General features: G+C 40.5%; 2 protein-coding genes and 2 pseudogenes across 2 annotated transcripts; 3 read left to right on the forward strand and 1 right to left on the reverse strand.

Annotated features, from left to right (window-relative positions):
* Positions 1–586: 586 nt before the first annotated feature.
* Positions 587–78,398, reverse strand: LOC114054460 (SLAIN motif-containing protein-like). The gene is made up of 8 exons (XM_027877639.1): positions 78,311–78,398; positions 77,927–77,981; positions 22,732–23,364; positions 21,714–21,853; positions 19,704–19,835; positions 16,930–17,244; positions 15,464–15,595; positions 587–651 (listed from the first exon to the last, which is right to left on the reverse strand). The coding sequence occupies exons 3-8, from the start codon at positions 23,337–23,339 to the stop codon at positions 635–637; spliced, it is 1,344 nt and encodes a 447-aa protein (XP_027733440.1). The 5' UTR covers positions 23,340–23,364; positions 77,927–77,981; positions 78,311–78,398; the 3' UTR covers positions 587–634.
* Positions 27,507–69,078, forward strand: LOC114022759 (annotated as a pseudogene).
* An 8,477-nt stretch (positions 78,399–86,875) lies between the features above and the next one.
* LOC114054370 (factor VIII intron 22 protein-like) lies at positions 86,876–88,967 on the forward strand. Its single transcript, XM_027877563.1, has one exon. It carries the CDS (start codon positions 86,876–86,878, stop codon positions 88,064–88,066), a length of 1,191 nt encoding a protein of 396 aa, XP_027733364.1. The 3' UTR covers positions 88,067–88,967.
* Positions 88,968–103,603: 14,636 nt separating this feature from the next.
* LOC114054451 lies at positions 103,604–105,414 on the forward strand (annotated as a pseudogene).
* The last annotated feature ends 33,804 nt before the right edge of the window (positions 105,415–139,218 follow it).

The following is a 139,218-nucleotide window of genomic DNA, read 5'->3' on the forward strand; positions in this document are numbered from 1 at the left end:
CACTGGTCTACCAGCTGTCCCTTAAACATGACACTCCATTGCCTGCTTCCCATTTCTGTACCTTGGCAGTGACTGTCCCCTATATCTAGAATGTTCTGCTTCCTCACCTCTGCCTCTTAGTTTTCCTAGCCTCCTTCCAAACTAATCTCAAATTCAACTTCTAAAAGAGCCCTTTTTTGTATCCCCTCCCAGCTGCTAATGCCTCCCCTCTGAGAATATCTTGCAGCTACTTTATATTTCTCTTGTATTTTCTGAGTTATATATAATGTTGTCTCCATCATTAGAATGTAAGCTTCTTGAGGGCAAGACTTGTTTTTACTTTTTCTTTCTATTGCAGCTGTTTATTACAGTGCCTGGACCATACTAAGTGCTTAATCAATATTTGTCAATTTGCTTGATCTTAGCAAAATTACCCCTGGCAAGAAAACCATATATTGGCTTGCTAAAAGAGAAACTCTAAAATTCAATTTTCTGCTATGGTCTGGAGAGAGAGATATGCTATATCTCTTTAAGATATAAGAAATACTCAATACACGTGTTTATATTGCATTCATAACTTTATAACTGTAACATTTTTTCTTATATCTGCAGCAGCATCTGTCCTTCTATGGTTCAGCAAATAAATGAACAGGCTTCATTGGCTGGAGAGACCTATTTTTAAAAAAAGCAAATATTAGGCCACAAAAAATTGCAAGAGTCAAGGCTTGGCTAGGCACTGTAGGGCAGGACTCAAAAAGCAGGATTTGTCAAGATTAGTGCCTCACCTCCTGTGGGATTCAGGCAAGTACAGAGTAGGGAAGGGCATGGAAAGGGCCCTCAGCTACAGCAACCCAGACAATGCTAGTTTTCTGTATTTTACTTACTGGGAGACTATATGGGGGTGGGGAACAGACATAGGACCAGAAGGCTCACAAACAGCCAATGCAGACCTCTAATCAACAGCAGGTATACGTTCTCTTTGGGAATGCAAAGAGAACCCAGACTGCTTAGCTTAGTTTAGCCTATCAGTCATTCACAACTTACTGTCAATTACTTGATTTAAAATTAGTATCTAGCTGATTTCGGAGGGGAGGGGAGAGAAATAACAGGAGCTATTCACCAGCACAAGTCAGATTCCTACTCTCAAGCAGCCCTTCTCCTCCCTTGGTTCTCTCACGTCTATATTCTCAGCTGATTTGGAGACTGAAGACTCCTGGATCTGCTACTTTCCACCTGGCACAATTTGGCCAAATCACTTCCCTAGGATTGGCTCCCCAAAGAAAAGGCCATACTAGATGATTCCTAAAGTCTCCTCCACCTGCAACTCTACAATTGTTAGTATGGGGAAACTTTCAGAGGACTTCTAGACCTTACCCCATATAAAGGGAGGAAAAGCTTCTCCTGCTTTCTCACTTGTTACTGTAATGTGTTCAGTGACATCTGCTGTTGCAGGTCACAACCCATCTACACCATTCCATTTTTTGGGGCCCTTATCCTTTCACAAAGGCTCTACACAAGATGGCAGAGTCCTTCCTCAATGCTCACTCTTGCTTGATCACCTAGGTAGAGCTGGAAGGAATCTGAGAGGCCATCAAGTTGTCCCCTGGGCAACTTGCAATTTTCTTCTGCTGAGGTCACAGTATTTTATGAGTCATGGCCTCATAACATCACCAGAAGAATTGCCCAGAATTCACTGGAAGGAAGCTAGGGAGCTGAATTGCTTTTGGAAAATTGTGTGTAAGGTTTTCAATAAGCAGGTTCTGCTTCCTGAAACAAAATCCCAGCTAGTTAACACCAACATTTCAGCCTGTGGGGGAAAAAAAACTAGAAAGTACAGAGTAGATTATCTGCATGAACTCAGTCTGCTTTTTGTATTTAAACATCCAATTATTGCAGATAAGTAAAACAGCTTACAAAACGTGCATAACTATAAGCAAAAGAATGTAGTCTTCTAGATATTTTTTTCAACAACAAACATGTATAATCTTGTTGAGTTAAATGAAACAAATTGAAATCTCCTTGTGGGATGAATTGTTCTGCATAGAATAAAGATCATAGTGTTGGAACAAGAAGGGACCTAAGAGATCAGCTAGTGGAGAATGAGGCCCTAGAGGGAAAATTACTTAATCCAAGTCCCACAACTAGAAAGGAGTTCAAATAGAATTTGAACCTAGGTCTTCAGACTCCACATTCAGCTCTCTTTCTGATGGAATCCTAAAAAAGCTGCCCCCAGCCCCAATATTCTAACAGCAGGCATGTCCTGATTTGACCACACAATCTAGCTTTAACCACACCACATGCCCCCAAATATGCCTCACTAAAACAGCAGGCATGTCCATGTGATGGAATCCTAGCCATTGCCTCTAGCCAGCCATTGCCCCCAGACCCAATATTCTAACTTCCTTATGGGCCTCACAGAAACAGCAAGTGTGTCCATGCACTCAACCAACCTCCATATAATCTCAGACAGGACCACCATAGCGAGCCAATCAAAAAGCAGCACCACCAGGATGCCTGAGCAGAATGTGGATCCCAAAACAATAAAAGGGACTTTCCCTAAATAGATGCCTTGCACAGTAATAGCAAAAAATGTCCATTAGGTGAACTTATAACATAGAGAGGCTTATTATAATGTCATTATTATACATACATGGCCCCCAAGTGGGCTTTTCTATGTACATTATGGATAATCACATGCACAGTTCCACGAAGGCTGGGACCCCTCCCCTATTGCCTAATCCCTTAACAAACCCCTCCTATATTTTAATATTCATATATTCTGTTTTGATGTAATTGCATCTTTTGCTCTATAAAAATCTCCTTGCTCTGATAAGCTGCTTGCATAAGTGAGCCCAGTCCCTTTCTGAGAGGAGTAATTCGCAATAAATGCCTTTTCTTGGCTTAGAGTTGGTCTGAGTCTGTGAATTCTTTCAAGATGAACCCACAACACACACCATGAAACCACAACATCATGAGCTGATAAGCCTGTTACAGGATTTGGACATATTTCTCACAAAAATTAACCCCAACTTAACAAAATTACACATCATTTGGGAGAAATGAATTCTTCCACTCCAGGTCACCCCTGAGTCTCGAAGGCATAACTTGGAGAGGTAGGAGCACCCTATCAACATATTGAGCAGATCACAATAAGATAGACTATAGTTCCAAACTACTAGTAAGCACAACCAGTGGCAGATCTAGTAAGCCCTATTTTTCAGTCATTTTGGTTTTACTACTCCCAGAGCATGAAAATCACTAGGCTTAAATATTTTTCTAAGAACCAAAACACATCTCTCTGACCAGTTACCACAATGCCCACTTCCACAACAAAAAAATGAACAAATTTACAGCTACCTAATCCTATTTGTACCTCTTAGACCTGACCTTCAGACTGCATGGCCTAGAGAGCAACTCAGATCCTGGGTGATATGACCTGTGAACCTAAAGAAGGATCAGATGACAAAAGGCTCCTAATATTCAATTCCTGACCCTTTATGCCCCTTGGAGAGGATAGTTGGGAGGTGCTTTGAAATAAGGTACATCTAGTCATTATATACCACTTACTGGAATGTATTTTATATACTTAACTTTAAATATTATTCCTATCCTGGGAATCTAAGTTTTCTTATTTCTTTAAAAATCACAGTGACTAGTTATTTAAAAGTAAAGAAGTTTCACTAGCTTCCCCTTACAGACTTCACTGGTGGGATTTTAGCAGCTTCTTACCTTCTGGATGGCTCCATTTACTTGTTTTCAAAAGAGGATGCTTTTGCAGCTGGTGTCTTTTCTTTTACAGAAGAACTTTTGGATACATTAGCTACAGAAGCAATACTAGTAGAAGACAAATGTCTTCTCAAAGGACCAGGACTAAAAGATGCTCCTAGCTTTTGATCCACAGCAACAAGGTTAAAGTATTCAGGTTTTCTTGGCTGCCTTGGGTTTAAACCAGTACTTGGCCTAGCTTTCATTGACTTTCGGACATTTAACAGAGGTTTGCAACTACTAGAAGAAAATCGGATTTTACTAGAAGCCAAGCCTACTGTTGGGAGTAAGGGAGAGGGGAGGAAAAAAAGAAAGAAAACTTTAGAATATCAGCTTGAAAATCATAAGGAATTCAGAAGTGCAATATATTTATTCTCAGTGTTAGTAAACACATCTCCTACATTTAAAAAAATCATAACTATGTGAAGAATGAATCCAAGAAGGGGTCACAACACCAGCAAGATGTCTAATCCACATTTTCTACAAGCCACATTAACCCTTCATCCTCCCCCAAAGAAAGGAATTATATGCCAGATACTGAGTAATTACAGATAAAGAGATGAGAGATGTGCAAAGTTAAAAAACAAACAAACATTTGAATTAATACTTATTGTTGTTTAGTTGTTTTCGGTCATGTCTGACTCTTCATGATTCCATTTGGGGTTTTCTTGGCAAAGATAGTGAAGAGGTTTGCCATTTCCTTCTCCAGCTCATTTTACAGATAAAGAAATGGAGGTAAACAGGGTTAAGTGACTGTCCCAGGGTCACATAGCCAGGAAATGTCTGAGGCTAGATTTGAACTCAGGAAGATGAGTTTTCCTGATGTCAGGCCCAGCGAGCTATTCACTGTGTCACCTAGCTGCCCCAAATTAATACTAAAGAACTTTAAATACTTGCTTGAAATGTTTCATTTGCTTAAGGCCCTACCCACATTGGCCTCCATGAATCTAGGGCAGCTAATGTAAGCAAAGTCTCAAATTAGTACCTGAGGCCCAGTTTTAGGGTGGGGACCCTGGTGACTACAGTGACTCTGCCCAACTTGGCAGAAATCAGGTTTAGATCACCATCTTTCAATGTATACCACAATACCTTCAAAATGGATATAAAACCTAAATATAAAAAGCCACATCATAAAAAAAAATTGAAGTAATTAGGTATGTTTCACAGGTATGGCTGTGGTCAAACAAGGGATACGGGTAACCACAAAAGATGAAACAGATAATTTCAATTAAATGAAATTCATACCTTTTTGCACCAAAAACAAACAAAGAAAAAAAAAAAAACAAAGGAACTAGGATAAGAAGGAAAGCAGTTGACTGGGGGAAAAAAATCACTGCATCAAATGAGACTCTGATATCCAAGATTTATAGGGAACTAATACTAATTCTGAGTCATCCCCCAATGAAGAAGTATTCAAAAGGTAGAAAAAAATCAAAACAAAAATTGCAAACTATTAGCAAATGCATTAAATATTTGCCACAGATTACTAACAAAAGAAAGTGGTCAGTGTTGGAGGGGTTGTGGAAAGATATGAAGCATGTCAATAAAGCTATGAAGTGGTCCAACTATTCCAGAAGGAGATATAGAACTGAGTCATCAGACAGTGACTAAAATGTCCATACTCTGATCTGGAGGTCTCATTGCTAGGAATAAACCCCACAGAGGTAAAAAAATACTCAGTCAATAAACATTTATTAAGTACCTGCTATATTTTAGGCACTGTGCTAAGCAATGGGGATACAAATAGAGGCAAAAGACAGTCCCTGCCATCAAGAAACTCACAGTCTAATGAGGGAGACAATAAGAAAGCAAATATGCACAAATTATATACAGTATGGGATAAATATGAAATAATTAAGAGGGAAGGCACTAGAATTAAGAAGGATTGAGAAAGGCTTCCTGTGAAAAGTGGAATTTAGTTGAGACAGAAAGTTCCTACAGACAGTAACATGTTCATAGAAGCACTTTTGTAGTATAAAGAATACAGGAAATGCACACAAAGATGGTAATACTGCATTCACTCAGAAAAATACCACCACCATGTTCAAGAACTCTGAGATCCCCTTCTCTAACCATGATCTCTTGTGGTCAGATAAGGGGACTGATGGGGTGCTTGGGTGCTTGTGCTTGTACTTGGACCCCAGTTTCTCTCTAGTCTTAGAAACACTGTCTCTGACAATCACTCCCCAGCCCAAGGACACTGTGCCTAGCAATTACTCATGCGTGGGCCCCAGCAAGACCCTTATCTCTCTCCCTGGTGCAACTACACAAAGCTGGGTGAGAGAGTGCTGGGCTGCTTAGGTCCCAGCCCTCAGATCATGTCTCTGGAAGCCTCCCAATTCCTCATTAAGTTCTTGTCTTGTGAGAAAGCCTTCCCTTGTTGCAGAGCATCCTCTCATCAAGACAGAGGGAGAGGGGTGCCTTGCCTAGCTCAAGGAGTTTTGTCCTTGGCCGGCCCAAGGACTCTTCCTCCTGCCAGACTCCCAAGATCCATACCTCTGTCATCTCCCTCCCTGTCTGGTATACTCCTTGTACTTTCTCATCCATAGCTCCCAAAGACACTTGGACCTTTAAATTACCTCATCCGTGTCCCTGGCATTCCTTTCCCATGCCCTTTTCCATATAAACCCTAGCTCCATTCTCAGTCTCTCACAGGTTCCTTAAGAATCCTTGCCGCTGAAAAGTGTAACAATAAATCTTTGCCACCTTGACTTAAAGAATGCTTAAGTCTGTGAATTCATTCCAGACGACCCGTCCTGTACTCTGGTCTTTGAGAGGTCTCAACCTTTCAGACCACAACATTTATGGCGCCCAACATGGGGCTTCTCTGAAGTCTCAAGCCTTCTCCGAATCAAGGTAAGCCTCCACTTCCTCCCACCCTGTAATTAGGTCGCCCCTCAAGCACCTAGGAAGACTTGCTGGGACTTTGGGTAGAGCCTGCAACAGGCTCTAGCAGATTTCCCTCTTGACAAGGGACGCCTTGTTGGGAACTTCTGCGGGTTTTTTCTCCCTCACCAGGATGCTGGTTGAGGTGAGTAGACTACGGGAGCAGGTCCTTATTTTTTTTTTAAAGGCTTATAGGCAAAGAGTATGGGCCAATCTCCCTCTACATCTCAAGATTTGCCCCTAGGTTATCTTTTACAGAACTGGAGAAAGCTAAGTCTCCAAGACCTTAAGGAAAATTTTGCCTGGTCTCCATACGATCTGGAGAACCATGAAAAAAAATTGTCTGATTTGTGTAGGGGATTTCTGACAAGTCTCTCTGAGCTTTTGGATTCTCCCTGTCATTTGTATCTGTTCTATGTTTGTGTCTACATGGTATGAGTGAGTGTCCATGTGTAATCTGACACCCTTTGTAGCCAGGTAGCAAGAATAGCATCCCAAGGCTGCAGCTGGACTCTGGAATGCTGCTTTCTTTCTCTCCCCCTCTCCCTCCCTGATTACAGCAGTCTCAGAGGAGCGGGTGGATGGGAGAGAGAAAGAGAGAAAAATACTTTATTTAGGTTATATGATTGGTAAAATGCAAGTCGAGAAGGATACTCAAAGTGTCAGGTCAGAATTAGAAAGAAATAAAATATGTGCAGTTTTAAAGGGACTTTAATCAAAGTCCATCAGAAGGAAGGCAAGAAAGTTTAAGGATGTAGGGATGAAAGGAGTATGGGTAAAAAGAAAAGCATAATCCATTTGCATGAATAGTATGAACAGAGGGTTCCAGAGTAAAAAGTTTGGAAACTTTTGGAGAATTGTTGGGAAAAAAATTCTCCCTCTCTACATTCTAACTCTGGCCAAGTTTTGAATGTGGAGGGAAAGACAAGAAAGAAAAGGGGAACCTTTTCCCCTCAGATCAAAAAGAGAGGTAGCACTTAATCTTTTCTGCCTCACATAAAAGAGAAAAGTTTTTGTGTACTGGAACACAACCAAAAGGTAATTTAATTCATTCTGGTAATATTTTAAATGAAATGTGATGTTCTTAATTTAATGCTTAAGTCAATTTATTATACTGTTTGGCACTAAATTGGGAAAATGTATGGATCTGAAATTTGTTAACTGGGTGACATTAAGCAAGTTACCTCAGTTTATCTCACATGATTGGAAGGTGCTTAATACAATGCCTGGCAGAAGGCAGACACTATAAATATTAACTACTATTATTATTAGTTCCTTAATTAGATGTGACCAGTATGCAATGTCAATGGTGAAGAGATGCCCAATTTTCTATCTAAGGAAATTTGGAAATGCATTCAACAGAATTGGAGTCACCTGATTGGTAATGTGTTTGTTTCAAGTTTTAAACACATATATTGTTTCAAATTGGTAAACTTTTGTATCAGTTATGTCAAGCAGCTTTTCATAATTTGGATGTTATTAAAGTATGAACTTAAAGAAACTAAAGGATGGTGGAAAAATTGTGTAAAACCAGTTATATTACTTTGTCAGCCCTGCTAACCCTGTCTTATAATGTTTGATAACTGCCATTTAGAAAACCAGGTATTTTCACCTTTACCTGTAATTAGAGAAGGGCTTATAGCTAAAACAATTTGACTATCACTTATGAAAGTTATAAGATTAACTAAGTTATTTGAAGTTACCTGTTTTAATGTTAAAACCTAGAATTGTTAATTGATTACTGTGTGAAAAGGAGGGAATTAGGTAAAAGCCTTATCCAGATTGGTTCTGCCCATTCAAAACAGTCCTCCTTGGGATATGGGGGTTGGCAGGCAGGGGCACCAAGATTAGCCCCTCCCTGGGGTACATGGCAATTCCCCATATTTTGTAAACTTGCCAAGGTCCCTGGAAACCATCTGTGTGGGCAAGGTCATCTGCCCTGAGAAAAGAACTCGTTTGGGTTATAGAGTTCCTAAGCAATGAACTTAGCTTGCTGAAATTTTGCAAGTGTATGGAAATGATTTCTAACGATTGGCTTTTACACCAGGACAAGTTTAAATTTGAGGAGGAAAGATGTAAAGTGAAATCTCTTATGTATGTGAGTCCTGCTAAATTTTTATTGCTTATTGTAACTCCATGGGAGTAAAACTCACTGTATCTGACTTTAAGCTGTGATTACTGAAACTTGCTGTTTGAGGTAAAAAGTTCTTGGGACTATAACTAATTTTGTTTTGAGTTTGAATTTGGGTATAGTTGTCTGCATTGAATCAGTATCTGAGAGAAATGCCACAAGCTAGTCAGAGGGAATGTGATCCTATACTATTAACAGGTGGAGGTCTGCATCTGGGAAAAAGCTGTGAGGACAATCTTAGTCTCAATCTAGGATGGGATCCTCCTGGCTCAGTTTCCCCATGTTCCTTTGAGAAGGAATGTTTCCCACCTGACTATTCCTGAGTCTGGCTATGATGTGGAATTGATACTGCATGAGTGGAGAACTGTGACTCTTATCTGAATTCAAACAGAGCCAAGGATGTTCTATCTTGTCATCTTTGGTATTTCACATGTCCCTGCCTTTTCCTTTTATAGTAGATTTCTCTGATTGGAGTGAGTGGTCAGTAAAAGACATGAGTACAATGTAAGTACGTGAAATCTGCTGTTTTGATCTGAATTTGTAGTCATCCCATGGCTTAAGTAAGAGTAAAATCAGTTTGAATTTATCGCATGTAAAAGATTTAATTTCTAAGTATAATTAGAGAAGGATAAACAAACTTGTGGAACAAGATTGTGTATCTATTTAGTTGTGAGGTTAAAGTTAGGAACCTCTTTTGTTTAAGGCAGTTTTTGCAAGAAACCCCCTCCCTAATGTAACCACCTCAAAGGTCTTTGCCACCCCTTTTGTACTGGCCACTCCTTTATGGGAAAATTTTTCTATCTCAACACCCTGTTTCTCAATGGGGAATTATTCCCTTGCTTGGGAGACAAGCTCTATGGCCACCATACAGGTAAAGACCCTTGCTAGGGGAGGGATTGTAAATGTCTCTGCTGGTCTCTTGACTTGAACCACCTGTAAGGATGCCTACAGTGATGAGTGTCCCCAGAACTTTACCTCTCCCAGCTGTACCACCTATTTTGAGGGAACACTCCCTACTTGTACCTATGACTGAATTCCTCCTGCCACTCTCCTAGTAGGTACTCCCTATTTAACCTTTTCTTCCTAGTTGACACACAATGCTACAGCTCCCTTCTAGCTATAACACTCTTATTGATCTTTTGAAAGTTTCTCTCTTACTTGGAATATTAACATGTAATCATACTGTTCCATGGGGCATCCATGCTCAGTACCTTTTACAATCAGGCCCCATCTGTGCCCCTAAGGGATATTCCTTCCTTTGTGGGATGGGTGGGCCAGGTGGTGAGGATTCTGGGGAAGAAGTAAAGCAAAATGCCACTACTTTGCAGGACCCCAGGATTGTTGTTCTAGCCACCTGGTGTTTAACATCTTTATAAGGATTTTCGTGTGTGCTCCTTTGGATTTTTGGTACTACCTCTGACCATTTTCAATATTACTACACCTAGTCCCTCCACTCTAACAAGAATGAAGTATGGGTTCTGGCACAATGTTCCCTGGTACCTTAAAAAGGGAGCAGAGTATCTCATGCCTTGGTATGGACATTTACAACATGAGTTCATTCTTTCAAACCTGACAGGGACCATTCACCAATTGGCAGATGACACAGCTTATGGTCTCCGGGACATTCAGCAACCTATGGATTCCCTGGCAAATGTGGTCCTGGATAATCAAATAGCTTTGGATTATCTACTTGCTTAGTGGAGGTGTCTGTGCCCTGGCCAACACCTCCTGCTGTATGCATATTAACAACTCTCAATAGGTGGAGCTCAATAGGACTAGAGAAAGTCACCTGGATGTGAGACATCCATGAACTTAGTACACCAGGGTCATCCTCTCCTTGGGGATCCTGGTTTCTCTCTATGTTAACTACTATTCTTGACCCACTCCTGATTATATTCTTTTTACTTCTTTTTGGTCCTTGTCTGCTTAATCTTCTTGCCAGATTTGTCTCCTCTAGGCTCAGTGCCCTCCACTTCCAGATCACTGCTCAGGCTGGGTACCAACCTCTGTCTGGGACCACAGTCCATCACCCCTTGGACCTGGCATCAGCCAAGTTCTGGACATTGGCTAAAACACCAGCCCCTGGAATGGAGGAACCTCGCAAGGCCAGGACAGCTCTACACCCAATCCCAGCAAGAAATAGTTTCAGAAGCTGAGACCTTCGTCCCTCAACACAAAAGATTTTGGGTCCCATCTGTTTAAGGGGGGAATGATGGGGTGCTTGGGTGCTTGTGCTTGGACTTGGACCCCAATTTCTCTCTAATCTCAGAAACACTGTCTCTGACAATCACTCCTCAGTCCAAGGACACTGTGCCTAGCAGTTACTCATGCATGGGCCCCAGCAAGACCCTTATCTCTATCCCTGGTGCAACTACACAAAGCTGGGTGAGAGATTGCTGGGCTGCTTAGGTCCCAGCCCTCAGATCTTGTCTCTGGAAGCCTCCCAATTCCTCAGTAAGTTCCTGTTTTGTGAGAAAGCTTTCCCTTGTTGCAGAGCATCCTCTCATCAAGACAGAGGGAGAGGAGTGCCTTGCCCAGCCCAAGGAGTTTTGTCCTTGGCCGGCCCAAGGACTCTTCCTCCTGCCAGACTCCCAAGATCCATACCTCTGTCATCTCCCTCCCTGTCTGGTATATTCCCTGTACTTTCCTATCCATAGCTCCCAAAGACACCTGCACCTTTGGATTACCTCATCAATGTCCCTGGCATTCCTTTCCCGTGCCCTTTTCCATATAAACCCTAGCTCCATCCTCAGTCTCTCACAGGTTCCTTAAGAATCCTTGCCTGCTGAAAAGTGTAACAATAAATCTTTGCCACCTTGACTTAAAGAATGCTTGAGTCTATGAATTCATTCCAGACGACCCCATCCGGTACTCCAGTCTTTGAGGGGTCTCAACCTCTCAGACTGCAACAGGGACTACCTCTTAATAAATAATCTATTTCTGCCTCTCCCTCTGTCTTCTCCTTATCAAATCCTAATCTTCATCGAAACCATGACATTTGATCCCTTGACCCCTTAATTCTCTCCCAGGCCATCACTCCTATATTAGCCAATCTTTCTTCTTCTCATCTTGACCCCTTGGTGGAACAATTCAACTCTATACTGTCCTCCTCTCCTGAATCCCTGGCCCCCTTAGCATTTCACCTATTGCATTCTGCCAAGTCTCAGCCTTGGATCAATCCAACAATTCACCACCTTCCCCAAGTACACGCTACTAAATGAAGATGGAAAAAAAATCACACAACCATTCTAGCAGGGTTCACTACAAATGGATGTTGCACAACCCCAACCAGGTCCTTACTGCTACGAGGCAATCCTACTCTACCTCTTTTATCAACTTGCTCTCCCATTCTTCACAAAGGCTCTTCAAAAGCTTTTCATCCCTCCTCAAACCTCCCATGGGTTGCCCCACTCTGTCTACTGAGAACCTTGCCTCATATTTTACAGGAAAAAGTTGAAACCATTTGCCATAAGCCTTCTCTTCTCCCCTTCTCCTCATCTCCTATCACATTATGAAGTGGCCTTACTCCTTACTGATGGAATCCTAATAAAGCTGCCCCCAGCCCCAATATTCTAACTTCCTTATGAGCCTCACTGAACAACAGGCATGTCCTGATTTAATCACATAATCTAGCTTTAACCACATCACTGTCCCCAGATTCAATAGTCACTGCCCCTACCTAGGCACTGCCCTCCCCAACTTAATATCCTAACTTCTTCATATATGCCTCACTGCCTCACCAGAACAACAGGTGTATCCATGAACTCATATTTCTCACAGAAACAGCAGGCGTGTCCATGTGATAGGATCCCAGCCACTGCCTCTAGCTAGTCATTACCCCAGACCCATTCCTCATATTTCCCACAGAAACAACAGGTGTGTCCATGCACTCAACCACACCCCCATCCCTCTAATCTCAGACAGGACCACAATACTAAGCCAATCAGAAAGCAGCACCACCAGGATGCCTGAGCAGGATGTGGACCCCAAAACGATAGAAAGGACTTTCCCTAAGTAGGCACCTGCATGGTAATAGCAAAAGCTGTCCTTTAGGTGAACTTATGATGTAGAGAGGCTTATTATAATATCATTACCATACATACAAGTCCCCCTAAATGGGTTTTTCTGTATGCATTGTGGGAAATTGCATGTGCAGTTCCACTGAGGCTGGGACCCTTCTCCCATTATTTAATCCCTTGACAAACCCCTCCTGCTTTTTTAATATTCATAGTTTCTGTTGTGTAATCATCACACTATAAATTTGCCTGTCTTGTCTTACTAAGCTGCTTGCTGGTTCCTCTTGAAACTCAGCCCGTTGGAGGCATCATTCCGAATAAATGCCTCTGCTTGGATTAGAGGTGACCTGACTCTGAATTCTTTGAGGCGATGTCCCCTACAACAAACCATGAAACTGCAACACTTACCAAGGCCAACGTCTCTACTCATCCAAGTGATCCCATTTCATCCCATCTACTCCAACATATTGCCCCCTCTCTCTGTCATCCCCACTTTCACTCATTTTCAATTTCTCTCTGCCTACTGGATCCTTCTCTACATCCTACAAACCTCTCAAACCTGTCCATACCTCTCCTATCCTGAAAAAATTCCTCACTTGATCCTTCCAACCCTTCTGTCTTCCTAACTGCTCTTATCAACTACTCTTTGGAGCTAAACTCGTTAAGAAGGCATCTACAATAGGTGCCTCCACTTTCTCTCTGCTCACTTTCATCATTCCAACTCTAACTCTTAAAATCTGGCTTCTGACCTCATCATTCCACTAAAACTATTATCCCCCAAATTACCAGTTATTCCTTTAATTGCTATCTCGAAGGGCCTTTACCCTTTCCTTATTCTCCTCAAGCCATTGACACTATTGACCACCCTCTTCTCCTTGATACTCTCTACTCTCTAGGTTTTTGGAACACCACTCTCTCCTGGTGCTCCTACCTATCTGACCACTCCTTTTTGATACTCCTGTATCTTCATTCAGATCTCACCCTCCAACTGTAAGTAACTCAGGCCTTCTTCTCTCCTCCTTCTATACTACTTGGGGATCTCATCAGCTCTTATGGATTTAATGACCATCTCTATGCTAATTACCCTCAAATCTACCTATCCTGCCCCAACCTCTCTCCAGACCTCCACTCTTAACATCTCCAACTGCCTTTCAGACATCTCAAACTAGATGTCCAATAGACATCTTAAACTCAATACATTTTGGAAATGGAACTTATTATCTTTCTCCCTAAACCTTTCTTTACCTTCTACCTTCCCTATTAATTGTAGAGGGCACCACCATCCTCCTAACCCTGAAGCTAACAACCTAGAAGTCATCCTGGACTCCTCAATTTCTCCCACCTTCCCATATCCAAGGTGTTACCAAGGCCTGTTGATTTCACCTCTGCAGCATCCCTCAAATACAGCCTTTCTCTCTTCTGACACTGCCACCAGTCCATTTTAGGCCCTGATCACCTCACACCTGGACTACCATAATAGCTGCTTGGGGGGGGGGGGTCTTCCTACTTCAAGTCTCTCCCCACTCCAATCCATTCTCCATTCAGCCATCAAAGTGATCTTCCTAAATTGCAATTCTGACTATGTCCCTTCCCTACTCAGTAAACTTCAGTGGCTTCCTACTGCCTCCAGGATTAACTACAAAATCCTCTGGCATTCAAAGCTCTTCATAACCTGCCATCCTCCCCCATCTTTCCAATCTTCTTACACCTTACTCCCCAACGTGTACTCTATGTGACACTGGCTTCCTGGTTGTTGCATGAACAAGACATGTCACCTCTCTACTCTGGGCATTCTGACTGTTACCCATACCTGGAATGGTCTCCCTTCTCATCTCTGCCTCCTGGTTTCCCTCAAGTCCCACCTAAAATCCCATCTTCTACCCAAAGCCTTTCCCAACCCTTCTTAATTCTCGCGCCTTTCCTGTAAATTATTTTTCCATTTATCCCATATATAGCTTGTTTGTGCATATTTGTCTGTTCTCACATACATATATATCTCTCCCATTAGAATGTGAGCCTTTTGAGGGCAGGAACTGTCTTTTGCCTCTTTTTTATCCCTAGAACTGTGCTAAGGCACATAGTGGATTCTTAATAAATGCTTATTGACTGAATGATCAGAATGTGGCTTGGCTACACAAACTGTAGTACTTGAATATAATGGAATGCTGTTACACCATAAGAAATAATGAATGTGAAAAGTGTAGATAAGCACTACAGATAAGACTATAGATATGCACATGTGAATGGATGTAAAATGAATCACTCAAATGAAGTAAGTAGACCCAGGAAAATGATACACATGATGACTACAACAATGAAAATAGAAAGAACAACAACAAATATAAGCTGAATGCACCTCCTCCCTTTCAGAGAGGCAGAGGAATATAAGTGTGAAGCCCTGCAGTTTTGGTGAACTTTCTTTTTTATCTTTGTAATTAGACAACTCTTTAAGACTATAAGTTGCAGACAAGGTGCTAAACTGCACAGGTAGAGAGAGTTTCCTCATTCAAGAGTTCCCTACCAATGAAATCCTAGGTCCAGTCTCTATCCTAATTAGGAATGGGTATCTGGGTGGGGGAGGTACATAATGGGAAATGAAGGTGGTGGACTAACAAAATTCATCAGAACAATTTTTTTTAAAGAAAGGGAAAAAACTTCATTTCTTAGAGAGATAAGAAAGGTTTACCTGATTCCTGAATTCTTGATAACTGACTCTTTGGTGCTTGGACATCCCAGTCTAAACCATGGCTACTCTTCCCAGAACTCAAAGAATGAAGACCTGATCTAATTTCGCTGGGCATACTGGCATACAATTCATCTGAAATAACAAGAGATATATGAAATTATAAGGCATAGATGATTTGCATATCAAATGTGCTGATGACATATAGCTGAAAAGGATGTTACGTGCTGGATGCCATAGCATAGTTCCCAAGAATCCCAACATGGCAGGACAAAGAGCCAGTCATCACAAAGAGGAAATTAAAAAGGAATAAATGTAAAGTTCTACATTTGAACATAAAAAGTAACTTCTATGCATGCGGGATGAGGGGAGATACGACTAGATAATGGTTCATGTGAAAAAGACTTGAAAGCAAAAACACGAACAAAGAGTTTTTCTTATCTGCTGGCTTTTCAACATTTAGCTAGTGATTGTTCACTTAGGACAGAAGCGGTGAATGAAAGTGACATTCCCTAAGCTGAGCTGGCAGGCAGCTGCTGAGCCATATATATCAACTCCATTTTTCCTACTACTTAAGACACTTTCACTTGCTGCCTGAGGAGGTAAGAGACAGGGGTTATTTGGGGTTTTTTAAAGCCACTTCTTCATGTCCTTCCACAAAGTTCTACTTCTACCCCCTCCCAGTCACCCATTTTACTCCCCATAAGTCTCAAATTTCCTATCCACTTAGTCCTGTGGCCAGCATGCAGATGACCTAGTATTCCCAGGCCTGGGCTCCACTGCCACTGAAATCACTTCCCTTTCTCTCCACCTCCAAAGGGAATCTGTAGACTGCCCACCACTTTCATCTCCAAGAGCCATATCTACACCAGAGTATTAAGGAAAAATACCAAGTTGAAGTAGAAAACCACTGAACTGGGAGTAAACTGACCCATCCTCTAGTTCAAGTTATGCCCTAAATAGCTGTGTGACCTTAAGCAAATTCAATCCTTGGAGACTTTTTCTTCATCTCTAAGATGAGGAAAACAGACGTAGATGATGCTGAAGGTTCTTTCCAATTCAGTGATAATGGGGGCAGCTAGGTGGCGCAGTGGATAGAGCATCGGCCCTGAAGTCAGAGGACCTGAGTTCAAATCCGGCCTCAGACCAAACACTTGACACTTACTAGCTGTGTGACCCTGGGCAAGTCACTTAACCCCAATTGCCTAAAAAAAAAAATTTTTTTTCTCCCAATTCAGTGATAATGAATGAAGCTTTAATTGTAGTTAACTCAAAGGTAAAAGACTCTTACACGTGCACACACAATTATTTTTATTGATCTTAACCACTGAATTGAGGGAGAGCCAAAAGAGAAAACTTTAGAAATCTTGCTGCAATGAAGCCAAAGGCCACATTACCTTTACTTCAGCCAAAGGTGATTTTCCAAATATTTCACGTCATTACAAGCATAAAGTCCACAGCTAGCTTACCTTCACTGTCTGGCCATTTCTTGTATTCTTGTCTGGAGCCTGACACCGATCTCTTTGACAGAATCATTGGAGGAGGTATTACTTGACTGCAGTCACCACTTATGGATGGGGACCGGTATGGAGGCAAACTAGGTACAGATGAAGCATATCTGGATGTGCCTGAAAATGTCTGGGGATAGTCAAAATAATCCTTATCTTCCCTGGCATCATACCACTCCTGATCACTGTAAACACCGCCTATCTGAGATTGGAAAGAGGCACTGGGAATCTTATAAGGTGCTGAGGCAACTGCACAGGCTTGTTCCTGTAGAAAGCCTGAAGAGAAAGTGGATAATACATGTGACTCTAGGTATTTCAATTTAATTTTAATTCTTTCTTTTTTATACATAATATATCAACAGTGTGGTACATGAGAAAGCACATTGGATTTGAGTCAGAGGACCTGGTTGGTTCAAATATGGCTCTGTTCTATCTACTTCCTGATTGATCTTAAACAAATCACTTCCCCTTTCTGGGCTTCAATTTTCTCAACTATATAAATGAAGGGCTTGGAATACATCATTTCTAAGTTCCCTTTCAACTCCAAATTCTATGATTACATGAACATCTGATATTTAGCAAGCTAAGCAAACTCAGATATTTTAAGAACTTTTCAAGTTATGAACTTTATTCATATTGTGACACAAAATAGACATTGTGCCATTTAAATTGTTGGCCAAGATTTTGTTCAACTACAATGAATTGTTTGTGGAGAATGTTATTAAAGAAATTTACTTAAATAAACATGGATACAAATAGTATAATTCAAGGTAGAGTATGATAGGGGTGCAAAGGAGAGAGCCAAAGTACTCCAAAAAGTTTTGAGGTGAAAGAGAAAAAGAACAGGAGGATCAAGGAAGGTTTTATGACAGAAGTAACACTTGAGTTGGAGCCTTGAAGCAAGAAGAAGACCTCAATAGACAAAGCAACTGAGTATGTTCCAGGGATGGAGGATTATCTGCAGGAGGGGACAGAGCAGAATCAGGAAACAATTGAGAGTCTAGTTGAGCTAGAACATATAGTATAGGAAATGGATTAAGACCACGAACGTACACTGACATCAAATTGGAAAAGGCTTTCAATGCCAGGCTAAGGAATTTATACTTTCTCCTGTAGGCAAGAGAGAGCCATTAAAGCTTCCTGAGGAGGGTAGTGAAGTGGTCAGACCTGTGCTTTTGGAATATAGATGTGGAAGATGGATTGGAGAAAGGCAAGGCTGGAGGCTGGCAATCTTATAGGGAGGCTATTGCAATCATTCAGAAAAGAGGCTGTCTGAGTGGAGAGAAGGGGCCAGATTCAAGGCCATTATTGAGGTACTTGGCAGTTGGGGGAGAATTTGGCTGAGTGGAAAGACAGTGGTACCATTAATAGAAATAGGAAAGTTGAGAAAAAGGGGCATGTTTATGGGGAAAGATGATGAAGTCATTTTTTAACACACCAAGGCTGAGATGTTAGTAGGACACCCATGTCAAAAAGGAAGTTGGAAATGTCCAACTAGAGAGAGGACAGCTAGAAATATTTTTGAATCATCTATATAGAAGTGAAACCCTGGGGGATCACCAAGGGAAAGAATGTAGAGAGAGAAAAGGGTCAAGACCAGACGCTTAGAAGATACATACACTTTGTGGGGAGAGAGGAGGATGAGAAACCAAAAAAAGGAGAAACAGAAGAAAGCAGCAGAGAGGTAAAAGAACCACTGTGTGAAAGGAATGGCACAGAACACAAGGGAGGAGAGTCTCCTGAGGAATTCGAAGAGGCCATATGATCTGACAAAGAAGAGCTCGTTGATATAACAGGTTGTTAATATAAGTGGAGAGAGCAATTTCAGTAGAGGGAGTAGTGGAGACAAAGGTCAGATTGCAAAGGAATTCTGATTATGTGGGTGGTGAGAGAGGAGATGTGAGCGTAGACAACCAATATTCTTAGAAATTTGGTGGCAAGAAGACATAGGATGATAGCTTGAGGGACAGCAGACTCATGAAGGTTGTTTTGGTTAGGGGCTGGATAAGGGACACTTTCTATAAGCTTGTAGGTAGGATGGAAGGAGCTAGCTGAGAGTCAGAGATGAAGGGTGAGTGAGCACAGGAACGAGCTCCTGGAGGCCCAAGCAAAGATGTTGGCCTTGGCTAACCGAATGGAATTATTTTGAGGAAACTGCCTGGTATATCTGAAAGTGCTAGAGAAATGTGAGTAGTTATGGGGCCAAATACAGGCTAAATTCCCCTTATAATAGCTGAAGATGTTTCTAAGCAAGAGCCCATAGCCTTAAGAGCCTGACTAGTGGTGATGGGAAAGTCCCTTAGGACTCAAAACACAAGCATATCCTTGCTCTCTCAACTCTCATACATATGTGTACATGGGTATACCCATAAGTATACAAGAGATATGCAAATAGCCCATTCAAAATCATAGGCACACACATAGAAATGAGAGTGAATGCATGAATGGATTAAGTGCATAGGAGAAGATAGGGTAGGTTGGAGACTATGTGTTAGTGGGTGGCTGAGAGTGAGTGAATGAGATGGGAGCAGTACATGGCCAGCAAAGGGATTGCAGATGGAATTTTGTTTTGATTGGTTCAAGTGTAACTATTTCATGTATACAATCAATTTCTGCTAGAGAGGAGAAAGTAGGAAATTCAAACATTTTCTGGAGAACTGCATGCCCTCTAACTGCATATCCAATCACATTCTTCTTAAGTGAAGAACTTTCTCAAACAAGACAATGCTTCTTACTTTCTTCCTGTAGTTGAGCCACCTGCAAATCAGTCAAATACTGCAATTCATATTCCTTAGAGATGGATTCATCAGAAGTCCAATCTATATTCTCTTTAAAAGCTGACTGTGATGGAGAAATGCCAGAATGTCCTTAGGGTATACAAAGAAAGAAACAACTATAACTTAATTGCTTACAAACTGTATTTCTCAATATGAAATGATCTTGGATCATTGGAGATTCCTGTTGTAGAAGTGACCCATATAGATGGCTCAGTAGGTCAGTGTTTAGACAGAGGGACTATCATTTCCTAATTCTTAGAAGCTATACCTTTTGATATAACCCAACAAACAAGTATTTATTTAGTGTCCATGATGTGCGGGGACATAAAGACACAAGATCACCATTAGCCTTTTTGGTGGCCTTATCAATCACATCATTCAAATTGCATTTGCAGTCCAAAAAAGATCCCAGATCTCTTTCAAATAAGCTGCTATCTAACCAAGTCTCCTTCTTCTTGTACTTGTGAAGTCAATTTTTTGGACACATGTAAGATTTTTCATTTATTCAGGAAGAAAGGAAGTAAGGTTGTTTAATTGCATTTTACTAGATTTAGCCTCATGTTCAAGTCTATCAAGTGCTCTTCTGAGAAGCTGAGTACACTAACCAGTCAATTCATTAGCTCTTCCTTCCAGTCTGATAGTTGCTAATAATGAACCTAAGAAAAGCTCAGAATGTATTAAAGGCATTTCTTTCCTTTTTTGGCAGGGTGGGGGGGGGGGGGTAGATCAGATCCAGGGAGGCTAGGTCTCTCAATCTCCTCCCATGCTAGAAGTGCAACAGCCACTCACTGCGCTATTGATAAGCATGGATGTTTTGAGCTGCTGTTTCTGAGAACCTGGGTCAATTTGCCTCTCCTTAGGCAGCCTGCCGGGTTCCTGCTCCAGTGTACTGAATATTAGTCCCAGATTTAATGTGGATACCTCACCAGCTTTAGCCCTACTGTAGCTCAAAACTCCTGAACTCAAGTGGTCCCCCAGCCTGAGCCTCCCGAGCATTGGAAGCTACAGGCATGTACCACCATGCCTTGCTTTTCACATGATAATGCTATGCTTATATTATTTCTACACTTGGCATCACATAAAAGTTCATCAGTAAAACAGAGTGATAGAGCCTATGTTTATTTAAGTCCCTTATGCTTTCTTCCTTCCCATTCAATCCTGCTTTCTGCACAATTGACCAGTTTTACTTTGTAGATTTCACATGCCTTGCCTGAGGTACTCCAGGAGAACAGTGGTTTGTGAGCAGACTCTAGGGCCACGGGAGTGTTTTGGATCTTACTATATGGCTCTGTAAATGAGCTAGGCTCACATGAAGGGGCCAATGTGCTTCGACAGAGAGTTTTCCACCTACTTGCTAAGTGGAAAATGAAAAAGAGGAATATATTAACAATGAAAATAAGATGCCAAGGATAAACTTTTTTTGAAATGGGGTTAGATATTTTAGTTTCAATGACATTTATTTGTAGCAGGAGGTGAGAAAGTCAAGTCTGGTCCTCTGAGGGAGTACTATTCTGGCCATGAGCCTGAAAGCCAAAAGAAAGATTTTGGAATCCCCACTGTGGGACTGAGTTTTGTGGTTCCCAATATAATCCAAATAAGCTGCAAATAGAAGATATGATTTGAAAAAATGGCCTCAGAACACTTAAATGTTTCCAAATATAAATAATGAAGAAGGTGTTCTATAATTCAGTAGAAAGTTATTATAATATGGATTGTTAATTATAAGGATTTGGATATGCCATCATATCCCCTGAAACAAAACATCTAGCAAACTGACTTAACACAGCTTACAAGGCAAATATTAACCCTGTCTCTCACAACATCACTGTAATAAAAGGTATGCAATGGATTCTGCAAGAATCAACTACTGAAAATGTGTTAACCTTATCAGAAAATCTAGCATAGTTAATGTGTAATCCTGACTCAGGGCCTAGTGTTCTTTCCACACCTCAGACTTGATTTCCATACCTTGATCAAGTTTACTCATGAGGGCTGAGCAGGCTGCTTTGGTCTCAGGACTGGGATGATCTAGAGCTTGACGGCACCACTTTAAAAGAGATTCTGTTTTCTGTTTTCCTGGAGGTCCACTTTTTGAGAAATCACAAAGCCTTCAAGATTGCAAAAGATACATTTATATGTTTAAAGGAAAAGAATGCATGTCTTTAAATCCTCAAATATTCTCAAATAACTGATCTGTCCTTTCCTCTTAAGAGAATACATCTGCCATAGTTATCTCTTAATATTTTCGATAGGATTTACCGATCAATACATGTGCATAGTGCTTTGGCACATTAGCAGACAATAAAAGTTTGTTGAATTGTTTTCTTAAAATATTTCACATAGAAATGTAACTTAATATGCTAAGGTGTTGCACTCAATTTGTGAGCAAAGTTACCAATCGCTAATATTCATGCAGGTAGGATGTCAAATGTTTCCTACTATCAATCAATAAATAGTCTCACACCCATGACTACGATACACACAAACTAAATGTATTTGGGTAGGTGAGAAGACCTGTGTGTGGCTGTTGAGATCACTCCTCCATCCTGTCCCCCTAACCATGGTTCTTTCCCAAGGTTCCTTTCTTTCCTTCCACTCTGAGACCCTTAACAATCTCTATCTCCATCTCCATAGTTTCATTTAACACTGGAATATGCACTTATTGATTAGTGACTGGATGTTCAGAGGCAGCTCAATCTCAAAATGCCAGCTAAGGCACTGGTTGTCTAGAGTGGGTTTCATCTCTCTTAGTTCTCTCTGATGACCAGGAGCTGGGGCAGGGGTAGTACATCTCAGAAATCACAATTCAGATAAACGGAATATAATTTTGTAAGCTTCATGCAAACAAACTTGTATTCAAGTCTTTCATATTGTTGACAAGGCTAGAAAAAATATCACCTTATGAAACAGAACTCCACTAAGAGTTTCTCAAATTCAGAAAAAAAGGGGGGGGGGGGAAGTCCACACTCTTCCAAGATATACATACCAATTACTGTCATCTCCTTTTACTAAGTCACCAAGTTGTAATGTTTCCACATCATCCAGTGTTGGGTCAAACAGTGATGTATCAGGGCAGATGCTGCCCAACTCTGTCACCAAAGTGGAAATCTGTGCAGCCATTTTAGAGGCTGTAACTTTGGGCCTTGTTGACCTATCTATACCCACTATACTACTACCACTATCCACGGGTGCAATGCACTTACTAACCTGAACTTGCACATCTACATCTCCTTTTAACCCTTTGCTCTCTTTTATCTCAGGACTTATCTCACCAAGTTGACTCTGTTTTTCTACCTTGCCACTGAAACCTCTATTTTCCCCTCTATTTGGCCCAACATTGCGATTGTCTTTGTCCAGGTTGACTTGTCTCTCTTCATTAGGGACATTTGCCTGGTTTCTAGGGCTTATGGGCTGATTTTGGATTTCAAGTTGTCTTGTTAGTTCTTGTAAATTCTGCACCTCGTCCACTTCATGAACAGCTTGCTCAGCTGCTGGGTCTGTGTCTAGATCCTTTACAAGATTCTTTGTAGAACTCTCTCCACTGATCTGGGGATCAGGCTCTTTGATGGGGTCATCATCCTCAGGAACTATCATCTTCGCTCAAATGATCAATGTCACACTATGAAAAAGAGGGAAAAAAATCAAGATTATTTCCTGTAAAGTTATTTTTTCACACTTTAAAAAGAAGCTGGTATTTTGTTGGTGTGAGTACCTCAACCGACACAGTGCATAACCTTTTGATGCAATGGAAAAAGCATTGAATTTAGAGCCCCAGGACCTGAGTTAAAATTCCAGCTTTGCCATTAACTAGGCTGTGTAATCTTGGGCAAGTAACTTCACACCTCATAGAGTTCATTTCCTCAACAGTGAAATGAGTAGGTTGGATTAGAAAACTTCTGAGGACTTTTCCAGTTCTAAATCTGGTGTGGTATTCATTAATTCTAAGACTTAGTAAATGATTATCAAATATAAATGAAAAATGTACCACTCAGTAGCCAATCAGGTGATAAAGACATAGAATAACATATTTATGGCAGTTAGCAATATATAGCACTCTACGGTTTGCAAAGTAACATACATAGGTTATGTCATTTTATCCTCACAATAACCCAGTTAGGCAGGTGCTATTATCATCTCCATTTTACAGATGAGGAAAATAAGGCTGAAAATGGGTAAGTGACTTACACATAGCTATTAAGTATCTGAGGTAGAATTTAAATTCTGGTTTTCTTGCCTCCACATCTGACACCCTTATCCCCTATGCCACCTAGCTGCCAATACAAAGTATAAAGTAATACAAAATAATTATTTTGAGAAAAAGACAGTATAAATAAAGGAATGGTGGGGGTAGAAGTAAACCAGGAAATACCTTATACATCACTTATGTGACCTAATGCATTTGGATTGGTGACTTGCCGTCAAGGATAATTTCGAACTTTCTTTATAGTCAGCCAACTAAATTGATAAATTTTGATAAACATTTATTAAGCAAGCATTTATATGTGCCAAGTACTGTGCTAGGCCCTAAGGCTACAAAAAGAGGCAAAAGAGTCCCTGCCCTCAAGTAGCTTACAATCTAATGGGGTAGACAACATACAAATAAATAAATACAAAGCAAACCATATGCAGGAAATAATTAAAAGAATGATGGTACTAAAATTAAGAGAGGTTGGGGAAAGCTTCCTGTAAAAGATAGCATTTCAGTATAGACTTAAAGGAAGCTAGGAAAGTCAATAGACAAAGTTAAGGAGAGGATTCCAAACATGGGAGACAGCCAGAGAGAATGCCCAGAGCAAAGAGATAGAGTGTCTTGTTTGTGGAACAGCTAAGAGGCCAGTGTCACTGGATCAAAGAGTACATGTTGGGGAGTAAGGTGTAAGAAGACTAGAAAGGGAGGAAGGGGGTTAGGTCATAAAGGGCTTTGAATGCATTTGTATTGACACTGGAGACATAGAGAGTCATTGGAGTTTATTTGGGGGGGGCGGATAATGACATGGTGGGACCTAAGCTTTAGGAAAATCAGTTTGGTGGCTGAATAGAGGATGGATTGGAGTGGGGAAAAACTTGAGGCAAGCCACTGCAATAGTTAATCAATCAATGCCAATCAACCAATAAACATGTATTAAGTGACTACTGTGTGCTAAGAACTGTGCTAAGTGCTAGGGATACAAAAAGGAACAAAAGACAGGCTCTGCCCTCAAGGAACTCACAGTCTAATGTGGGAGACAACATGCAAACAACTATGTACAAACAAGCTATAGACAGGAGAAATTGGGGGTATTTTCAGGGGGAAGGCACTAAGATTAAGGAAGACTAAGAAAGGCTTTTTTGCAGAAGGTATGATTTAACTTAGACATGAATGAACCAAGGGAAGCCAGAAGGCAGAGATGAGGAGAAAGAGAGTTCCAGGAATAGGGGACAGCCAGAAAAAGTTCAGAAATAGGAGATGAAGGAAGAGCAAGGAAGTCACAGTTCCTGAATCACAGACAATGTGACTGAAAAGGTTAAGAAAAGGCCAGGTTATACAGGGTTTTACAAGCCAAAAACAAGTATGAAAAATATCTGTACATTCTCAGATGAGTAGACAGATAGAAATATAAATTTATATATACACACACCTATGTGAGTGTTTATGTATATATAAAGATACACATATCTGTAAGACACACACAGGTTTATACACATGCACATGCACAAAAGTATAAGTGTATATACAGGTCCACAATAGATATACATATGCCCACAAAATAGATATAAACCATATGTTTGTATATATAGCATATACCCATCTATATTCACATACACATGTAAGTATACATGTATACTCATATGTATGCATAGATATGGCTAATGTTCCTTTATACATGTACGTGTATATGTGATTCATGTATAATGGTGTACTGTGATATAATATTTATATGCTTGTGTACATGCTATCTATATATATGTAGATCTATATACAATATATGCATTGTGTATACATATGTACCTGCACACTCCTGTGTGTATATGTATAGATACATGCACATATACATACAGATAAGTACATATATTTATGTTCATATAGGTTCAGACATATACACAAAACAAATACACATGATATGCTTATATGTATACTTGTGTATACATATATGTTACACATATTCCTGTGTATATACATGAATGACTATATAATGACATATACATACAGGTATACTATATAAACACATAGTGTAATTGATGTGCAATGTGTATGGACTGAAAATATTTATATATATTATATATATAATATTTATATATATATATTATATATACACACACATATACACACATTTATAGATTACCATAAATACCTGTATATATGTATAGGCTTGTACATACACTGCACATGTGTAATGAATGTCTATACATGTGGGCACACATGGATACATACACACTTGTATATATGTACACATAGCTACATACATAGCTATATTATGAACATTTGTGTACTTATATACTAATGGGTATGTATATATATTGCATATACATACATACACACTTGTATCATTGTATATTCATGTGTATAGTATATTTTATTAATTATGTATATATCCAATAGTATGCATATACATTTGTGTGTATACATATATACATCTGTACAGTTAAGTGGGTAGTAGTCAAACATAACACATGTATTCCTATTTGTGTATGCACACACCCATTAGATATGAACTCACATATGTGATATGCATATATGTATATTCTATTTACACATTTGTGTGGGTATATTATGTATAGAAATGTGCTTATCTACATGCATACAAGTAAATTCATGTAGAGGCATATATAACTATATATTATATGTGTACATTCATGTGCATATTATTGATACAAAATCCTTGTACACATGGACTTGTGTGTATAGTAAAGAAAAGTTTATGTATATATACACATATATACATATATGGGTAAAATATATATATATATGCATACTGTTCAACAAAGTAATATCTGAATTATAAAGATACTTTATATACTCAATATATTAAATGTGCAAAATTATATATGTAATCATAGGTATATTAAGAAATGTATGTATTATATCAACATATAATGTGTGTGATTTATACTTGCATATGGTTTCACTCTCCTTGCAAATTACTTTGTATATAAATATCTGGGTACACTCATATGTGTAATTATGTATTGTACCAGGTATATATATATATGCATGTGTATATATGTATATATGTATGCATGTGTATATATGTATGTATACGTTTGCATGTGTACACATGCATACTTACTATATATACACATATGTAGATATGTACAGATATATTGTTTGTTTATATACACAGATATGCACATGCCTGTATATGTTACTAGTTTGCATACATATACGTATGCAAACACAGGTATATCTATCTCCACTTATATAAGTAGGCTTATATATTTATTCACAGAAACCTATGATACAGAAACAGATATATACTCACTATATATTCATATGCAAGTACACTATGTTTACATATAATGTGTCATTTAAAACTGCATAGCTGATCCCTTCATCCTCTATGACCCACTTATGTGTGTGTATGTGTGTGTGTATTTGGAAACTGGGGGGAAGGTGAAGGGATTAGGAAGAAGTATTTTGTTGGGTCTCGAACTTCTCACTAAAGTGCTAAGTTGTATGTGTGCTGTATATCCAGAAAGTGGAGGTAGGTGCAGGGAATAGGACCTGGAATTTATTGGTTTGTATGTAGGTTTCAAATAGCTGTTCTAGGAAGTGTGATAAAGATGACAGACCCTCAAGAAGTTAAAGATTACAATGTGAAAGCTCTGTTGAGGTTAGCATAAAAAAATATGTCCCCATTTTCCACAGAAAACAACAGTTTTCCTACATGACAAAGATGAAGAACTTTCAAGAGATGAAGGATTATCATATGAGGAACTTTTAGTACAACTAAATGGAGCAACAGTTCCAGTCCAGTACCATTGCTGTGTGCTCTGCTTAAGAATTTTTTCATTGTCTTATAAAATAACAAAACAATAAATTTAATAAAGGATAAAAAATAATAAAATTAATCAAATAAGTTGGAAGTTGGGTCTAGTCTAGTTAGTTCTAGTTTTAGTCTTGAAAATATCAATGAGCAAAGCCTCAAGGAAAATGTAGTTTAGATACAAGTCCAAAAAGAATTCCTGGAAGAGTAAAAGCAAGAGTTAAAAAAATAACTAGAAATAAGTGTTTTAAAAACCAATTGAGAGGAAGAGAGGGAAAAAAAATGGATAAAGGAGTAAGAATCAAAGAAGAAAGATATAAAAAGAGAATTAACAGCTTAGAATGGGAGGTACAGCACATTACTAAAGAAAATAATTCCTTGAAAATTAAAATTGGCCAAAAATAAGCTAATGATTCCATGAGACATTATGAAATAATAAAACAAAGTCAAAAGACTGAAAAAAAAATAGAAGAAAATGTGAAGTATCTCACAGCAAAAGTTGGAAAAAAGACTGAGGACAGATAATTTAAAATATATTAGAATATCTGAAAGACATGACAAAAAAAGAGTCTAGACATTATATTTCAAGAAATTATAAGTGAAAACAGCCTAAATCTCTCAGAACCAGAGGGCAAAGTAGATACTAAAAGAATTCGCTGGTCATATCCTGGAAGAAATCTCAAAATGAAAACTCTCAGGAAAGTCATGGCCAAAATCGAGGCTCCAAAGTCAAGGAAAAAGTGCTGCTCTTAGCCGAAAGAAAAATTTCAAGTACAAAGGAGCCACAGTTGGATCACATAAGGTTTAGCACCCTTCACCTCTAAAGAAACAAAGAGTCTGGAATATGGTATTTCAAAAGGCACAGGATCTAGACTTACAATCAGGAAGAACTTACCCAGAAAAACTGAGTATAAATCCTACAGGGGAGAAAAATGGACCTTTAATGAAATAAAAAAAGAACTTCCAAGCTTTTCTGATGAAAATACTAGAACTGAGTAGAAAATGTAATATATACAAACATAGGAGTTAAGAGAAGCATAAAAAAACAATTATGAGGGGACAAAAAAAGTAAGACACTAATCAAGGTCAAACTGTTTACATTCTTATACAAGGAAATGATACATGGAACCTCTCACAATTTTATCATCCATAGAACAGGGGTGGGGAAACTTGGGCCTCAAGGCCACGTGTGACCCTCTAGGTCCTCAAGTGTGGCCCTTTGACTGAGTCCAAACTTCACAGAACACATCCTCTTAATAAAAGGATGTGTTCTGTAAAACTTGGACTCAGTCAAAAGGCACACTTGAGGAGCTAGAAGGCTTCATGTGGACTGAGGACTCAGGTTCCCCACTCCTAACATATAGGCAGCCTAGCTGGTGAGAAGATCTAAGAGTGGTTCTGTTATGCTTCCATAATCACAGAAGAATTGAAAGGGCAGGAAACAGAAACACCTAGGGTGGGGGGAAGAGGAAGACTCTGGAAAATTATCTCATATAAATGAAGTGTGCAGGGCTCCACCTGGAATCCCCTAGGGATGGGAAAACTGTGGCTGCCTCAAGGCCACATGTGGCCTTCTAGGTCCTCAAGTGTGGCTTGTTGACTAAGTCCAAGTTTTACAGAACAAATACTTTTAATAAGGGGATTTGTTCATTCAAGTTTGGGTTCAATCAAAAGGTAGCACTTGAGAACCTAGAGGGTCACATGTGGCCCCCTTACCTCAGACCCGACCTCGATGTCTTCCCCCCCCTCAGCCCCCCCCCCCGTCCCCACCCCCCTTACCTCAGACTCCACAACGATGCCGACCCCCCCACATCCCCCTTACCTCAGACCCAATCTCCACATCTCCCTCCCCCTCCCACCCATCCTTACCTCAGAATACACATTTATGCCCCCTTACCTTACCTCAGACTCGACCTCAATGCCTCCCCATCCCCTACCTTCAGACCCCCCCCCCACCCCCCCCCCCCTTTCCCTCCGACCCCCCCTCCACACCTCCCCCCTTTACCTCAGACCCCACCTCCACACCTCCCCCTCTTTACCTCAGACCCCACTTCGACGCCTCCCCACTTTACCTCAGACCCCACCTCCACACCTCCCCCCTTTACCTCAGACCCCACCTCCACGCCTCCTCCCTTTACCTCAGACCCTACCTCGACACCTCCCTCCCCCTTACCTCAGGCCCCACTTTGACACCCCTGTCCCCCCGTGCCCTTCCCCCCCAAGACCTCTTCCCATTTACGCCCCCTCACACCTTCCCTCCCTACCTCTGGACCTGAGATCAGCCCGGGTGAGGATGCTATAAGGCAGCTCCTGTGGGACGGCGGGCGTTCTGGACGGCCGGACAGCGGCTATTACTGCTGGGGGAGCCCCGGGGAAGTGGACCGGCCGGCACACTCCCTTGGCAGCTCCCTCCAGGGGCGTGCAGCCGCCACCCCTGCCCTCAGGGTTGGAACTGCGCCCCCTGGATTTCGGTGGATGCCTAACGTTGGCCCCCCGAGGGTGGGGCCGCCTGGTGCACGTGCTCCGAAGTCCCGCCTCCCTCCTGTCCCCTCAGGTCCCCTGCTGGGGGGTGGAAAGACAAATGAGGTGAGGGGGAGGGGGGAGAGAGACAGAGAGAGACTCAGAGACAGAGTCAGAGAGAGACAAAGAGAAGGGGGTTGACTATCAGGTACAAAGTTCTTTATTTGAGGTTATGGCTAGGTCAATCAATCAACCAGCATCTTTTAGACTCCCATTATGTGCCAAGAATTGGGTACATACACAGGGAGGAAAAAGCCCCTGCCCTCAAGGCTGGTACATTCTTTCCTTGTTCTCAACCTTTTGCTAGTGAACTATTGTCCATTCTTTAAAACCCAGCTCAAATATCACCTCCTCCAAGAAACCTTCCCTATTACAACATTCACCAAGTCACCCAGGTTCACAACCTCAATGCAAACCTGTACTCCTCCCTCCCCCTCACATCACATGGCCAAGTGGGTACCAAGTCTTTAATTCTACCTTGATTAAATATCTTAACCCCATCCCCTTCTTTTCATTCACAGTACATGCTACTTTGAGTCACCTGAAGATAGCCTCCTAATTAGTCTCCTTCCCTCCAGGATTTCCCCACTCCAATTCATCCTCCTCAAAAACACTCAGATCTGCTGACCATGTGAATCCTACTCTATAACTCCAGTGTCTCCTTGTCACCTCCATGATCAAATATAAAATCCTCTGACATTCAAAGCCTTTCATAACCTAGCCCCACCACCACCTTTCCATTCTTTTTACACCTTATACCCCAACATCCCACTTTCACTCTCTGTACCCCATGCCTGGAATACTCTCCCTTCTTATGTCCACCTCCTGGCTTCCTTTAAGTCCCAACTAAAATCCCCTCTTCCCCAGAAACCTTTCCCAATCTCTCTTGGTCTAGTGCCTTCCCTGTGTTGATTATTTCCTATTTTTGTTCTGTACATAGCTTGTTTGTATATGGTTGTTTCCTTATTTATATTGTTATGATTATAACAGATGAGAATCTGTTAGGCTGTGAGGGAAGTGATTATCTTTTGCTTTTTTTTGTATGTGGAGCACTTAGCATAGTGCCTGGTACATAGGCACTTAATAAACATTTATTATCTTATTTCATTCTTCTGTCCTTGAGGGTATATGTTACTGACTTGTTATGATTTGACCCTACAAATGGATCTTTAATTTTTCTCTTTCCATTAGATAAGCATCATTATTGATTTGAAACTTGTTAAGGACTATTAAGGGGTCCCCTGAACTTATTTTTTTGAATTGCCATATTTTCCAGAAACACTGGACCCAGAGCATGCAGGAGGCCCTGAATGTGTCGAGGATAAAGCCCCCCCCCCCAGCTGACATAATTTGTGTTTGCACCCCAAGCTGGACTGGCTGTGTGTTCTTGGGAGGCAAGACAGGGGCCAGCCAGTCTGTGCCAGGCTTGGAAAATGTGCAGCTGGGGTCATTTGTAGATAAATGGACCCTCCTATCTTCATAGTCAAGCTGTTCCCAAGGGAAAAGAATGTGGCTTTTGCCATAGCCTTGTTCTTCCACTTCAGGAGGGGTTTTGTCCTTTTTTCCATCTATACTGCACCTTTCTCCTCCCATGCCCTTCCTGTTTTCTCCTCTTCGTATTGTATTGTTGTACTGTCATAAATATGCAAACTTCTGTACAGACTGTGAACTCTTTGGGTTTTTCCACATGTAAATTTGTTTCTCTTGAAATAAACCTGGTTTTCACATAAGTCTCCTGAAATGATTGACTGTTGACAAAGGGTGGCAGCAGTGGGTTATGATGAGAGAAAGTGACTCAGACTGGTCAGAGGGTTCAGATGCAGGGCTCAGTACCAGCATGGGGTTTTTCCCCACTCATGTCTTGGACTCCCCTCACTTTGGGTTGAGTTCCTCATTACAAAAGAAAGCAGGTTGTCCACAGTAAAGGGGACAAAAGTAAGGTAAGGTTACCAGTTGATGAGGATTTAAAAATCCGATTTGGATAAGTGGGCTGGATGTTTGGATAAAGCAGACCTGCACAACTTGGCAGTAGGTAGAGGCCAAAATTAAAATAGGTTAAACTTCTTCGGGCCGCAGATAGGTTTTTAGCAGCTCACTTTCCACATAAAGGTATAATTAGTGATTAAACTATTTTGCAAATAAACCATATTTTTAAAGGGAAATTTCAATTAATATCAATTAGTTACACTTATTACTTGAGATTTTTATTAATCATGAATTAGCTCCTCTCAGACTAGAGACAGACTGACATGGTTGGTTGCAGCAGGTCACATGACAAATAGGAGAGAGTGTGCAGTGGCAACCCGCCCACCAAGTTACATGATGGGCACAATAGCGACTAGTGGAAGACGGGTTAAGCAGGGCAGGGACAAAGCACTCGTTACATCTTTAATTTCTTTTACATCCTCTACATTTTTCACCGGCCACCCAAAATCAGTGGCCCTTTGCCATGTGTTGTGCAGACCTGGGATAAAGGTTATACTAGCTAGGACAGGGTTGGGTTTAGTTGTCGCTAGCTGGAAGACTCAGTCAAAGAAGGCTTTGGGAGGAGCTCTGTTATAGGTTATTCAGCCTTTAGGGGTTTTGCTGCATAACCTCATACCTCAAACCACCCCCCCCAAAGGGGGATGGGTTTTTGACCCCAAGTCCAGGGTGTTGGCTGAGGTGGTGCAAAAGAGGGCACATTAAAACTCAGTGCCCTAGATCTCCTGGGGACCCAACTGAATAAATAAAGAAAATGAGATATATAGACATATAATTGAAAGTATAAAAGTTTAGAAGTTTTTTGTTGTTGCTTTTGTTTCTGTTTGTGTGTGTTCCCCATGGGGCCTAACAGCTTTGTTTCCCTTAAGGGGACTGTCTCAGGCCAAATTTTACAGCTATATGGCCCTGAAACCTGCAGGTATTTAAGTGATTGTCAAAGATGTGCATTTTAACTTGATTTGTACATCTACAGCCTAGGCTAGCAAGGGATTTTCAGCACTGCTAAGTTGTTGATCTATTTGTGTTTCTTGTATCTGTTTACATGTCTCTCTTCGTCTTGTTCGCTAATTTAAGTTTTTAGAAAAAAAAAAATCTGTTCTCTTCCTTCGCATTTCTGAACTGTGGTCAAGTTTTTTTCCATCACCCCAGCCTCACACCATCCCTGGAATGACTGGTTTGTTTTACAGCTAGAGAAGAAGGTCATTTCACTGATTTTAGAGACAGGTTAGGTGGCTGTGTCATTGAAAGTTTCAAGGCTTGCACTTCGGAATTGGACTGGCACTTAACCATTTCCTTGCTCATGAAAAAGGGGAAAGTTTTTGTGTAACGGAACACAGCCAAAAGGTAATTGCGTTTGATTGGAATATCTAGTTGGGTATTTGGGGAATCATACAAGTTAAAGTTAAGTACCGATCAATGTAAATGTAATTTTTGAATTGGTATGTGTACCTTGAAATTGGAAATCTTGTTATAAATTATATGAGATTCCTATTCATTTTATCATAGATTTATGTATTTGAATCTCAAGAAATGCCTTGCTCTAATCCATACAAGAGGAGTTTATTTCTGAAAATCACTTAAAAATGCTTTGTTGCTACTTTTGTGAATGATATACCAGAACCTGACTATTACTTGAATAAACCAAGTTTTGTAAGCTGTTAAAGATTTTTGTAAGTGCTGAAAGCATCTTTTGAAAGGATTTTGGGTGCTTCCATTTCTTAGCAAATAACAGAAATGTTAATAATTCAGCAGTTTAAGTGTTGTAGGCATATTAATGGCTAATATTTGCACCTTAAGAATAAAATTCTTTGGGTCATTAGTTTTGTTTAACACCACTGAACACTAAATTTTTTAAGGAGAATTTAAGGAGTGAACAAAGTAATGGATAGCATGGGGAAGAATCTGAAGGTAATAAGAAAGGTATGAGTCTTTTTATGAAAGACATTTTAATTATGTATGTTGACAGAAAGGTTTGAGAAAGTTTTGGCTTTGTTCTTAAACAAGGGAAAGTTGTGTGGAAATGTCATGTGTTTATTTTAGTGGGAACTACAGTAATAAAAATTGCTGCTTGATTTGGAAGTATATAGGAAGAAATCATAGAGAGTTATGAGTAAATTGATAAGCTAGCTGTGAGTTCCTTCTGAGATTGTGGAACCCAGATTTGAACTAAATTAAAATGTGCTCTTAAGTGATCATTGGGGTAGATTAAAACCTAATATCAGATTGCCACTTTTACAGTCTTTGGCAGTGGATTGCCTGGAAATAGTGAACCCCATAATATGAAATGTTTGGAATAAATAGCATTTGTGTAAAATACAATACTACAGAATTAAAATTATAACTCAATTCTGTGTAATTCCATTTGGGACATAGATCCGGGTGTAATTGAATTCATTCTGGTCACATTTTAAGTGAAATGTGTCTCTCCTATTTTGATGCTTAAGATGAGTCAGAATTTATTACACTATTTGATATTAAGACAAATTGAAAAAATGCATGGATCTGAAATTTGTTAACTGGGAGACCTTAAGCAAGTTACCTCATGTCTATTTACCCCAGTTTACTTCACATAATTGTAAAGTGCTTAACATAATGCCTGGCATAGGGCAAACACTATATAAAATGTTAACTGTTATTATTATTTCCTTAATTAGATGTAATTGCCCGGTACTTGATAACTCTATATGGGGTATTAGATGTGATCAGTATACAATGCCAATGGTGATGAGATGAATGATTTTCTGTGTAAGGTAATTTAGAAATGCATTCAACTGGATTGAGATCACATGATCAATAATGGGTTTGTTTCAAGTTTCAAAATACATAATATTGTTTATGGTTTGTTATGTTTCTAAATTTTTTATATTGTATAAAGTGGTAAACTTTTCTATCAGTTATTTCGGGCAACTTTTTCCTTTTTTTTTTCCGAGCAACTTTTTATAGCTTGGTTTTTAGTTTAGTATGTACTATAAGATAAGAAAGAAAGATAAGATAAGAAAGAAACTAAAAGATGGTGGAAAAATTGTTTGAAACCAGTTATGTTATTTTATCAGTCCTGCTAGCCCTGTTTTATAGTGTTTTTGGTAACTGCCCTTTAGGAAACTGGATATTTCCACCTTTGACTGTAGTTAAGAGGAATTTACATCTATAACTATTTGGCTATCACTTATGAAAGTGTAAGAGTGTTAACTGAGTTATTTGGGATTGTTGTTATAATGTTAAACCTGAAATTGGTTTGGTTCTGTTTATTCATAGAAGTCCACCTTGAGGTATGAGGTTATGCAGCAGGGTTAGTCTGTTCCACCTCGCAGAGAGTGGGGGCGGGGAGTGTCAAAGAGCACGGCCCATGACAGTTCTGAAGGTAGATGGGGTACGCAGGCCGGCCAGGGCTTCAGGTTCAGCCCCTTCTCCGGGGCTTATTTTGTAAACTTGTCAGATTCCTGGAAACCATTTGCGTGGGCAAGGTCTCCAGTCCTGGGAAAGGAGCTAGTTTGGGTTATGGAGTTCCTAGACGATGAACTTGGCTTGCTGGGAACTTGCAAGTTTGTGTATTATATAGAAATGACTTCTAATTATTGATTATCAATTTATTATTGATTATCAAATTATTGATCTTTATGATCAGGATGAGTTTAAACTTAAGAAGAAGAAAAGAAAAGCACACGAAGAATGCTAAGTGAAATCTTTTATGTATGTTTGAGTCCTGGCAAATTTTTATTGCTAATTGCAACTCCATTAGAGGAAAAATAACTATATCCAACTCTAAGCTGTAACTAGTGAAACTTGCCATTTGAGGTAAAAATTCTTGGGACTGTAATTGATTTTGTTTTGAGGTCTGAATTCAGGTATCCATCTGTCTGATGGATCATTAATCAGTAATCCACCATTTGAGAGAAATGCCACAAGACACTCAAAGGAAATGTTATCCTGAACTGTTACAGGTGAAGGTCTGCACCTGGGAAAAAGCCAAAGGAACGACATTGGCATAACCTAAAGTAGTATTTTCTGGCTCAGTCTTCCAGTTGTATTACTTCCTTTTGAACATTTCTCTTGTAATAAACCTGGTTTTCACTTAAGTCTCATGATTTTGGGATTACCTGTTGACAAACTTTAATATAAGATATTTTTGAAAATGAATTTTTGGGAGAACATAACTGACTTGATTTTGATTACCTGCCAACAACTGGTTTCTCTTAATATCTTTTTTCCCTCTAATTGGTACCAAAAAATTAGTGCTTTTTTTTTAAAAGGAGGATTCTATGGTCCGTGGAATATCCCTCTCCCTTATCTAGTCTGACAGGTAGTTCCCTTTGATTTAATGATCAGCTATACTAATAGCTAGTGACAAGAAAGTTCCCTTGTCTATCTCCTGTGGCAAAAAAATACACATTTTTTCTTAACAAGCATATCTTTATTTATTTGGTAAATAGTATTTTTTCCAATTACATATAAAGATAGTTTTCAACATTCATTTTTAGAAAGAAAACCAGAACTGAAGAGATTATTTGCTTCTTGAACACCCTAAACAACAGAAATGCAAGAAGAGTGAATGAATACAGTCAAGGACAGCTATAGCAACAGAGTGACAGCAGAAATATCAGTAAGAAACTTCTTTCTAAATGTATAGAAGAAGACAAGGGTGAAAACATAAGTCAGGTGCAGATAACAGTGAAGAGGTGGGCCTGGGCATTATGGAGAGAAGTGGATCAATATTTTTTGTGGAACAATATAAAAGGGTACATGAAAGGGAGACATGGGATCAGGGGAATAGAAAAGAATGTGTGATGTGCCTGGGAATGAGGGGAAGGTGACCCCATGTTTTCAATAAGAGAAAAGCCTGCAGGGTAATATCTAAGGAAGAAGGAAGAAGGATTGAAAAGGGGGCATTGATATAGTGGTGGGAAGGTTGGGGTTAGCATTCACTAATTCACTCCTATGGATGAAGAGAGATCATCTGTGAAAGAAGATAGAAGGACCTTGCATTGAGTGTGGTCTGAGGTGTTCAGTGCTTGAAAAGACAACTTGTACCTTAGGAGGGGAGCAGAGAGTTGGAAATCCTGAGGCCAACTGGCACCTGGAGGAGCAGGAGGCCATGGGCATAGGAAGGACTTTTTGAGGCAAATGAGGAAAAAAGGTAACTGGGGAGGGTATACATCAATGGTGAGCTACATAAGTAAGGACATCATGGAGGGAAGGACCCTACCATGAGACAGTGTCCTCTCTGACACCTGCGGTAATTAGTATTGTTCTGGAAGTGAGGATCAATGGAAAAGGGGAATCCACTGGGTAAGCCCTACATGGCACTGTCAGAAATAGCCTAGAGAGGGGGCAGCTAGGTGGCGCAGTGGAGAGAGCACTGGCTCTGAAGTCAGGAGGACCTGAGCTCAAATCTGAGCTCAGACCAAACACTTGACACTTACTAGTTGTGTGACCCTGGGCAAGTCACTTAACCCCAAATGCTTAAAGAAAAAAGAAAAGAAAGAAAGAAAGAATCACCAGCACTACCCCATACTGATCTAAAAATCTTTAAGGGGCAGCTAGGTGGGGCAATGGATAGAGCTCCAACCTTGGAGTCAGGAGGACCTGAGTTCAAATCTGGCCTCAGACACATAACACTCTCTAGCTGTGTGACCCTGGGCAAGTCACTTAACCCTGATTGCCTCACCCCCCCCCCAAAAAAAAGCCTAGAGGAGAGAGCCTAGAATGGATACCTTGAAAGGTTTGATTGCATGAGGAATACAAAGAATAGACAGAGACTAGATAATTATAAGGGTTATGAATCAGGGAATGAGGATCTAAAATAGGCAGAAATAGAGAATGGATGACAGAGAGGGAGAAAATTACTTACTAGTTGAAGGGGAGGAGAGGAAGGGAACATTTACTTGACTAACTGAAACAAAAAAAGGGCAGAATAATTATATAAGGAAAATAAAAAGGGAAAACTCCAAAGGGAAAAGGTATTCCCAAATGACAAGAAGCAATCTGGAATGAGGGGAAGAGAGCCAGTGGAAATAGGGCCACTTTAAAAAAGCTTAAGCTAAAGTAACTAAAGAGACATAGTGCTGTGTTTACAGAAGAAGAGGGAAAAAAGAAATCATAGAAAAAAACCAATATATGTAATAAACTGATATGCACCAAATGCCTTCACATCCAAATTCATAAAGGAAACACTAACTCAGCTACAAGAAAACACAGACAGTAACATAATAGTGACAGGAGACTTCAATAACCTTCTATCAGTTTTGGACAAGTCTAAGAGAAAGATAAGTGGGATAATGTGGAACTGAACAAATTGCTAGAGAAAATAGAGTCAATAGACTTATGGTGTCTTCTAAATTAAACTGCTAAAGAAAATACATTTTTCTCAGCACCATATGCAACCTTTGCAAAAATTGACCATGTACTAGGGCACAGAAATATTGAAAAGAAATGTTAAAAGGCAGAAAAATGACTACATCCTTTACAAACCATAATGTAATAAAAATATTAATTGGCTCAGGGACCCACAAAGAAAAAGATGCAGACCGAAATGGAGACTTAACAATGAAATACTAAATAATGAGTGGATCAAAGAACAATTAATAAAAGCAATTAATAACTATGTAAAAGAAAATGATAATGGTGAAACAACATTCCAAAATTTCTGGGATGAAGCTAAAGCAGCCCTCAGGGAAAAATTATATCCCTACAAATATACATTAATGAGAGAGACAGAGACAGAGTAGAGACAGAGACACAGAGAGACAGAGAAGATTAATGAACTCAATATGCTAACAAACAAACTTAAAATAAGCACAAAAAAGGTGTATTAAAATGAGAGGGAAAATAGATAAATTGGAATAAAAACAGAAATGACAAATAAAACTATAAGCTGGTCCTTTGAAAAAACTAATAAAATTTATATACTCTTAGCTAATTTGATTAAAAAGAAGAGGACAGAAAATAAAATCAATAAAATAATAAATGAGCAAGGTAAAATCGTCACAAAACCAAAAGAAATAAATAGAATAATCAGAACATATATGTGCAGTTATATGTTAACAAAACTAAGAGCACAAAAGAAATAGAGAAATACCTTATAAAAATAAAATACCCAACCTATCAGAAGACTGGATAGTGATCTTAAATAACTCAATCTCAGAAAAGGAAATAGACCTAGTTGTAAAGTAATTACCAAAGGGAGGAAAAACTCCTGGTCCTGATGGATTCATAAGAATAATATATCAAACTTTTAAAGAAGTCAGTATCCATACTTCACAAAATATTCTCAAAAAATTGAGAAAGAAAGCAGCCTACCACAATATTTTTAGGTCCTAATACTTAAACCAGGGAGAGAGATAAAAGACAGAAAGGAAATTATAGGCCAATATCATTTGAATATTGACTCAAAAATTTTAAACAAAATCCTAAGAAACAGACTATCCAAAGAAATCATTCATTGTGACTAAATGGGATTTATACCAGGGATGCAAGGATGGTTCCTTGCATTTAGGAAAACAATCAACATAATCTATCATATTAAAAACCAAAACATCCAAAATGACATAATCATCCCAACAGATGCAGAAAAAGATTTTGACAAAGCACAACATTCTTTTATGCTAAAAACCCAAAAAGTGTAGATAGAGACCTTTAAAATATCATTTAAAGCATCTATCTAAAACCAAAAGTAAGCATCATATGCAATGGAGATACATTTCCAGTCTATTTATTTCTCCAGTAAATATGAGAGTGAAGCAAGGATGCTTACTCTCCCCATTATTATTTGATATAGTTCTGGAAATGCTGGCATCATCAATAAGACAAGAGAAGGAAATTAAAAGGCATAGATAAGTAAAGAGGAGATAAAAGTGTCCTTATTTGCTGATGATATGATGGTATGCTTGGAAAATCCTAGGGAATCAGTAAAAATACCAATCAAGACAATAGCTTCAGCAAAATTGCAGACTACAAAATAAATTTTCAAAAATCAATAGCATTTCTACATAATAATAACAAAACACATGAAGCAATATTAGAAAGGGAAATCTCATTCCAATAACTACAAAATTCCTAAGTATCTGGTGAACAACATACCAAAATACACGAAAAACTTGCATAGATTCAATTACAAAGTGCTCCGTAAAGAAAAAAAGAATTTCCTACTCTTTCAGCTGAGAACCTTGCCTCATATTTTACAGAAAAAAATTGAGGACATTTGCCATGAGTTCCCTCTTCTCCCATCTTTCTCATCTCTTATCACTCAGATGCCTTCTGCCACTATTTCCTCCTTCACCCCTCATATAATGAAATGGCCTTATCCTTTACCAAGGCCAACCCCTCTACCTGCTCAAGTTATCCTATTCCTTCCTGTCTCCTCTAAACAATTGTCCCCTCTGTCACTCCCACTCTGTCACTTATTTTCAATCTCTCCCTGTCAATTGGCCCATTACCTACTGCCTACAAACATGGCCATGTTTTCCCATCCTGAAAAAACCCTCACTTGATCTAGCTACCCCTGCTAACCATCATCCCTATATCTCTTCTGCTTTTTTTAGCTAAACTCCTTGAAAAGGCTATTTACAATACATGCTTCCACTTCCTCTCCTCTCACTCTCTTCTTAACCTCTTACAATCTGGTTTCCAACCTCATCATTCTGGTTAAACTACTTGATCTCTTAGATGCCAAATCCAATGGCCTTTTCTCCATTCTCATTCTTCTCTACCTCTCTGCAGTCTCTGATATTGTTGCCCATGTCTCCTACTTGATACTCTTTTCTCTCTAGGTTTTTGGGACACCACTATCCCTTAGTTCTCCTCCTATCTCTCAGACTTCTCCTTCTTAGTCTCCTTTGTTGGATCCTCATTTAGTTCATACCCTCAAACTGTAGGTTTATGTCAGGGTTCTGTCCTAGGCCCTCTTCTCTTCTCTCTCTATACCATTTCACTTGGTAATCTCATCAACTTCCATAGATTTAATTACCATCTCTATGCTGACAATTCTCAAATCAACCTATCCTCTGTGCTGACCTCTAATCTTGCATCTCCAAGTGCCATTCAGATAACTGGAACTGGATATCTAGTAGACGGTTCAAATTCAATATGTCCAATACAGAATGCATTATCTTTCCCCCTAAACCTTCTTCCCCTTCCTACTTTCTCTATTAATGTTGAGGGCACTACAGCCCTCCCAGCCCCTCAGGCTTGAAACCTAGGTGTTATCTTTGACTCCTCACTCTCTCTCACTCTTCATATCCAATCTGTTGCCAAGTCCTGTCATTTTCACCTCTGCAACATCTCTCAAATACAACCTCATCTCTTTTCTGCACTGCCCCTGCCCTGGTGCACATCCTCATCACCTCACATCTGGATCTGCTGATGGGTTTGCCTGCCTCCAATCTCTCCCTACTCCAATCTACCCTCCATTCATCCACCAAAGTGATTTTCCTAAAGCTCCGGTCTGATCAATACTACTTAATAAACTCCAGTGGCTCCCTATTACTTCCAGGATCAAATACAAAATACTGTTTGGTGTTCAAAGCCCTTCATAATGTAGCCCCCTCCTACCTTTCCAATCTTTTCACACCTTACTCCCTCACATTTCTATTTTGATCCAGTGACACTGGCCTCCTCACAGTTTCATGAACAAGACACTCTATCTCTCAGTGCTGAGCATTTTCCCTCCTCATCTCTACCTAGTAGCTTCCCTAGCTTCCTTTAAGTCCCAACTAAAATCCCATCTTCTACAAGAAGCTTTCTTTTTTATTATTAAATTTTATTTTTAATTATGGAATAAAACAAGCATTTTCATAACATAGTACAATTTTTAAAAGATGATTGCACATGAAACTGCAAGTCTACTATGCACAACTTGCTATTCCTTTCAAATATACAACAAAATTATCATGTAAACTTTTTTTTTCTTCCCTCCCTCCCCCCTAGAGATGGCTACCATTAGACACAATTAGGAATTTGTATGTAAAATTATTCTATACATACTTCTATTTATCAGTTTTTTCTCTGGATACAGATAGCATCTTCTTTCATATGTCCTTTATAGTTAATTTGGGTTTTTATAATAGTCAAAATAAATTATTCATTCAAAGTCATTCTTAAAATAATATTGCTATTACTATATACAATGTTATCTTGCTTCTGCTCATTTCACTCTTCATTATTTCATGCAAGCCTTTCCATGTTTTCCTAAAATCATGGAGCTCATCATTTCTTATAACATGGTAGTATTCCATCACAACCATATACCACAACTTATTCAGCCATTCCTCAACTGATGGGCATCCCTGAAATTTCTAGTTCTTTGCCACCACAAAGAGTGCTGTTATAAACATTTTAGAACATATAGGTTCTTTTCCTTTTCCCCTAATTATCTTCAGAAATAGACCAAGTAGTGGTATTGCTGAGTCAAAGGGTATAGGTAATTTAATAACTCTTCGGGCATAATTCGAGATTGCTCTCCAAAATGGTTGAATCACTTCAGAATTCCACTAACAATGAATTAGTGTCCCAATTTTTCTATATTCCCTCCAACATTTGTTGCTTTCCCCTTCTATCATTTTAGCCAGTCTGGTAGGTATAAAATGATATCTCAAGGTTGTTTTAATTTGCACTTCTCTAATCAATAATGATTTAGAGCGTTTTTTCATATGACTATAAATTGTTTTATTTCTTCATCAGAAAACTTCCTGTTCATATCCTTTGATCATTTATCAATTGGGGAATGACTGGTATTCTTATCAGTTCAACTCAGCTCTATATATTTTAGAAATGAGGCCTTTATCAGAGACACTGGCTGTCAAAATTCTTTCCCAGCTTTCTGCTTCCCTTCTAATCTTGGTTACATTTGTTTTATTTGTACAAAATCTTTTAAATTTAATGTAATTGAAATTATCCATTTTACACCTAACTTTGCTGTCTATATCTTGTTTATTCATAAATTGTTCACCTCTCCATAAGTCTGATGAGTAATATATTCCATGTTTTTCTAATTTTCTTGTAAAATCTCTCTTTATATCTAGGTCATGTATCAAAGGTTTGACCTCTTCCCCATAATACCATTTCCAAAATGAACATACATGGAAAATAGCAAAGAAACCCATTTATCCAAATTGGTAACTAAACAGAAATCAGAGAAGATACAGAAGGGAATATATGCCAAACAATACAGAATGAAGGAGGTCTCCCACTGGGAGTGAGGTAACTCGGCTCAACCAAGGGAACTTTGTCTTTGATCTCACCCAAGGGGAAATTCCCTAAAGTCTCTAGTGTAGTTCTCTAGTGTAGTGAGTTGAAGATAGGTACATAATAGAGACTGCCCACTCTTCTCAAGTCTCCCCAGAGTCTTTTCCTATAGCAACCCGAAAAGGGGTTGGCCTCTTCCATCCTCTCTCTTGAATCTAGAAACCAGAATCTACTCAGTGCTTCAAGACTCAAAGTTTGAGGAGTCCCAAAAGGGGACTGGCCTTTGGAGAGTCCTAAGGAGGGATGCAAAGGGAACTCTTACTTGGTGAGTCCCAAAAGAGACTGGTTGAGAACTGAAACTCTCCCCTCTGGCCAACTGTGCCCTGCCCCCTCACACATTCCACCAATAAGGAGAGTCTCATAACAATGGGCTTTGAGACTGGGGTACATTCCTCCATGGGGCAAACTTTCTGTAGCCCTTTGAAAAGATAAGCTGGTGCAGGTCCAAAATCTGTAAATATACAGTAGAAACACAAATGTCAATGCAACCAACCTTTGTTACTATTCAAAATGAAATACAAATGCACATTCACAATACATGCAGTAGACATGGCATTATATAGAGCATCACCTTCAAGGATACTACAGTGACAACGTGCCTCACTATATACAGGACATATAACATACACACATTTCAATAGTATGTGCGTATCCATAGGACACAGTGATCCATCCAATGGAATGAGCTTGGCTAACTAACAAAGCAAAGCTAGCCACCTGCAACAATAACACTATCAATAGGTTTATATAGAAAAGACAACAATATAAGCAGTAGCAGGTACACAAAACAACGAACAAAGAGACATTGCTATAGCATGCATACAGCACAAAACAGTCAAATGAACATAACAGTAAAATAAAAAATAAGCATTCCCAAGCATGCAGTAATTCACATGTACAGCAGTAATCATCTGCAATTACATACAAGGCGCACTTCACAGGCGCCATCTCTAGTACTGCACCTAGAGACGTGTGTAACTATATCTTCTGGTTTACCTGTGACATCATAGCAGTCTAGGGACTGATCTAACAGGCCTCCCCTGTCACTGACTGATCATTCAGTTCCTACACCAAACCATCAGGATCATTATAGACTTGTGTGTCTACACCTGGGCTGGCAGCTAAGGCAGGCTGGCTGCAACAGTGGTCTATTAGATTAATATATTGTGCCTAACAGTACAGCAAGACATGAATTGAATCATGAAAACAGTACCAATGACTTTTTCATGTATCACCATCTATATATTCAGTGGCATTTAGACTTCTGAGAAATATACCATATCAATAAATGCTGCAATTGCATAATAGCAGGTTGAGGCAGCTGGTGGCCTGGAGTCAGTAAGACCTGAGTTCAAATCCAGCCTCAGACACTTATTAGCTGTGTGACCCTGGGCAAGTCACTTAACCTCTGTTTGCCTTAATCCACTGGAGAAGGAAATGGCAAATCACTTTAGTATTTTTGCCAAGAAAACCTCACGAACAGTATTGGCGTGCTATGGTCAACAGGGTCACAAAGAATTGGACACACCTGAATGACTGAACAACAAAAATAAGGTTGAAGCCAAGCTAGGATACCTCTCAAAAAAACCCAATGAAACAAGATAAAAACTATATAAAAACAATTCCAGGCTATAAGTATGAAGGAACAAAATTGTGACTGTAAAAAACAAAAATTCTACTTCCTATGAAGAGAAAAATAAAAGAAAAAAGTGTAAACAAAAATGTTTTATAACAATGGGTTTTGAGACAGGCGTTATACATATCCGTGTATATGTATACATAATATATGCAGATATGTGTATACACACACACATACACACACACACACACACTGAATACAAAGTGTGGGAAGACAGTACTAGAATCTGGGGAAACCAGGAAGATTCTCATGTAGATCTGTGATTATCAAATTTTTTGGTCTCAGGACCACTTTACACTCTTAAAAATTATTGAGGATTCCCTTCCCAAGAGCTTGTTTATGTGCTTTATATCTATTGATATTTACAATATTAGCAATTTAAAAGTTTTATTATTATTATCAAGATAGTTTTGATTTCTCAGCCCCCCTGTAAAGGTCTTAGAGGGAATGAATTCCCAGAACCTGCTTTGAGAATCACTGATATAGTAGAGAATGCTTGAGAACATCAGGGATTTATAGAAGGACAGGGACAAGAATAATACAGGTTGAGAAGGCAAAGTTGGATTGCTGTATGCAACAATGGAAGAAGCATTTACACGGATTAAATCATGGAGCCTTTGTCCAAAGTAAGCTAGATCATTTTCAGCACAGGTAGTGTGATTTAAAAAAAAAATCTTAAAATTTTTTTTGCTAATGCTTATGTTATATCCATTGGAAGCCTTGGGCATTTATGTACTTTTTTACGATTCATGAATCTCAACATGGATTATAGACAAGACCCACGGGCTGGCTTTTTTAAAATAAGGGTTTTTTTATGTCTTCAGTTTCTTACATTATCATAATAACCCATGTATCACTCTTCCCCTCCCAGAGAGCCATCCCATGTGACAAACAGCATTTCTTGGAGAAGAAAAAGGGAGAGAAAAGCACACCTGATCAAGACATTAAAAAAGTCTGAAAACATGTGCAGTGTTTAACACCTGTGACCCTCCCACCTCCATAAGGAGGTAAGGTGGGTATGTCTTCTCATATTCTCTTCATTTGAGTCATTCTTGATCTTTATAATTTTATTACATTTGCTTTTGATTTTTTGGTGTGTCATTTCCACTGACATTGTTGTAGTTACTGTGTAGAATGTGTTCTTGGTTCTTCTGACTTCATTCTGCATAAGTTCATGAAGATCTTTCCATGCTTTTCTGGATTCACCACACACATCATTTCTTACAGCGGAAGAATAGTCCTTTCAGCCATGTATCACAATGTGTTTAGCCATTCCCCAATCAATGGATATCTACTTTGTTTCCAATTCTTTGCTAACACAAAAAAGTGCTGCTAATAAAGATTTTGGTGTATATGGGGACTTTCTCCTCATCAGTGACCTCAATGGGGTAAATGCCTAGTAATAAAATCTCTGAGTCAAAGGATATAAACATTTTACTCACTTTATTTGCATAATTCCAGGTTGTTTTCCAAAATGATTGCACTATTCCACAATTCTGCCAACAATGTATTAGTGGCCTATCTTCCCACACCCCCTCCAACATTGACTGTTGCCATTTGTTGTCATTTTTGCCAATTTGCAGGGTGTGAGATCAAACCTTAGGGTTGTTTTGATATGTATTTCTCTTATCATTAGTGATTTGGAACATCCTTTCATGTGGTTGTGAAATACTTTGCAGCTCTTTTGGGAACTTTTGAGAATATATCATTTGACTATCTATTAGAGAATGGTGTATATGTATATGTATATGTATATGCATATATGTGTTTATACTGGAATAACTCAGAGATATTGCAGATTTGGTTCCAGACCACTACAATAAAGCAAATATCGCAATGTCATATGAATTTTTTTGTTTCCCTGTGCATATAAAAGTTATGTTACTATTATGTGTGCAATAGTATTATGTCTTTTCAAAATGTACATACCTTAATTAAAATACTTTATTGCTAAAAAAAAACGCTAAACATCATCTGAGCCTTCAGCAAATTGTATGCTGGTGGAGGGTCTTGCCTCAGTGTTGATGGTTGCTAACCAATCAGGGTGGTGGTTGCTGAAGGTTGGGATGCCTGCGACAATTTCTTAAAACAAGACAGCAAAGTATGCAGCATCAATGGACTCTTCTTTTTATGAAAGATTTCTCTGTAGCATGCAATGCTGTTTGATAGCATTTTATTCACAGTAGAACTTCTTTCAAAATTGAAGTCAATCCTCTCAAACCCTGTTGCTGCTTTATCAATTAAGTTTACATAATAGTCTATAATATTGTTGTGTCTCAGGGAACAAGGAGGCTCAAGGAGAGGGAAAGAGACAAGGGAATGGCCCATAGGTGGAGCAGTCAGAAGATACACATTTAACGATTAAGTTCACCATCACACAATTTGTGGTGCCCTAAAACAATTCTAATAGTAACATCAAAGATCACCAATCACAGATCCCCATAACAGATATAATAATAATGAAAAAGTCTGAAATGTTGTGAGTACCAAAATATGACAGACACATTGTGAGCACATGCTGTTGGGAAAATGTGGCAGATAGGGGCAGCTAGGTGAGGCAGTGGGTAGAGCACCGGCCCTGGAGTCAGGAGGACCAGAGTTCAAATCCAGTCTCAGATACATAACACTCACTAGCTGTTTGACCCTGGGCAAATCAACCCCAATTGCCCTCACCAAAAAAAAAAAAAAAGTCGCAGATAGACTTGCTCTGACACAGGGTTGCCACAAAGCTTCAATTTGTAAAAACAAAAGAAAACAATACAAAAAACACACTATCTACAAAGTGCAATAAAGCAAAGCGCAATAAAATGAGGTATGCCTGTATATGCACATATATATGTATGTATAATTATGTATATATCTCAGAAATCAAACCCTAGTCAGAGAAATTGGATACAGATTCCTTTCCCATTCGACCACTTCCCATCTTATCCTAGGTGCATTAATGTTGTCTGTGCAGAAGCTTTTCAGTTTCAAGTTCCCTCTCCTGCTGTAAACACAGTATTATGTTCGTTCAGTAGTTTTATTTTTTACTTTAAAGTTAAAAAAAATAAAGTAAAAAAAAAAGCATTTTTACGATAATCTTTTTCTAAGATGGTCCTGTTCCCATTGGCTTTCTTTCCCTCATCCTTGATCCCCACTTCTAGCTAGAAACTCCTTTCCCTTTTAGGGTTTTGTTTATTAGTTCTTTTTTCTCTAGCTTTTATCTGGTTATTTATTCTTCCCCATCTTTTTTTCCTCTCAAATAGTCCCTTCTTTTCCTTCCCTTCTATTCCTTAGTTTTTAAATTTCATTTTTGTGCCCCTTTCCAAAACGGATTTCTCTCACTCTTCATTATTCTCTTTATGTTTACTCTAGACTCTCATTCTCTGATTCCTGGCCTCTGTAATAATCTGGTCTCTCTCTTTTCTCTGAATTCTTCATACAATCTGTGGGACCCACTTCAGCCACTTTGAAATGCTGAGTGAACCCAAAAATTAAGTTGACTGGGAACATTTTTCTGTTTATGACTGCTAAGGACCAGGCTCCTTGAACTGGACACTATCTTGATTAATGACATTTCTCTTATCTCATTGTTTTATGGACACTGTCTTGTTATGACACTCTCTTCTTGTTATGACATTATTTATGGCTGACAAAAACCAGACATTCTGGTATCACACTCTTGTTCTATGGAACTATAATTTTGGCTGACACAGGCATCCTAAATCAGAAGGGAGTAGGGAGCACTTCCTTACTCTATGGATATATAACCTTTAACTAATCTTTCTTTGATTCTCAGTGTCACTGAGAATCCCATACATGTATGTTTCTGTTAGCTTAAAGAGAATAAACAGCACATATACAACCTAATTTTGTCTCTTTTTAGACCAAACACTGAAGGTTGACAAATCAAAGCTTCCAAGGTATCCATTCTAGGATCTACCTTCTAGGTGCTTTCTGCCTCTGTCTTGCAGGGCTTACCCCATCAATTCCCCTTTTTCCTTCCTCTCAGAACAATGGCAATTATTGCAGGTGTCAGAGAGGACACTATCCCATGGTAGGGCCCCCTTCCCCCAGCCCACGTCCCTGATTATACAGTCCACCACTAGTCTATATCCTATTTTGTTGAACTTTTTTTCCTACATCTGCCTGGAAAGGTCCCCTTATGTCCATGTTCTCTCACTCCTCCAGGTCCCAGGTGCCCACTGGGGTTCCAACTCCCACCTCCTACAACTAATAGACTTTTCAAGTACCAAATCCCCTGGACTATAGTATAAGGTCCTCATCTCCCTTCACTGACCATCTCTCTTCACCTATAGGAGCATTCACCAGTGAACCCTCTCCACCTCTAACATAAGGCCTCCTTCCTTCCCCCCTTCTCCTCACCTGCTCTCCTGTGGGCTCGTCTCTTTCTGATACAACAGAGATGTCACCTTCCTCTCACTGCCCCTTGATTTGACTCCAAAACATCGTTTACTCCTCTCTATCCCTCTGCCCCACTCCCTGCCTTTATGTACCCTACCATGTTGTAAAGTAGTACACAAAAAAAGCATCGATTCACCAATAGGTAGAGTGTCACCAAGGTATGTCCATAATGTTCCTATCTACCTTTTCAATGTCACATCTACCAGATTTCCACGTTCACCCCTGTCTCCATGTGTACATTTAGGAAGGCATTTCTTACTGGTCTCTCTGCTGTCACAGTTGCTATTGTCTGCATTTATTCACTCTTCTTGCATTTTTCCTGTTTGAGAAGCAAATTCAGTTCTGGTTTTCTTTCTAAAAAATGTTTTAAACTCTTCTTTATTATTGAATATCTTTCTTTTTTCCTACTTGGTTAAGCTCAGATTTGCAGGAGAGGTCACTCTGGTCTGTATCCCGAGCTCCACTGCTCTTTGAAACATATTATTCCATTCCCTACTCCTTTTTCTAGGGAGTGTGGAATAGTTGTGTTATTAGAATGTTCTTCTTTGTATCTGAGGGTCTTTCCCCAATGGCTTGCAGAATTTGTTTCTGAATTGAATTGTTAAATTGAACTATTGTGGTTTCATGATGTGTTATGGGGGTCATCACCTAAAGGAATTCAGTCAGACCACCTCTAATCCAAGTTTAGGCATTTATTGGGATTGATGCCTCCAATGGGCTGAGTTTTAAGAGAAACCAGCAACTTAGTAAGATAAGACAGGTGATTTTATAGTGTAATGATGCTGATTACACAACAGAAATTATGAATATTAAAAAGGCAGGAGGGGTTTGTCAAGGGATTAGGTAATAGGGGAAGGGTCCCAGCCTTGGTGAAACTGTGTATGTGGTTACCCACAAAACATACAGAAAAAACCCAAGTGGGGGACATTTATGTATAATAATTATAGAGAATATTATGATAATTTATATATGATAAGCTTGTCTACATCATAGGTTTACTCTTGGTCAGTTCTTTACTATTACTGTGCAGGTGCTATGGTTTGGTGGTCAAACATCCTGATTGTGCTGCTTTCTGATTGGCTAGCTATTGTGGTCCTATCTGGTCAAGATGGATAGTTAGATATTATGGTCCTGTCTGAGGCTAGATGGATGATGTGATTGTGGTTGAGTACATGGACACACCTGTTTAAACATGAAAATTAGATCTAAGCTAGAGGCAGTGGTGGTATTGAGTCAGGAGGCCTGTGATGTGGTTAAAGCCAGATCGGGTAGTCAAATCAGGGCATGCATGCTGTTCAGTGGGGCCCATAAGGAAGTTAGAATGTTGGCACTGGGGGCAGCTTTATCAGGATCCCATCAGAACCACTATGTGTCTTGGAGTTTGCAGCCTTGTTTTGTTTTGTTTTGTGGAAGCAATCTGTGAATTCTCTCAATTAGAATTTCATTTTCTATATTTAGGTGTTAAGGTTTTTTTTTCCTGTTGCATTATTCTGGGAGACCTATGATCCTTAGGTTATTTCCTGCACATCCTATCTTCGAGATTTGTATGTTTTGCTGCATCATGAGAATATTTTCTTTTATAGTTCTTGTTTTTTGCTTTTCTTCTTCTAGGTTGCCCTTCATTTCTGTGTATTTGCACTCCCAATCTATTGTTCTCTCTTTTGTTCCTTTGGTGAGGCTTGCCATGGCAGATTCCAGTTTTTCTATTTTGCTCATTATTTTTGCTATGTAGACCATAAATTCTGCTTTAATAATTTTTATTTCTCTTTTGAATTACTCAGGAATAGCACATTCCTTGTTTTCCTTAAATTCTACAGGGCCCTTTGTCTCATCAACTACTAGATCATTTTCCTTTATTTTGCAGTATTTATTCCTGGATGCCTAAACTCATTTGCTAGATCTGAAGGCCATATTTCCTTTTGTTGTTAATGTTTTTCCTGTTGATTTATCTGTTTGTGTTCCAAGTCTTCGAGTTTTCTTCCTAAAATCTTTGATGCTTTCAGTCTTTTTTTCACCCCTTATTTTCCTTATCACTCACTTCCTGACTCCCTCCTCTCTGATGATGGTTTCCTTGGGGGCTGGATCTCAAAGCTTCTCAGCCTTCTCCCACACTGTGGAATTCACCAGCCTAGGTATTTGCCCCACGTAACTTTTGGGTGGTCAGAACTGGCCCTAGCTGGATGCTGTGCTCTTCCCTCAGACTTGGTGGAGTGCTGCACAGCACCCCCCATGCACACAGTGTCCTGTCCTGGTAACCTGTTTCACTCCCTTTGTTCCTAAGTTCTTTGGCCTGGAACCAAAGGTTTAGGCTTTGCAGTGTTGGTGCTTCTAGGTTATAGCACCTCCCTATCCACCCCATGTCTGAAGCTCAGTCATATATGTCAGGCAGTAAAGATCAGTTGAGACTTGCCTAGGAAATCTTTGTTCAGCAAACTCACCAGGGAATATAAAAGACTTGCAGAGCCAGAAAACCTATTTTCTGAGGAGTATTGTAATGCTGTTAATGGTGTTTTTATTTACTTGATTTAGAATGAATTCATTTATCCTTGGGAATTGAATGGCATAAACATAAAAATGGATGACTATTATTACCAAACTAATTTTTTAACAGATTCATCTGAAGGATATTTAACTACTATTAATGGTTACTCATTGGCTACATTTGAATTCTGAAAGTTTACAAAAAACTAATCCTTTGAAACATGCAAAATTTGGAGAAGTAGGTTTGGCAAAGGGAAAAAAAAGCCAACTTGTGACTAGTTATAGCACAGTGTAAAATTATATTATCAGTGCTGAGTCTAAATGTAAGGAAGCATGCCACTGTGTCTGCTAAACATTATCTAAGTCTAAATGATCAAGTCTAATTAGATTATTCCATGATGTGTTTGCTACACATGCTATATAATATGTATTGGCTGCAAGATGTCTGGATATATGTTGTTTGCTTTTCATACTTTTTTAAAAAAAATTTTGCAGTGATTGCGTTGGAAATAACCTCCGGTGCCCAAATAAACACAGTAAGTTAGACAGACTCAGGATGAGCGAAGCAGTTAAACCTTTAATACAGGAACTGGGTATGGAACTTGAGATGAACACACACACTACAAAAGTGAGAGCAAGCCTTATATCCCTATTCCCAGCCGCAAGTCCCTCCTAGCTGACTTTCATTGGTAGAAGTCAGCATAGGTCACAGACTTCCTGAAACGCCCACTACATGTTCCTCTTGGTATGTGTCCACCCTTCTTCATATATCACATGTTCAGAAAATGGTGTCTTAATCCAACCCAGAGGTGGAGAAGCTAGTATTCATGAGCCTATTAAGCATGCGCACTCTAAGTAAAGCTTAATTTTTGTCCTACTTTCAGCCTCCCCAACCACACAACCAGTTTCACCCGATTTTAGCTGGTTCTTGAAGCTTCTCACCCAGAGCTACTTTCCTCTCAATCTCCTTATGTGGAAATAGAACCATTTCTTACTTCTCACAATTATATACTTGGATTGAAATTATGCCAGAGGGGGTATAAATGTGAGTGAAGTTGGAGAAAGCATTTTCTTTTTTCTTTTTGTGTTAAGGGGTCTGACAGCTTCATATTCTTTGGAAGGCTGTTATAACTTATTGAGTACTTTTAGTAATACCTTCTTTTTAAAACTGACCTGATAACTTTTCTGGGTATTGGATTTGATGTGACTTATTTAAAGCCTTTAAAAAATTTTCTTGCTGCTTTCATGTTAGTTTACCAGTACATTTTGGGTGATATAATTTTTGTTGATCAGTCTGAACAGTTAGCCATTCAGAGCAAGAGGGCCTGAGTTTTATAATAATTACAATAAATTGAGGTCCAAATAAGAATCAGGAAGGGATAGGAAAATAATCTCAACTGAGTGAAGCATTCAATGTTATGGAAAGAAAACTTATGTAACTACAGAGTTGTGGTCCCATTAGAAACTGAATTTCCCGGGACAGCTAGGTGGTACAGTGGATAGAACACTGGCCCTGGATTCAGAAGGACCTGAGTTCAAATCCAGCCTCAGACCAAACACTTGACACTTACTAGCTGTGTGACCCTGGGCAAGTCACTTAACCCCAATTGCCTAAAAATAAAAAAAAAAAGAAACTGAATTTCCAAGTAAATCTGAGCACTTGTCCTTATTAATTTTTAAAAAGGGAGAAAACAAAACAAAAAATCCATTCTTACATTGTTGTGGATTCTGTGTATCCTAGGCCTTGGAAACAGCTGGAGTTTGGCACATAATTTCTGTTTTGGAGATATTTGAGAGGTTATGGGGATCAGAGAAAATGTCTAGTCTGTCATCTTCTTGCTCACATGACTTTCAAGTTGCTCAAGCTGACTTTTTTTAAATATGACTTTAACATCAAAGAACATTCTATTAAAAAATAGAAGAGAAACATATCATACACCTCTCCCAGTTATGAGTAGGAGATACATTCTTAACCAAACAAGAGATAGAAGCAGTTACAAAAAATAAAAAAGATAGCTTTGATTGCTTGAAACTGAAAAGCTTCTGTACAGAAAACATTAATGCATCTAGGATAATAAGGGAAGGGGTTGAATGGGAAAAAAATAACCTTTGTATCAAATTTCTCTGACAAGCCTTTGGTTTCCAAGATAAATAATTATTAAATTGTATGTGTGTGTGCATTTGAATACATATACATATACTATCTATATTTATCTATCTATGACTAATAGCCATTCTTCAGTAGATAAGTGGTTAAAGGAGATGAACAGTTCTCAAAAGAATTGCAAAGTATTTGCAGCTACATGAAAGAATGCTTCAAATCACTAAAAGAAATACAAATCAAAACAACTCTGAGGTTTTACCTCACTCTCTGCAAATTGGCAAAAATGACCAAAAAATTACAATAATCAATGTTGGAGGGTTTGTGGGAAGATAGGCACACTAATATGTTGTTGGAGGAGCTGTGAAATGGTACAACCATTTTGGAAAGCAATTTGGAATTATGCAAATAAAGTGACTAAAATGTCCACACCTTTTGACCCAGAGACTCCATCACTGAATTTATATCCCAAGGAAGCCATTGATAAGAAGAAAGTCCTCCTAGACACCAAAATATTTATAGCAGCACTTTTGTGATACCTAAGAATTGGAAACAATGTAGATGCCCACTGACTGGGGAATGGCTAAACACATTGTGGTACATGAATGTAATAGGAAATTCCTGTGCTGTAAGAAATGATGTATGTGATGAATACAGAGAAGTCTGAAAAGAACTATATGAACTGACGCAGAGTGAAGTCAGCAGAGCCAAGAAAACCATCTATATAGTAACTATAACAATACAAATGGAAAGAACAATGATACACTAAAAAAAAAATCAAAAGTAAATGTGACAAAATTAGAAAGATGAAGTAGGCCTTGAATGAAGAGATGTGAGACATGCTTTTTGGAAGTGGCAGATTCACAGGTATGAACACTGTATGTGTTTTCAGGCTTTTTCAATGTAGTGATCAATTGTGATGATTTTTTTCCTCTCTAAAATATACTTTTTGTTATATGGGATGGCTCTATGGGAGAGGAAAAGAAAGGATACTTGGAATAACTATAATGATATAAGAAACTGAGGACATCAATAAAACATATTTAAATTTTTTAAAATGAGACATACAACATGGGCCAATGTGGGAATCTGTTTTGTTGGACTACTGAAGTCTTTAATTTCATTAAAGAAAAAAATTTCGAAGTGGGGATATTAGGAGGGACAGATATATAAATGAGGGTAAATTATATATCTATAGGTTTGGTTGAGGTTTTAATTTAAAATTTTCTTTTCTGTTCTAAATTGTTATTTTTGTTGTTTCATGGTCCTTATCTATTCCTTTTTTATTTTTTACATTATATTAATATATTACTATATTTTAATAAATTTTAATAAATTTTATTTATAAATTATATATTATTTATTATACATAATTTTATAAATATTAGGATTATATATAATACAATTATTATATAATAAATATTAACATAGTTAATATATTAATATATTAATTTGGAACATGATTCTGAAATATATATAATAATATATATTATTTATACTTTCCTCATGTAATTCAAACTTTTCAAATATGTATTTTGAGTACCCTCTTCCAAACAAATTCTATGTTATTGCCTTGTAGATCTTGTTCCCTACCCCTTTTTTGTTGTTATGCCTGACTCTTACAAGTATCAATTATTACAGGAGCTAGAGAGACATATTGCTCCATGGTAGAAATTTTCTTTCATGCTTGATTATGTGATCCATTTATTTCTATGCCCTGCCTTTCCAATAATTATTTTCTTTCCCATTTGCCATTAAGTCTCCTCTATGGGTCCCTACCCTCTCACTCTTCTGGATGCAACTCTGATTGAAGTTATGAAAATAAAATGAGCTCTGATTCCCCTTCTTAAGAAGGATACTGTCCCTGGAGACACAACACTCTCAGAAGTACTGGTCTCTCTCTGTGAATACCAAATCCTTGCAAATTATACCCATTTTAGGATCATCTCTCATTACAGAATACATATATATATCTCTCTCCTATTCTACTAAGGGAGTATTCTTCAGTGGGACCCTCTATCACCACTGAATTGAAATTTCCTCCTCCTTTCTTTCCCCCTGGTTCAATCCCTTGTTTTGCCACCTCACCTGTTCTCTTATAGGCCTTCTTCCTGGGAGACTAGGAATTCTTTTTCCTTCATTGTTTACCATTGACCTAATTAGGGCAAAGCAGACAAGACAACAAGCATTTTTAAGTGTTTACCATGCACCAGGCATTGTATTAAGCACTGGGGTTATAAATATGAAAAAGAAAAGTCCCTGGCCCTAAGGAGTATACATTCTAATGGGTGGACATGACACACAAAAGGAAGCTAAAAAGTGGGAGGGAGGAGAGGAAGAGGATGTAGGTACTTTGGTAGGGAGGATATTGTTTTGACATCCAGAATGTCAGAAGTAGATCAAGGAGGAGAATGAAAGTTGCCTGGCCAGAGCCTCTCCATAAAATGGAAGCCTTAGGAAGAACACACCAATAAGGACCAGCCTGGCAGAGGTGTATTCTGGGATGAAAAGTACACAGGAGTTATTGGTTGTTTAGGGCATGGAGACCTCAAGGATAGAGCAAGTAGAGGGGAGTAGAATGTAAGAAGATTGGAAAGGTAGGAAAGGGCTTTAAAGAAGAGCTTTAAATGCCAGATGACTTTATATCTGATCCTGGACTATGTGATCTTTCACTGACTTACAATTCTGTCATGAGTTAAATTTAACAAAGGGGTAAACCAAGGCAATTAATTCTCTGCACAAGATAACAGTTTATTAATAGGGCAATGAACCTATTAATAAAAGAGTCTCTGCCCTTTGTGCCAAAAGACCCAGAGTAAGGGCCAAGAGGGCTAGGTGTGTCTTCCTTCTGATTGGCCTGATAGTACATCACTTGGTCCTCCCCTAGCAAAGGCAAGGCAATCCTCCTCAGAGGAGGTTTTAATGAGAAGGGTTAATAGCTCTCACTCTTCTCTCTATTACTTCATCTTTAGGGGAAGGGGAGAGATTGGTCTGCAGCTAGGGAAAGTGGGCTGGCCTTCAGTTGTAGCTGATTACGCCCGTTTCTGACACTTAAGTTATACTAGTTGCTGTGAACAGGATTTTTTACTAAGCCAGTCTCTTATCTGAGAATGCTCAGAGCCACACAAAGCTGGCCTACAGACAGGAATGCCAGTAATCAAGTAGTTTAATTAATCTGTTTCAGAGTGAGGAAAGTTGTCCTAGCAGAAGTAAAAGCACAGGTTACATACTTAAATCACAAGTGGGGAACGAGGGGGGAAGGTGGATTACAAACAATCATTTAACGGTTTCCCACAAGAAACCCACAAGTCCCATGATAAAACAATTTTGGAATCAAGTTCTATAATCTTTGATTTGCTTCACTTAAGGTCCAGTGATTGTGAGCATTATCAGTTGTGATTAATCAGTTTAAGCTGCATTGTGAGCTCTGACTCCCAAGCCAGAGAGGCAGCTCTTAAGAAAACTAAATTATTAGTATATTCATTACACACATCATATTGATTAATATGAAAATTACAAATTCCCTACTCATTCCCTCCTTTTGGCTAAAAAGGTCAGAACGACCCTTGAAGGCCAATAAGAAACATTAATTTGGAACATGATTCTGAAAAAAATTCTTGATTATAGAAATTTTCTATAAAAGGAAAAAAGAGGGGTGTAGTTATCATATAAGAGAGAAAAAACTCCCTTAACTCTGCTTGATTCCAGGTATGAATCATATCTGACAGCCAATCATGTAGTTACAGAATGTTAAAGAAAGGCACAGGATTAACCAGATGAGAATTTTCCTTTATCAGAAAGGAAATAATACAATGGGGAAATAAAATCAGGAGGATCCTACCTAGGCTGAGTCCTAAATCGTCCTCACAACCTTTCCCAGGAACAGACATCTATCTTTTAGCAGTTTCCAGACTGCCACACATGTCATTTTCGATTATTGGCTTTGTGACAATTCAGACAACTACCCCTGAAATCAAAGCTCAAAACAAATTACAGTCCCAGGAATATTTACTTTAAATGGCAAAATTTTCATTAATCACAACCTAAGGAAAAAAAATACAACATAAAAGTGAAAGAAAAAAACTGCTACTTCCATGAACAATAAGAGATTGAGGGGGCAGTAGCAAGGAGAAAAAGGCTTAGTTCATAAAGGGAGTAACTGCAAACCTCAGCCCACATCCAGTTTCTTGGTTGGTGGTCTACATCAGCTGCTGTGTTCTTCTCATCCTGGGGGTCTTGGGAACAGCTGTCCACCTCAGATGTCAGCTGCTTCAGACCCCATTTAATCTTTAGGGTCAGGTTCCAGTGGATCCTGAAATCCAAGTGGGCAGTACTGCCCTCTTAAGATGTGACAGGTGGAGCCAGGACTCCACTCCCCAGAGTCTGGCTGCAGTGGGGGTGGTGAGCACAACATTGTGATGGAGAATGCTATCCACATCCAAAAGAACTATGAAATTTGAATGCAGATTGAAGCATACTATTTGCTATTTTTTTTTCTGTTGAGTTTTGTTTCCTCTTTCTGGTGGTTCCTCCTATTGGTTCTAATTTTTACTTACAACATCAGTAACGTGAAAATATATTTAATAGGAATGTATATATATAGCCTTTATCAGATTGTGCGCCGTCTTGGGGAGGGTGGAGGGGAGGAAGGGGGAGAAAAATTTTAAACTCAACAGTGTATGGAAGTGATTGTTGATAAATCAAAATAATTAAAAAAAAGAATGAGACTGTGAGAAAAGTTGGTAAGTCTCTGATATCTTCTGAGCCAACCCAATGCAGTATTGTACAAGGGAGTCTTTGGCTGCTATGCTTCTCACCCATGGGTACAGTGGCAGTGAACATCCTGTTACTATCTCATAGGGACCGAGCTTATGGGGACCAAGTGGTCTAGAACTAAGGCTTAACAGGGTTAAAAGAAGGGCTTTGGCTCAGGGGTTACCTAGCTCCTCAGAGAATTTAACAAGGGAGGTTTTAAGTATCCCATTAACTCTTTCAACCATTCCTGTTGACTGGGAGTGATAGGCACAATGGAAGTGCTGAATAATTGGCCAGGATGAAAGTAGCTTAGCTAATGAAGTTCCTATAAAATGGGTAGCTCTATCACTATGTATCTCTTTAGGAACTCTCCCATAATGGAATGATTTTTTTCTAAAAGGATTTTTGCTACCCCAAAGGCTGCGGCAGTACAACAGAGGTACACTTCCACCCATGGGGAAAACATAGAGACCATAACCAAGGCATATTTGTATCCAGGAGCAGGTGGTAATTGAATAAAGTCAATCTCCCAGATTTCAAAGGGTATATCTGGGAGAGAAAACTGTCTGTGGGCTGGCTGCAGAGACTTGGATACAGGGGCAAGTGGGACATATTTCATAGGCAGTGACAGCAGCTCGGTGAAAACTCCCCAACCCATAGTCCCATAGTCTTAACAAGTACATATCCCTCCTTTTGAAGCTTTTCCTGCTTTTTGATAAGCATTCTTTTCTGGGCATTGCCAGCAATTAAGTAGTTCAATTAATTTATTTCAAAGTGAGGAATGTTCTCTTAGTTGAAGTAAAAGCACAGGTTATATACTTAAATCACAAGTGGGGAGGAAGGGGGAAGGTGGAGTACAAATAATCATTTAGTGGTTTCGTACGAGAAACCCACAGTTACTGTCCCCTACTGAGGTTTTAATGAAAAATGAGAAAAGGTTGGCAGGAAAGGTCTGTTGCACTAGAGTAGGGGAGGGAGCACAGTCTAGAGCAGGCCATACCAACACAGCCCTAGCCCCAGCAAATCAGGAGCAGGCTTTGGGGGCAACTGAATTAGTGGCAGCAGTGGTGGTTTCTGGACTTCTTAGCCCACAGATGGTAGTGGGATCAGACAACTGGTCAGAAGTAAGTTATGGAGTCCCTTTGGGGGCACCAGAGGCAGGACTCTGTTGCATTGCCCATACTTGGATCTGGGATGCAGTCCTGGGTCTCAGTCCCAGGGTGGGGAGGAGCACTAGCACAGCAGAGCGTTTGTCCACAGAGGAGCTGGGACCCCGGTCACAGTGGCAGGAAAAGAGTGCTTGTGGTTGCTCGTAGACCAGAGCACAGTCCAGAGAGTAGTAAACATACCTTTCCTTAGATCATGCCAAGTTGGAAGAATCAAAAACTTACAGGTCCCCAGAATTATCTCTGAAAACAGCTGCACAAAAAGCCTGAAGATTGGGACAATGCCCCCTCCACTCTGGAAGCAGAGCCACACTTTTTAAAAGTCAAGAAATAGGCTGGAAAAAATGAGCAAATGGCAGAAAAAGACCCTGACTAAAGAAACTTACTTTGGTCACAAAGAATAACAAAACACACACTCAGAAGACAACAAAGTCAAAACTGCTACATCCAAAGCCTCAATATAAATTTGTCTCAGACCATGAAAGAGCCCAAAAAGTATTTTAAAAATCAAGTAAGAGAGGTTGAGGAAAAATTAGGAAGAGAAATGAGAGTGATGAAAAAAATGAAAAAAGTATCAACAGCTTGGTAAAGGAGACACAAAAAAATACTGAAAAAAACAACACCTTAAAAAAACAGACTAGGCCAAATGGTAAAAGAGGCACAAAAATCCAATGAAGAGAAAAATGCTTTGAAAGCAGAATTGGGAAATGGAAAAAGACGTACAAAAATTCACTGAAGAGAATAACTCCTTAAAAAGTAGAATTGGCCAAATGAAAAAGGGGGTACAAAAGATCACTGAAGAAAATAATTCCTTAAAAATTAGAATTGTGCAAATGGAATTTAATAACTTTATGAGACATCAAGAAACAATAAAACAAAATCAAAAGCATGAAAAAACAGAAGAGAATGTGAAATATCTCATTGGAAAACAACTGACCTGGAAAATAGATCCAGGAGAGATCATTTAAGAATTATTGGACTACCTGAAAGCCATGATCAAAAAAAAGAGCCTAGACATCATCTTTCAAGAAATTCTCATGGAAAACTGCCCTGATATTCTAGAACCAGAGGGTAAAATAGAAATGGAAAGAATCCACTGATCACCTCCTGAAAGAGATCCCGAAATTAAAACTCCCAGGAATATCACAGCCAAATACCAGGGCTCCTAGGTCAAGGAGAAAATATTGCAAGCAGCCAAAAAGAAACAATTCAAATATTATGGAGTCACATTCAGGATAACACAAGAGTTAGCAGCTTCTACACTAAAGGACTGAAGGCCTTGGAATATGATATTCTGGAGGGCAAAGGAGCTAGGATTACAACCAAGAATCACCTACCCAGCAAAACTGAGTATAATCCTTCAAGGGGAAAAATGGATATTCAATGAAATAGAGGACTTTCAAGCATTCATTCCTGATGTAAAGACAAGAACTTAATAGAAAATCTGACTTTCAAATACAAGACTCAAGAGAAGCATAAAAAGGTAAACCAGGAAAGAGAAATCATAATGGATTCAATCAGGTCAAACTCTTTACATTTCTACATGGGGCAAATGATACCTATAACTTTTTAAAACCTCATTATTAGGACATTTAGAAGGATTATGCATAGACAGAGGGCACAGGTGTGAATTGAATATGATGGGATGATTACCTAAAAAAATCAAGGGGTGAGAAAGAGGAATGTACTGGGAGAAGAGGAAAGGGAGAGGTAGAATGGGGTAAATTATCTGACAAAGAGAGGTACAAAAGAGCTTTTACAGTGGAGGGGAATATGAAGGGGGGAAGCACATGAACCTTACTTTCATCGGAATTAGCTCAAATAGAAAATAACATACACACTCAGTTGGGTATAGAAATCTATCTTTACCTACAGGAAAGTAGGAGGGGAAGGGAATAAGAGAAGGGGGATGGCTGATAGAAAGGACAGTAGATTGGGGGAAGCAAAAGTCAGAAGCAAAACACCTTTGAGAATGGACAGGGTGAAAGGAGAGAGAGAGTAGGATAGACGGGGAAAATAGGATGGAGGGAAATACATAGGAATCATAACTGTGACAAAAATTTATAGCAAGTTTCTCTGATAAAGATCTCATTTCTCAAATATATGGAGAACTAAGCCAAATTTATAGAAATAAGAGCAATTCCTCAATTGATAAATGGTCCAAGGATATGAACAGGCAGTTTTCAGAAGAAGTAACCAAAGCTATCTATAGTTATATGAAAAAATGCTCTAAATCAATATTGATTAGAGAAATGCAAATTAAAACAATTCTGAGCTACCACTCCATACCTATCAGATTAGCTAATATGACAAAAAAGGAAAATGACAAATGTTATAGTGGATGTGAGAAAACTGAGACACTAATGCACTGTTGTTGAAGTTGTATATTGATTCAACCATTCTGTAGAGCAATTTGGAACTATACCCAAAGGCTACAAAACCATGCATACCCTTTGACCAAGCAATACCACTACTAGGTCTATCTCAAAGAGAAAAAAGCAAAAAAACAAAAAAGGAAAGGGATCTATGTGTACAAAAATATTTATAGCAGCTCTTTAAATTGTGGCCAAAAAAATTGGAAAATTAAAAAAATTGGAAAATTGAGGGGATATCTATCAATTGGAGAATGGTTGAACAAATTGTTGTATATGATTGTGATGGAATACTATTATGCTATAAGAAATGATGAGCAGGATGCTCTCAGAAAAACCTGGAAAGACTTACATGAACTGATGCAAAGTGAAATGAGCAGAACCAGGAGAACATTGTATACAGTAATAACAATATTGTATGATAATCAACTGTGAATGACTTAGCAATTCTCAGGAATACAATGATCCAAGACAATTCTGAAGGATTTGTGGTGAAAAATGCTATCCATCTCCAGAGAAAGAACTGATGGAGTCTGAATGAAGATTGAGGCATACTTTTTATTCACTTTCTTTATTTTTCTTGCTTTTTTTTTTGTCTGTGTTTTCTTTCACAACATGACTAACATGGAAATATGTTTTGCATGACTGCACATGTATATGTATATCATGCACATGTATATCAAATTGCTTGCCTTCTCAATGAGGGAAGGAGAGAATCTGGAAGTTAAAATTTTTTAAAAAATGTTTAAAATTGTTTTTTACATGTAATTAGAGAAAAATAAAATTTTAAATTAAAAAAAATTAAAAATAAAAGGCAACATTTAAGAAAAGCCAAGAGGCAGGGTCTTGAGTCTTGAGCTACCTAGTTTTGCCACCTTTGCAAGTCCGTACATCACAATAGGTCTCATTTTCTTCAGTGCTTTATTATTTCTAATACAGGAAAAATACTCTGTACCTTAAGTTAGAGTAGCATCAGCATTTAGAACATAGAACAATCTAATTAATGGGAAAACAGGCAAGGAACATTTTAGAATTTGTTTTCCACTATATCAGTAATGCAACAGTAACAGCAGTTCATTCATAAACTAAACAATGGTAATGAAATTATACTTAATGCAAAAAGCAGCACTGAAATACTTGTATACGCAAGTAGTTTATGACTACAACACAACCAGTTTTAGTGCCTCCACTGCTTAGTACCATGCCTGCCATGTAGTAGGCAGTTAAATGAAGGCTGATTCTAGGATAGAAAAAAACTGGGGTCACTTTGGGCCAAATCCTGCCCACCTCTTGTTTTTGTCTGGAGGGAGCTAAGTTATCATTACCTACCCGCGGAGAAAATGACCAATACAGTTCAACTAACACATCTGGCTAAAAGGGTGCTATGAGGTTATACAAGAACCCAGAACTCCCCCCCCCACCAGCAGCAAAAGAAAAGCAAGCAGAATAAGGAATAAGCTCTCGCATCCGATCCACAAAAAGGCAAGAAACAACTAGAATTTGGGAGAGGGGTTTGCACCAGGGAAGCCAGTGCAAACCCCAGTAAATGGACCTAAAGCCTGAGAGGGATGGGAAAAGGTCACACTAGGTGAAATGTGAGGGAAGAGAAGAAAACACTTAATACAATGAAGAAACACTAAGTGTTAAGAGAAGTCCCAAAAGAAAAGTCCCATAAGAAAAGGAAAATGGCTGGAAGAAATGAAGCAAAAGATATAAAATGAAATTAGAACTGAAATAAGAGCTAAAGAGGAAAAAATGAGAAAAATAAATAGCTTATTATAGGGGAATGGCTAACCAAACCATGGTATATAAATGTAATGTTACATTATGATGCCATAAAAAATGATGAACTGAACAACTTCAGAGGAAACTGAGAAGACAGGAACTGAAATGGGGAAAACTAGGAGAACAATATGGGAATTTGTTTTTTCTGGACTGTGTAGATATGTATTGAGGGATTTATTTTAAGTTGTTCAATGAAGGTTATAGCAAGAGAGCCAGATTAATTTTTTAAGTGCTTAAATAAAAAAAGAACTTTGACTAACACAATGATAAACCATGAGTTTGACAGGGTGAAGATGAAACATGCCAGTCAATTCTTGACAGAGGGATGATGAACTTAAAATACAGAAAGGGACATATGTTTGTGGACATGTTTAATGTGGGAATTTATTTTTGCCAGAATATGTAGCTATGTTTTGAGGGATTTGTTTTTCATTTATTTCCACTTGCTCAATGAGTGGAGGAGAGACAGCTAGTGGGAGAGACAGACTAATTTTTTAAAACTATCACTTGAAAAAAATTTTAAATAATTTTAAAAAATAATAAATAGCTTAGAACAGAAGATACAAAACCTTACTCAAGTAATGAACTCCAGTTCACTCCTGCTGGTACTAGACAGTCCAATGACCTGGTTCTGTATCCAGTTTCACTTCTGACACCAATTAAATGTCAGTCAGACCAAACCGGCCTCTAATCTGTGGATGGCCAAAGCCCAACAGAGCAGGCTAGAGACAGGAGAGTCAGAAAACAAACAGAAGTTTAATTTCAAAGTGAAGGAAACAGTTTGCAAGTAAGGAGGGATCTAAACACATGTGCGTCCCCCTTCCCCCAGGTGGGGGAACCTGAGGCAGTGGGGGCAAATCTTAATACTTGTACCAATGTCTATGCAGTGAACCTGACAATGAGGGATAATAACAACAAGAGAAGTTTGATTCATAGCAGGGCTTCATGACCAGAACATAGATACAACAAGTGCATGTCTATGCTCAGAGAATACCTGATCAAAGCAATACAATAATTATATGAAACAATTCTGGGATTTTGCTATGGCTGAAATCATACAGAGAGTGAGCACAAAGGACTGTTGTTATGTTAAGCTCAGGGCACAAGCCTGCTTACTGGCCTTAGCTCTGGAAAACAGGGTGTCTCCTAAATGCATCTTGACAGTGCATTCATAACTCGATGACTTCATGAGACCACAAGAAATATTAAAACAAACTCAAAAGATTGAAAAAATGTAAGGTATATACATACTATTAAAAAACTGACCTGGAAAACAGGTTGACGAGAGGTAATTTAGGAATCAAACTCCCTGAAAACCATGAGCAAAAAATCTAGATACCTGGTATACAGCAAAAATCATAAAAGAAAACTGCCTAACTTATTAGGATCAGAAGGCAAAGTAAGTGACTTATCTCCAGAAAGAGATTCTAAACTAAAAATAATCATGAATATCATAGAAAAAAATCTAGAACTTCCAAATTAAAAAAAAAATATTTCAAATGGCCAGAAAGAGTTCAGGTACCAAGAAACCATAGCTAAGATTAAATAAGGAGACGAAATCTAGGAATGCGTTCCAAAAAGCAAAAGATACAGATTTAAAACTAAGAATAACCTATCCTGCAAAACTGAATATAATCTTACAATGGAAAATATGGGATTTTAATACAATAGAGGATTTTAAAATATCTCTGATTAAAAGGCCATAGCTGAGTAGAAACTCCAAAAATGGAAATAAAGGAATCAAGAGAAACCTCAAAGATTTGAGCGATTGGAAAAGACTGAACAAAGATGAAGTTCTTACTGTTCAATAGAAGGAAAAGAGATATGTTCCTTCATAATCCCACTGTCTTTAAGGAGGTGGGGGGGAGTTGGGGGAGAGAAAGGAAGGGAACAAGTACGGCCTAATGTTTGCCAAGTACTGTGTTTTATAATTATGATCTCATTTAATCCTCACAACAACCTTGAAAGGGAGGTGCTATTGTGATCCCTATTTTACAGTTGAGGCAAAGAAGTGAAGTGACTTTCCCAGGGTCACACAGCTAGGAAGTGTATGAGGCTGGATTTGAACTGTGGTCTTCCTGAGCCCAGGTGCAACACTGTGCCACCTAGCTGCCTATCAAGTTAAGTAACATATAAACACATGGTCTGTGTGTTGTTTGGAATTTTTTGTTTGTTTTAGAAGAGGATAAAAAATGGGAAAAGGGAAAACGCTAGGAAAGAAATGAAGAGGAAGGCATTATTTTCCATAATAGAGGTGTATGAGATCTTATGAATTGGACAAATGAGGGTTGAACACACAGAGAATCTGATGTAGAAACATATTAAACTGAACAAGGAAACAATCCAGGAAGGGGAAAAAAGACAGATATTTAAGAGGGAGGACAGATCTGGGAAGGGAATAGTCACAAGCAAATGTACAAATGTAAAAAGAGTGTGAGATTGTGACTTATGACCCCACAGAGATTATAAACTACCCTGAGTAAATGTAAACAGCAAAAGAAGCTCCAATATGCCACAAGAAAACTTGCACATGACCTGGGCCATCCCTGGCACTATGCCTTCTTTGTTCTGTTTCTACATAATACCTGGCCTGACCAGGTTGGTGTGAGGATCCACAATATTTCTTTGACCTCCTGCCACCAAGGATCACAGCCTCTTGTGAGTAAGTTCCCTCATTTAACTTAATTAACCCTAATAAAACCTTCAGTATCTCAGTATTCTCTCAGAGGGTATGACGCCCTACAATCAGCATAATCAGGACAAAACAGATTCTGCCCCCTTACATTTGGCAGTCAGCAGGATACCAAAGGAATTGGGTGGGGGAGGCCTCTGCAGAGGGAATTCTGGCCATCCTCTGTGAGAAATGATTCATTTGGACCCCTACTCTATTCCAATCAGTATTAATAAGTTTGATATTTTACATAAACCACATAGGGATAATTAGATAAGATAGGTTCTTATAGGAGGCCCTTATAGTAGGCCTCAAACTTTAATGTAATGTTCACTACCAGTTATGAAACTCAGTTGTACAACCACAAGAATACTGACAAAGATATCTCCATCCTGTTTTACTCAAATTCCATGTCCAAATCCAGCATGGATGGGATGCCTTGATTCTTTGGACCATTCTCTCTTGTCCAACATGAGCAATGACCCATGCTTTGCCCAGCCTGTGACCCCCCCTGCTGAAATGTCATTTTTGGCCCTCAAAACAAGGTCTATCAACCAATGAGTTTCTGTATTTCAACCATGCATGTTTTGCATATTTGGGTATCAAACCCTATAAAAAACAAGGTCTCAGATCATGATGAAGATCTGAGGTCCACTTCATTAGAGGGTACCATGGACCCTCTAATAAAGTGCCATTGACTCAGAGCTCTGCTTCAGTGGTTTTTCTTGCAGATTGGACAATTTTAATCTTCACACCTCATCCCTGGGGGAGAGTATAGAGACACCTGGAAAATACATCTTAGCTTGTGCCTTGGCAGGTTTCCACAGGGGAAATCTCCTATGCTGACCATGTTGCTTGACGGTAGATTTACAGCCTAAGCAAACATGAGAACTTTCAGTGCTGTTAAGAGACACCTTGAAATAGCAATTGCCCTCTGCATCATAGGATAAAGAATAAAATAACCTTGAGCTAAAAGACAGAGGTTACCAGGAATGTTTTTGGGAAGACAGAGGATGATGTAGAGGAAAAGAACAGAGTGTCTGTCTATCTGTCCCTCCCTTTCTGACTATGTGCATCAAAGGGACAGGAGAGAGGCAGAGGAGGAAAAATTCAGTGAAGATTATTTCAGATATGATTGATAAAAGAAAGTGTCAGATCAGAATACACAAGTAACAAGACAGGTGCAGTTTTAAAAGGGTAATAATTCATTAGGATGTGTGTATATGTATGTGTGAGAGAAAGCACGGCCTCTGGGGACATCTAGTAAGGCAGGTTAGAAGTAACTTTTAATATTGGGGCTGGCACAGCAAGAGAGAGGGGCCGGTGCCGTGGCTGCAGCAGGGGAGCAGGCACAAGCGTAGAGCAACTGTCCTGGTCCAGGGGACCAACGTGACCACGCAAATGAGAGCAGGTGTCCAGGCGGAGCCTGTGGATGATACTGGACTATATTATGATGAGTATCTCCGGCAAATGATTAATGGGTTGGAAACAGACAAACATTTCAGAGAAAAGCTCCAGAATGCAAACATAAAGAAAATCAAGAGTGGGAAACTAAGCAAAGAGCTTTAGTAAGTCACCATGTCAGGACAAGACTTGATGAACTAAAGTGACAGGAAGTGGAAGTGGAAAGATTAAGAATGCTAATTAAAGCTAAAGTGGATTCTATTCATGACACAGGCATAGATTATCAAGCTCTTCTGAAACAGTTTGAGCACCTAAATCAACAGAATCCTGACAAGTTTGAACCAAAAGACTTAGATATGCGAACCAAAGCCCCTACAGTGGTTTAGAAAACTATGATAAGACTTGCCGTGAAGAATTTTTAAAATATGAAATGATAGAGCATGAAAGGCGAGAATATTTGAAAACACTGAATGAAGAAAAAAGGCATGAAAAAGAATATAAATTTGAAGAAATGAAGAAACATGGAAATCATCCAAAAGTTAGCCACCCAGGAAGGAGACAGATGGACTGGATCCTAGTGACTTTGACCAGAAGACATTTTTCAAATTGCATGGTGTCAGTAGTGATGGTTTCTTGGATAAGCAAGAATTAGAAGCCTTGTTTACCACAGAGTTAGAGAAAATATATGACCCTGAAAATGAAGAGGAAGACATGGTAGAGATGGAACAAGAAAGGCTTAGGATGAGGGAACATGTTATGAATGAGGCTGATGTTAACAAGGACCAATTAGTGACTTTGGAAGTTTCTAAAAGCTACTGAGAAAAAAAGAATTCTTGGAGCCAGATAGCTGGGAGACACTGGATCAGTGCACCTTTTCACAAAAGAGCTGAAAGCATTTGAAAATTACATCTATGAACAAGAACACAAGCTCAAGCAGAAGATCTCCAGAAGCAAAAAGAAGAGCTCCAGTATCAGCACGATCAGGCCCAGAAACACAAATATCAGCAGGTGGTACAACAGATGGAACAAAAGAAATTACAAGGAGTGGCCAGGTGGAGAATTAAAATTCCAGCCACCTGGGCAGCATCAAGAGGAGAAGTCAGAAAAGCATTCTCTAGGCAGTGACCACCTTCAGCCTTTGCCACCACAGCACATTTCTCCTCTTCAGGAAGGAGCAGCCATGGCTGAACATGCCCAGATTCACCCTTAACCACTTGGTGTCTCAACTTTATACTTTTCTTGTTTGTTTAAAAAGTGGATTAAGAAATTAAATTTAAAATGTCCTATTTCTTGGCCCTACCTGTAGCATCATCAAAAGGATAATTGTAATTTTATTTTTTAGCAACACTTTAAGGCAACCTTTTTTTTCATTATCTCCTGAAAAATGTGAGGGGAGAAAAAAGCTACTAAAACTCTAGTTCCCTTTTTTGACTCCCTTTTCTAAAGGCAAATTTTAGTGCCTGGGGAATAAGATCCTATTAAAACAAAACAAAACACCCAGTAGTTAGCTGTGAACAATAACCTGTTCTCAGGAGAATCCTAGAATTAACCTAGAACATATGTGTATAGCTCTAACAAAAGATGATCAAGAACCTGCATCCAAGGGTCAAGTTTTTGCATTTCTAGCACTGCCAACTTGCTTGTTTCTGAGACCAAAAAAGTACCCCTCAAAATAAAACTCTGGAACTTCAGCTTCAATTTTTTTTAATTGCCTCGAAGAATTGTAGAGAGCAGTAATGATTATTCGTGTTTACAGATCCCTCAGATTCTCACCATGTAAAGCCTTTAACATAAATATTTTTACTAACTTTAGTTATAATGAAGGTAAATGCATTGTACCAACTCTGTTGTGGGCCAACAGTTTACAATATTGTTCTTCCTGCATAATGGCCTTCCATCCTAAGTCTTTAAAACTCTGCATGTTATTCAAATGATGATCATTTTTATTGAAAAAAAAGATATCACAAGAAATAACATTAGAGTTTACTGTGTAGATTTGCCTACCTTTTTTCATTTCTGCATTCATGGTATATTTCCCTAAATTTTCTGTATTTAAAATTATAAATTTCAGTGTTAATGATGGGTAGTTGGTGGGCTTCTTTTCTTTAATTGGTACAATTTGATTCTTCACTGGATGATTTGTTTGCTTTGATAGCATCATTTTCCTCATACTTTACCACAAGTTAATGGCTTATCTGTGTATCTGACAAGTGAAAGAAATGTAATTCATCCTGGTTCTGTGAAAAATTCTTCATAAATCAGCTTGTCCAAATTGTTTTTTTCTTGGTCTTCAATTTTAACCATCTTTTTGAAAGATGGTGCCAGAGTTATACATGCCATTTTATTATATTAGTAGCACCTTGATTTTCTTATGTTTCTCAAACTCCCCACCCCACCCCCACCAACCTCCCCTTTTTAGTGTTAGGGCAATAAATTACTGAATTACTAGAGAAGTCGTTTATTTGTGATTATTATCCTGTGATTACCTGTCATTCTGCTTCATGTTTTAAGAATCATTCTGTAGTATTGTTTCCTTTTTGTTAAATGCAAAATTTAAAACTATTTAAGTATACTTAATGTTATAGGAGAAAACATAACAGATCTGTTGAGTCTCCTTTCTTTGGCTTGAATTTTTCCTAGATGAATTATATTTTTGTTCCCTCTCTGCATTTCTTTCCTCCCTTAGTATGACTGAATTTTGTTTTCATTGACATTTGCATTGTTTGAGAGGTGAAGTTGGAATTGGGGGAAAAAAAGCCCTCTTGATAAAATCATCATATTATTCTTGCCAAGCCAAATCAGTAGGCTTTCCTCCAGGGTGGCCTTTTGGATTTCTGCACCTTGCCATAGGGAAGACTATTCATCCTGTAGAAAATCTCTAACTTGATACACAGGACTGAACTTCATGGGGAAAGTTAATGGGGGAAGGTGGGAACCCAGGGGGGCCAACACCTGCTCGCACCATAGCGTAGTAAGACCCTGATGAGTAGATGTCTCTTGTCCAATTCCTTGATGGTTTCTACTCCATCAAAATAATAATGGTCATGAAAATAAACCAGAGCCCTTGGTGTATGATAGCAAATATTTTCCACCTCTTTAATTGGTGATAAGGGACTACAAGTCTTTTTTAACATAAAGCCATGCCCTTATGTTGGTGAAGTAAACCTAATTTGATCTTTTTCTGTTGTTGTCATTGTTGCTGTTTTAAAAGGATTTGAGCCCTTTTCCTGTTTCATTGCTTCTACTCCCTAGGCAATATGATGTTCTTTCCCCTCTGTGGCTCCTTTCTGTTTTCCCACATTCAGTGTGCTTGCCTTTCCCTGGTTTTTAGACTGTCTGCAGGACATCCTACCAGTTTCTAGGAAAGAGGAAAGCAGGAAGTAATTCCTTCTTGATTTTAGTTGTTAGTTCCACCTGGCCTGAAATGTCACCACCAACAACCTCAAAACAATAGCTATTGAACTTCTCATATCTAGTATATAGTATAGTATATCTATGCCCTCACAATGCTAAGGCTGATCTTTTCTTCCTGGAGTCCATCCTACAGTGATCCTAATTAAGACTAAAAAACTTGTTAAAATAGGCTTCTGTTCCAAGAAATTTGTGTGAGAGACAAAAATACATGCTAAATCTTTTACCTTAAGGACATGATTTGAAGAATGACTGTTTCATTTTTGTATGATAACCTAGGTTACCCTTACATGAAATAAGTTGAATGTTCTCCATTTCTGGGGTCCTTCTCTTCCATTACTTCATATGACTGTCCTCCTCCTGTCCCCATGAAGTTCAGTCCTGTGTATCAAGTTAGAGATTTTCTACAGGATGAATAGCCTTCCCTATGGCAAGGTGCAGAAATTTTTTTTTGAAGAGGTTTGTGTCTGGTTGTCTGAAATAAGTGTGAAAGGAATAAGTTCCCTTACTGTTTTCAATGTAGTTTTCATATTCTTTTTAAAAAAAGATTGTTTTGCTTTTCCTTTTAATCAGTGAAATCAATGCTGCTTAATACACATTTAGTATAATTGTTCTTTAAAACTTTTGTGACAGTTCACCAATTTTATTTTAAATCTAAGGGCTTGATTAAATATCCTTTACATTGTATTTTCTGTCATTAATTCTGAAGGGATTCTCAAGGTTGTACATCTTAGGTGTTGCTTTAAAATGCAGCCCTGTGTACCATTGAAGCTGGAGAGACTCAGCTATAATTGGTCTTTAAAATGGACTGACATGATCTGTGTATCACCGTGCTTAGATTGGTTTGTACTTTGGACCACTTAAAATGAATAACTGCTTTGTCATCTTGATAATTAAGTCAAGAAGACACAGATTCGAGCATTAGCTTTTCGACTCGTGTATGGATTTTTCTTTTTTGGATATATGTTATAAAAAATCATATTCTCCAGTGCAATATTTATTCTAGTCATCCTTCGTGTAGATTTGCTTTAAATTTGATTAAACAGAAAATTAGATTTTAAAAAAAATTGGGGCCACTGTCTCACAGCGGTAGTCTATTTGTATGTCTTTCTGTGTATGTCTGTGTGTCTCTGAGACTAATTGTGTGCAGAGTCAGGAAGGAAACACTTTGCTGGCAAATCTATCTCTCCGTGCCTTGTTAACTAATGTGAATCTCTAAAAGTTTTCAGAAAGATTCTTCCTTTCCCTTTATACTCCTGAATGGTGGCCAGGTTCAGGGAATGTGGAAGGAAGAGCAGATAAGGAGGAAGGGAATCTTTTCACTCAGACTGTATAATGTTTTTACATTGTAAACTAATGAGAAACTGAATTTGGCACTAAAATGTAAATTCTCTACTGTGAATTCCTAATTGTGGTTTTAATGTTTTTCTAAATGCTGAAGATTTCTTCAGAATTTGTTTTAAGGGAACTAAGAACATTTCCCACCCCTCATCCCCAAGAATGACAGATTCATTGTTTTACAACTAGGAGATGAAGGTCATCTCACCAATTATAGAAAGATGGGTTTGGGGATCATGCTAGTGAAGTTTGAGGTGGGAAAAAATAAGAACCAGCACTTAGAAACTGCCTGCCTATCCTATTAACCCTTTTCTGGCTCATGAAAAGAGAAAAAAAAAACAAACTAAGAAGTAATTGAGTTTGATTGGAACATTTAGTTAGATACTAAAGGATTCTTATAAACTAAAGTACTGATCAATTTTAAAATAACTTTTTAAATTGATGCGTGTCTTGAAATTAGAAACTTTGCTGTAAATTACATGAGACTCCTACCCATTTTTGTTATAGATTATGTTCATTCTGAATTTTAAGAACTGTCTTGTTTCCTCTCTACAAAAAAGAGAAATTTATTTAAGGAAACAGAGGGTAGGATGGGGAGAGGCAAGCCTGAACTCCCTAACAGACAAGCTGCAATAGCTTGGGGAAAATCCTACCAGTTAGGTCCATTACTGAGTGATAAGATGTGGTAAGGCCTGGAAAAATTATGGAAAAAAGGAAAAAATTGGTTATTACTGTATGGGGAAAGGTACAAGAAAAGACCTTGTAGACTCCCTTTTATCTGTAAACTGAAACCATCTGTTTCAGCAAGGTCATCAGCCTTATGAAAAGAGCCAATTTATGGGTTATGGAATTCCTAAACAATGAAACTGGGTTACTGAGAATTTATGAGTTTGTTTATAATATAGAATTTCTAATGATTGATCTTTATACCAGGATGAGTTTAAACTCAAGAAGAAGAAAAGAAAAACAAGTGAAGGATGTTAAGCGAAATCTTTTGTGCATACATGTGTGTATCTGTCCTGGTAAACTTTTATTGCTAATTACAACTCCATGAGAGTAAAAATAACTATATCTAGCCTTAGCCCTAAGCTGTGATTAGTGAAACTTGCCATTTGACATAAAAACTCTTGGGACTGCAACTGATATTGTTTTGAATTTAGGTACAGTTGTCTGATGGATCATTAAGTCTGTAATCCACCATTCGAGACAGGTGGAGATGTGTATCTGGGAAAAAGCCAAGATGACAGCCTTGGCATAGCTGAAGGTAGGAGCCTCCTGACTCAGTTTCCCTATTGTTTTACTTCCATTTGAACAGAAATGTTTCCCACCTGATTAAACTTGAGTCTGGCTGTGAGGTGGAATGATTACTGCATAATTGGTTATCAACTGTGACTCTTAACCTGAAGTCAAACAGAACTAAGGATGTTTTATCCTGCCATACATGTGTTGAGTCATTCTGTGCCCTTAGGCTTAGGCATGGAGGACCAGTTTGATGCTGTTATAATCATGCTCTGCTTTTTTGCTTTTATAGCAAATTTCTATAATCAAAGCAAGTGGTCAATAGAAGATATGAGCACAATGCAAGAATGTAAGATGTTACTGTTTTCAATCTGAATGTGTAGTCATTCCATATCCCAAACAACTAAGTAAATTAGTGCTTGGGCTTGTCATCTGCCTAATACTTACATAGTCACGTATAAAATTAAGTCCCTGAAATATCTCATTCTTTTAGAATGTTATGGGAATAATTGGACAAAGATGAAACTGCTTGTGAAACAAAGGTGTGAGTCTATTAATTTGTGAGTTAAAATCAGAAACCTGTTTCATTTTAAAGAGTAGAATCTCATTGCAGTCATCTTAGTGAAGAGTAATGTTTTTGTAATATCTATTCGATTTGAATATGGCTAACAATTGAACGTGTTCTCTACTAGAAGCAACCCCTTTGATATACAATGTTCTCTGTATACAAATGGGAATTAGTGCATCTAATTGGGAATATTAGGCCTGTTCCAGGCCTTTTGTTACAGGTGGAATAAAGTCAGCCTCTGGTAAGTAAATTCATTTGTGTAACCATTGAACCTAGGGGTGGAGGGCCTCTACCTGCAAAGAGTGTTTGTTACCTACCTAGGATTAGATATATAGAATTAGATTCTTAATAGCATCTGATCCTCCTAAAGGAATTGGAATTGGCTGGAGTGAAAAATTCTGAGAAAGCAACAAGATCAGACAATCCTGTATGTTAAATGTAAATTATTCTAATGGGGTATATAAAAATCTAAATTCTGTGACGTTTCAAGTGAACGATGGGTCCCTAGTTTGATCTTCTTATAGCTTATCAACATATCAATATATATTGAAAAGATTAGAACCACAAGGTTTGAGCTAGTTTTCACTATATAAACTACTTATTGGAGAAGTAAAATTTGAGGGGCTGTGCTAACTTGTATTGAGATCTTTTTTGTAAAAGATTTTAGCAGGAACATCTAAGGAGTCGCTATAAGTAACTTGGGACCAGAGAAGCAAATCTACTTAAGGGAAGTCCACTTCAGCACTGTCCAACAGAAGATGTTTCCAGAGAACAGACAACCACATTGAACATCTGAGATCCAAGATGAAATCTGCTGATTAAACGGACATTGGGAGTGAGTTACTGAAATACAAAAAAGACTTGATGTTACTTAATGTTGATGGTCATATGATCATTATTGTACTATTTGGCTCTTTGTTTCACTGTATCTGTATACTGAGTTCTCTCAGTTATCTTTGTGTCATGTAAATTTCTCCTCTAAATTAGTTTATAGTCTGAGACGCTCTTATCATGACTTGTACTGTGACTGATCACAGTCAGGGAAAATTTTGACAGGTTTCTCATTGACAAAAAGGGGGAAATTGAGAAAAATCAAATGATTCTGATTCCATTTTGTAATTGATTCTCCTCTGTATCACCCCCAATATGTTGTATAATTGTCCAACCCATGTTTCTCTTGTCTCTAAACTTAGTTCAGAAATTCAGCTGGCCTGTATTAAGTTAAGTTCAGAAATCTAGTTCTCCCACTAATCATCAAATATCATTGATTCTTCCTTCACCTCCTGAGGGGTGGGATGGAAGAAAATTGTAACAACTGTGGTAATTTTCTTACGGGGCATATTGTTTCTCTATTTGTGCTTGTATTGCTGTTGTGGGTTCTGCGTCCGCTACAGTTCACTGGTAGCCTCCTCTGCTTCCTACATGTTATCAAAACCACTCATATACCATTAAAGGAACCTTGTGGAAGATAGTATCAGAAAGACTGTATGAGCAGGTCAGAAGGGGTGGCGCATAGGAGGTAGCCAGAGTTGGAACGTGACCTAAGACTCCACAGAGAATGTAAACTATCTTGAGTAAATGTAACTGGCAAAAGAAGCTCCAACTATCCATTGGGAAAACTTGCACGTGACCCTGGGCCATCCCTAGAACTATGTCTTCTTTGTTCTGTTTCTATGATATCTTATCTGGCTTGATGGTGATGTGGGTATCCAAGATGTTACTTTATGCTACTGCCACCCAGGACAACTGGCCTCTGTGAGGAACTCGCCCGATTAACATACTTAATCCTAATAAAACGTACTTATAATCAAGCTGGCATGGTCCCCTCTTTCTTTGGTATCTCAGTATCTTCTCAAAAGGTATGCCACACTACAACTGGCATAACAGACCTGCTCCCTTACAAGTATTTTGCCATTTCCTTCTCCAGCTCATTTCACACATGAGGAAACTAAGACAAACAGGATTAAGTGATTTGCCCAGGGTCACACAGCTACAATTGGCATAATTAGGGCAAAATGGAACTGCCACTTACAACTGGCACAGTCAGCAGGATAATTTGCCCCCTGACAATTGGCACAATCTGGGCAGGATAGTTTGCCCCCTTACAGCAAAACAAATATCAGTTTCAGGGGCAGTGAGATCATAAAGGAGGATTAAAAAGAAATTATAAGAAGATGAAATCAAAATCTGCACTTAGTGAAGAAAGGAGAACAGAGGACTAGAAACAGACCACCCTTCCCTGCACTAGAACTGAAAAGGCCAAACAAAACAGGACCAAAACTCTAAGCCTATTTCTCAGGAACACGTGGCCTAAGGGAAAGGGGGATATGGTACTCTGGGCCTTGCCCCTTACCACGTGACATCACCTGCTGTGAGTGAATGAGTCTACTCCTAAATATAAATGCAAACAAATGAGAGTGATTATGCTCTGTTAGGTAGATTTAGAGATTCAGCCATTTTCAGCAGCTAAAAGAAAGAAGCTGCTCTCAACCACTGGCAGGCCAATGCAGAATGTCCATGCTACACCAGTCCTCCTGTATCCCAGAAGCAGGATTCTGGCACCTCTAACATGAATGCCTCCATCTTAAGTGATCTGGACATGTGCCAAAACCTATCTTTCGTGTGTGTGTGTGTGTGTGTGTGTGTGTGTGTGTGTGTGTGTAAAATGACATAGTATTCAAATACTTAAAGGAAAAGTTAACAGAATTACAGTTACTAATTGAACTAGATGATTCTTTAGATAGATACATAAAAAAGAAAATAAGGACCTGAATAAAAACCTAGAAAAACTAGATAGATATGATAAATCTCTGGCAATTATTGAATGGGAATATAAAGGAGTGTATATACACATACACACACACACACACACACATCAGCTATGAATGACACTTTTACAAAAATTGACTATGTGCTATACAGCATAAAAGCCTCATAAACAAATGCAAGAAAACACAAATACTAAACACATTCCTTACTAACTACAGCACGATCAAAAGTACAATTAATAAAGGCCAATTGAAGAAAGGATTCAAATTTAAGTGAAGACTTAATTTAATCCTAAAAAATTAGGAGGGGGTGTCAAAGCACAAATCATACAAACAATTTTCAAAGAAAAAGTCAATGGTAGACAACTTACAACTTTTGGGATGCAGCCAAAGCAGTCCTTGGGGGGAAGCGTGTCCATCTAAATACTTTGATCAACAAAAGAGAGAAGGGGCAGATCAATAAATTAGGAGAGTAACTAGAAAACAAGAAAAGCACCAAAGTAAAAAAACTCCAACACAAAAATTAAAATCCTGAAAATTAAAGATAAAATTAAAACCAGCAACAAAAAAATCCCTTATATTACTAAATATAGGAATTTTGAAGTAAGAAAGGAATTCATACTTTTCATACTAATCAATATGTGTGTAATGAATATACTAATAATTTAGTTTTTTCAAGAGCTGCCTCTCTGGCTCAGGAGTCAGAGCTAACAATGCAGTTTAAACTGATTAGTCAAAACTCTGATAACGCTCACCATCACTGAACCTTAAATGAAGTGAATCAAAGATTGTAGAACCTGTTCCTCTCACAGAACTGTGGTTCTGTACTTTAGGGGAGGTAGTCATAACTCCCAAAGCCAGAATTGTTGTGTTGTGGGACTTATGGGTTTCTCCTGGGAAACCACTAACTGATTATTTGTACTCCACCTTCCCCCTTCCTTCCCCACCTGTGATTTAAGTATATAAACTGTGCTTTCACTTCAGTTAAGAGAACATTCCACACTCTGAAACTGATTAAACTACTTGATTATGGGCACTCCCATCTCTTGGCCTGCTTTGTGTGGCTCTGAGCATTCTCAGGTTAGAGACTAGCTTAGTAAAAATCCTGCTAATATTAACTGGTGTCAGAAGTTCTTAAGGTGTGAAGCCTTGAGCTCTTCAAGTATGGGGAGAAGGGACAGGCACCACTGGATTTTTTTTTTCCAGAAATTCTAACTCACTTAACTGATAAATTTAACGCTCCCAACTCTGGCTCCATTAAGGGGGTAGGCTGTGATCAAGCCCTGCTTTTCATCGTGAGGAATGCTCCAGGGACCCTTGTCTTGATCTGGATCACTTTGGTAAGGCCTGTGTTTTTTTGTTTTGTTTTTTGGCACATGGATTTGACTTCGTATGTGTCTTTTCTCTTATAATGCAGGGCTGGCTATGGCCTGTGGTTTTTCTCTTCTCTCTTTTATAAATTCGGTCTGAGCTATGGACTGCAGGGGTTTCATTTCTGCATGCGGTAAAATTTTTTTTTGCGTAAGAGTTGCTTGTGTGGTTGGTTTTGTGTATGGTTAAACCAGCTGAAATTAACTTTTTAACTTTGGGCTTGGTTAGAATTGTGGAACATTTACTTCCTTAATTCAAGTGAATTGCTAGCACAGTGTGGAATACCTGTAACTGTATACTTGTATTTTGGGTATGTGTTGTTATATCCCCTTATAATGTATTTGTGTATACTTGTTAGTTAAATGATGTTATTATCTTTGTGTGTTCACATTTAAAATGGGACAGATGTGTGGTAAAGGCATGGGGGAAGATACAGCAGCTCCTATTAACAAATCCCCAGAATAAACATGTGCCTTTCAAATGTATAAGAAATATGGTCTTGACTGTCCCTTATATATTGCCAGGATTGGGTGGATTTGACAAATCATGACCTCAAACTTTGTTGGCCTTGTTGGAACAGCTTTGATAAGAGCAAATTAGAGTATTTAAGGCAGAAATTGATGAATAAGGAAACTCAACCTCTTGAGCAGGACAGCTATAACAAATGATATTCAGAGGCAAGGGAAAGACAGCATAGGTCTGAATTAGAATCAATGAAAGAAAGGATTAAATCATTTGAAAATTTTCTCCTTAACAACTCCCAAACTACCTAACTACCTAAAATATACCCACCTTTACCAAAAGACTCCACCCCAGTTTCTATGTCCCCTTTCAAAGTGAAAGCCAAAGTTCTCACAGGAAAAAACCCCCGAGGAGAGTGGCTCGATCAGTACCTATAGTTTCAAGCCCTGACTGGCAGTGTGGAGACTTCCAGGGTATTGCCAAGACAATCCTAGCCCCAGGGAGTTTCCCACAGGCTTTGTTGGGCAGTTCCCACTAACCCTGTATTCACACAGACCCGGGTATCTGGATCTGTATCAACTCATGGTTGCCTTGGTTGGGAAGGAGACTAAGAATTGATGCCAAAAGGCCGGCTGGGAAGACCTAGAGAAGGATCTTAAGACAGATTGGGACTTGGAGGGCCGAGGAAAAGAGCATTATCAGCTCGCCCAAGTTATGGGTGAAAACTTCCTTGAGGCCATACCCCTTGTATTCCCCTGACCCACTGATTTAACAAAGGTCCAAGATACTAAACAGGACCCTGGGGAATCTATGAGTTTTATGACAGACTTGCCCAAGCCTTTGATGCCAATTCCAGTCTCCAGCACAAACGATAGTGCAGTAGGGCAAATTCCATTTCTTTCCTACTTTGTCAATAATCTTCACCCACCAATTTCTAAGCAAATTAAGCTATTTCTGATCGGCAACACTCTGACATTGGGTTCCTCCTTGAGACCACAGCACGACTGGCAGCTACTCTGGCAGAGAAGGATGAAAATGGTAAAAAGGAACTTAGAGACGCAAAAAAGAAATTTTTCCTTGCAACCCCTCTGCAGCAGCTGCAGCCTATTCCTTACCATCCCAGACCCATCCCCTATTGTCTCCGGCAGTTCTTCCCTGTACCATCAAAATCAAACAGGCCAGGAGTTTGTTTTAATTGTAGAAAATCTGGCCACTGGAGGAAAGACTGTACAATAGGGACTGGGGAAGATGCTGAAGGGAAAAAAGAGAAAGCACCCCAGAAAGCACTGCCAGACGCTCCCTGCAATCCTGATCACTCAGCATGACTAGGCTTCAGGGAGGGGTGGCAAAAGGAGGGGGATGTACAGGTCACGTCTACCCCCATGATTCCTGTTGGAGATGTCTCCTCGTGTATACAAGGGCAAGAAGGGCCTGCTCTAGTTGACCCTGGTGCCACACTCTCAATTTTAAACCTGCCTTCCCCATTCCCCTCCCCTGAGGGAAGAGAGTATCTCAGTTGTGAGGATTGCTAATAAAACCATTGTAGCTCACATCTCAGAACCATTCTTTCTTTTTATTGGAGGGATCAGTGCCTTTCATCCTTTTGTCCTGGTCACTTACTAGGACATGATCTGCTCCATAAACTACAGGCCATTATTGCATTTGACCCAGGAGGGACCACTTCCTTTTGTCCTGTATCCCCAGCACCTTCCTTAAGCCCTTCCAACCATCTGGCCATCAACCAAGTTCCCTGTAGTTTGTGAATCAGTGCCCCACCTATTGTTGTGCCCTATACTTCCCCTGTGAACATGCCCATCTTTCTGAAAGCCTGGTGGACAGGGCTAGCAACTGGTGCATCATCTCTGAGCAGTTAATGATATTGTAATACCCAAAGCACCTGTTGTGCCAAACCCCTACACTTTTCCACCCTGGGCCACTTATTTCATAGTGGTTGACCTTTGTAATGTCTTCTTTTCAACTCCAGCTGCCCCTGAAAGCCAATTCATTTTTGCTTTTACCTGGGAGGATGCCAATACACATGGACTGTCCTTCCACAGGGATTCACTGAGTCACCATCCTATTTCTCACAGATATTAAAACAAGACTTGTCCTCATTAGATTTTAAGGACTGTTCTCCTCCAATATTTTGATCACCTCCTTTGTTTCCCTTCCCAAGATATTTCTGCAGGACTCTGCATACTTCCCTAACGGTTTAGCAGCAAGAGGGCATAAGGTATCTAGGGACAAACACCAGTTTGCTCTCCCCTCTGTAAAGTTCCTAGGACATCACCTCTCTGCCTCCAGCCTTTGCCTAGATTCAGCCTGTGTTAAAGCCATCATTCAGTTTCCTGTACCCCACACCAAGCGTCAGCTCCATACCTTCCTTGGTCTGGTAGGCTATTGTCTTCTCTGGATCCCTGACTTTTCAGGTATTGCCTTTATAACCTCCTGAAGGATTCTGTATCTGAGCCCCTGGCTCTTTCCCCAGAAGCTCAAAACTCCTTTGATTCTCTGAAGTCTGCCCTCCAACAACCACCAACTTTAGGCCTTCCCAACTACACTCTCCCATTTGATTTATATATCTCTGAGAAAGGAGGGAATGCAGTTGGCATGCTAACACAAAAACATGGTGAAAACTTTCGTCCCATGGGATACTATAGTAAAACTTTGGACAGTGTTGCTAAAGGCCTCTTAGGCTGTCTTCTGGCAGTAGTGGCCACAGCTGTACTTGTATCTGCCACTGAGGATATTTGTCTTGATTTTCTCCTAACTGTAAGTTGAAACACTCCTAAATTCACACCATACTCAGCATTTGGCCTCTAGCAGGCTAGCCAACCTTGAAGTGACTCTGTTATCCAAGTCTAATTTGACCATCAAACGTGTCAACACACTTAATCCTGCCACCTATCTACCTGAGGTAGAAAGTGAGGATGAGACTTTAGACCATGACTGTGTAACTTACTTGGATGTCTTGCTCCCCGCCTCCACCTGAAAGAAACTCCCTAAGAGGGACTTTGACTGGTAGACTGATGGACTTGGCTCAGAAGTGAGGAAGGAGACTTGGCTGCCAGTTATGGCATCACCACCACCACAGAAGCGGGTGAAGCTTCATCACTACCTGATGCTCATTTGGCACAGCAAGCCGAGCTCAAGGCAGTAGCCAGGGCTTGTGAATTAGGAAAAGGACAAAGGATTAATGTTTACCCTGATAGCAGGTATGCATTTACTGTGGCACATGATTTTGGGATGCTATGGAAACATCGGGGCTTCCTCACCACCTCAGGACAGCCCATTAAAAATCAGAAACAGGTTTCCCATCTATTAGACTCTTTGCTGCTTCCCCAAGCTGTAGCAGTAATTAAAATTCCATGACGCTGTCAAGAAAACAGCATTCATGGCCGTGTAAATGACTTGGCTGACCAAGCAGCTAAAACCTCAGCTTTAACTCCTCAAATTCCTAAGGTACAAGTCCCCAACCATCTTATAAAAGAGACAGCCACTGCCCAGAAAAGAATGCTTATCACAAAGCAAGAAAAAGGAGGGATGTAAATTTGATAAGACTATGGGGGCCCAAATGGACTTACAGTACTCCCTAAGAACTTTTCCCTCCCTATGATGGAAACCTTCATTCATTCAGCCATTGGGGACCTGACAATCTAGTGGAGCTAGCTTGAAAATATTGGTGGGGGAGTTTTTACAGAGCCGCTATCATCACCTATGAGATGTGTCACACCTGCCCCAAGAACAATGCATCCAAGCCTCTGCAGCCAGCCCACAGATAGTTTCCTCTCCCGGATGCACCCTTTGAAACCTGGCAGATTGACTTTATTCAACTGCCACCTGCCCTTGGATACAAATGTGATTTGCTTATGATCTGTATGTTTTCCCCATTGGTGGAAGTGTTCCCCTGTTGTACTGCCACAGTCTATGGGGTAGCAAAAAATCCTCTTAGAAAAAAAATCATTTCCTTATGGGGGGATGGCATTTCTAAAGAGATACATAGTGATAGAGGTACCCATTTCATAGGAGCTTAAGCTACTTTCATCCTGGCCAATTACTCAGCTCCTCCATTGTCATTGATGACCCCCAGTCATCAGGAATGGTTGAAAGAGTTAATGGGACACATAACACTTACTAGCTGTGTGACTCTGGGGAAGTCACTTAAGCCCAATTGCCTCACCAAAAAAAAAAAAAAGTTAATGGGATACTTAAAACCTCCCTTGCTAAATTCTCTGAAGAAGTAGGTATCCCCTGGCCCAAAGCCCTTCCTTTAGCCTTGCTTTAGCCTTAGTTCTAGACCATTTGGTTCCCATAAGCTCAGTCCCTATGAGATAGTAACAGAATGGCCATGGGTGGGAAGCATAGCAGTCAACGGCTCCCTCGTACAATGCTGCATTAGGTTGGCTCAGAAGATATCAGAGACTTACCAATTTGTCTTACAGTCCCATTCTTTAGAAACTCCAACCAAAACTCAGCTCCTGATCCAACCTGGTGACTAGGTGACTGGAAATGCCATCTCTGAAAATGCTTCTTGGAGCCACGGTGGAAAGGCCCCTTTGAAGTCCTGCTCGCCACCCCCACTGCAGCCAAACTCTGGGGAGTGGAGTCCTGGCTCCACCTGTCACATCTCAAGAGGGCAGTACTGCCCACTTGGATTTCAGGATCCCTGGTAACCTGACCCTAAAGATTAAATGGGGTCTGAAGCAGCTGACATCTGAGGTGGACAGCTGTTCCCAAGAACCCCAGGATGAGAAGAACACAGCAGCTGATGTAGACCACTACCCAAGGACCTGGATGTGGGCTGAAGTTTGCAGTTACTCCCTCTATGAACTAAGCCTTTTTCTCCTTGCTACTGTCCCCTCAATCTCTTATTGTTCTTGGAAGTAGTACTCTTTCACTTTTATGTTGTACTTATCTCCTTAAGTTGTGATTTAAATTTGTGATTAATAAAAATTTTGCTATTTAAGGTAAAAATTCCTGAGACATAATTTGTTTTGAGCTTTGATTTCAGGGGTAGTTGTCTGAATTGTCACAAAGCCAATAATCGAAAATGACTTGTGTGGCAGTCTGAGAACTGCTGAAGGGTGGGACTAAGGGTGCTAAAGGCTGTTCCTGGGAAAGGTTGTGAGGATGACTTAGGACTCAGCCTAGGTAGGATCCTCCTGATTTTATTTCCCCCATTGTGTTATTTCCTTTCTGGAAAAGGAAAATTCCCACCTGGTTAGTCCTGTGCCTTGCTTTAACGCTCTGTAACTACATGATTGGCTGCCAGATAGGACTCATGCCTGGAATCAAACAGAATTGAGGAAGTTTTCCCCGGGTAATATTTTAACTATGCCCCTCTTTTTTTCCTTTTATAGAAAATTTCTACAATCAAGAAATTTTTCAGAATCATGTTTCTCATTAGCCTTCAAGGGTCGTTCTGACTTTTTTGGCCAAATGGAGGGAATGAGAAGGGAATTTATAATTTTCATATTAATCAATATGATGTGCGTAATGAATATACTAATAATTTAGTTTTCTCAAGAGCTGCCTCTCTGGCTCAGGATTCAAAGCTCACAATTCAGCTTTAAAATGATTAATCAAAACTGACAATGTTCACAATCACTCGACCTTAAATGAAGTGAATCAAAGATTGTAGAACCTGTTCCCAACACAAAACTATGGTTCTGTACTTTAGGGGAGGTGGTCACAACCCCCAAAGACTTGACTCCAGAATTGTTGTATTGTGAGAATTATGGGTTTCTCCTGGAAAATCACTAAATAACTGTTTGTAATACACTTTCCCCCTTCCTTTCCCACTGGTGATTTAAGTATATAACCTGTGCTTTTACTTCAGCAAAGAGAACTTTCCACACTCTGAAACTGATTAAACTACTTGATTACTGGCACTCCCATCTCTAGGCCTGCTTTGTGTGGTTCTGAGCATTCTCAGGTTAGAGACTGGTTCAGTAAAAATCCTGTTAACAGAACTAAGAAAAAAGTTAAACCATTAGTTAATATAATAGTTATAAGTTAAAATATAGTTATGAGAGGTACACAAAATTGTCAATATTAAAAATGAAAAAGAATTCATAATAAATGAAGAGAAAATAAAAGAAATTATTATAAACTATTTGGACCAATTATAGAAAAAAGCTGAAAGGCTAAATGAAATGGATGTACATTTACAAAGATATAAAATACCTAGGTTACAGTTAGAAATAGAAAATGTAAATAATACTACCTCAGAAAGAGAAAGTGAATAAGCCATAAAGAAACTCTGAAAGAAAGAAAAAAATCTAGTTCCAGCTCCTTGTAAATCCAAGGGATTTCTATCACTCAAAGAAAAATGAATTCCAATCATCCATAAATTATTTGCAAAATAGGGGAAAGAGGGCACCATCAAACTCTTATGAGACAAATATCCTATAGCTAGAGAAAGAGAAAACTATAGACCAATACCTCTGATGAACATGTATGCAAAAAACCTATATTAGTAAAGATGCTACAATGACATATTAAAAAGATTATACACTATTATGCTGCGTTTATACAAGGAATGCAATTCTAATTAATATTAGGAAAACTATAAACACATAAACATTTGCTGATCAGTCATGTCCAACTCTGTGACCCCATTTGGAGTTTTCTTGGCAAAGACTCCAGACTGGTTTTGCCACTTCCATCTCATTTTATAGATGAGGAACTCAGGCAAACAGGGTGAAGTGACTTGCCCAAGGTCATCCAGCTAGTAAGTGTCTGAAGCTAGATTTGAACTCAGGTGTTTCTGCCTTCAGACTTGGCATCCTATCCACTGAGCCACCTAGCTGCCTCAAAGAACTGTATATACTGTTCCCAAAGCATGACACATACAAAGTTGTAAAGTGCTATAGCAGAAATATGATAGACATTAGGTGATGACATCTATTTTTCTCCCCCTAAAACCCTGGTTGGGGTCAAGATTTCTACTCCCTGTTCCAGATAGATGTTCCAGATTAGAATGCCCAATTTGCGCGCACGCGCGATCTCCAGTCTTCAGCAAAACTTCCGTGGACAAAGGAGCGCCTCAAGTCAGTCTGCTCAAAGGATCTCCGCCCTGTCCACCGCCCAGTTCCATCCCAAAATGTTTCCTATTTAAAACGCCCACCGACTCGGGATGGCACTCGCCCCCTCCGTGCCCCTGAGGGAGCCCCCCCCGGCCTTTTTCTCCCTTCCCCCTCTGCTCCGCCTTTCCTCCTCCTGCTCCTCCTTTTCCCAGACTCCCTCCTCTTCCGGCCCGCCCGCTCTCTCCCTCCTCCTCCGGTCCCACCCACTCACTCTCTCTCCCTCCTTCCCTTCTCTTTAGGCCCGCCCCCGCCCACTCACTGTCTTCCTTCTCCTCAGGCCTCTTTCTCTCCCTCGGCCCCTCCCCTTCACGCGCCGGGAGGGAGAAGCGCCTGCGCAGACCCGAGGAGCGCCGAGGCCCAACGCCCCTCCAATGGACGCGATTGGTCTCCGGGGCCGGGATGACGCCAGCTCGGCGCCGGCCAATGAGAGCGAGCTTCGCGCTGCGGGAGCGCGTCCGGGCGGCGGCGACGCGCTCAAGGGGCCAGGGAGCTATGGCGGTTGCAGGGGTGGGCTCCCTCAGCAGCGTGGTGGGCGGCAGCGGCGGGGCCGGTGGCTCGGGCGCCGGGCACGACGCGGGGGACTTCTTGGCCCGCTACAGGCTGGTGTCCAACAAGCTGCGGAAGCGCTTCCTGCGCAAGCCCAACGTGTCGGAGGCCGGCGAGCAGTTTGGGCAGCTGGGCAAGGAGCTGCGGGCCCAGGACTGCCTGCCGTACGCCGCCTGGTGCCAGCTGGCCGTGGCACGCTGCCACCAGACGCTCTTCCACGGGCCCGGCGAGGCGCTGGCCCTCACCGAAGCGGCCCGCCTCTTCCTGCGGCAGGAGCGCGAGGCCCGCCTGCGCCTGGCCTGCGCCGCCGCCTACGGCGAACCCCTGCAGGCGGCCGCCAGCTGCTTCGCCTTCGCCGTGCGCCTGCACCTGGAGCTGGGCCAGCCGGCCGCGGCCGCCAGCCTGTGCCTGGAACTGGCCGGCGCCCTGCGCGCCCTGCAGCAGCCGGGCCCGGCCGCCGTGCACTTCGAGCGCGCGGCCGAGCTGCAGTTGCCGCTGCTGCCGCTGGAGGCGCTGCTGGCGCTCGGCGACGCCGCCTCCTGCAAGCTGCTGACGCGGGACTACGACGGCGCCTTGGAGCTCTTCACTCGAATGCAGCTGCTAGCTCGGGAGCGAGCGGCTGGGGGCGGCGGCGGGGCTGGGCCCGTTGGGGCTGGGGGCGGCGGGGGCGCCCCCGCGGCCAGGTCTGGCGGGCCCGGCCAACCGGGCGCCTTTCTGGACGTGCTGGTCCAGTGTGAGGTGTCCCGAGTGCTGCTGCTGTTGCTGCTGCAACCCCCGCCACCCAAGCTGCTGCCCGAGCACGCCCAGACCTTGGAGAAGTACTGCTGGGAGGCCTTCGACGGCCACTGCCAGGACAGCAGCTGCCCGCTGCCCGAGGAGCTCTTCCTGCTGCTGCAGTCCTTGGTCATGGCCGCCCACGAGAAGGACCTGGACGCCATGAAAGTGTTGCAGGGGGAGCTCTGGCCACTGCTCAGTGCTGATCAGAACCACCTGCTGCACCTGATCCTTCAGGAAATGATCGCCCCCTCGGGGCAGGGCATTTGATGGCTACCCCTGTCTGCCAGCCCCGTCTCTCAGGCTCGGTGGGCGCTGTGCCCTCAGTGGCTCAAGGAGAACTAACTTGTCGCAGCCACCGGTCAGCATCGAGAAGACCAAAGGAGATCTCTCTGAACGCCTCTCCCCTTCCATGTTAGTTAGCTCTACTTTGCATCCAGTCAGGAAATGAGAAAGAGCAATGGGTGAGCCACTCTGTCCATCACATTGAATCCTTCAAACCTTTGGAGCCAGTTTCAGTGCCATCCTTGTAGATCTGGTGAGAACAGAGTGGGAACTTCACCTCTTGGACCCTGCAGTGCTTTCCATTTCCCATTCACTCCTCTCCTCTGAGCTCAGATGTTTCACCTCCTAATAAGGAATTAAATCGTTATTTGACTACCAAATGTTTGACTCCCTGGCTAGGCCTAAGTAAGGAAATCACCTCTTTTGACTTTGCTTAATCGGATTTTCATTCTTTGTAATCATCAGCTGGAATCAAGTAAAAAGGCTTAGCCAGTTCTTTTGCTGGTCACTTGTCACCCCAATCTTGATGTTTTCACTTGTTACTTTGGGTTCTTACTGATTACCTGATAGTGCTTTTTTCAAATGTTACCTTTTTCTCTGGGTACCACCTCTGTGAAATGGGAATAAAAAATAATACCCTTATCTGAATATTGTCTGTGGAGGTCCCCCTTAGGATTTGTTTGTCTAATGCACCCTATCCCTCATAGGCTCTATTTGTAGTAGCTTATTAGTTTCTAACCCATATCAATGTGCAAACCAAATCTTAGTATTTATAGTAGGGTACCTTTCTGAAGTTAACTTATTACATTTAACCCACATCTGTGAAGTTGTAGTATTTATGTATCTGCAAGATAGTATGCATTAAAGGTGACTTTTAAAAATGAAACACAATCCAGTAATTGTGTATGACAGTGTGGAACAGTGGGAAGAGTGTTGGGTTTGGAGTCCGAGGACTTGGCGCCTGGCTGTACCTGTGTGACATTGGGCAACTCCCTTCCCTTCTCTGGGCCCCAGTTTGCCTTCTGTAGGACAAGGAGACCAAGGTCCCTTCTTGCTGGAAACTTAGGATCCTATATAATCTTTATGGTTGGGACCAAATACTGACTAGAACAGAAGTTATACTGAAAATGACTTTTCTCTCAAATATTCAGCTTTACAAATTTACCTTTTCCATTGATCCTGTGCATTCTTTATGACCAGTGCACGCTGGTGTAGTAGAAGGAGTGCTCCTTTGAAAGAAAGACCCCTGAGTTCAAATCCTGCCTCTCCACATTTAATAATTTTCTGAACTTGTGCAAGTTATACAACCTTCCCTGAGGCTGGCCCAGTCTAGAAAAGTGGGAATCCTAATCCTTGCCCCCTAGCATTGTTGTGAGAATCAAAGCATGGACTGCATGAAAAGCACTTTGTAAACTAGAATGCCATGTTTAAAAGATGAGCCTGAGAGAGATGATTGGATGTCTGCTTTTGACCTTGACAACATCAGCCAAGCCTTGTTTAAAAATGGTTTACTTTGGGGCAGCTAGGTGGTACAGTGGATAGAGCACTGGCCCTGGATTCGGGAGGACCTAAGTTCAAATCCAGCCTTGGACACATAACACTTATTAGCTGTGTGACCCTGGGCAAGTCACTTAACCCCATTGCCTAGCCCCCCCCCCCCCAAATATGGTTTACTGCAGTTTTATGAAGAACTGGAAGTATTGGTGGGGAGGACAGACTCCATGAAAACTTCATGCTAAGGGCTGCTAGTATCTGAAAATCATTTCCACAGTACCCAGGCAATTTTAACAATAGTGCAACACAAGGGAGAGGGGGAATCTGATTTTGGTTTTTGTGTTTTTTGGTTTTTTTGCATAACTTTCCCTGTAATATTTTAACCATAAACTTTGGGAGACAGGGTTTTTTTTGAGAGTTGTACTCTTCTAAGGAACAGTGTCAGTTATAAATAGCCAATTATAATTTAAATATGAGCTTTATTTTTTTTTAAACAATTTCCTCATGCTTAGAGCCAAAACTTCCTGTATTAATGATCGGGTTCCTGATGAGGTAAATTATTTTTTCTTTGATGGAATGTATTGATAGCTACAATAATAATAATTCTGTCAAATATTGGGGAATGGAGAGGTTATTTGGTGACATAAGGAAGTATTCGATGCTTGTGTGGGACTGTGGGTAGAAATTGAAGGCTCAACAAGTCAGGTGGCTACTTCTGATTGGCTGAAATTTATTGCGGATTTTTAAAACCTAAAGACCTGAAGGCAATAAGATATAATAGAAAAAAGCTTTGGATGTGGAGCCAGAAGACCTAGTTCCACATTTTCCTGACCATACTTAATATTCATATGACTGATCAAGTCCCTTGCCCTGACTCCAGTAGCCCCATTTGTAAAAGGAAAGGCTTGACCTTTGAGGTATACTAGGGCCCCAGGACATGATCTGCAATGATGGTTGAAATCAACTGCACAAATGTAAAATGAGGGGGGCTTGGCTGGACAGCAGTTCACATGAAAACAATTTGAGGATTTTCATGGACTACAAATAGCCATCGGCAGTGTTATATGGCAGCAAAAAAAAAAAAAAGGAAGAGGGGAGCGGGGGAAAAAAATCTTTGGCTGCATTAATGGAGAAATAGTGTCCCAGATAAGGGAGGTGAGAATCCTATTGTGCTCTGCCCTGCTTGGCCACATAGGCAGTATGTTCAGTTCTGCGTACTGCATTGAAGGATATTGTCCAGAGGATGACCATGGAAATGGGAAACCAGGACATAAAAAGAAACATCTAGCTTGGAGGAAAAAGGGAGGGGGGGGGCGGGGCGGGGCAGCAGCAGCGCTGCAGCTAGGTGGCCCAGTGGATAGAGCACTGGCCCTGAAGTCAGGAAGACCTAAGTTCAAATCCGACCTCAGACACATAACACTCACTAGCTGTGTGACCCTAGGCAAGTTACTTAACTCCATTGCCTAGCCAAAAAAAAAAACCCCAAAAAAAGAGACATGGGGGTCAGGGGGAGGCATGATAGCTGTCATCAAATAATTTGAAGTGTCTTCATGAGGAAGGATTAGACTAGCAGATGGTGGAGTTTTCCTTAATATTGGAGGCCAAATGATCTCCAGTATCCCTGAGGGAATTCTTAGCTGTGGATTGTTTTCTGAGGTCCCTTCCAACTCTGTGTTTGTGAGTCTTTTGAATTAACATTACCTGAGCTAGTCTAGTCTCCAAAAAAGTATTAATTTCTTCTAAAACATCCCCTCACAAGTGGTTAGCCACTCTCTCCTTGAAGACCTTCATTAATGAATTCACCATCTGGGTGCATATAGTTCTGCCATCTGGTTTTGATCAAAGTACAGCTGATCCTTCTCCATAAGAGCCTTTCAGATATAAAGATGACCATTATGTCCCTTATAATTCTATTCTAGGCTAAATACCTTCAGCTGATCCTTATGTCAGGCTTTTGAGGTCCTCTCATTATCCTGGTTACCTTTCTTGGAAGACATCCACTCAAACTTCGGGTTGCTGGCCAGGGGTTGTGATAAGGGAACTGAATGGGGTAGAGTGGTAATTGTTAATTCCACTTTCCTTCTTTCTCTTGCTGCAAGTAGTGGCTTCAATTTAATTCTTTGGCTGCTATGTTAAGGGCCAAGGGCATTTAGGTTAGAGAAACCTAAGCTCTGGTAAATTTGTATTAATTTCCCTACTGTATATGTCTTGATGCAAAAAGGAAAAAGGTATTCATTTTACACAACTGCTACTACATGATCCCATCAGCATCTAACAACATTTTACATACACGGTACTCAGAAACTCATAATATTTAGGAACCAGAAGTAAGTTCCTCAAGGATATTTTTTTTCCCAGCTCAGACAATTCAGTAAGGTAAAAATAAATAGATTTTTCCAGACTTAAATCCTGAAGTTTGGGGGAGAAGAGGGCAGTGATGAAATATAACTGTCAAAGCATTTGAATGGCTGTCCCCATGAAAAGAATGAACTTTGTATAGTTTTAAAAAGCCAAACTAGACCCCAGTAGGTGGAAACAAACATAAAGTTTAAGTGCTTACTCTGTACAGAGCACTATGCTAGTCACTGGAAGATATACTAAGTTTTAGATAAGACAGCCACTACCCTTGAGTCTTGTGGGGAGCAATTGGAGGCCAATTTCATTTCAACATCAGGAAGAAATTCATCAGAACTGCCCACAGGTAGACCAAACAGGGAGTGAATTCCCTTGAGCCTTAAAGCAAATGCTGTGGAGTAAAAGTAGCTCACATTCGTCCATTTAACATCTTAAAAACAAGCCTGTGGAGTAGATGTGGGTTACCTCCATTTTATACCTAGTTAAGTAGCAGAGCCCTGGACCTGAACACAGGTTTTCTGATATCACCTGATATGCTAGATTACAAGCTTGAAAGACAAGAATACTTTCAAATGGTTTTGTATATACTAGGTGTCTGAATACTTGTTAAAAATAGAACCAAAGCTTTGGTTTAATTAGTGGTAGTGGCCAAATTCAAAGGTCTTCAGTCAGTAAGCCTTGATTCTGAACCCACAATCAGTCTTTTCACCTCAGCTGCCAGTCCTAAGCTTTGCCTTCCAATATGAAATTGTAGTCATCAATTCAAGCACTGGGTTTTTTTCCCTCCTTTTTAATTTCATTTTTGAGGCTAGACCTTAATATGGGCCTATAACACGATTTCATTACAAAATAATATCAGTTAAGCCATGTGTTTTCTGAGGACCATTCTGTCTATTTTTGTATTTTAAAAAATAAACTTAAGAAAAAAGAAACTTTTATTGATATCTGTGGTTTTTATATGACCTGTACTTCTACTGTATTTCTCCCCCACCTCCTTGCAGAAAGCCAGCCTTTGTGATAAAATAGAAAAAAGGGTAACATTATATGCAGTGGCCCACACCCATTTCCTCCCTACTGCCAAGAAGAGGGAGGTGGTGTCTACATAACTCTTCGGTGGGGCCAAGCTTGGCTATAATTTTGCAGTGTTCAGTAGGACTAAGGGGGAATAACGCTTGTGGACTTCAAACTAGATCATCAAAACCATTTGGTACTGGTTAAAAATAGAAAAGCTGAATGAAAGACTAGACAAGAAAAAAATAACCCCCTGTTTAATAAAGGAAAAAAACCACCTAGGAAAGAACTCCCTATTTAATAAAACCATTAGGAAAACTGCAAAGCAGTCTGGCAAAAACTAGGTTTCCAAATTTAGATTAGAGCAACATATACCATGTTTCACAATAAATTCAGAATGGAAACATGACCTGAATGTTAAAGTTCATATTAAAAAAAAAATAGAGAAGCAAATCATATATTATTCACAGCTGTGGTTGGGGGAATTACTAACCAAATAAGAGAGAGAGGCAAATGCAAAGGATAAAATAATTTTGATTACACAAAATTGAGTTTTTGCATTAGTAGAATTTATCCAAGTAGGATAAGGGAAGTGCCTGACTGGGGGAAAAACTATAAATGCACAAGTGATCCCATTCCATCTAGTTTCCAACAGATTACCCTCTCTTATCATCCCTACTCTATCGCTTATCTTCAATCTCTCCCTCTCCCTCTCTCTTGGCTATCTCCCTACTGCCTACAAACAAGCCTATGTCTCCCTCATCCTCAAAAAACCCTCATTTGATCCTTCCATCCCCTCTCACTGTCATCCCATATCTCTCCTCTCTTTGTAGCTAAACTCCTTGAGAATGCTATCTACAATAGGTTCTTCTACTTTTCCTCTCACTCTCTTCTTAAGCCCCTATAATCCGATGTCTGACCTCATCCCATTTAAACTGCTCTCTCAGAAGTTACCAATCATCTCCTAATTACCAAATCCAACGGCCTTTTCTCAATCCTCATCCATCTCCACTTCTACTGCCTTTGACATTGTAAATCACCTTCTCCCTGATTCTCTTTTCTCTCTAGATTTTTTTGTGACATTGCCCTGTTCTGGTTCTCTTCCTACTTATCTGACTGCTTCTTCACAGTCTCCTTTCCTGGATCTTAAACCAGGTCATGTCCACTAACTGCGGATGTCCCCCAAAGCTCTTCCCTGAGCCTTCTTTCTATATATTTATTTCATTTGGTGATCTCAGCAGCCACCATGGATTCGATTGTCTTTCTACAGACGATTATCAGATCTATTTATCCAGCCCTAATCTTTCCTGATCTCCAGTCTTACATCTCCAACCGCCTATTAGACATCTTGAACTAAATGTTCCATAGACATCTTAAACTCAACATGTCCAAAATTGAAGTCATCATCTTTTCTCACAAGTCCTCTTCTCTTCCTGCCTTTCCTATAACTGTTGAAGGCACCACCATCCTCCCAAGTCACTAGGTTCAAAACCTCAAAAGTGGTAAGGTTGAAGGAAGGCAAGTGGGACAAGGAGAGCTCAGAAAAAGGGAGATTTAGTGAGACAGCAGCTAAGAAAACAAAAACCAACTGTCATTCTTGACTCCTTACTCTCACTGCCCCCCTTCCCATATCCAATCAATTGCTATGTCTTCTGGTTTCTGCCATCACAACATCTCTCCCATATGCCCCCTTCTCTCCTCTGACACTGCCACCCCCTTGGGACAGGCCCTCATCACCTCATGCCTGGATAATTGCCATAGCCTGGTCAGAGGTCTGCTTGCCTCAAGTCTCTCCTCACTTCAATTGATCCCCCAAATCAGCTACCATAGTGACTTCCTAAAGTGCGGGTTTGATCAAGTTACACTTCTCCTCAATAAATTCAGTGGCTCCCTGTTACCTCCAGGGTGAAATATAATATTCTGTTCTGTAAAGCCCTTTATATCCTGACCCACTACCACCTTTCCAGTCTTCTTTCACCTTACTCTCCTCTCCATATACTCTGTAATTCAGTGTATGGGGCAGAGTACAAGATTGGGCAGAACAAGCGCTTCTTTCTGAACACTACTGCTTCTGTTACTGTAACCTAATTGATTTTCATTTCCTTGGCTGCTGTCTCATTAAATCTCCCCTCCCACTGCCCCACTGGTTTTCCTTCTACCTCACCACCTCTGAGGTCTTCCCGGACTCCTGTTTCTGAGGGTGAGACCTATAAACACTGGCACATCTCTCACCCTATCCCATCCCCTCCTCCCAACCACAAAAACTATTGTGTGGAGAAGGCTGTCTACACCTCAGCCCCCTTTCCCTCTCCCTCCCTCCCTCCTTTGCAGTATTGCTGGGTGACCTTTCCTCCCCCTTTATGCCATTGCCTCTCCTCGAACATTGCAGATTTTCCTTGCCTTTTTAATTGAAGAGTCTAGATCAGATTTCAAGACTCCGGGCAGGATCTGACCCTAGTGAAAAGTCATGATTTGGGCACGGAGGGAAAAGGAAGGGATCCTGGACCCTAAGGAGGATCTAACTGGCTCTCCAGACTTTCCTTCAGGTTATTTACCCTGGAGCTGGCTGGCCTTCCATAGGTCCTGTGATAAATGAAGGGATCAGAGTAGGCCATAGAGAAAGTCCCTTCCAGCCCCAAATTGATTTTCCTCCCCTCTTTGCCACCTAGGCAGGAAGTCACCCTCCACCCTTAAAAAGTAAAAAGATAGCTCTAACCTAGAGGTTACTTTAGAGAACGTAATCTAGAGCAAGCCCTGATCTAAAGCATCCCAGCCAGCCCTGGACTCAAGACAGTTGAAGTGGACGATGACCCCTGCTTAATGCCCATGTTGTGAGTGAGGTGTTTGCCTGACATTGACTCAAATTGTTTTTTTCTCCTGGAATGTGAGAGGAAATTGAGGCAAAAGAAGGAAGGTTGGGTGTGAACAAAAATGGGGATTGTGGTACTGACCTTACTGGTTCATTCAACTTGCTGTAACCTGGAAGAGATTTGTTTTCCATAAGCATGAAGTTGAAATCTTAGCATATTCATTTTCTTGACTTTAAGTATGAGTCAGTTAGCTAAATTGGACCAGCCTCGCCTTCTTTTAGCATTGTCTGTGAAGTACTTCTGATTCAGATAATCAAGGGACTCCCAGAATGGAGCCTGAGATAATGGGGTACAAATTACAAAAAAAAAAAAAGGTTTGCAAAGCACTTGGTACACATTATCTCTTTTTTGGGGGGTGGTGTGAGGCAATTGGGGTTAAGTGATTTGCCCAGGGTCACACAGCTAAGTGTTAGGTGTCTGAGGTCGGATTTGAACTCGGGTCTTCCTGACTCCAGGGCCAGTGCTCTATCCACTACACCACCTACCTGCCCCTACACATTATCTCTTTCAACTCCCCTCAATAAAACAACCCTGTGAAGAAGGTGATTTTGGGGGGAGGGGATCCAGATGCAATTGTATAAGTAACTCTTGGTATGGAAATTCCCTCTACTGATGCAGATTGGCTATTTATTTATAACTTAGAGGCACTGAGAGGTAAAGTGATTTGCCTAGGGTTAAAGGCAGGACTTGAACCCAGGTCTCCCAGAGTCCAAGGCCAGCCTTCTCTCCACTATGCCACACTCCCTTTCAAGGTGGGTATTACCCCCATTTTACATATGAGGAAGTGACTTACCCGAGGTATAGCTAATAAGTGTCACAAATGGGATTTGACCTTGACCCCCACCCTACCCCATCCCCAGTCTTGGGGTAACTTCTCCAAGAGGAGCTGCAGTGCCTATGCTGGCCATTACTTCCCAAGTGACTGAAATCCCTCTGTAGAGTAGGTTCTAAATCGTGACATTTAGAGGAAGGGAAGCTCGGGGCTCCTGTCTGTGTGGGGGACCCACAGAATGGAAAGAACCCTCACCAGGCTTGGAGGCAGAGATGAGCCTTGGTCCCACCTCTGCCTCCACAATGTACTTTCTGTCTGGTCAGGGACAAGAGAGCCTGAAAAACCCTCTTTATGTTCCCTTCCAACAGGCTGTGTCTGCTCTAGATCCACCCTCTCTGGCCCAGTACTCACACCCTGTCCTATTGGAGAGTCAGGCTTGTCTGGATGATGTCTGATGTTTCCCTGCCTGTGAGTAGGAGAGGAGAAAGGAATCAGACCCTGAGCAAGAGTCTACACCCTGCCTCTAAACACTCCTTAACCTTGACTGTTGCCCTGGTGTACACATCAAGTGTACGAGTGTGGGGGGAGGGGGCGTGGCATGGCACAGAAGATCCCAGGTATTCTATGCATCTGCCAAGAATAGATCAATCTCGGAAGAACCAGGGAGTGCCAAATCTGGGGGCAGCCTCTTTAAAGGATTCTCTGGTGGTTTCCTTAATTACCCAGCTCCTTTTCCTCCCTCACCCCCTCATAAATTCAGTCATGTTTATTAGTGGGCTATTTTGTGGAATCCCCTCTGTCCTGAAACTCCTGGTATGGATGGGAGTACTCCCTGAGCTTTAGATAGCTCATCTGTAAAAGAGGAATTGTAGGCCTACCTTATGGGATCACTGTGAGGATCAAAGGACCTACAGCATCTGGAAAGTGTATTCTGTGAACTTCATAGCACCCTAGGTCACCTGTTGTCTTCCACAGGACAAACTGACCTATGGCCAGATGAGCCAGAATCCTCCTTTGTAAGGCTGGCCTAGGTTCAATTTTATTTCCACAAGTTCCATTTTTAAAGGTGAGACAAGGTAGTAACTGGAAAGATAGTTGTGTTGCTCAGAAGCACTTTGGGTTCTTACAGAGCACTGGGTCACAGAATCGCAGGGAACTCAGTGGCCTGCTAGGCCAACCCAGACCTGAAAACATACCTAACAAGTGGTTTGAAGATGGCCTATGATTCAATCTGAGCTTTCTGTCATGGGGACTTCTGCTGATTGGAGAGCAGTTCAGGGGCTTGAGAATGAATCTGTTCATAGCCTGACCTTTAACACCTCAGCCACCCTGCATGGTATGGGAATTAATATGATGTTCATCTGGGTTGTGGAGGTTCCAGGATTAACCATTTTACAGGGCAGCTTCCTGAGGAGGTTGTAACACCCCCCACACACACACCCTTTCCATTTTCCTAAGAAAACAAAGATACTTTTTTTTGTGAGACATTTGGGGTTAAGTGACTTGCCCAGAATCACACAGCTAGGGAATGCTATGTCTGAGGCCAAATTTGAACTGAGGTCCTCCTGACTCCAGGACCAATGCTCTATCCACTGTACCACCTAGTTGCCCCAAAGATACTTCTTATAAAAGAAAATATTTCCCTTTAAAAAAGATAACATGTCTGGCAAGAGGAATAAATAGGGTAAGCCAGAAAATGAGATATTGGGAAGAGCAAAAGTTCTTACAGCAAATTCCCAATAGCTTATTATAGCTCATGCTGGCACTGGAGATCCTCTGTAACCTAGATAATCCAACTTTATTTACAGTTCTTCCCCACCATGTACTGTCTGCTCTAATCCAGCCGATTTCCTCATCATCCCTTGGACATCACAGGCTTGTTCCTGACTCCAAATGTGGTTGTGAAACCCCCACCATGATGGTCACCCTCCTCTGAGCATGCCTCAGCTTGTCAACATCCTTCCTGAAATGTAGCCCCCCAAACTGAACATTAGTACTACAGCTGTGGTCTGACCAGGGTAGATTCTTTTCTTTTAGATACTATATGTCTTTAGTGCTTGTTCTGGAACTACTCTCTCAAACCCTATCAGCCCTGACAGGTTGAGTCCCCAGAGGGACACTGCTACTTGTCCACCTACAGGTATAGGGTAACCTTGAGGTGTTAGGGAGTGTCCTTCTGATGCTATGTTATGATCCCCCATCAATAGGCTTCCCTCCATTGATTAGTAGTTGACATCAATTGGCATTTAGTTTTCAGAAAAGTTGTTTTTTTTACTAAGGTGGAAGAGTAAGTACATCCATGCAAAATACTCCCTTTAAAAATCTGTGACATTCAGCAATATATAGAGTTCATGACATAGTGAGCTCAAGCCTAGAAAGCACACAACTAATTCCTTGCTCCTCTCTGCCCCTTCTAAAGTCTTCCTCTTCCACCATCATTCAGCAACTTCTCCATCAAGGTCCACCCTCTTCAGGTTTATCCCCCAATCCATATTCTGGTGTCTATTATCTTTCCTTCCCCAGGACATTCTTCTTTCCTTAATGAGTTCAATGCCTGGCTCACAGTCTTTCTCCCTACCACAACTCCTGCTCCATCAGGAATATTGATACTCCCTCAAACACTCTAATTTCTAAGGTCCTCAGTCTACTCAATTCCCATGACCAGTACTCCTCCACTCTACCTCAGCTACACACAGACATGTGCATACCCATGTTCTTGCCATCAAGTGCTCTACTTTCACATTCATGAACTCTGAAATTCCTTTACCTAATCATAATCTTTGATCACTCCATCTTTCCCTTTGCCTTATGACCCCTAGCCCTGTTCTTCATATCACTGTGACCCCCAATCCCTTAACTCCTCAGTTCTTTCTCTGGCCATCACCCCTGCATTGGCTACACTACATTGGTGAAGCAATTCAACATAATACCATCCTCTATGCTTGAATCTCTTGCCTCTTTATCCTCTCACAAATTATGCCTTGTTAAACCCCAAACTTGGATTGCTCGCATCATCCACCACCTTTGCTCTGATTCAGTGAACAGAGCCGGAGAAAGTCACAAAACCATGCTCACTGGGTCCACTACAAATTTATGTTATTGTAACTGACACCTCACTTCATCAAGACAGACAATTTTCTTACATCTCCCTAATCAATGCAATCTTCCATTCACTAGAGAGAGTTCTTACAAAAGTTCTTCAGACTTTTTCATCTCTGCTTAAGCCTCCCATGGCTCCTCCTCTCTCATCCCCTCTCCCTCTCAATTGAGAATGTTGCCTTATACTTGTGAGAATAAGTGGGGATTGAATGTTAACATAACATAGTCTTAGGGAGGTTAAATTGTAACCCTAGCATGGTTTTAGAACAGGGGCATGTACTGGAACCAAACCTAAACATATTGTTCTGCCAATGTTACTGATGCACCTAAGTCCTGATAAACCTACCAATGAAGAAATAATAGGATGACAGCTCTGAAGAAGAGTTGTATTGAAATAAATTCTGAGAAATAATTGTAGCATGCATGAGTTCCTTTTAGATACCTATTACTCCTCTATAATCCATTCAGAAAAAGAGTATGGTTGTGGATTTCTCTTGTAGTCTATTTGGTAGGCTGCCTATAATGCATATACTATGAAGGTTCCTACTTCCCTCTTTTCAATAAACTCTCTATTATCTCAAGGATTGTCTCTACGTGGGTTTATTCAACTAATATACTTTATTGAAAAAGCAATTGAACCCATTCAACAAGAACTCTATGTTCTCTCTTTATTTCACATTACATAGATGTCCTCTTCTACTATTTCTTCCTTCACCCTGTCTCTCAGGAAGAGGTAGCCCCTCTATCATCCTCTCTCTCTGTCTGTCTCTGTCTCTCTCTCTCTTTCTCTCATATCTTTATCTTATTGGCTCCTTCCCTGCAGCTTCCAAACATTCCCATACCTCCCCCATCCTTATGTAAAGGTGGTGTCAAAAGTACCCCTCCCCATTTTAGCCTTATCCCTTAACTATGTCTCAATCAATTACGAAATCAAAAGTGTTTGAAAGCCATTGGCTGAAGTGAAATCAAGCCAAAAAGAGGCTGTGGGACAATTGGCCGTGGGATTTCATTATGTCTTCTGGGTCCTATATAACAGCATAGAATTAGCTGAAATGAGAAGTTGTGTTTTTTCTTCAGAAATTGGGGAAATTCCTTCAGGAGGAACCACAGGGAGGGGTAGGGAGAAAGCAGGGAGGATGAAGGAGAAGGCCTTACTTTGGTTTTGGTCAGGTCTCCTTCCCACTCCATCCCCACCTTTGATTGAAGGAGGGCTTTACAGACTCTGAGGTTCTGAAGGACATTGGACTTCCCATCAGTGAACCAGAGATCGGCTGGTGGCAGTGTCTACATTGGGAATCAAAGACAAATTGGACACAGATTCACCATGCTTAAGGGGAACTTCTCAAGTACCCCAATGAATATGAGAAAAGCTCTCCTAGAAACCAGGAGCTGAGAGTTAGCCCTTTGCCCCATCTGCTCTTTTAGCTTGAGCCCACTTTCTTCTAAACTGTGTACTTGGGGGAGAGAATGTTTAGGGGGTGTGTTATTCAGTTGTTTTATTGAACCACCTTAGAAAATAACCCCTTTCTAAAAGCTACTTAAGGCTGCTTAACTTAATGATTCTCAATCTTAGGAAGAAAGCACATTGGTGGGAGCTCAAGCTGATGTCATCAGATAATTACCCCCTGACTCCTCAGAGATACCACTATAACCTTAAAGTGGAGATGTAGCCATTCTAGCTTACTTTCAATAAATTAATAAGCATTTATTAAGTGCCTACTTTGTGCTAAGCAATGGAGACACAAATACAAAAAAGAAAAAGTCTTTGTCTTCAAAGATCTTACAATCTAAACATACAAAAGGAAGTTGAAAAGCTGGGGCAATGGTGGAAGGAGAAGAGGAGAGATTGTGGAAAAGTCAGAGAAGTCCCACGGTAGTGCAGCCAGATGAGAAATGAGACGTTTTAAGCCGAGCTCTCTCCTTAAATGGAGGTTTGGTTCATGGCTCTACCTTCTAGTCATAGGGATGGAGAGGGGTGATGAGGTAGAGACCCAAGGCTGATGAGAGTATGTGTATAGGAGCTGGGGACTCTTGTATACCCTTTTATGGAAACAGAATTCATCATTAATTTATGAAAATAGGAAATGCCCAATTTTCTGGGCACTCACTGGGAAAGACCACGATGGCAGTGGGAAGTGAGGCTGCAATCACACTTCAATAAGGCACGGAATGTAGTGGAAATAGCACAGAAGATGGACAAGCAGCAAAAGGTAGGGGGAGTATGGAGATGAGAGGGCGTAGGGATGGGTGATACATAAGGTGATGGAAGAAAGGCTGTGCAGGGAAGAGGATGAGGAGGGGGAGAGGCAGAAAATATCACTCATACAATCATGGATAAGAATTGGGAGCGCTAGAAGCATGGACCCAGATGGAGGGGAAAGAGAGGTTGAGGTCTCCTTTTTGTAGGGTGTTTTTTTTTTTGAAACACTAACTCTTATCTGTGCAACCTTTGGGTTAGTTCATTAACATATCCACATCACCTCAAAATTATTGGCATCATTTGGTATTCTGCTGGCCTTCTGGCATTTGCCTGAAATTTACATATCAGAGGACCAAAAAATCCTGACAGCAGCATCTAGCTGGCTTCCCCTTATTCAACACATACTATAAAACGTGATTTTTGGTTAATCTATGATAGAAATTCTAAATTATGCTCTTTGGATCATTGGGATAGTTTGTCCATGACCTCCAGGTTCCCTTTTGAAATCTTACTTCCTTATTGCTGCTTTATACTGGCTACTTATAAACTCACTATATTGACTAAAAAGGGGTGGTAGTAGTCAGGGGGAACAGAATAAGCTACAATTTAAAACACAGAAACTTAGACACAAACTACACATGAGGTATATTTAGAGATTCCCCAGAATAAACTTTGGGTAGAGGTATAATAAGGGCAGCTAGGTGGCGCTGCAGTAGAGTGCCAGGCCTGGAGTCAGGAAGACCCAAGTTCAAATTCAGCCTGAGACACTTCCTAGCTGGTCAAGTCACCCTGTGACTTGTTTCCTGATCTGTAAAATGAGCTAGAGAAGGAAATGGCAAATCACTCCAGTATCTTTGCCAAGAAAACCCCAAACTGGGGCACAAAGAGGTGGACATGACTGAAAAACGACTGAATAACAAACTGTATTTGTTTGCCCTATCAATTGCCCTACCAATGGGAATACCCCTTCTTCTAGTACTACTGGAACTACTCAAAAAAGACTGCCATAAACATTTTTGTATACATGGAACCCTTCCCTCTGTTTTTGACCTCCTTGGGGTACACACCTAGCAATAGCATTGGCAGGTCAAAGGGCATGTACAAAGCAAATAGTTTTCTAAAAAAAGAAATATGAACCTGAAAAAATGTTCAAATGCATGAATAATAAGAAAATTCATTTTAAAACAAATCTTGGGCATCAAATTACTCTCTAATAATAATGACAACGATAATAGTAATAATAATAGAAACCCAGTGACAGTAGATAGAGCACCAGGGCCTGGAGTCAGAAAGACCTGAGTTCAAATCCAGCCTCAGACACGAGCTGTGTGACCTTGGGCAAGTCACTTAACCTCTGTTTGCCTCGGTTTCCTGAATTGTAAAATGGGAAAATAATAGCACCTACTTCCAGGGTTGTTGTGAAGATCAAATGAGACAATATTTGCAAAAAAGCACTTAGCAGGTGCTTTGTAAATGCTTATTTCCTTCCCTCTCCCTTCAAATTGGCAAAGGTGGTACAACATGGAGCCGGTTTGGGAGGCTGCCTCAGCCCCAGCGACAGGAACCTTAACCCGGAGAATGAGAGGGGAGCAGGGAGTCTGAACCCAGGAAGATCGGAGGAGCCTCTGCTGACCCGGAACGCCAGACCCCGCTGTGAGACAGAGAGCGGGGGAGGGAGGGGGGTGAGAGAGAAGGCGCCAGCCACGCCCCCCTGGTGAGCGCAGGAGCAATGGGGCGGAAGGGCCCTGGCCGTGGGCACTTGCAGGAGGATGGAGTTTTGGCTCGGGTTCCAGGCTAGAGGGGAGAACAGAAGAGCTGGGGCCAGAGGCATCACCCCCTACCCCAGGGCTGGAGGTGATTGCACACATTAAGCGATTGCTGCAAGAATACACAGGCAAAGGAGGCAGAATCCAACCCTGTAGAAAGCTGTTGTGGGAACAGAGAAGGCCGGGGTTCGTCTTCGGAGGAGGATACTGAAGCACGGAGACGCCCTCCTGCCCCGAAGAGGAGCGTCACGTGGTCGCCTGCTCCCCACAAAGAACTCAGAGAAGAACTTAGGAATCCAGCGAGAGGCGGCTCTGGCCGGCGGCGGAGTCGCGGGCATGGCGTCCCGGAAGCGGAGCCGAGCCGTGATGGAGGAGAGTGAGACGGAGGAGGCGGGGCCTGCCTGGGCCGAGGCCGCGGGGATCCCGGGCCCCAGCACGGGCTTCGGCGGCTTCGGGCCGTCCTTCCCACCCAAGGTGTGGGTGGCAGGCGCGGTGGGGGCGGTGGGGGTGGCGGGGGCGGCGGGCGACAGCAGCTTCGGGCCGGGGGGAGGCCTGGCCCCGCTGCCCGGGCCCCCGCCCTCGGGCCCTGCCCAGCCCCCGGAGGCCGAGCTGCCCAGCCCCCCGGTCTTCTGGGACCCGACGCTGAGCTCGGACTGGGACAACGAGCGCGCCACGCCGCAGTGCCTGCTGCGGATCAAGCGGGACATCATGTCCATTTACAAGGAGCCGCCCCCCGGGATGTTTGTGGTTCCCGACCCCCTGGACATGACGAAGATTCATGCATTGATCACGGGCCCATTTGACACTCCTTATGAAGGGGGTTTCTTCTTGTTCCTGTTTCGCTGCCCTCCGGATTATCCTATCCGCGCCCCCAGGGTCAAGCTGATGACCACGGGCAATAACATGGTGAGGTTTAACCCCAATTTGTACCTCAGTGGGAAAGTCTGCCTGAGTATTCTGGGTACTTGGCCTGGCCCTGCCTGGAGCCCAGCCCAGAGCATCTCCTCTGTGCTTGTCTCCATCCAGTCACTCATGAATGAAAACCCCTACTACAATGAGCCTGGCTTTGAGCAGGAGAGAAACCCAGGAGACAGCAACAACTACAATGAGCTTATCCGGCATGAGACCATCCGAGTAGCAGTCTGTGACATGCTGGAGGGAAAGTGTCCCTGCCCTGAGTCCCTAAGGGGTGTGATGGAGAAGTCCTTTTTGGAGTATTATGACATCTATGAGGTGCTGTGCAAAGACCGACTGCACCTCCAAGACCAGGCAATGCAGAATCCTTTAGGGGAGAACAGAGGCTACTTTGACTACGAGTCTCTCCTGATTCGCCTCGGGGGAATTCGTCTGAAGGTGGAGGAGAAACTTCAGCAGGACGGTGCTGAAATACCCCCTGATAGCAATTCATCTGAAAGAGAGACAGATACACAGGGGAGTTCAAGGGCCTAGATGCCCCCTACCCCATCCCTGGGATGGAGCGGCACCAGTCTCCCTCCAGCCCCAACAGCATCCTGCCTGAGGCAAGAACCAAGGACACTCAGACCCCAGGGTGGGAGTGGGCTGTTGTTTGCAACCTTCTTGGCATTCTGGTACCAAGGACCATTTTCATCCCATGCCTAGGGCCAATCCCAAGGTACTGATACAGGAGAGCCCGAAGCATGGTTCTTTGGCAAAAAACTGATGGACATTTCTGATGGGGTTGGGATCTGGGCCCCAGAAAGGAAAAACTTTGGACTTTCCCACCTGGCCAAATCTCTGGCTAGCCTGAGGCTATAATCCCATCAACTGGCCTTTCATTGTGGCTACACCCAATCTCCCAATTCTGTTAACCTAGCCTGGCCTTCCTTTGTCTTACCTCCCTATGTATGGCCCCTGGCCATTTCCCACCCTTAATCCTAGCTAGGCTCCATTCTCACATTTTTTTTTTAAATTTTTAGGCAACTGGGGTTAAGTGACTTGCCCAGGGTCACATAGCTAGTAAGTGTCAAGTGTTTGGTCTGAGGCCGGATTTGAACTGAAGTCCTCCTAACTTCAGGGCCGGTGCTCTATTCACTGAGCCACCTAGCTGCCCCGAGGCTCCATTCTCCCTTGGCCACCAGGTCCAGGGCCCAGGAGTTCTGTTCACCCCAGTTTACTGGCTACTCCTAGGTCCCTCCCACAGTCTTCTGTATATAAGGTCCACCTTGTCTCCATTAAGATGCTTAGATTCTTAAAATCTAGCCACTGCTGAGATTCTTATAATCTGGCCACTGCTTACGCATGTTCACTCCTTAACAGTCTGCCCAATATGATGGATATTCTAATAAACCTTGTCTCTGGCTGAAAGAAGGCTTGGGTCAAATTCTTTTGGGCGGGACCCACATGTGATTTTGGGGTCCCAGGACCCCCGAACCCCTAAACTGCATCATTTCTACTGGGGCAGTTTGTTGGGGATAGAAGGCGAAGACTGCGACTCCCAGAAGGGGTTGCTCAGAATAGTCAATGGGGATACCAGGAGGGGGAGCAAGGTCAAGGGAGTGGGGAGGGAGGGAAATGAAGAGGGTATCCCATGACCTGTCCAGGTGGTTGTCTGGGTGTCTGTCTTTCAGTCTAGAAGCTGGGCCTTCCCCTTGCTTAACCCAGCCCAGCCTAGTGTAACCTTCGGGACCTCATTTTCTGTCTGCCACCATAATTTTGTTTTCCCTAACATATAGTCACTGTTCTAGACAGACCAAAGAGAAGGAACAGTGGTGGAGTCTGGGCTGCTGGTCAGAAAGCTTTACCTAGCACCCAAAAAAAAAATCAAATGAGAGAGATGGAGGAAAAACTAAAAAAAAAAAATGAGTAACCCAAGAAAAACAAGAAGACTATGAAAGTCAACCAATTAGAAAAGGAGACCCAGAATCTTAAGGAACAAAATGACACCTTGATTCCCTAATGAATATAGATGCAAAAATTTTAAACAAAATATTAGCAAATAGATTACAGCAACTTATCACAAGACTAATACACTATGACCAGGTAGGATTTATACGAGGAATGCAGGGCTGGTTCAATATTAGGAAAACTATCAGCATAATTGAGCATATCAACACCAAAACTAACAGAAACCACATGATCATCTCAATAGATGCAGAAAAAGCTTTTGACAAAATACACCCATTCCTATTAAAAACACTAGAGAGCGTAGGTATAAATGGAGTCTTCCTTAAAATAATAAATATCATCTATCTAAAACCTTCAGCAAGCATAATATATAATGGGGACAAGCTAGAAGCATTTCCAATAAGATCAGGGGTGAAATAAGGATGTCCATTATCACCACTGTTATTCAACATCGTACTGGAAACGTTAGCTTTAGCAGTAAGAGAAGAAAAAGACATTGAAAGCATTAGAATAGGCAAAGAAGAAACAAAGCTATCACTCTTTGCAGTTGACATGATGTTAGAGAATCCCAGAGAATCGAGTAAAAAACTACTTGAAATAATAAACAACTTCAGCAAAGTTGCAGGCTATAAAATAAACCCACATAAATCATCAGCATTTCTATATATTACCAACAAAGCCCAACAGCAAGAGATAGAAAGACAAATTCCATTTAAACTTACTGTAGATATTATAAAATATTTAGGAGTCTACCTCCTGAAACAAACCCAGGAACTCTATGAACACAATTAGAAAACACTTTTCACACAAATGAAGTCAGATCTAAATAATTGAAAAAACATCAATTGCTCATGGGTAGGCCGAGCTAATATAATAAAAATGACAATTCTGCCCCAGCTAATTTACTTATTCAGTGCCATGCCAATCAAACTACCAAAAAATTATTTTATAGAGTTAGAAAAATAACAAGATTCATTTGGAAGAACAAAAGGTCCAGAATATCACGGGAACTAATGAAAAGAAATGCAGGGGAAGGTGGCCTAGCTATTCCAGATCTTAAATTGTATTATAAAGCAGCAATCATCAAAACTGCTTGGTACTGGCTAAGAAATAGAGTGGTGGATCAGTGGAATAGGTTAAATATGCAAGACACAGTAGTCAATGACTATAGTAATCTATTACTTGATAAACCCAAAGACCCCAGCTTCTGAGATAAGAACCCACTCTTTGAAAAAAAACTGCTGGGAAAACTGGGAAAGAGTATGGCAGAAACTAGGCATAGACCAAAATCTCACACCATATACCAAAATAAAGTCAAAATGGGTTGATGATTTAGATATAAAGGCTGATACTATAAGCAAACTGGGAGAGCAAGGAATAGTTTACCTGTCAGATCTATGGAGAACAGAAGAATTTATGACCAAGCAGGAGATAGAGAACATTACGAAAAGCAAAATGGATAATTTTGATTACATTAAATTGAAAAGTTTTTGCACAAACAAAGCCAATGCAACTAAGATTAGAAGGAAGGTAGAAAATTGGGAAAGAATTTTTACAACCAGTCTCTCTGATAAGGGCCTCATTTCTAAAATATATAAAGAATTAAGTCAAATTTATAAGTGTTGGGAGAATTTTCCCATGGGAGTTCTAGCTTCTCTTGGCAGAAGCTGAGGGTCACAACCTGTTGCATGGCAAAAACAAGGAAGTCTCACAAGGCCTCTCCTTTGCTGACATGCAGCTCCCACGGTTGGCTCAGCTCTCCTCTCATTGGGAGAAAAGTCCTACTCATACCCCTGACACGAGGGCTGCATGTGTCCAGCAGACTTGGTGATTAGCTATCATGTGGAGATCATGCTTTGATCATGTATTGCTAGGAAAATAAAAGAAAGCTGCAAGCACTTAATAAACGGAGCTTCTGCCATTTTGCTGTTTCCTGCCTCATCAATGCACCTCCGGGTTAAGAGTATTGAGCTGGTCTCATGCTCACCACTGCAGCGGCCGCGTCAGCTGGCACCCAACGTGGGGCGGGAGGAAAAGGCTCCACGAGCAGAAAATTACTTTTCCAAGAGTTTAGCGCCAGTAAGCTTTGAGCTTCAATCTTGGAAAAAGAGATCTCTGAGGCGTATACCATCGTAAGAAAATGACGGAGAAGGAGAAGGAGCTAAGTGGGTGCCAACGAAAACTATCAAGATTATCCCTGAAAGTCCGAAGACCTCGGAAGAAGAGAAGGAGACCCAGCAAAAGGAGGAGGAAAAAGAGAACTGACAAGGCTAAATCGGTACAAACTGTTATCTTTATGCTGACTTTGATGCAGTTATCCTCAGCAGTTGAGGGGGACACAAATAATGAGACCAGATGAACTTTCATAAAAAATCCTCCATGGCCTAAAATCGTAACATGGGATGAATGGCTTCCGACTGTTGTATTACAAGGAAACGCCAGCAAATTCTTTACCCAAGAATTTGACTATAAAGCAAAGAACAGATCTGTAGCAACAGTGAAATACAATTTTACGGGATTATCAGTTACTCCACCTATATGTTTTACAAAGAACAGATCAGAAACGAATGGATATTGTGCAAAATTGGTCAATGTCACACTGTGCACACAGTTTAGCACTGGGGAACAAATAATTCATATGAGAGGATTGCAAGAACAGGATTGTAATGACACCATTGTAGTAAGACCTTTAATACCGCCTTGTATTCCCCTTAATGGGACAAAACCAAGATGGCCTACCCTAAAAACATGCCTCACACGTAGAAGAGTGTGTCATCCCCTAAAGAACATAACTTTGCAATCATGGCATGCACCAGACCCGAATACATCTTATATAGAATCTATAGAATATATATACATCTTATATCATACCAAATTGGGTTGGAAATTTGGGAGGAAAAGGGAATCAATTATGGAAAATATGGATGGCTCTGGATAATATAACTGTAATAGAGAGGTATCCGGGGGGATATTCAGGGTATTGGTATGTTTGGAAAAAGATTTTCGGTACACCCTCCTGGATCAATGATATGACAGAAGAAGGTTTCGTTCTCCAAACACGTGCTTGATTGGGGGGTGATTATGCTTTTATGTGGGGACAAAATGCTAATATCATTGAACAAGAGAATGTATATACTATCACATGTTACAATTGCTCGGTTTCAGAATGTATTGGAAATTAAATGGGTAAACAACAAAAGATTTTTATAATTCAAAAAACTAATTTTGCCTTGCTCCCTGTTAAAACAAAGGGTTGGTATAAGACAAGAGCTGATCATGTTTTATCTAGCATTATTCAGCACAAGAACAATAAACTTAGTCTACGCAGGAAAAAACGCTGTATTAGTTGTGTTGTTTTAGGGATTGTAACATTGATATCAATAATAGCCTCTTCAGCTTCCATAGCAATGTCAATATCTACAGCAAAAAACGAGATAGTAGCAGCAGAATTCATGCAACAATTAGCTTATAATGTATCTAAAGGTTTCACAACTCAGAGCAGAATTAATGACGAATTCTATGTTATTCTCAAAGGATTAGCACACACTGTTGAGGCAGTGGGCGATGAGCTTGACCTCTTAGAATATCAATTAACATTACAATGTGATTATAGATACACTCACATTTGTGTTACACCATTACTTTATAATAGTTCTCGATGGGATTGGCAAAAAATTAAAAAACATTTAAATGGGATAATGCTGAGTTCTAATCTCAGCTCAGAAATGGATGAATTGTGGCATATGGCTCATGAGATTAATAAAGCCTCGCATAGGGATCTGACACCAGATGATACAGCAAAGGAAATTATTGATTGGATAGAAAAGGGCCCTAAGTTTTGGTGGAAGAGCTTTTTTGCTTGGATTCCAACGATTGCTATATTATGCTTGCTTTTATGCTGCTTACCCACAATACTGGGATGTATCTTAAAACGAATGATCTCCATGTTTAAAGATGTTACGTCTCAAGTACACATATTAACGGACACACATCCACAATGATGCCTTTTCTAAAAAACAAAAAAGGGGGAATTGTTGGGAGAATTTTCCCATGGGAATTCTAGCTTCTCTTGGCAGAAGCTGAGGGTCACAACCTGTTGCATGGCAAAAACAAGGAAGTCTCACAAGACCTCTCCTTTGCTGACATGCAGCTCCCACGGTTGGCTCGGCTCTCCTCTCATTGGGAGAAAAGTCCTATTCATACCCCTGATACAAGGGCTGCATGTGACCAGCAGACTTGGTGATTGGCTATCACGTGGAGATCATGCTTTGATCATGTATTGCTAGGAAAATAAAAGAAAGCTACAAGCACTTAATAAACGGAGCTTCTGCCATCTTGCTGTCTCCCGCCTCATCAATGCGCCTCCTGGTTAAGAGTATTGAGCTGGTCTCATGTTCACCACTGCAGGGGCCACGTCAATAAGAATACAAGTCATTCCCCAATTGATAAATGGTCAAAGGATATGAACAGACAGTTCTCAGATGAAGAAATTAAAGCCATCTATAGTCATATGAAAAAATGCTTTAAATCACTATTGATAAGAGACATGCAAATCAAAACAACTCTGAGGTACCACATCACACCTATCAGATTGGCCAGCATGACAAAACAGGAAAATGATAAATGTTGGAGAAGATGTGGGAAAATTGGAACACTAATGGATTGTTGGTGGAGTTGTGAAATGATCCAGCCATTTTGGAGAGCAATTTAGAAGTACACCCAAAGGGATATCAAAATGTGCATACCCTTTGAGCCTTTGAGCCTTTGAGCCTTTGAGCCTTTGAGCCTTTGAGCTGTGGTGGTTTCCAGACTTCTCATCCCACGAATGCCAAAGACAACTTAGAAAGTCAGTGGGAAAAGTCTGTCTCTATGATGCTGAGAGAGAAGCACAGTGGGGTTCCAGCCCCATTCCCCAAGCTTGGCCCCAGGGCAGCGGCTGCCTCCTGAGCTTCCACCACACAGACTGAGGGGGAATCAAGTGGCTAATCAGAGGGGGATTGCAGGGATCTCTCTGCTGGTGCAGGATTCTCTTGCTTTGTCCATGCTTGGATCTGGGTCACAGTCCTGGGTGGCGCTCCTGGGGCAAGGAGGAGTGCTGGCATGGTGGAGCTTGTAGTGGCTGTGGAGAGGAAATCCTCCTCACAGTTCCAAGACAGAAAAGAGTGCTTGTGGTCACTTATAGACCAGAGTACAGGCCAGGAAAGGAGTAAACACCTCACCCTAGATCATAGCACCTTGGAAGAACTGAAAATTTATAGGTCCCTGGAAGTATCTCTGAACACAGCTGCACAAAACCCATGAAGCTTGGGACAGTACATTCTCCACACTGGAAACAGACCCCTACCTTAACAAAGAGTTTGTAACTCAAGTAATTGGCTGGGATCATGAGCAAGCAGCACAAAAAGAGTCAGACTATATTATCTTACTTTGGTGACAAAGAAGATCAAAACATACAACCAGAGGAAGACAATGAAGCCAAAGCTCCTACAACCAAAGCCTCCAAAAAAAATATGAATTGGTCCCATGCCATGGAAAAACTCCAAAAGGATTTTGAGAAGCAAGTAAGAGAAGTAGAGGAAAAACTGAGAGTGATGTTAAAGGAGACCCAAAAAAATACTGAAGAAAATAACACCTAAAAAAATACCCTAGGGGCAGCTAGGTGGCGCAGTGGATAGAGCATTGGCCCTGGATTCAGGAGGGCCTGAGTTCAAATCTGGCCTCAGACACATAACACTTACTAGCTGTGTGACCTTGGGCAACTCACTTAACCCCATTGCCTAGCCAAAAAAAGAAAAAAAAAAGAGAAAAAATAGCCTAACCCAAATGGCAAAAGAGGTCCAAAAAGCCAATGAGGAGAAGAATGCCCTAAAAAGCAAAATTGGCCAAATAGAAAAGGAAATCCAAAAGCTTACTGAAGAAAATACTTCCTTAAAAATTAGAATGGAGAAATTGGAAGCTAGTGACAATTTGAGAAATCAAGCCATTGTAACACTAATCCAAAAGAATGAAAAAATAGAAGAGAATGTGAAATATCTCATTGGAAAAACAACTGACCTGGAAAATAGATCCAGGAGAGAGAACTTAAAAATTATTGGACTATCTGAAAGCCATGATCAAAAAAAGAGCCTCGACATCATCTTTCAAGAAATTATCAAGGAAAACTGCCCCAATATTTTAGAACCAGAGGGCAAAATAGAAATGGAAAGAATCCACCGATCACCTCCTGAAAGAGATCCCCAAAGGAAAACTCCTAGGAATATTGTAGCCAAATTCCAGAATTCCCAGGTCAAGGAGAAAATATTGCAAGCAACCAGAAAGAAGCAATTCAAATATTGTGGAAACACAATCAGGATAACACAAGATTTAGCAGCTTCTACATTAAGGGACTGGAAGGCATAGAGTATGATATTCCGGAGGGCAAAGGAGATAGGACTACAAGCAAGAATCACCTACCCTGCAAAACTGAGTATAATCCTTCAGGGTAAAAAATGGTCATTCATTGAAATAGGGGACTTTCAAGCATTCCTGAGGAAAAGACCGGAGCTGAATAGAAAATGACTTTCAAATACAAGACTCAAGTGAAACACAGAAGAGGTAAGCAGGAAAGAGAAATCATAAGAGACTTATTAAGGTTGAACTGTTTACATTCCTGCAGGGAAAGATGATATTTGTAACTCATGAGTACTTTGTCAGTATTAGGGTAGTGGGAGGGGAAAAAAATTATATGTATGTATAGATAGATAGATAGAGGGTACAGAGTGAGTTGAAGATGAAGGGGTGATATCTGGAAAATAAAATTAAGAGGTGAGAGAGGATTATACTGGGAGAAGGAGAAAGGGAGAAGTAGAATGGGGTAAATTATCTCACATGAAACAGACAAGAAAAAGCTTTTACAGTGGAGGGGAAATGGGGGAAGGTGAGAGGGAATGAGTGAATCCTATTCTCATAGGATTTGGCTTAAGGAGGGAATAACATGCACAACGGAGTGTGGAAATCTATCTTACGCTACAGGAAAATAAGGGGGGAAGGGGACAAGAGAGCAGGGGGCTGATAGAGGGGAGGACAGATTGGGGGAGGGCATAATCAGAAGCAAACACTTCTGAGGAGGGACAGGGTCAAAAGAGAGAATAGAATAAATGAGGGGTAGGATAGGATGAAGGGAAATACACGTTTTTCACAACAGGACTACTATGGAAGTGTTTTACATGACTACATATGTATAACTTGTATCGAGATGCCTGCCTTTTCAATGAAGGTGGGTGGGGAGGGAGGAAGGGAGAAAATTTGTAACCCAAAGTTTTAAAAACACATGTTAAAAATAAAAAAAAAAGAATTATTTCATAAAAAAAAAGAAATAGCAGTCTACCATCTGAGGAAGAAGAGTACTAAAAAACTGAGGGCCATATTAAATAAAGAAGGCTTCCTCCAAGAGACTCTGAATGTCCCAATTAAGTACAGAAATACAACTTCACCTGTGGGTAAGGCTGAGGCCATGTTCCTTGTTGTAGACAGATAACACACACCCCCAAATTAACATTTGCTCTGGAAAAGAACTTTGTCTTCAAAGTGGTGAGAGATGATTATTAATAAACAATATCTTGGGGAGATTCAAAGCTCTCTCCTTCTTCCAAATTTCTGATTTTAAAAAATTCAGTCTCTTGAAGGACATTACTGATAATGAGATTGAATTAGCTCTCCTCCATCTTGATCAGACCCCACTCAACCTTATAGGCAATTTAATCTAAGGTGAGGAAGCCCATTGTGTTGTACTCAAACTTGGGAGGAGACAGATCCTTTTGTCTAGATAGCCCAAGGCTGTGGGTGGTGTGAGTATAGACATAATTTCTCTCTCCAAGAGTGACACAATGTCACCCTCAGCCCCTCATTGAATACCTACTTTTTGAAGGGTATATAAACTGTGAGCCCTACCACCATGATTGTCTTTGGTCTAAAAGAAATGGCCAAATAACCATCCTTTTATTAATAACCTACTGGCCTTATTAATAAAATTATTAAATTACCCAGAAACTATGTCTCTCAAACCTTTTTAATTGTCACAGTGGGTAGCAGAGGAAGGACTAAGACAGTGGATGGCATCCTAGCCAGATAAAGTGATGAAACTGACAGAGAATACCTCATCTAGTCATGTCGGCTGGTGCAAATGCATCCAAACTTGAGCCAAGATGTTTGAAAGGGCTGCATCAACAGAAGGATGTATGCTGGTTTTGTCTCTAGCTCTGTGGAGTATAAAGGAGAGAAGCTGGTTGAGTTCTTCCTCAGAGTATATACCTATAATAGAAACCTAGAAACCTATAAAAGTTGGTGCTGAAGAGAGTGCTCAGGAATTTGAAAAAGTAAGTGAAATCAGACTCCAGGGAGTAAGTCAAGGCTTGAGGTGTGATTCTCATGCATCCAGGGTCGTTGCCAATGATGCCCAGTGAGAGATAAACACTCCCCTAGCTACTACAAAGGGTAGTCTCAGTCTCAAAGTAATGGGGGCATGAATGCCTGATATAAGAACCCCTCTATCAGATCATAACCATAGTAATAGATTCCCCTTGTGGATTAGATAGCAATACTTATATTGAATTCATTAGCAAAGAACCAGGAGAAGAGCCTTGAAAGACTTAGGAACTCTGATCAACATAATGACCAACCACAATTCCAAAGGATTCATGATGAAACATGCTGACCACCCCCGGTTAAAGAGATGATGGAGTCAGAGTACAGATTGAAACGTATTTTCTTTTCTTTCCTTCCCCCCCCCCTTTTTTTTTTCTTTACATTTTTGGACGTAGCTAATGTGGGAATTTGTTTTGCATGAATATACATATTTGGAATGGGTTTTGTTTTTCTTGCCTTCTTAATGGGTGATAGAGTGGACTGAGGGACGAAGAGAATTAGGAACTGAAAATTACCAAAACTGAATTTAAAAAAAAAACCAAACTGATGTTTCCAGTGAAGGAGATTATGATATAAATCAAGAGAATTGAATTCAGAGGCACCTACTTTCTTGCCTTGGAATACTAGATTCCCAAAGTACAGATATAATCCATAGAGAACAAACATAACCCACCTGCTCCTGCTGTCATACTTGGTATAGGCAAACAATCCAGTCAGCCTTTATCGTTTACTAACTCAGATATAGACAGAAAAAGAAGAGCAGTCAATGACATAGGACCTAGACTGATCAGACCAGTCACTAGACTAATATATAATATTGTAGGTGAATCAGAATAGTTACATACCCAGGTGATAATACTAAAGATTGCCCATGTGAAATGTGCCTTGTATGTAATTGGATGTGTCAAATCAACAAGTGTGTGTGTGCACGCACGTGTGTGTGTACATATATGTATGTATATATGTGTGTGTATAAGTATATGTGTATATATACACATACATACATGTATATATGTATATAGTTTTCCCCAATTACATGTTAAAACAATTTTTTAACATTTTTTAAAGTTTTGAGTTCCAAATTCTATCCTTACCTCTCTCTCTTCCCCCCTCCCTGAGACATAAAGCAATCATATATATATTTACATGTGCAATCATGTAAAACACTTCAATATTAGTCATTTGGTACAAGAAGACTCAAAAAAAGAAAAAAGAATGAAAGAAAGAAAGTATAAATTAGAATGCTTCAGTCTATATTCAAACAACATTAGTTCTTTCTCTGAAGGCAGATAGCATGCTTCATCATTAGTCCTTTGGATTAGTCTTCGATCATTGTATTGCTAAGAATAGCTAAGTCAGGGGTGGGGAACCTGCGTCCTTGAGCCTGCATGTGGCCTTCTAGGTCCTTAGGTACAGCCTTTTGACTAAGTCCAAGTTTTACAGCACAAATTCTTTTATGAAGGGGATTTGTTCTATGAAGTTTGGATTCAGTCAAAGGGCTGCACGTGAGGACCTTCTAGGGTCACATGTGGCCCGGAGACTGCAGGTTCCCCACTCATCATTCACAGTTCTTCATCGAACAATATTGCTGCTACTGTGTATAATGTTCTGCTGGTTCTGTTCACTTTGCATCAGTTTCTGTAAGTCCAGGTTTTTCTGAAATTATCCTGCTTGTCATTTCTTATAACATAATAATATTCCATTATAATCATATGCCACAACTTGTTTAGCCATTCCCCAATTGGTGGGCATCCCTTCAATTTCTAATTCTTAGCCACCACAAAAAGAGCTGTTGTAAATGTTTTCAACAAGCATTTTATTAAGGGCTTACTGTGCCAGGCATTGTGCTAAGCACTAGGGATAAAAAGAAAGGCAAAAACAGGGTCCCTACCCTTGAGGAACTCAAATTCTAATAGGGATGACGTACAAACAACTTTGTACATGCAAGATATATGAGGTAAGTGGGAGGTAATCCTGGAGTATAAATTCCCTAACATTGAAGAGGACCAGGAAAGGCCTATTGCAGAAGGCTGGATTTGAGCTGAGACTTGACTAAAGCCAGGAAAGGCAGGAGGCAGAGACAAGGAAGGAGAGGCTTCTAGGCAAGGGCCATGGCCAGTAAAAAGGCCCAGAGTAAGGGTGTCTTCTGCAAGGAAATGCAAGAAGGCCAGTGTCACTGGATCAGGGAGTGCACGAAGGGTAGTAAAGTTGAGGAAAATTGTCAAGGAAAGAAGGAATCAGGCTGGGAAGGGTTTTAAAAGTCAAACAGAGGATTTTCTATTTGATCCTGGACATAATAGGGAGCCACTAGAATTGATTAAATGTCATAGTCAGCCCTTCTCTTTAGGAAGCTCACTTTGATAGCTGAGTGGAGGACTAGAATGCATCTTGAAAGAGACTTGCGGTGTGGAAACCATTTGGAAGGCTTTTGAAATAATGTAGGCTTGAGGTGATGAAAGCCTGCACCAAGGTAGCAGCTATGTCAGAGGAGAGAAGAGGAGAGAGAAAAGAGATGTTGTGAGGGGAAAATCAACAGGACCTAGCAACTGATTGCATATGTAGGGTGAGTGAGAATGAAGAGTCAAAGTTGGCACCTAGGTTGCTAGCTTGGATGACTGGGAGCATGGCGGTGTCCTTGATGGGAACAGTGAAGTTCAAAAGAGAGGAGGATGTGGGAGAAAAGATAACAGACTCTGTTTTGTACATGTTGAGTTTCGGATGTCCATGTGACAGCCAGTTCAAACTATTTAATAGGCAATTGAAGATGTGAGACTGGAGGTTAGGAAAGAGATTGGTGTTGAGCAAATAAATCTGAAAATCATCTGCATAGAGGTGATGATTGATTTCATGGGAGCTGATGAGATGGCCAAGCAAATTAGTAAAGGGCAAAAAAGAAGAGGGGTCTTTGGGGGTACCCACAGTTAATGGAAATGTCTTGAAGATCCAGCAAAAGAGACCGAGGAGAGCCAGGAGAGAACAACGTACCAAAAAAAAGCTAGAAAAGAGAGAATATCTGGGAGGAGAGAGTGATCAACAGTGCCAAAGGCTACAGAGAGGTAAAGATGAGTGAGGATTGAGAAAAGGTCATTGCATTTGTCAACTCCAGAGATCATTGATAACTGGAGAGAGCCATTTCCATTGGATGATGTGTTGTGTATAGTTGCAGGTGTTTAAGATTTCCCCAGCTTATTTTTTTTTTTTTTTGGTGGAATGCAAAATGTTTTGGCCCAGGGAAGAATGCATCTTTTGAGCCAGGTGGGTTTGGCCAGTACCCTAAAGGACAGTTCTGTGACATGGCATGCAACATACGTGAGGAAGGCATGAATCCTGATTGACTAAGACTTGGGAGAGAGAAGCAGAAAGATGAGGGAAGAAGGTATAGCCTTTGAATGGTCAACCGGAGGACCTAAGAGTCTCGGCATGTAGGGAGAAGCAGCATCTCAATATACTCCTTGAGTCCCTGTGCCTCAACCCAGAAGCTTCTAAAAGTTAGTAAGCTTCTGGGGATGAGAGCCATCTCATTCAGATTTCTCTGAGCTTTTAGCTCACTCCTGGGTCGTTGAGTTCCATGACTCTTGTTTGTTCTATCACATAAACTACTCTGTATGACTTTCTCAATTACTCTTTTACTGCTAGTTTTGATAACTATGTTTGCTCATTCACCTCCGTGATTCTATTTTGTGTGTAATGGGAGTGGGAGGTAGGACTCTTTTTCTAACTTGCCTTGACCAGTAAGTTTGCAGTTCCACTGGGATTGCCAGTACAATGGCAGTGATTGCCAATGTAAGAGACTGCAGGTGCCCTTTGCAATAAGGACCAAGAGCAGAGGGGGAAGGAGTTGGGCAAAGGAACTTTTGGTGCAACAGAGAGAGAATGAAATACCCTCCTCTCCCCACCACAGAGCTATGGTATACAGCCAAGGAAGTTTGGGTTCCCACCTGAGAGGGAAGCAGTAGCTCCTGGTTGATGCCCAGGGCCTTAATCTTTTTGGGGAGAGCTTCACAAGGTCTGGAAAGATCTGGAGAAACCAAGTTTCCTTTTGAGATAAGAAGCTGATTTTTTCTTTTCTTTTCTTTTCTTTTCTTTTCTTTTCTTTTCTTTCTTTTTTTTTTTTAGTGGAGATTATGCCCCAGAGATGTTGAAGGAAATGTTTCTGTGTTTGCTCTTGCTATATCTTTCAAGTATGTATCCCTTTGTAAAAGTCAATCAATGTTTAGTGGTTAAATGGAACTGGGGTGCTAGATCTCCTTGACAATGGTGGTAAACACAACTAGTGGGCATTTGAGTTGTTGGCAGTAGAGAAGGGAGTCCCTAAAACTCTTCAGGTACCGTGAGGGATGATATAGTCCACCTGGATCTGGAAGTTAGAGGCCCCCCAAGGAGGGCCTCATCTGGGTTAAAATTTTGCCCTTCACATTTGCAGAGAACTATTGGCTTTTGTGATGAGATCCGGATGCCCTGCAGGTTCAGAGGGTGGAGTTTGCCTGTGCTGGGAAATCCCAAATAAGTAACCCATAGGGTTAGCTTAGTTCCTTTTCTTGGGACCTTCACCTCTCCCTTAGGCCTTATTTGACCTTGTTTTGCTGTTTTTCTAACTGAGACTACTTGTCCTACCTGGTGAGTTTGTAGTTCCATTTGGATTGTCTTTGCAGCAGCAGTGATCCATTGGGGGAGATTTTGGGTGCCCTTTGGAATAAGGACCCAGAGAAAATTTACCTGTACCCTTGAGGAGATCATGTATTGTACTGGGATTCCAAGAGAAATTTTGTTGTGCCTTCTGTAGAAGGCACATAGAAATTTGCTTTTTAGTTTGGAAATTTTAGAAATTTTTGTTTTGTTGGATGACCTTATGTGCTAAAAAAAAAAAAATCATGGAAGAGTTTTCCCCTAGGACGTTTGTTTCTCACTGAAGGGTGAGGGTGGAGTTCTAATCTACCCCAAATCCTTCACCCTTGTGTGGGGAGTCTTAAGTGTTCTGTGCATGCAACAGATTGCCATGACATGTGTAATCAAAGTTTAGTGGGAAAGAAACTAAGCTGACTGAGATTAAGCTAACTGCCATTGGCCATGTATAAGGGTGGACCTACTTCTCCCCCATCCTCCACAGAGTGACCAGAGAAAGTGGCTTTGATCCTCAACACCCAACCCCCTCAAATTGTATACCTAGACTGAAAACAACTGATGTGTAATGAATAGAACTCTAGTCCAATACCACTCTTTAAGATAGAAGAGTGAGAGAATGATCACCGGACGTGGCTTCCCTCCAACTCTCCGCAAAGAGAGAACTTCAGTCCTCTGGGTCACAATACTGACAACATGTGTCCCTTAGAAGCATCAGAGGAGAGGCAGGCTGGATGTTGGCTTTCCCTTTTTGCCATCACTAGGTAGAGGGACTTGGCTACAAATGTCTACCCTTCTTCTGAGTAGGTTGTATTTAGGCCTTTGTTGTTGTTCAGTCATTTTTCAGTCATGACCTCATTTCTTGGTAAAGATATTGGAGTGGTATGCCATTTCCTTCTCCAGTTTGTTTTACAGATGAGGAGACTGAGGCAAACAAGTTTAAGTGACTTGCCCACAGTCACACAACTAGTAAGTGTCTGAGGCCAGATTTGAACTCAGGAAGAGGGGTCTTCCTGGCTCCAGGCCCAGTATTCTATCTACTTTACTGCCTTACTAGACCCATAATTCATTCCTAAAAGTACTTGGAGCAGAACAATTGTAGAGAAACCAGGGAGAGGCCCCAGTAGCATCAAACAATTTGCCTGCTCCACACACTTTCTCTAGCTTTTTATCATGACACAGTAGAAAAATAGAATAAGTGCCTTCCTATATTTTGTCCCCAAATCTTTTCGGATGTTTGCTCTACTCTTTTTGGACAAAAGTAGAATAAGTCCTCAGAGATCCCCACCCCATCTTATTCTCTCCCAGTCATCTCCACTGCTGGTCTTCAGGGTGGGACAGAGTAACTAAACCAATCCCAGTCAATTAAAGAAAAATTTAAAGCTCAAAAGCTTATGGAAGTGATTGTTGATAATTCAAAATAAATTAATTAAAAATTTTTAAAAAAGAAAAAAAATTAAAGGACCTCCTTCCCCCGCTTCTAGGTAACAAGGAAATGAGTTGGTTAACAAGCATCGTAGACATGCCGTCCTATGCCAGGTGACTGAGAGACCCTGAGCATACTCTATCCAGAGTTTGAGGATACTCAAAACTGATGTTTGCCACAATTTCTCCTCATCTTTTTGAAGGGCTAAAATAGAAGTATCTTTCATGCCCACCTTGATTAAATGTTGGTGGTGCTAAGGTGTGTAAAACATTCTTTTGACTAAAATCAATGTTTTCTGTCCTAAAAACTTGCATTTCCATTCCATCTCACCTTTTGGGAAACCTTTCAACATGAGCTCTTCCTCCTACCCTTCCAGAACTGCTAGCCCAGGAGATTGACAACTTCTGGCCTTTCGGCCTCTTTTCTCCTCTGAATGGGCTGTTGTGCTTTATTGTCCTTCTTTTCCATGTTTAAGGGGCACATATCACCCATCCTGGTTAGGGTGACAACTTAAATATGTCCATTGAAATTGACTCAGATACTCAAGTGAATCTGTGACCCCAACAATTCAGGAGTTCCCTCAAACAAAACAATTATAACCCCCCCCCATGTCTGACAGTCCAGTGTGGCTCTTGTCCCTGTCTCCCCCAAGTTCATTGTGTTGTGGTTCTGTGTTCTCCTCAAATTCCACAGTGTCCTCTGCCTTATCAAGTGTCAGATTCTTTTCCTTTATTTTGCAGTATTTATTCATGGATGCCTGAACTTGTTTCCTATTTTCCCTGTTGACTTATCTGTTTATGTTCAAGGTCTTTGAAATTTCTTCTTCCCAAATTAAAGCTATTTGTAGTCATATGAAAAAGTTTCTAAATCACTATTGATTGGAGAAATGCAAATCAAAACAACTCTGAGGTATCACATCACACCTATCAGATTGGCTAACATGGCAAAACAGGAAAATGATAAATGTTGGAGAAGATGTGGGGAAATTGGAACACTAATGCATTGTTGGTGGAGTTATGAACTGATCCAACCATTCTGGAGAGCAATTTGGAACTATGCCCAAAGGGCTCTAAAACTGTATACCCTTTGATCCAGCAATAGCACATCTAGGTCTGTATCCCAAAGAGATCATAAAAATGAGGAAAGGACCCACATGTACAAAAATATTTATAGCAGTTCTTTTTGTGGTGGCCAAGAACTGGAAATTGAGGGGATGCCCATCAATTGGGGGGAAGGTTGAACAAGTTGTGGTATATGAATGTAATGGAATACTATTGTGCTATAAGAAATGATGAGGGGGCAGCTAGGTGGCGCAGTGGATAGAGCATCAGCCCTGGATTCAGGAGGACCTGAGTTCAAATCCGGCCTCAGACACATAACACTTACTAGCTGTGTGACCCTGGGCAAGTCACTTAACCCTCATTGCCCAACCAAAAAAAAAAAAAGAAATGCAGGTGGTCTTCAGAAAAACCTGGAAAGACTTACATGAACTGATGCTGAGTGAAGTGGGCAGAACCAGGAGAACATTGTACATTGTACACAGAAACAGCAACATTGTGCAATGATCAACTTTGATAGACTTAGCTCTTCTCAGTAATGCAAGGATCTAAGACATCTCCAAAAGTCTCATGATAGAAAATGCTGTCCACATCCAGAGAAAGAACTATGGAGTCTGAATGCAGATTGAAGCATACTAGTTGCTGTTTTGTTTATTTCTTCTTTCTTGTGATTCCTCCCATTGGTTCTAATTCTTCTTTACAACAAGACTAATGCAAAAATATGTTTAATATGATCATATGTGTAGAGCCTATATCAAATTGCATGCCATCTTGGGGTGGGGAGAAGGGGGGAGGGTGAGAAACTTTGGAACTCAAAATCTTATGGAAGTAAATGTTGAAAACTAAAAATAAATACATTAATTTTAAGAAAAAAAAAAGAAATTTCCTTCCCAAAATCTTTGGTACTTTCAGTCTTTCCTCCCCACACCACCCCCTTTATTTTCCTTATCACTAACTTCCTGACTCCCTCCCCTCTGATTGTAGTTTCCTTGGGGTCTGGATCTCCAAGTGGTCTCAGCCTCATCCCATACTGGGCAATTCATGCTTCACTAACCTCGGTCTCTGCCCCAACTGCCTTTTGGGTGGTCAGAACTGGCTCCAGTTGGATGCTGTGCTTTTCCCTCTGACTTGGTGGAGTGCTACAGAGCCATCCCTCCACCCCCCACCCCCTATGACACATGGTGTCCCATCCTGGTGACCTGTTCCACTACCTCTGTTCTTCAGTTCTGTGGTCCATCACTGGTAATTCAGAGCTTTGCAGTGCTGAGATTCTAGGATTCCTAAAAAACTGTGGGCAAGGTAGCTAGTGTGGCCCAATCAAGCTTCCACAGATTGGAGCTGGGGTCTCCATGGCACTGGAAAGGGGAAGGGGGAACCAGGGTGCAGGGGTCTGTGTCATGTCCTTGTGTCTGCTATTGGGGAAAGAGCACTGAGTGAGCTCAGGGTCAGTATGCATCAGTTCCTGGGTTTTGTTGTTATTGTTAACCTTTTAAAAAAAATTCAGAGTGTCCTAGACTATGGAGACAGCTGAAGTTGGCACATCATTTCTATTTTGGAGAGGTGTGAGAGGTCATAGGGATCAGAGAAAATGTCTAATCTCCCTTCTTATTGCTTATGTGACCTGAATGAGCCCTCCCCTAAGTTCATCACCTAAGCAGACTTCCTCTTCTTCTCCTGCTATTGTGAGGAGCATCCTGGCTGCTCATCTGTTCTGTGTCCTCTTCCCACATGATCAGACCATCTTCTCTTCCTACCACATGGCTCTTGATGATATATTTTATTTCAGTTGTTTTTTCATCAATTCAGCTAGGTGACACAGTAGATAGAGTGCTGGGCCTAGAGTCAGGAAGACTTAAATTCAAATCCCACCTCAGATCCTTACTAGCTATGTGACTAGCAAGTCACTTCACCTCTGTCTGCCTCAGTTTCCTTAACTGTAAAATGATCATAAATAATAGCTACCTTGCAGGGCTCATGTGAGGATCAAATGCCATAGTGCAATGTTTGGTACACAGAAGGCACTATATACATGCTTATTCTCTTCCCTTTCCCCTCATTGTTTATAGGTTGCAGCTTGTTTACACCTATCATCTGGGGTATGCTGGAACCAACTTAAACTAGATTGAGCTGATTGTTAAACAGTACAAATCAGGGCTTGATTTGTTGTTTTCTTGATTGTTTAGACTTAAGCAAATGATGGAGAAAATGTTAGTGATGAAAACTAACTAAGTTTCAAAGTGTGTCCCGAGGAGAATGGAGTCAAGATGGTGGAATGAGGAGACACATTTTTGCCTGGGTCACCCAGCATGCCTCCTCCTCAACAAGCCAGAAAAAAAGTTTGACTGAATTCTGATCGGCAAAGCCAAGAAAAAGTCACAGAAAGTCATTCTGTGGATCCCGGGGTGGGGAGCTGGCCAGGAGCACCCAAAGTCCAGCACCCAGACCCAGGGACAGAAAGGAGGCCGAGCCAGGGCACCAGGGCAGGAGGCAGTGGGGCAGAAAGAGATCCCAAGGGAGCTCTGCATGAGCACTGGCTGCAGGAATGGGGGCCATCTGGCAGTTCTGTAGCCCATTACCCAGGTCCTGATTACAAATCCAGGGCAGAGACGAACAGCTGCAGCTGCATGCACACTGAGCCCAAACCAAATTCCAGAATCATAGTTGTCCATGTGGATTGGAGCCCAGGAGCAGAGGGTGATTCACTTGTAACCTTTAGCCCAGCACATAAGGCTGCAATGGAAGGAATCCCAGACCAAAGGGAAGCCTGTAGTTCAGTCTCTTTGAACCTACAGAATCTCCCAGTGGGCTAACAGTGACTGAATCCAGCAGCAGTCTATGGGAACTCAATCACTCATCTAAATATGTGCTTTTGGTGGGTAAGCCAGAGAATACTGAGTGAGGGGTGGTATTAGGAGAGCCTTGGTACCCACTTGCATGCATACACTTGATCTCTTAGCCATTTCCATCCAGATGACCCTGAGGCAGGACAGAGAATTGTTAATGGTGTCAGAAATGTCCTTGGTGTGGCTCTGATGTTCCTGGTGCTGCTTATTCACTGCTGAAGAATCTGATCATGCTAGATGTGTCCTGTTCTATGCCACATCCCTGATGTTCCTCCTTCAGCGGTTCAGCAGCTCATGCTCCTCAATTTGTATTAGGAGACCCAATGAGAATTGTGAAGTTGTACCATCACCCAACACATGGACTAAATCATTGAGATATGAGACTCAGACCTTCCAAAGCTGGAAAAAGACTCAGACTAAAGAAGGAATCAATAAGCGTAAGGACTATAATCAAAGAAAAAAGTCTAGGATAGACAGAAAGAGTAGAGAAAAAATTAAGAGAATAAGGGAAAGAAACATCTTTCTTTAAAGACACAGAAAATGAAATTAAAAACTAATAACACGGAAGGAAGAGGTTCTCCACCCTCAGAAAAAGAGGACAAATAAGTATAGTACAGTCTTGCATAGATGTATATGAATGTATATGTCTATATTTGAGTATGAATATAGATATCTATGTATATGTATGAAAGTGTACATATGTGTATATGCATATATCTTTGTGTGTATATGTGTGTATGTGTATATGTGTGTATATTTATATATGTATATATGTATGTGTACATGTGTGTGTATGTGTATATGTGTATATATATATATCCATGCTTAATTGTACCTTCTTGGGGGAGGAGAGGAGGAAGGGGGGAAAAAGAACAAAGTAAAAAGTGCACAGCAGAGAACAAAAGAAAATTGACAAGGAAGCAAAGAAAAGATAGATAGTTCTGAATATGAGTAATATTTATTATATAGGCTTTCTTGAAATGGAAATTTATTGCTTTATATTTTCAATCCTCTCTTAAATTCTGCTGTGTGTATGGCAATTTTTTTCTTTTCTTATTTTGCATTTAAGTTTTAATATTTAAATTTATAATATATTTATTTTTCTTTTCTTATTGAATATTTAAGTTTTTGTATTTAAGTTTAAAATAAATTAATGTTAAAAAAAGAATTAAACAAGTTGAAGGGGAGGAGAAGATGGGACATTTTACTTGACTGAGAGGAAAAAAAGGGAAAGAATTAGATAACCTTACAAAAGGAAGAAAGGAAATGGAATTAATAAGCAAAACTCCAAAACTAGGGAAAAGAAAGACAAACAGAAGGGGAAGTAGAGCTGAGGATAGGGGTTAGGGTTAGAATTTTTTCAGAATAAGGTTGCCTTAAGATAGATTAAGGTAAAATAATTTAAGAGACAAAGTGCTGGTTTTACAGAAGAAGAGAAACAAAGCAAAATTTTAATTCAGAAAAAAACAGATATTGGAGACATAGATGAAAATATAAAGCATGACTTTAAATGTGGATGGATTAAACAATCCAATAAAACAAAAACGAATGAAAGAATGGATAAGAATAAAAATTTGGGGCAGCTAAGTGGCACAGTGGAGAGAGCACCAGCCCTAGAGTCAGGAGGACCTGAGTTCAAATTCGGCCTCAGACACATAACACTCACTAGCTATGTGACTCTGAGCAAGTCACAATGGCCTCACCAAAAAAAAAAAATCTATTACAAGAAACATACCTAAAAAACAAAGACATAGAGAGAATAAAATTGAGGGGCTGAAACAAAATTTACTATGCATCAGGAGAATCCAGAAAGACTGAAAGTACAATCATGATAACAAGGCAAAAAGAAACATTCACAACATAAAAAGAGATAAATGAGAAAAATGCATTATGCTGAAAGGAACTATAGACTACAAACTAAGAGCAATATTAAAATTTATGCTCTAAAGTCTTTGGCAACTGAATCACTAGAAGATATAGACAGCAATACAACAGAGGCAGAGGAGACTTTAATGTCCCTCTCTCATTTTGGACAAATCTAACAAAGATAAGCTAAAGAAAAAATATAGAATTGAACACATTGCTGGGGAAACTGAAGCTAAAAGATAGATTCCATATGGTACTGTTTACTGATACATATAGTTCTCAACCTCACATGGAACTTTTGTAGAAATTGACCATGTATCATGGCATGGAGATTTGCAAATAAATGTAAAAAGTTAGAAATAATAAACACACTCTTTGCAGGTCACAATGGAATAACAATAGGGAGGACAAACAAAAGACACAGGCCCAAGTGGAGACTTAACATTGAAATCCTCATTAATCAATTGGTCAAAAAACAAATAATAGAAACATTAATAATCATGCAAAAGAAAATTATATTAATGATACAACATTCCAAAATTTCTGAGATGCAGCTAAAGTAATCCTCAGGAGAAAAACTATATCCAGAAAAATATATATTAACAAAATAGAAAAGGGGAGGATTAATGAATTAATTAATTTTCATTTATAAAAATTAGAAAGTCAACAAATAAACTTAAAATAAGCACAAAATTGGAGAAAAAACAGATAAACTGGAAACAAAAAAAACTACAGAAATTATATATAAAATTAAAAGCCAAATTTTTAAAAAGACTAACAGAATTTATTTTTTTGGAGGCAATCGGGGTTAAATGACTTGCCAGCATCAGAGGCTAGATTTGAACTCAGGTCCTCCGGATTCCAAGGTCAGTGCTCTATCCACTGCACTGCCTAACTACCCCAAGATAAAAAAAAAAAAAAAGCAAAAAACCTTTAGCCAACTTGATTTGAAAGAAGAGGGCAGAAAATTAAATCAACAAAATAGCAAATAAACAAGGTGAAATCACAACAATACCAGAAGAAATATAAAAAAAGAATTTTCAGAACCTACTATACACAGTTATCTGCTAACAAAACTGAGAACACAAAAGAAATAGAGTATTACCCTCAAAAATACAAAATACTCAAACTGGCAAAAGACCAAATAAATACCCAATCTTAGAAAAGGGAATAGAAATACTATTCCTTACAGGGAAACTACCAAAGAAAAATATTCCAGTTCCAGATGGATTCATAGAAGAATTCTATCAAACTTTTAAGGAACAACTATTACCCATATTCCATCAATTATTACCAAAAATTGAGAAAGAAAGCAACTGACCAGGTTTCTTTTATGAGACAAATATTTAGACTTGAGACAGAGAAGGATAAAACACAGAAGGAAAACTACAGACCAAGATCATTAACGCATATTGATTCAAAAACAATTTGAAATAAAATCCTGTGACCATGTGAAGTGGTATACCACGGATACCAGAGATGGTTCAACATTAGGGAAGTAATCAACATAATTAATCATATTAAAAACAAAAATATACAAAACCACATGAAAAGCCTTTGACGAAGTCCAATACTCATTTATCCTAAAAACCCTACAAAGTACAGGCATAAAGGAATGTTTTTGAAATATCAAAAAAAAAAGTATCTACCTAAAATCAAAAGCAGAGAAGAGTAATTTAAGGATGCCCACTCTCCCCACTATTATCTGATATAGTTTTGGAAATGCTGCTGTTGTTTGTCCTTCATTCTGGAAGAGGACTATGACATCAGTAAGGTGATGCCATGAGTTGCAAGTGAATTGGATTTAAGTGAGAGAGAACTGTGCAAGGTCACCAGTCTCACTCTCTCTTCCAGAGTCATCAGAGTCCAGCAGCAAGATATGATCGGAACAACTGGAGTTGGCCCTGGACGCTAACAACTGCAATAAGACAAGAGAAAGAAACGAAAAGCATAAAAATAGTAAAGAAGAGGTAAAACTATCCTTATTTGCTGATGATATGATGGTATGCTTGAAAAATCCTAGGAAATCAGCAGATACTAATTGAGACAATTGATAGCATCAAAAAAAGTTGCAGGCTACAAAATAAATCCTCAAAAATCAACAAAATTTCTATATAATAACAAAATCAATGAGGCAATAATAGAAAGGGAAATAACATTCAAAATATTTTAAAATGCATAAAATCTGAGGATCAATCTACCAAAGCACACAAAAGATTTGCATGGATTCAATTACAAAGTTCTCCTTAAGGAGAGAAGGATGGAAGGAAGGAAGGAAGGAAGGAAGGAGAGGGAGAGAGAAAGAGAAAGAAAGGAAAAAAGGAAGAAAGAGAAAGAAGGAGAGGGAGAGAGAGAGAAAGGAACTACAGGGAAAACTGGAAAGCCGTCTGGCAGATATTAGCCTTAGACCAACCTTTTGTGCCATATTCCACAATAAATGTAAATGAATATGTGATGTTAAAAATTAAAGATCACACCATTTTTTAAAAATTGAGGAGAAGCAAACATATACCTTTTTACAGCTATGGTGGCTAGGAGATGTATTCTTAACCAAACAAGGAATAGAAGTAATTACAAAAGGTGAAATATTTTTTGATTACATGAAACTGAAAAGATTCTGCACAAACAAAATTAAAGCACTTAGGATAAAGTTGGTTTTTGACGAGGCAGAGGAACCAGAGACCAAACTGCCAAATTCACTGGATTGTGGAGAAAGCAAGGGAGTTCCAGAAAAACATGTACTTCTGCTTCATTGACTACACTAAAGCCTTTGTGTGGGTCACAAAATGCGGCAAGTCCTCAAAGAGATGGGACCACCAGATTGCCTTACTTGTCTCCTGAGGAACCTGTATGTGGGCCAAGAAGCAACAGTTAGAACCAAACATGGAGCAACTAACTGATTGGTTTAAAATTGGGAAAAGAGTATGACAAGGCTGTATAGTGTCACCTTATTTATTTAACTTATATGCAGACTGCATCATGCGAGAGGTCAGGCTGGAGCAATCAAAAGCTGGAATTAAGGTTGACAGGAGAAATATCAACAACCTCAACTAGGCAGATGATATCACTCTGATGGCAGAAAGTGAAGAGGAATTAAGAATCCTCTTGATGGGGTGAAAGAGGAAAGTGTAAAAACTGGCTTAAAGCTTAACATCAAAACAATGAAGATCTTGGCAACTGGTCCCACATTTCCTGGGAAATAGAGGAAGAAGAAATGGAAGCAGTGTCAGATTTTATATTCTTGGGCTCAAAGATCACTGCAGATGGTGACTGCAGCCATGAAATTAAAAGATGCTTGCTCCTCGGAAGGAAAGCTATGGCAAATCTGAACAGCAGACTAAAAAGCAGAGATATCACCTTGAGGACAAAGATCAGTGTAGTCAAAGATATGTTTTTTTCAATAGCAATGCTGTGAGAGTTGGACCATAAGGAAAACTGAGCGCCGTAGAATAGACACTTTCAAATTGTGGTGCTGGAGAAGATTTTTGAGAGTCCCTTGGACAGCAAGGAGGTAAAATCAGTCAATACTTAAAGAAATTAGTTCAGGTTATTCACTGGAAGGTCAAATACTAAAGCTGAAGCTTTGGCTACATAATGAGAAGACAAGACTCAATGGGAAAGACCCTTATGTTGGGAAAGATTGAAGGCAAAAGGAGAAGAAGATGGCAGAGGATGAGATGAATCGTGTCATGGAAACAACAAACATGAACTTGGACAGACTTCAAAAGACAGAAGGATCTGGCATGCTACGGTCCATGGGATCATGAAGAATTGGACATGACTCAGTGAATGAACAACAACAAGGATAAGAAGGTAAGTAGTAGAATGGGAAAAAAGCTTTATATAAAATTTCTTAGAAAAGGGTTTGGTATCCAAAATATACAAACAATTAATATACATGCATTTTAAAGATAATATAAAATTATACAATATGGGAAAATGGGATCATAGAATATCCTATATCATCATATTATATTATATAAATATAATATAGTTTAAATATATGTATATATATACATACATACATACACATATATCCAAAAGCCATTCCCCAGTAAGTAAATGGTCAAAGGATATGAACAAAAAATACTCAAAAGAATTGCAAACTACAAACGACCATATGAAAGGATACTCCAAATCACTAATCAGAAAAATTGCAAATCAAAACAACCTTGACCTCATACCCTGCACATTTGCAAAGATGAAAAAACATGGGAATATTCAATGTTGGAGGAGTTGTGGGAAGACACACATACTAGTGCATTATTGGTAGAGCCGTAAATCATTTTGGAAAGTCATTTGGAAATATGCAAAGCAAGTGACTACATCACTACAAGATTTATTCCCCAAGAGAAAAATTTAGAACTCAAAAGTTTATGGAAGTGATTGGTTTTTTGTTGTTGTTGTTGTTTTTTTAGCTAGGCAATGGGGTTAAGTGACTTGCCCAGGGTCACACAGCTGGTAAGTGTTATGTGTCTGAGGTCAGATTTAAACTCAGGTCCTCTTGAATCCAGGGCCAGTGCTCTATCCACTGCACCACCTAGCTACCATGGAAATGATTGTTGATAATTCCAAATAAATTAATTAAAAAAAAAAGTACCACAAAAAAAAAAAAAGAGCAGAGGTGTGCTGGAGCCAGCTGCAACTGGCTCATGAGAGCCAATTCAAGTTCAGTTTTCAGTGTGAGTGTTTACACCTTGATAATCAGTGAATGCTACAAGTAACGGCATGATTTACTGTTTTCTTAATTGTCTAGATTTTAAAAAGTGATGGGAAAATGTAAATAATGCAGATTAAACTAAAAGTGAGTCCTGAAAAAAAAAAAAGATTTATTCCCCAAGGAGGTCATTGATAAGAAGAAAGTCTCCATATACTCCAAAATATTTATAGCAGCACTTTTTGGTGATAGCAAAGAATTGGAAACAAAATAGATGCCTATTGATTGGGGAATGGCTAAACACATCGTAATACATGAATGTAATGAAATGTTCCTGTGCTGTAAGAAATGGTACATGTGGTGAATCCAAAAAAGCATGGAAAGATCTACATGAACTGATGCAGAGGGAAGTCAGCAGAGCCAAAAAAATCAATATACACACTAACTACAACAATGTCAATGGAAAGAACAAACAACAACAACAACAACAACAAAAATCAAAAGTGAAAGTTGCAAATTTGAAAAGAACAAGCATGATTCAAAAGAGAACACCCATAACCCCAACCCTCTGCAGGAGGAAGAGAACATCCATTTACTAAGCACCTACTTACTATGTGCCAATCACTGTGCTAAGAATTTTATAATTATTATCTTATTTGAGCCTCATAACAACTCTGGGAGGTAGGTGCTATTATGATCTCTATTTTATGGATGAGGAAACTGAGGCAAACAGAGGTGAAGTGATTTGCCCAGAATTACACAGCTAGTAGATGTCTGAGGCTGGATTGGAACTCAGGTCTTCCTAGGTGGCACAGTGGATAGAGTGTTGGGCCTAGATTCAGGAAAACTAATCTTTCTGAGTTTAAATCTGTCCTCAGACACTTACTAGCTGTGTGACCCTGGGCAAGTCACTTCACTCTGTTTGCTTTAGTTTCCTCATCCACAAAATGGGGATCATCTGTAAAATGAGCTGGAGAAGGCAATGACAAACCACTCCAGTATCTTTGCTAAGAAAACCCCAAATGGGGTCACGGACAGTCAGACATGACTGAAATGACTGAAGAACAACAAAGCAATAGTAAACAACAATAACTTTCTGACTCTAGGAGCAGCAGTGCATCACCTAAGCTACAAAAGTGGGAGGTCTGTGGGTGAAGCACATTGCATATATTTTTAGACTTCAAATGTATTTATCAGTTTTAGTGGTTTCTTTCTCTTCTTTTTTTCCTTAAAATATATAATTTGTTACATGGTATGGCTTTCTGGGAGAGGGGGAAGAATGATCTAATGGGAGACGTTTTGGTGACGTGAAAAAGCAAAGATTTTCATAAAATCTATTATTTCAAATTGTAAAATATTATTTTAAAGCTTCAGCAAGTAATGTGTGTGTTCCACATATGGCCTGTGGAAAACAAGGAATGTGGTCCAGAACTGAGTCAAGTAAAGCCCAACCCTGTGAAGTCTGGAATCATGATTGTCAGAGCCAGATGGTGTCTTAGAGATGATTCAGGCCAACTCCCTGATTTTATAGATGGAGAAAAGGAAAAGTGAATTGATTTCTCACTCAAATCATGAATGGCAAGGCCTGAAATAGGACCCAGCACTATGCCTAAACTCATCCCTTGGTTACATAGGCAAAAAAAAAAGTTTAATTGAAAATGAAGAAATGCAGCATAAGAAGGAATAGTTAATAAGTTAAACCAAACCTCCCTTCTCCCTTTCCCCCAGTTTCAAGGAGGAGGAAGCCCTCATCCCCGTCAAGCCAGAGATCCTTGAATTAATTTGGTGTCACTCAGGCCAATGGAATCACGCAATAATTCATAGAAGGAAGTTGCCAAATTAGAAACTGAGAGTTAGAAGGGACTTTTTGAAATCATCTAGTGATCTCTAGTCCATCCCCTAGAAAAGGAATCGGAGATCCAAAAAGGAGAAGTGTCTTACCCAAAGTCACACAGTGACTGACAGGGCTGGCTTTTGAAGCCAGGTCCTCTAAACTCCAAAACCAGCACTTTTTTTTTTCTCTTGGTGGCCAAGTAAAGGGGTCAAGAGACTTAGAAACTTTCTCTTGAGCCCAGGGTCCTCCTGAGTGAGGCTAATTTTAAAATGTGATCAGAAAGACTGGTGCCTCCCAACCCGTTCCCATAATCTCCTCCTCAGTGGGGCTTCTCTGGTTGCCAGCAAGGAGATGCTGCCCAGAGATGTAGATGTAGAATCAGATTCCCAGAAGCTCCTGTTGCCTTTGTTGTTCACCTGACACTTGGAGACTGCTCAATACAGCTGCCAATTGTCCTCCACTGTCCTCAGGCCCAGAATCCAGCAGCCAGCTAGAAACTGTCCCATGCTAGCCATTGCATGTTAGGTTCATTGATCAATTCCTGGTCTACCGCTGGCTTCTCAAGTCCCCCAGGAGCCTAGTGGATCCTTTCTCATAGAATTAGTTCTAACATTTCCCCAGACCCCTTGTGTCTGGGAACAGAAGCTTGGCTGCTTCTTAGTGCCCCAGAATGACTCAGTATTTGAGTGACAGTCTCCCTTCGTGAAAGGCAGACAGACAGGCAGTCAGTCAACAGTCAACAAGCATTTATTAAGTGCTTACTATGTACTAGGCGCTATGCTAAGCACTGGACACTTCGCTGGGGCAGACAGGCAACAAACAGGCAGGCAGGCAGGCAGGCAGACAACTTTGACAAGAAGTCATTTCAGTTAATTACCTCTTGGGCCTGAATTTCACTAGGGAAAGAACTCTGCTGAGTTAAGAAAAAAAGGAACTGAAACTTCCTTCTAGCTTCCAGGCTTGGAGCTAGAGCAGAAACTAAACTGCTCCTTCCCTTCAGCACTCCACACCAAGACTGGAGAAACCTTGCTGAGCTCCCCAAAAGACACCAGGGAGAAGAAGAGGGGAAGGGGGAGGGAGAGGCAAGGGCCAGAAGAGGAGCTCTGGACGTGGAGTCCACAGTGGATTTTTTTTCCCTCATCAGAGATGAAACATAATGTAAGCCTACGAGCCAAGACTGGGAATGAGGTCTTCCACTCATGGGATTTAAGCCCCATTTGAATCCTGAGAACGAAAGGAGTTGGTAGCAGCTCTCTGAAGGCCAAGAACAACTGTCTTTCTTCAGCATGGGCAAACTGGAATGAAAGAAGGAATAAGTAGAACCAGGAAAACAATATACTGACAAATAGGAGCAAACTGCCATGGCAATGGCAAGAAACATCTTAATGATAAATATATAAATATAATATATGATTAATTAGCCCAGGTGTAGTCTGGGAAAGGAAGTGAGCTAATGCCCCTGGTGGGTCTCTTTGCAGAGTGGGAACCTCTGCACATACTGTCAGATTCAGTTTACTGACTCTGGGCATGAACAGTTGGTTGACTTTTCCCCACTTTTTATTCTTTGTTACAAAACTATCTCTCTGGGGAAGCAGGGGAGGTGGATGGCTATATTTAGAGATGGAAGTGATGTAAAAACCACAAAGATATCAAGAAGACATCTTTCAAGACTTGCCTCCTTCCTAACACCTTCACACACTCCCAATCACTCAGGCTCACAGCCTCAGTTTTGACTTTACCCTTATTCTTGACCTCTCCTCGTGCTGCCCCCATCCAGTTAGTTGCCAAGTCCTCCAAAATATCTCCTGCAGCTGTCCCCTCCTTGTCACTCATATAGTCACTGTTATCACCTCTCATCTACAACAACTGGTACTGACACATCATTTTAAAGTTTGCAAAACCCTTTTTAGATTCTCATCCATACAATTTGTTATGGGGTATTATTATTTTAGAGATGAGGAAACTGAGGCACAGAGAGATTAAAGGACATGCTCATGGTCATATAGCAAGTTAAGCACCATAGTTTGTATTGAACCCAGGTTGTTGTCCCTTCAAGCACAGCCTTCCATTCACTCTACCACATTGCCTCCTCAGTGCCAGCCTCCCTAGTCTCCCTGCTTCCAGTTTCTCCCTTCCCAAATCCATCCTTCACACTTCTCTCTTAAATCAATGTTCCAAATGCAGAGGTCTGTGATCATCATTCCTTTATTTGAAAACCGCATGGCTCCCCACTGTTTTGTTCCACAGGATAAAACACAACCTCCTTAGCCTCATCTCTGTGGGTCTTCCACTTTCCTCATTTGTAAAACAGGGTTTGTGGACCAAATGACCTCTAGAGTACCTTCCAGCTCCAGACCCAAAATACCTGAAGGAAAAGTGACAGTCAACTGGGTGGACTATACAGCTGAGAGTGGAGTGGACAGTACTTTGAAGGACTTTCCCACCCCAGAACTGAAGGATGGTCTTAGCCATGCTTGGACCCAGCCTCTGTCCATACTCACAGACCCAGGGATCAAAAAGGAAACTGACATAGACAGATGGAGAGACAGATAGATAGGGTAAAGCCCACAAAATGTTTGAAGTAAGGGGCAGTTAGGTGGTGCAGTGGTTAGAGCACCGGCCCTGGATTCAGGAGGCCCTGAGTTCAAATCCGGCCTCAGACACATAACACTTACTGGCTGTGTGACCCTGGGCAAGTCACTTAACCCCATTGCCTAGCCAAAAGAAAAATGTTTGAAGAAAGAAAATTTGTCCTCAGTGCCCCAGTTAAAGTTCCCTCTCTAGCTCTAGCTTGATTTCTGCAAACATTGGGTATGGAGTCTAGCCAAGAGTACACCGGCAGAGCACCCCACCATGCATGGGGAAGTGGTGCACCAGACCCATTGCTGGGTCATCCCCAGACCCATGCCTCAACAAGGAGCAAGTGCTAATTAATAGCTTTGTTGCTCACTACCCAGTTCTGTGTCACAGATCCAGAGCTGATTGAATATGGGGCTTGCACCCCACAGTGGTGGTCCAGGATAAGGTTTGGAGCAGACACTAACTAGGCCATATACCAAGACAGAAGAAGCTGAGCAGCCAACAGCAGCAGTGTGGCTCAGATCTCAGGAGCAGAGCAGAGTCTCCATTCCAGTTCTAGCCCAGTTTTCAGCCTGCAGAGGAATAACCAGGGCAGGAATATCAGACCAAAAGAGGACTCTATGGTTATGACATTGAACTAGCAGAGCTTCCCAGTTTCCTTACAGGTTTTCCTTACAGTCCAGCATCACTTTACTGTTGTTCACACTCAGGTCAGGAGCTTACAGAGCTCAGACCAGAAGGGGGGGCTGACTTTGCACTGAATCAGACCCCTTTGGGAGTACTAAAAGCTTACAGGTCCCAAGCCTGAGCTGGTTCTCAGATCCTGGAATGATGTAACACTCAATACCCCCAAGAAAGCAGCAATAGGACCAGCCTAGATCTTTGCTTCAGGAAGTGCCACAGAGCCCAGCTTTAATGTCAAGCCCAAAGTCAGGAAGTAGGCTAGAAGAATGGGCAAACAAAGAAAATAACCTGACTGTAAAAGGCTATCATGGTGGCAGGGATGCTCAAGATACAGACTCAGAAAAAGAGAATGAATCCAAAACATCTACAAGCAAAGCTCTGGAGAAAAACACAGCATGGACACAAACTCAGTTAGAATTCCTAGAAGAGCTGATGCAAGAATTTAAAAACTAATTTAAAAATACTGTCAGTGAAATGAGAACATTAGAAGAAAAAATGGGACGGGGCAGCTAGGTGATGCCATGGATAGAGCACTGGCCCTGAAGTCAGGAGGACCTGAGTTCAAATCCGGCCTCAGACCAAACACTTGACACTTACTAGCAGTGTGACCCTGGGCAAGTCACTTAACCCCAATTGCCTTAAAAAAAAAGAAGAAGAAGAAGAAATGGGAAAAGAAATGGGATCTATGGAAGAAAGAATTGGAAAGGGAATTGACAGCTTAGCACAACAGGTATAAAAACCTGATTTGGTATTTGTAGTGGAGATGTCTCTAAATGTGTGCATCTCATGTTTCTTTTGAGTTACTGCAATTCTTCTTTGCTCACAGAACACAGTACCTTCTCTGATGTAGGCACACCATGCTAGGCAGTCCTTTTCCAGTGTCTCCCATGTCTCACAATTGATTCCAAAGTTCTTCAGAGAGACTTTGAAATTGTCCTTATATCATTTCTTCTGACTTTCATGTGAGTATTTGCCTTGTATGAGTTCTCTGTAAAATAGTCTTTTAGGCAAGCATACCTTTGGCATTCAAACAACATTGCCAGCCCATCAGAGTTACATGCTCTGCAGTAGAGTTTGAATGCTTGGCAGTTCAGCTCAAGAAAGGACCTCAGTGTCTGGTCCCTTATCTTGCCAGGTGATCTTCAGAATCTTTCTAAGACAATTCAAATGGAAACAATTCAGTTTCCTGGCATGGTGCTGGTAGACTGTCCAGGTTTCACAGACATACAACAATGTGGTCAGCACCTTCAGTTGGGTAAGCAGCCTAATACCTCTTCTCTCAAACACTTTCCTTTGGAGCCTCCCAAATACTGAACTAACTCTGGCAATGTGTGCATCAACCTCATCATCTATGTGTACATCCCTGGAAGTATTCTGCTAAGGTAAGTGAACTTATCCACAGCATTCAAAATTTCTCTATTTGCTAAACTAATGGTTCCATGGATGGATGGTTGTTGGAGAACCTCTGTTTTCTTGGTGTTAATTGTCAGGCCAAAATTAGCACAAGCAGCAGAAAATCAATCCATATTCTGTTGCATCTTAGCCTCAGAGGCTGTCTTGCATGCTCAATCATCTCCAAACAAAAAGTCATGCACCAATTCTCCCTCCACTTCAGTCTTGGCTTATAGCCTTTTCAAGTCAAATAATTTACCATCAATGCAGTAGCTGACCTTGATGCTGTGTTCATCCTCGTCAAAGACATCTGACAGCATTGCTGAAAACATCATGCTAAAAAGCATGGGAGCAAGCACACAGCCTTGCTTCACTCCATTGGTGACTGAGAAAGCATGAGAGCATTGTCCATTATCCAGAACCTGTGCAAATATGCCATCATGGAATTGATGTACAATCCTGATGAACTTCTCTGGGCAACCAAATTTTCATGATCTTTCACATGCCCTCATGACTGACAGTATCAAAGGCCTTGGTCAGATGGATAAACATTGTGTAGAGACCTCTGTTCTACTCCTGGCATTTCTCCTAGAGTTGTAAGGCAGGAAACACCATATCAACCATTCCTCCGCCCTTTCTGAAGATACACTGGCTCTCAGGTAGATGACCATCTTCCAGGTGAAGGATCAGCCTATTAAGGAAGACCCTGGCAAGAATCTTGCCAGTGATGATTAAGAGGGAGACACCTCTGTGATTGTCACAGGACAAACTATTTCCTTTTCCTTTACAGAGATGGACAGCTCCTGAGGGATAACCTCCTCTTGCCATATAACCCATTTTCAGACAGCTTTTGTATGAGCAGTGGATTCCCTGCCTTGTAAATCTCAGCTGGAATAGAATCAGCACCAAGTGATTTGCCACAGGAGAGGAGCCTAATGGCATTCAAAAACTCTTCTTCAGTTGGAAGTTCAGCATTGATTGATGACAGTCTATTGACTATGGAAGTGTTCAGCCCATCTCTCCAGGATCATGTCCTTATCACTGATCAATGTGGCTCCAACAGCACTGAGTAGTTGGGATGCACCGTAGGTCTTTAGCCCATAAATAGCCTTCAGGGCATCATAAAAGCATTTTGAATTGTTACTATCAGTGTAAAACTGAATTTCATCTGCCTTCTCACGGAGCCAAGAATCCTATATCTCTCTAAGCTTTTCTTGCACTTTACTTTTTAGGGAGTTAAATGCTGCCTTCTTAGAGATGGATGAACTATTCTTCTGGTAAAGCCTGTGGAGTTTTCATTTTTCATTTAACAGCTTCTGAATTTCCCCATCATTTTTGTCAA

Source organism: Vombatus ursinus, unplaced genomic scaffold (genome assembly GCF_900497805.2).
Source record: "Vombatus ursinus unplaced genomic scaffold, bare-nosed wombat genome assembly UNPS02004276.1, whole genome shotgun sequence".
Classification (NCBI taxonomy): Eukaryota; Metazoa; Chordata; class Mammalia; order Diprotodontia; family Vombatidae; genus Vombatus; species Vombatus ursinus.

Excerpts from the sequence above, each read along its gene's own strand:
- LOC114054460 (XM_027877639.1), bottom strand. The coding sequence starts at position 23,339 with ATGATAGTTCCTGAGGATGATGACCCCATCAAAGAGCCTGATCCCCAG. Across the intron at positions 19,836-21,713 it reads CATGAGTAAACTTGATCAAG|GACATTCTGGCATTTCTCCA; the intron begins GTATGGAAATCA and ends GTATACCCTAAG. Across the intron at positions 15,596-16,929 it reads GAAATGGCCAGACAGTGAAG|ATGAATTGTATGCCAGTATG; the intron begins GTAAGCTAGCTG and ends TTGTTATTTCAG.
- LOC114054370 (XM_027877563.1), top strand. The coding sequence starts at position 86,876 with ATGACGCCAGCTCGGCGCCGGCCAATGAGAGCGAGCTTCGCGCTGCGG.